The following is a 144,179-nucleotide window of genomic DNA, read 5'->3' as shown; positions in this document are numbered from 1 at the left end:
ACAGATGGGAAGGGGAAACCCCTGACAGGCAAGTGTCTCGCGGGTCACGTGATCAAGAAACTATCGGCGACGAGCGCTGTTCACTGCGCCGCTTGGTGTCTTCAGCTGCAGGAATGCGTATCGTTCAACTTCAGAGCGAACCTTTGCGAGCTGAGCAACAGCACTAGGAACAGCGCCACCAACGGCGAATTTCAGGAGGTGCCAGGATGTCGATATTTTGAATCCGTCAATACTAATGACGAACGTTAGAGGGTATACATGTTCCTTCGAAGATACTACCAATTACCACACGGCAGTTAACACAGGACAGTTACCACATGATTACCATGCACCGTATACCACAGGATTACCCCACAATTAAAAAAAAAATACTACAGGAAATACCATACTCTATACCTCAGCCTACACTTATCATTATCAACAAATCAAAGTACTGAAATCAATCGAATTGAACGGCAATCAACTGCATGGATAGCATAAAAAGACCAACAAATCTGGAAGAACTAGCAACCACATACAATGTAATCCAGAAGTTAAGTGATAGGCGAGTAGTGATTAAAGGGATGCAGGACAAACATACTGATTTAAAGGAAACCAAAACCCAGTGAGCAATGTGGATTGAGTGTGGATTGAGTTAAAGCAATAGGGACGCAATAAACACAATAGGGAAAAATTGAAGAAAATCGGACAATCGATGTAAAAGTTACGAATTTTTCAACTTTTGGTATTGTAATGGCTGGATAAGTAGACTACTAGTGTGTATGACATCATGTGTGGACAACAATATGTAAAGAAAATATAAAGACAATTCAACATACTTTCACATTTCAAACTTAATGAAAGAGCACTTTACTAACTTTTTTTTTCAGAAAGCAGGGGCAGAAAGCAGAAAGCAGCGACTTGGCGTAGGGATGTGTCCAGGATGTTTGCTTCGGGTTAGTAATTATTTAAAAAAAAAATGGTAACTGGTTTGTATTATCATCATCTTGGTCAATTTATGTACAAATTCAGTAAAAATGTATTACCTACTACTTTCACTGACACGTTTTTGTTTGTTTGTGTGTGTGTGTGGTTTTTGTTTTTGTTGTTGTTGTTTGTTTTTTTTTTTTGAGAAACAACTCCTTCCACACATACCCAACTCTTCGTTCCAATGAATTTCATTTGCCTTTAGTCAGGACTATAATCATTCACTCAATCCACATTTGCTTTTGTTGGGGCAAAATTTTGGAAAAGCCTTGTAATAGTGATAGCTTAAAAGGGTCCCCTAGTTTGAATCGTTTAACACTAAGTTAAAGATTTTTTTATCAGGTGTTTACAAAAATTCATTTGAACGTCATCATTATATTGATATATACACACAACAAAAAGAAAGAAAGAAAGTAAACACTTTTACAAGTTCATATCTTTCATAGAAGAATTTGATGAAAATTAATGTATTATATAGGCCTACCATATTAAATATAATTTAATTAGCTGTCAACCAAGTAGGTCAATATAAAGGGAAAATTTAGGCATGAGTGAACACATTTCCTTTAGTTTCCCAAGGCACAAAAGTAAAAATTGCAAAAATTGATATGTTTTCTTTCATTTGCAAATGCCCTTCACAATAACAATGAAAACAAAAGACCAGTTTAACACAATGAGACACATGAATGAAATAGCAAAAAGTTTGCATTCTCTTTATCTCTTTATAACCTTAAACAAAATCAAAGTGGGAAACTAGAGGGGGAAAATCAGAAGTTTCTGTCAACTCAAACCTCAAATGACCACCGGAGTATAATGACACAGAGATGATTTAATGAACAGAATAATCTTGTTATCATTCTTTAAGTTAGTAATTTAAGAATTCATGAGACGAATTTATGAACTAATTATTATTCACAATTTGCTTAATTTGATAAATCAATTTAATTGGATAAATCAATTCAAATTCCTACCATGCCTACCACTTTTGTTAATATTGCTTCTTCTCTCATTTCATTTGAATTTGGATTTGACAGATTTTTCATTTTCCTCCATTGTTTATAGCCTTTATTGATCTTTTGGGCTTCAATGAATGTTATTGAGATCACATCATTTTTGCAGCTTAATTCATGTTTTTATTGTGTTTAATTTGTCTTTAGTTCTTATTGTTAAATGAAAGACAATTTGTCAATTTTTGCAATTATTACTTTTGTGCCTTCGAAGAGAAATATTATAAAGGTGTTTACTCATGCGTAAAGTTTTCCTTTTATTGACCTTTCAGGTTGATAGCTTATACCATATGGCATATAATACATCAACTTTTAAAGGTAGGGAATCCCATTTGCACGCCTTAAATGAAGAGTAAGTTGTATAAATACAGTGGTATGTTGAAGAGAGTATCATTTTAGAAACTCCCATAAAGTATTGAAAGTGGAAGGTAACATTAAGTACATTTTTTTGACCGTTAGATTTTGAATTGAATTGTTTTCGGGGCTCACCGTAAATTCCAGTACATTACTAGGCTACCTTTGCAGACCCATGTACTGCATGTGTGTCCATCATGTATATTTTGTGAAGAAAGTTCATCAACACTTACAAACATTTCTATATACATTCTTGCCACACACTCTATATGTTATTACATCAGCTCTTGTACTTTTAGATTTGTGTTTATAGATCACAAATACAGAAGAATGCAACAAAAAGGCTTAAGTGTGGCTGACACACAAAACTACTGAGTAGTTGAGTTTTGTGCATTATTCAAATTTTAGATAACTGTTGACTTCCAAATTTCTAAGCAGTGGCCTAAGCAAGTCCCCTGAGGTTCATATTTAATGTTTTGCTGCATTTTGGGAGGTCTGTAAAAGGTATCCCCTACCTTTAAACAAATCTATAAGAAATACACATTTGAAAACGTGCTTAATTCCTTTCTTTTTCTGCTGAGTGTTTATTCAATTTAAAAAAAAAAACAAAACAATTCTCTGCTGATTTCTCAATGATTGTAAAAATACTCTAACATTTGATTTCTACTTTTTCTTTAGCATTATGTGTATATCTTTCCGTTCACTCATCACTTTTTGTGTTCTCTATCGTCATTGTTTTTTTTCTTCATTTTCCGACCATGTTGTCAGTTCTTCTTCATATCTCTGTCTCTTCTCTGCTATTCTATTTTCTGCGTGACAGCGACGTAGTGTTGGCATTTACCCATCTAGAGCTAGCTATGCTTCCATTCTTTGTTTGTGCAATTCAATTTTAAAAAATCTTGTTTCATGTACAAAAATAGAAGATCAATGATTTATATAATTGTTTTTATGTTTGGGGCAAATTCACTCTACAGGCATTGCTTCTTTCACATTCCTCTCCACATCATGCATTTTCTAAACTTCAGAATGTTTTGTTTTCTTTTTTTTTGTTTTCATATATCCATAAATTTTCCTTTTTTTCACCCTATCAATCATATATCCATAAACTTCATTCATCACATATTGTAATGTTGACTTTTATCTTATGTGAAAAAAAAAATGTATATACAAGTTTTGTTTGACATGGAAAAAATTAACGCACGAACGGATAAATGAATATACGAAATATGACTGTTTGTAGAATGTTTGTTGAAAATTCAAGGTATTTAAGTAATGAAATTAAGGTTTTGTTTTGTTTTTTATGTGGTAGACATGCAGAATTAGTAACGAGGCAAACTGCACTACGCTACAATTTTACCACATTATGCTTGGATGCAATATGAGTGACGAAATTAGAGGATTATATAAAATAACCATGGATCGCTCGGATAAAAGAATTTTCAACTTCAAAAGAACACCGATGTTCGTTGATGGGGTTTTTTGTAAACAGGACATGATAATTATGTTCATTCCATGTTAATTGCATGAGAATCAATCATGATATCTAAAATTTAACGGCCTGTTTTTTGCAAAGGGATAACACCTCGATTAATATACACGCATATTAACATTTAAAGCCTGTGAGTTAATTTTTTTGAAATTTAAAAAAAAAAAGTCATTTTGATATATACATTCAAAGATTTTTTTTTAATGATTCAAAATGCAAATGATTCATAACGGTTACTACCATGGGCGTAAATCCCGGGGGGGATGGGGGGGATATATCCCCCCCCCCCCTGAAATGGAGGAGGGGGGATGGCCTGTACAATCATCCCCCCCCCTGAATTTTGAGGGGAAAAATGGAGGAAGCAGAAATGTGATTGTATCAATTTTGGCATATTGCATGACGTTTGTACGCCGGCATTCAGACAGGTAACAGAGCTGAACAGTATTCTATCTTGCAGGAAAATGTACACATAATTTTCTCAAGCGCTCGCTCGCTTCGCTCGCTCGCGAAGAAAGTAACATTGACATACACTGTAAGGTATGGCTCAGACGTTGACAACGTCAATATAGGCCTACATGTAGGCCTAAACATGCACGAGTAACTGGGGACCATCTGCAAAATATGTACGAAAACAAACAAACAAACAAACACAAAAACTATATCGCCATAATTGAACCCCCTCCATTTCCATTTCCTGAATCATTCCTGAGAAACGACAGTGACTAATGACTCAGTCAGGATACATCTATGGGCATACCCAGGGAAGATCAGGGGCGTCGAATCTATTGGGGGGGGGGGCAAAGGGGCACCAGATCGTTGTATTGCAATCATAAACATGCAAAAGTTCCGCTATGCAGGATCCCTTTCGATAAACTTTGTACAATGTTGACATTGACGTATATTTCCCTATAATTTATCAAAGAGTGTGCAGCAGATCTTTCACTTAACAAAAGCACCCTCATATGCAGAGGCATCAATGGGGGGGGGGGGAGATGGTTCCCGGATAAATTGGGACGAACAAAAGCGAAAAATATAGCTACAAACGGCAGTTTTTGGAGTGTAAAATGTCAAAATTTTCAAGCTCGCTTGCTCCGCTCGCTCGCATTTAACCGCTATGCCATTCTCCTGATGTTGCTGATAGTGATTGACAGCAGTTGCGCCCAGTGCGCCCCCCTTAATTTCCTAAGCGAAAAATTTATCTACAAACGGCAGTTTGGGGATTGAAAAATGTCAAAATTTTCAAGCTCGCTCGCTTCGCTCGCTCGCATTTAATCATTATTCCATTCTCCTGAGGTTGCTGCCAGTAATTGCCAGCAGTTTTCGCCCGATGCGCCCCCTTAATTTCCTAAGCGAAAAATATAGCTACAAACGGCAGTTTGGGGATTGTAAAATGTCAAAATTTTCCATTTCGCTTCGCTCGCTCGCATTTAATCATTATTCCATTCTCCTGATGTTGCTGCCAGTAATTGCCAGCAGTTTTCGCCCGGTGTGCCCCCCTTAATTTCCAAAGCGAAAATTATAGCTACAAACGGCAGTGTTTGGACTGTAAAATGTCAAAATTTTCAAGCTCGCTCTCTTCGCTCGCTCGCATTTAATCATTATTCCATTCTCCTGAGGTTGCTGCCAGTAATTGCCAGCAGTTTTCGCCCGATGCGCCCCCTTAATTTCCTAAGCGAAAAATATAGCTACAAACGGCAGTTTGGGGATTGTAAAATGTCAAAATTTTCCATTTCGCTTCGCTCGCTCGCATTTAATCATTATTCCATTCTCCTGATGTTGCTGCCAGTAATTGCCAGCAGTTTTCGCCCGATGCGCCCCCTTAATTTCCAAAGCGAAAAATATAGCTACAAACGGCAGTTTGGGGACTGTCAAATGTCAAAATTTTCAAGCTCGCTCTCTTCGCTCGCTCGCATTTAATCATTATTCCATTCTCCTGATGTTGCTGCCAGTAATTGCCAGCAGTTTTCGCCGGTGCGCCCCCCTTAATTTCCAAAGCGAAAAATATAGCTACAAACGGCAGTTTTGGGACTGTAAAATGTCAAAATTTTCAAGCTCGCTCGCTTCGCTCGCTCGCATTTAATCATTATTCCATTCTCCTGATGTTGCTGCCAGTAATTGCCAGCAGTTTTCGCCCGGTGCGCCCCCCTTAATTTCCAAAGCGAAAAATATAGCTACAAACGGCAGTGTTTGGACTGTAAAATGTCAACATTTTCAAGCTCCCTCGGTCGCATTTAATCATTATTCCATTCTCCTGATGTTGCTGCCAGTAATTGCCAGCAGTTTTCGCCCGGTGCCCCCCCCCCCCCCTTAATTTCCAAAGCGAGAAATATAGCTACAAATGGCAGTTTGGGGACTCTCAAATGTCAAAATTTTCAAGCTCGCTCGCTTCTCTCGCTCGCATTTAATCGCTATGCCATTCTCCTGATGTTGCTGCCAGTAATTGCCAGCAGTTTTCGCCCGGTACGCCCCCGCCCCCTTACTTTCCAAAGCGAAGAATATAGTTACAAACGGCAGTTTTTGGGACTGTAAAATGTCAAAATTTTCAATGCAAAAAGATTTCACCGTGGGAGGGGGAAATCCCCCTACCATACCCTCCCCCCCCCCCCTGCTTGCTTCGCTCCCTCACAATGTCATAACCGCTCCTCCTAAGATCAAATCCTGTCTACGCCGGTGATAGGCCCCATTATTTAGTAGGCCTTCACAGTGATGTCGCACAGGCGGAGCAAGAGCTGAAATACCACGATTTAGTCATTCAATAATAATTGTGAATATTTCATTTTCTTATTGTTTTTTTAAAGAAAAGAAAACAAAATTTTCACCAAAAGTGTGCACCAGATCGCTGAATTTCAGGTCTGAAAATGCAAAATCTTCGACGTGTGGGAGAGGGATACCCCCCCCCCCCCACATACCCTCCCCCGTTCGGTCGTTCCGCTCCCTCTCATAGGTATATTTAAAAAAAAAAAAAAAAAATGTTTTCATACTTTTAAGGTCTGATTTTCCGCCGAAAGTCATCTGACAAGCAAAAAAAAAAAAAAAAAAAGCAACAAGAACAAAAAGTCTTCATATTTTTGCTGCCACTTTCCTCCCACTTTATATTTCATGCAAAAGAGTGGGACATCCGATCCCTGTAAAGTGTGTGCGTGTGTGTGTGTGTGTGTGGGGGGGGGCACCAAGCTTCCCCCCCCCCCCAAGCCGGTTCGGTTATGGGCTTGTAATCGTGGTGATGGTGACCATCCCCCTCCCCCCCCCCCCCACTCCTCAGTACGGATTTACGCCGTTGGTTACTACATCACGGTCTGATCGAATAATGGATGTGTCATCCGCAAAAAGTGTAAAATTCAAAAATGGGGAAGAATTCATGATATGATTTATAAAAATATTTAACAATAAGGGTCATGTGCTCGTATATTTCAAATTCAGTGTATATTCTGTGATTCGACAAAGATTTCGCAGGGCGAGTTCTGGGCTATTGGGTCAAAGGCCAAAGGTTAAAGTCAAGTGAAAATGTTAATCCAGGAGTGTATAGAATGATTATGACCGTGGTGTGATACATATTTTTGTTAAAAACACATAGATTTACATTTTTGTATATTCACACACATGCACACACACACACACACGTATATAACCTTCAAGATTTTATATAATCATTTATTTATGTATATAAACATGCATTCACTTGTATTTTTTAAATTTCTTATATAGTTGTTATTAATTGACACATACACCCGTATATGCACACCACATCCAATACAATGTTGACTCATACAGATTAATACTTCTTTAATGTTATGTATTTTTGACAATGACAGTGATATTGTTTTGCTGTATCTCTTGTATGTCCATCATTCCTATGTATCTATGTTACACGTGTGCTTTGTATTTATAATGTATCGATATAACCGGGTATGCATGCAAACAAAACAAATTTCCCGAAACGGACAATAAAATCGAATTGAATGGAATTGAATTAAATTGAATTGCATTGTATTGAATTGAATTGAATTAGATAAAAGAGAACCTTGAGGCACCTTGGTTTTGGAAATAATTTTTGAACCATGAGAGCTGCAGAGCTTGACCTCGTACTCCACACAAATCAAGTTAATAAATCAGTTCTCATTATTGATGATATTGAATGCTTTCGACAAATCCATGCATTTGCCTATAACATGTTCCTTTTTAGCAAACGTTTCATTTATTTTGTCACACATTTGATTATGGGTAATGACGTGGTTAGTCGAATGTCCGCTTCTAAATCCAAAGTCATTGGGTATTATAACAAATTATTCGTCTGTAAACACCGGTGCAAGCTGTTATACACTTTTTCGTCAAGGGTTTTGGATATATACTTGGTAATATCGACCTTTAATTACGTTATAATTTAGAATAATTTGTTTATATATGTATATATATATATATATATATATATATATATATATATATATATAGGTAAAAAAAGAGATAAAGAATTAAGGAATATACCTCCTAAAATGATGCATTGATTAAATGAGTAAGGGGTTTGCAATATGAATAAAAATGCTTCAATGAATGAACACTTAAGCCATCATACCCCCTCGATGTAGTTGTTTTCAAATTTTGAACAACATTGATTATTTCGTGATCGTTAGTACAATAATTTAAAGATAGCTGGGATATCTTCTATAAAGATAGCTGCGACGAGGAAACAGCTGGTATTTCACATTCTCATTGCACTGCAACTGGTTATTGAATGACTTTTTTTTTCTGGATTTGCAGGTGCATGTGTTCCCTTCTTGATACACGCAATGTACACATTTCTAATACTGTCTAAACGGTATCATTGTTAATATATATTAAGTCATATTGTATTGCCAGAACGACAATGGTTCATCCGCTTACAGCATGTGGCTTTTCCGACCCCTAACCTGCACTAGAGAAGAATTTGCTATATAACTGTATAATTGTACTTTTTTTATTTTGTTTTTCTCTTATGTTCCGATCATTGTTGTACCCGTGCTCCCCTTCTCAATCTTAAACTGGTTTTTAACTGGGACCTACGCTCAACAAGCTCGCTTTTAAGTAGGTTCCTTCATATTTCTTTAGCATTCATTCACAGATTCCAAACTTAACAGATCGACCACTATTATTTTTTTTATATATTTGCAATATTCTATGTATGTCATGTATTTCATTTAATTTTGTTATATTTGATGTAATTTTTCATCGAGAAATATGAAAATAAATTGAAAATGAAAATGAAATAATGGAGTAGGGGTACGAAATAGCCAATTTTTTGCTTGAAGGGTTGGGTAGGTAGGCCTAATCGGTAAAAATAAGTGGAACTGAAATCTAAGTTGAATGCTAAACTCGGACCAATTTCTGTGAAGTAATCGTTAAAAGAATTGGTAATCATGGTATGGTCAGTAATTTGCTTTTCATCAGTGATGACAATGTTCCTTTGTCTTGCCCATACGTTCATTAATCGCATATACAATTTATTACGGGTTGATATTGACCACATAATACCTTTGAAATCCATGGCTGTTTTTCTTTCTTAAAAGTTTTCCGTTTAACAAGCATGGGTAATTTTCTTATCATACTACAAGTAATGAGAAATATATTTTTCCTATGCTATATCTGCATTAGTTTTCCGTTTAACAAGCATGGGTAATTTTCTTATCATAATGTAATTACTGAGAAATATATTTTTCCTATGCTACATCTGCATTATTTTCATCAGATACTTCACCCCATTGATGAAGGTAAAAAAAGCTATGTGAAAAGACCGTTTATATATCCCTTATTCATTACATTAGAAAATGTATTATCAATAACAGTTTTTTGCATAGTAGATATTCTTGTTGCGTTTTTAATATATCACTGCAATGAATGAATTTCCAATAAACTTAACAATCTCATTGTATGTTGATCAATATTTTAAGTAATCAATATTAGACTTGCCCATAATGTAACTATCTTTATTTTCCTTAGAAATTATAGTCAAAACATAATCAAAATCATATAAAAAAAACGATCAATACTATTTCTTGGGGGCCTGTATATTATACCTATATGATATTTTATTAAACTGTATAGAATTTCAATAAAAACATATTCAGTACCCTCAATATGTAGATTAGGCCTGAATTCTTTACCATTTTCTAATGATGGAGTATTGTTTGAAAGTGAAGGGCCATCTTCAGATCAGATTCAGATCAGATTCAAATTTATTGTCATGCACAAATAAAAATGTATATTCTGACAGTTTCGGCTACAACTAAAAAAGAAGAGATATAAACCACAACAATCTCTACATAAAATAATTTTGTATGATTGCACTAAATTCACTTAAAACATAATTATACATACAGTGAATGACACAAATTATACAGAAGACAGAATTCATATATATATATATATATATATATATATATATATGTAAAAATATGTTGCGAATTCACGTATTGGCTCCAATGTAACGAAGAATCAAGAAATAAACTAGTAATGCATTATTTCGCCAATAAGAATGAGTTTATTGAGCAACTCAAATTTTCGGTGGCCTCCACCTTCTTCAGGAGTCTCGACGGGGAATGTCAATACCAAAACATAAATTGAACACGAAGAGCGGGCACTCATCATACACAGAATCGGTTGCTATGAGAGTGCGTACCCTTTACAATGATGTTGCCATGTGGACGCAATGTAGTCAAGGTATATATATATATATATATATATATATATGAATTGTATGTTTCCAGAAAAATCATAATTGACATATTTGATAAGGAAAGGGAGGGAATGAAGGAGAGAGAGAAAAAAAGGACGAGAAGGTGAAAAAAGGAGGAAGAAGAAGAAGAAAAGCGAAGGTAATTGGGAAGGCAAGACAAACCGATTTGTTCACATGCCCATATGAACCATATGATAAAACCATATGATAAAAAAGATTTGAGTGAGAGTGGAGGTGTTTGTGTTAGCATGTGTGCTGAGGGTGTCTGTGTATGTGTGTGTATTTATAATGTGTGTGAAGAAAGGGACTGAAAAATTTACGACATACACGCACACACATGCGCAAAAGCGCAAAAATACACTGTTTTGCCATAGCCAGAACGGTTATCAGTCCAATACTGATATATTTTACTTCCCTGCATATGAATATGCCAGATAAGAACACAAGAAGCTATACCCCTCCCCTTCCTTAAACCTCTCCCCAAACAACAACAACAACAACAAAATTTAACTAAATCAATTTTATTCCTTTAATCCTTTAATAACATTATACCTGTTTGTTCAATGTTCTTGGAGAGCGTTGTGTCAAAAAAAAAGAAGATATTATCAATTGCATTCATTTAAACGAAAAACAAATGAATAATATTCATACCCACAGACATGCAGATTCTCCTATGAACTAACGACAAAAAGTGTGACCGTGCACCTTATGCTCTTTTCAATACAAATGAAGAGTTTGTTCGCAAAAACCGATAAGTCCATGTTTGCCAAATGGAGATATTTGCGATTAAAGGTCAAGAAAAATAAAGAGAATATTTTTTTTTTACCATAACTTCAAAAATGTACCTTTATATGTAGTGACCAGTATATCATTTAAAAGGTATTATTTTGTACTTTTATGACAGAGACCGTACTTCAAAATCTTCAAAAATGGACTTATCAGTTTTTGCGAACAAACTCTTCAAATATAGTTTCACGAATCCATATCAATGAAATAACCATTTTTTTGGGGGGAGGGGGGACAAAAATCTCTCACCTTTTTATAAGTTTGAATAAATTCATATCAGCCACAGTCGTGTCACAAATGTACACACAAGTAGTTATGTACATGTATCAAGGCTGTATGCATGGTTGTTTTAATGCGTATGTACACGGGGTGACCAGATTAATGGAGAACATTCTATATGATATACATGTAGATATAGTACATACAGGCTGACCAGATCAGTGGAGAATTTTCTACGTGGTATACAATGTAGCTACAGTACATGTATGCACGTGACAGGAAATACATTATAGCTCACTCAGTCTAGAATGATTTAACCCATTTCCAGAAAATTCTGGGAAGTGCTTACATATTTGGATGAGTGAGGCACTGCCCCTGTAACCCAATGTGATTGGTAGTTAATTTTGGCAATGATGTTATGCACATAGTTAGGCAGTGAGTCATCCAGGATTCCTGGGATTTGGACTTGCTAGTATGTTCAGGTATGTAGCCCCAGGTTGGAGAAAATTACAGAATGTACTAGAAAGGGGTGAATGGATAGTATATAAGCCGGAGAAATTCTGAGGTAGGCAGAGTACCCAACACCTCCGCTCTGAGAGTTACGTCACTTCTGGCTCTGAAGCGACTTGTTATAGTCAGTCCTGTGTTACCTGCTGACCTGCTATACAAACTGTGTTTGTGGAGATAAGGCCTGGGAGACATTTTGCCTGCAGAGAATTAATTTGACTACATTGGAGATAGACTCCATATTTTAGTGTCAACGGACATTATTACGGCAAAGCTGTGACGGGCTGGATTCCTTGCTGGACATTATAAAGTGAACTAGACTCGGAATTTGTCAACACTGACAAATTAGGTGATCCGATTTTTTTTAATCAATGATTCGAGTCCTGATAGTGCAAAGTCTCAGCTACAACAAAAAAAAAAATTCACCGAAGCATAAGTAAGATAGTGCTCGATAAAGAGAGTCATGTCAATTTTCACATCTAAAAAATTCCCTCCCATAGAGATAACACGTCATAACGAAGATAGAAAAAGAAGTACACATGACCTTTGACCCCACTTTGCTCAGACAAGATGGCATCTGAGCAAAACGTGGTTATTTTATGAAATGATCCCTATAACATGGTCTTTACGTGTGCAAAATATGGGAAAGATAGGACATGTATTCACCAAGATACAGGATGAAACATCTATGACCTTTGACCCTAATTTACATACCCAAGATGGCGTCTGATCAAGTAGTTGTTATTTTGTAAAATAATGTTCGTGACATAAACTAAACATATGCAAAATATGGTGGTGATAGGGTATGTTTTTCTTGAGTTATTGCACAGAAAGTTGCAGAAAGAAAGAAATATTTCAATACATCGAAGATAAGCTTTAATTTCAACCAAGTTTTTGGACGTCATGCCGACTCCGTATGAAAAAACGAAGGGCACACACACGATAGCCCAAAGTCTCAGCTACAACATACTAAAATATGGGAGAAATTCACCGAAGCATAAGTGAGCTAAAGCTCGATAAAGATAGTCATGTCAGTTTTCATTTCCAGAAAAACTGCACTCCCATAGAGATAACACGTAAACTGGTCAAATTTGACAATGTTACTTTTAATCCCTTTTTACGAGGTGATGCCGTCATCCAATCAAAATGTTGTTAGCATATGAATGAAAGACCACTTAATAAGCTACAACATATTGAAATTTGGACGAAAATCAACAAAAGAATAAGTGAGATACGCTTCAGTGCACTTAAAATTTGATGACGTCATTTTGAAAATTTACTTTTTTTTATTTATTAAGAAATTTGATATCTTTTCATCATTTTTCCAGCATCGCCAACCCATGAAATGACATGTACAACTCATCAGCTTTCAGAATATGTAAAGAAACTGGGGGATCATCGTCCATCCTGACGAGTAAAATCGGATTCAAAATTGGCGGGTTTTTTGCATTGTTTCACTGTATATCGCCATTGACGCGCGCGCGGAATTTCAACTTTGACGGGCCCGTGTGACGTCATATTGAGTCGGATTAACTTGAAACTAGAAATATTCCTTGACATTTCAGGCATCCGATAAGTGTAAAAAAACGAGAAAATTCTATTGCGTATGAGCTGTGCGTGCGTATATGTGCGCGCGCGTACGCGCCCGTCCAATTTTTTCAATTTTTCAAAAAATGCTCCAATTGGTGTGAAACGTGTGCAAAAAAAATTTTGAGCTCGATTTGAGCATACAAATATTTCAACGCGCGCGTACGCGCACGTTTTAAGAGAAAATATGAATTTTGATTATATGAGTAGAATGCGCTTGACTTGAAATATATTTGACGTAAATTTCATTGAAAACTTTCATTCCATTAAAGAGATATGATTGAGAATGTGTTTTCATATAATGACGTCATAGTGATTTTGATTTTAGTAGAAGGATCGTCTTTGGGACATGATACATGTATGGTATAATTTTGACATTGATAGGAAGAGGACTTTCCGAGATTAGCGATACACAACTTTTGCGGAGAAAGAAGAAGAAAAAGAAGAAGAAGAACAAAGAATCAGTACAGATACAGAGGGTGATCCGAGAGGATACTCGGATCACCTAATCATCATTCAACGCATCAACTGGACGTGGTCGTCATAACGTTTGGATTTTGGACGTTTCGCCGTGGACATATATCGTGGACTTTACCCCGGATTTATAACGTGGATTATTGCAACCAGTGCCTCTGGATTTACGTTGGACGAATCATTCATTAGTGTACGTCAAGGATCATTCATCTGTGCATCGAACATCATAATTGGACCTTTCCAAAGGATCACTTGATTTCAAATACGTGTAAGTGATTCCACCACTGATTTATAATTGTTTTATTGATCATTATTGTACTGATGTGAAAACCGATTACGAGTCTGTACCCACATTACCCACGCCTGAACATTAGTTGATGGTTTCTTTTGTGCGATCATTCTCAGAGTGATTTTGGTCGTAACAGTCGCAGCGCAGGTGAATGTCAATACGGCCCAACTGCAAAACCGCAACAACAAAAAAAGAAAAAGAAGGAGAAAAGACAAGAAAGAGAGCCAATAACTGAAAAATGCAATCATTGATCTATTCAACTCGGCTGCGCCTCCACGAATGGATCATTTCATCTTTCACCTCATGAAATGTTCTGTCCATTACACTCATAAACATTCATGATTATATCATATTTGTTCTGCGCTCAAAGATGCCGCCTGCGCAAGAAATTGGATTAGCATAGGATATGGCTGCTATAAATTTGCTTTAAACTCTACTTGACGAGCAACAATTACAAGAAGGGGGGTAGATAGTGTAGAATCATCCGTACGGCACTAAAGATTGCTCGCCAGGTTGATAATTCCTTCCGATACTGGACGGCTGCAAGAAGAAAACTACAACTGAAATACACTGTATATCAATGCGTTAACGGAACGCACTTCAATTTCACCGAAAGTAAGGGGGGGGGGACTTTTCATCGTTATATTCTAAAACTGTAATGCTTTTAGTAGTCTAACATTGCTTGTTTTTCGTTTTTTTTTTCCGTTTCCCGCTACGGTTGCAGTAGTATTCAAGTATACATGTACATCATAAATTGTCGACGACAAGTTATAAGAGGTGTGACGCCCAATGTATAGATGTATGATTGCACATTTTGCGAGCAGCGCTTACAACTTAGACTGAATTGGAAATTTTCAAGACTAGTGGTTCAAAGTCATCAGTCACAGTCGCAGCGCAGGTGAATGTCACTGCGGCCCAACTGCAAAACCGCAAAAAAAAAAAAAAAAAAAAAAAGAAGAAGAAGAAAAGACAAGAAAGAGAGCCAATAATTGAAAGATGCAATCATTGATCCATTCAACTCGGCTGCGCCTCCACGAATGGATCATTTCATCTTTCACCTCATGAAATGTTCTGTCCATTGCACTCATAAACATTCATGATTATATCATATTTGTTCTGCGCTCAAAGATGCCGCCTGCGCAAGAAATTGGATTATCATAGGATATGGCTGCTATAAATTTGCTTTAAACTCTACGTGACGAGCAACAATTACAAGAAGGAGGGGTAGATAGTGTAGAGTCATCCGTACAAAAAAAAAAAAAAAAAAAAAAACAACGTTTTGGTTATTACAACAAACTATTCATTTAGAGAGAATTCAAAGTTCAATTGTGGGTTTATGGCATCACCTCCGGACCGCAATGCTCTGTACACACATTATACAGTACATTTCCTTTTTCCATTTTCATCCCTCTGTATAGAGACACTAGTGATAGTGATATGCGCTATACAATCACTGTGTGTATAGATATATATATATATACAACAGAACAAGATCAGCATGACCACAGGATATACCACAGGAGTAATCCTCTGTTGTAATTTGGGACATTACCACCGGACATTTAACAGAGGATTATTTGCACCACACACTTTATACCACAGGATTACCACACAATAGTATACAACAAACATACTACCTTGGTACATGAAATACCATAAAATATTGCCCCAGCACTCTCACTTATTATGCACCCAAAAAAAAAATATATAAATAAATAAATAGACAAAAAACCCAAACAGTATCAAATCAACCGAATAGAGCGTTACATGAAGACAGAGAGAGAGAGAGAAAGAAAGAGAGAGAGAGAGGGAGAGATAGAGAGAGGGAAAGAGAGAGATCTGGAAAAAACCAGTAAGCACAAATTTAAGTGATAGGTAAGTGATGAATTGAGGGATGACAGGACAAACATACCTATTTAAAGAGATTAGTATAGTATTGGGTGTGGTGAGAATTCAGTTTTTCAACTTTTTGTGAGATACTTAGAAACCACTTTGTAAAATGTTTAAGAGGGTATAATTCTAAGATGACTTCAAAGTTTATTTGATGGGAAGCGATTTGAAATGGCTGAGATATCAACAACAAAAAAGTAAAATCGATTCTAACAAAATATGGGTCCCACGTTTTATTAGCAATGCTCCGTTTTGGATGTGACAGCCATTTCAAAGCCAGTTTTCATCGAATAAACTTTGAATTCCTTTTAGAATTATATGCTCTTCCATATTTCATTAGAAGTTTTTCTCAAAAGTCATTGAGAAAAAAAAAACAAAAACGTTGGAAACGTGAACCCCCATCTCAACCAAAACTGCACCATCCCCTTAAGGTAGTCGACCTTACTTGATAACGTATCCTACTCCTAATATACAACCTCAAACAATAGTCTCATCTCCTATGTCTGCAGTATATACCATCCTATTCCTATTTCATTCAAGTGAGATATCACGGCTAGAGTAGTGAAAGAAAGAGAATAACTCTTTATAGTGAAAGATGATAGAAAAAGGAACAACATGCTAGCGCCAAGGATGGAGGTGCCATGTGTAGTGAATGCCCGGGTAATCTGATCTGAAGGGTTGAGTGCAAGGATACACTGACTTGGTGCAGCTCAATGAGTTTGGAGTGATGGACAAGAGGCAACGAAGTGGGCGGTGTTCTCTTCCTCAGCGCCACAGAGTCTGCAGATGGAGGTGGAAGACTTGCCTTTGGTCATCAGCAGGTACTGCGGTTGGTAAGTGCCAGTTGCAAGCTGCGAGCGGAATATTGAGGCACTTTAGAGGTGTGGGAGCAGGGCAGCTGATGACATTCTTGCAGGGTTGGAAGGCTGCTACAATGTCTCCATAGAGCAAAGGTATGCTTTGGCGTCGCGAACCTCAGCATTGTCCATAGAGCAAAGGTATGCTTTGGCGTCGCGAACCTCAGCTATGGCGTCGCGAACCTCAGCATTGTGGTGGTCGTGGATAGCCCGACGACACAGCCTTGTCCAGTTTGGGTATAGTCGAAGCTTGAGGTGACAGAAAGTAACGGGGTTAAGATGAACTTGGAAGGAGCTGCTTCCAGTAAGGGATGGAGGGGGTGTTGTTTCCAAAGCGTGAAGGCGGATCCTGTATTCAAGTCTGTCTGAAGGCAGTGTGAATAGTTGTCTTAAGGAGAAGATAGTAAGGAGATCAGCTTGAAGGGAGAGAGGAAAGATGCCAGTCAAAATGAAGACAGCTTCATTCACAGCACTTTTGGGGAGGCCAATGAGTTTCTTGAACAGGAGAACCTCTGTGCAGAGTCAAACTTTTCCCGAGATCTTTTTTGGAGCTACACAACGGCAACCCGTACAACATCCTGGTGATACAGTACGCGGACCACACTTTTATTGCGGTGTTCATGGTGGTGGGAGGCCAAAACTTCATCCTCCAACGAGGGAAAAGGGGTGTTATGCCCCTAGTTTGTAATGTTGGGAGGAGGGTCTTGAGGTATCGTTGAGTTGGTGACGCCTATAGGTGAGGATGTTGGTTAACTCCTCGAATTTGTTCTTTGCTCAGTTATCATGTGCGTGTAAGTTGCATTAATTTTGTGGCAGTAGGCAAGGATGGCACTCTTCGCTGGGTTGATCTCGTATTTCCAGGTGGTAGCTGGTGTGGGTGATGTTGAGCATCGTTTGAGTTTCATCCAACATGAAGCAGTCATGTAGTACTGAAGCTAGCACCTGCCAGTCCTAGGGCAGGGTTACCTCCCCAGCGGGTCGGGCTTACTTCTTTCCAGATACCGTTGGTGGATTTCCCGCTGGTTTTGGCCATTTTGGAAAACTTTCAAAAGTAGTCGAAATGTCACAAGAACGACTTCTAGCAGAGTCTATCAAATCTCGTATACTTTCCTGAATACAAACAGTGTAGGCTTGGCTGTAGCAGTGAATGTATGGTCATCCGTACTCACTGAAACGACAAATTCAACATTTTGGGCAGACTTTATGCAGACTGCACGTGGCGTCCAACATGTGCCTCTACTCCTTTTATCACAAAATATTCCACATGAGAATTCGAAGACCTGATATTACTCCTTCAACTCAATTTATTCTAGAGGTTTATTTTTCTATATTCTTTTCATTATCTCCGCAAAAGAAAGAGGTTATGTTTTCATTGGGGTTTGCTTCTTTTATTATTTCTGTGTGCAAAATAACTGAAACAGTTGCAAACGGATTTAGATGGAACTTGCAAGAAAGGTTGAGAATGACACAATTAAAGGAACAAATAATTAAGAGTAAAATATGTTGGCAGTGATCCGGGAATTTTTATGGAAGAAATGATTGATCTCTATTATGGAAGAATAAGATCAGTGGTGGAAATGAGCTGCTTATAAGCGGAGGTATGCGCTCTCAGAGTGCTTCTGTAGTTTCATTTTGTTTCATTTTTTTTTTCTGTAAACATAACTTTTTATTTTGCGGTATGCATGCATATTATTATTTGTCAACTATCATGCATCCTTCGCACAGTGGAATGTATGCCTACGATATAATTCCTGATGTTTATTCTATGTTATGTTTTGTTGGGGGGGGGAGGTATAATGAATTGAAACTGAAATTGAAATAAAAAAAGTGAAATTCTATCGAGAATCTTTGCTGTTTGGTTGAATTGACGTTACTATTTTCCTTGCAGCCAACTTAACCAGAAAGTAGAGAGTTTCGTTTTAAAGGTGTTTAAATTGTGTCTTTGATGTTAACCGCTAATAACGTAACGGTTTGGATTTTGTACTTTTGATTGTGTAAATTAAAGTCATATATTTCATTTTACAATTTCACCGAAAGTAAGGGGGGACTTTTCATCGTTATATTCTAAAACCGTAATGCTATTATTAGTCTAACATTGCTTGTTTTTCGTTTTTTCCGTTTCCCGCTACGGTTGCAGTAGTATTCAAGTATACATGTACATCATAAATTGTCGACGACAAGTTATAAGAGGTGTGACGCCCAATGTATAGATGTATGATTGCACATTTTGCGAGCAGCGCTTACAACTTAGACTGAATTGGAAATTTTCAAGACTAGTGGTTCAAAGTCATCAGCCACAGTCTCAGCGCAGGTGAATGTCACTGCGGCCCAACTGCAAAACCGCAAAAAAAAAAAGAAGAAAAGACAAGAAAGAGAGCCAATAATTGAAAGATGCAATCATTGATCCATTCAACTCTGCTGCGCCTGGTCCATGAATGGATCATTTCATCTTTCACCTCATGAAATGTTCTGTCCATTGCTGTCATAAACATTCATGATTATATCATATTTGTTCTGCGCTCAAAGATGCCGCCTGCGCAAGAAATTGGATTAGCATAGGATATGGCTGCTATAAATTTGCTTTAAACTCTACGTGACGAGCAACAATTACAAGAAGGGGGTAGATCGTGTAGAATCATTCGTACAAGAAAAAAAAGCGTTTTGGTTATTACAACAAACTATTCATTTAGAGAGAATTCAAAGTTCAATAGTGGGTTTATGGCATCACCTCCGAACCGCAATGCTCTGTACACACATTATACAGTACATTTCCTTTTCCATTTTCATCCCTCTGTATAGAGACACTAGTGATAGTGATATGCGCTATACAATTACTGTGTGTGTAGATATATACAACAGAACAAGATCAGCATGACCACAGGATATACCACAGGAGTAATCCTGTTGTAATTTGGGACATTGATACCACCGGACATTTAACAGAGGATTATTTGAACCACACACTTTATACCACAGGATTACCACACAATAGTATACAACAAACATACTACCTTGGTACGTGAAATACCATAAAATATTGCCCCAGCACTCTCACTTATTATGCACCCAACAAAAATAAATAAATAAATAAACAAAAAACCCAAACAGTTTCAAATCAAGCGAATAGAGAGTTACATGAAGACAGAGAGAGAGAGAGAAAGAAAGAAAGAGAGAGAGAGAGGGAGAGATAGAGAGAGGGAAAGAGAGAGATCTGGAAGAACCAGTAAGCACAAATTTAAGTGATAGGTAAGTGATTAATTGAGGGATGACAGGACAAACATACCTATTTAAAGAGATTAGTATAGTATTGGGTGTGGTGAGAATTCAGTTTTTCAACTTTTTGTGAGATACTTAGAAACCACTTTGTAAAATGTTTAAGAGGGTATAATTCTAAGATGACTTCAAAGTTTATTTGATGGGAAGCGATTTGAAATGGCTGAGATATCAACAACAAAAAAGTAAAACCGATTCTAACAAAATATGGGTCCCACGTTTTATTAGCAATGCTCCGTTTTGGATGTGACAGCCATTTCAAAGCCAGTTTTCATCGAATAAACTTTTAATTCCTTTTAGAATTATATGCTCTTCCATATTTCATAGAAGTTTTTCTCAAAAGTCATTGAAAAAAAAAAGAAAAAAACGTTGGAAACGTGAACCCCCATCTCAACCAAAACTGCACCATCCCCTTAAGGTAGTCGACCCTACTTGATAAGGTATCCTACTCCTAATATACAACCTCAAACAATAGTCTCATGTCCTATGCCTGCAGTATATACCATCCTATTCCTATTTCATTCAAGTGAGATATCACGGCTAGAGTAGTGAAAGAAAGAGAATAATTCTTTATAGTGAAAGATGAAAGAAAAAGGAACAACATGCTAGCGCCAAGGATGGAGATGCCATGTGTAGTGAATGCCTGGGTAATCTGATCTGAAGGGTTGAGTGCAAGGATACAGCGACTTGGTGCAGCTCAATGAGTTTGGAGGGCTGGACAAGAGGCAACGAAGTGGGCGGTGTTCTCTTCCTCAGCGCCACAGAGTCTGCAGATGGAGGTGGAAGACTTGCCTTTGGTCATGAGAAGGTACTGCGGTGGGTAAGTGCCAGTTGCAAGCTGCGAGCGGAATCTTGAGGCGCTTTAGAGGTGTGGGAGCAGGGCAGCTGATGACATTCTAGCAGGGTTGGAAGGCTGCTACAATGTCTCCATAGAGCAAAGGTATGCTTTGGCGTCGCGAACCTCAGCTATGGCGTCGCGAACCTCAGCATTGTCCATAGAGCAAAGGTATGCTTTGGCGTCGCGAACCTCAGCTATGGCGTCGCGAACCTCAGCATTGTGGTGGTCGTGGATAGCCCGACGACACAGCCTTGTCCAGTTTGGGTATAGTCGAAGCTTGAGGTGACAGAAAGTAACGGGGTTAAGATGAACTTGGAAGGAGCTGCTTCCAGTAAGGGATGGAGGGGGTGTTGTTTCCAAAGCGTGAAGGCGGATCCTGTATTCAAGTCTGTCTGAAGGCAGTGTGAATAGTTGTCTTAAGGAGAAGATAGTAAGGAGATCAGCTTGAAGGGAGAGAGGAAAGATGCCAGTCAAAATGAAGACAGCTTCATTCACAGCACTTTTGGGGAGGCCAATGAGTTTCTTGAACAGGAGAACCTCTGTGCAGAGTCAAACTTTTCCCGAGATCTTTTTTGGAGCTACACAACGGCAACCCGTACAACATCCTGGTGATACAGTACGCGGACCACACTTTTATTGCGGTGTTCATGGTGGTGGGAGGCCAAAACTTCATCCTCCAACGAGGGAAAAGGGGTGTTATGCCCCTAGTTTGTAATGTTGGGAGGAGGGTCTTGAGGTATCGTTGAGTTGGTGACGCCTATAGGTGAGGATGTTGGTTAACTCCTCGAATTTGTTCTTTGCTCAGTTATCATGTGCGTGTAAGTTGCATTAATTTTGTGGCAGTAGGCAAGGATGGCACTCTTCGCTGGGTTGATCTCGTATTTCCAGGTGGTAGCTGGTGTGGGTGATGTTGAGCATCGTTTGAGTTTCATCCAACATGAAGCAGTCATGTAGTACTGAAGCTAGCACCTGCCAGTCCTAGGGCAGGGTTACCTCCCCAGCGGGTCGGGCTTACTTCTTTCCAGATACCGTTGGTGGATTTCCCGCTGGTTTTGGCCATTTTGGAAAACTTTCAAAAGTAGTCGAAATGTCACAAGAACGACTTCTAGCAGAGTCTATCAAATCTCGTATACTTTCCTGAATACAAACAGTGTAGGCTTGGCTGTAGCAGTGAATGTATGGTCATCCGTACTCACTGAAACGACAAATTCAACATTTTGGGCAGACTTTATGCAGACTGCACGTGGCGTCCAACATGTGCCCCTACTCCTTTTATCACAAAATATTCCACATGAGAATTCGAAGACCTGATATTACTCCTTCAACTCAATTTATTCTAGAGGTTTATTTTTCTATATTCTTTTCATTATCTCCGCAAAAGAAAGAGGTTATGTTTTCATTGGGGTTTGCTTCTTTTATTATTTCTGTGTGCAAAATAACTGAAACAGTTGCAAACGGATTTAGATGGAACTTGCAAGAAAGGTTGAAAATGACACAATTAAAGGAACAAATAATTAAGAGTAAAATATGTTGGCAGTAATCCGGGAATTTTTATGGAAGAAATGATTGATCTCTATTATGGAAGAATAAGATCAGTGGTGGAAATGAGCTGCTTATAAGCGGAGGTATGCGCTCTCAGAGTGCTTCTGTAGTTTCATTTTGTTTCATTTTTTTTTTCTGTAAACATAACTTTTTATTTTGCGGTATGCATGCATATTATTATTTGTCAACTATCATGCATCCTTCGCACAGTGGAATGTATGCCTACGATATAATTCCTGATTTATTCTATGTTATGTTTTGTTGGGGGGGAGGTATAATGAATTGAAACTGAAATTGAAATCAAAAAAAGTGAAATTTTATCGAGAATCTTTGCTGTTTGGTTGAATTGACGTTACTATTTTCCTTGCAGCCAACTTAAACAGAAAGTAGAGAGTTTCGTTTTAAAGGTGTTTAAATTGTGTCTTTGATGTTAACCGCTAATAACGTAACGGTTTGGATTTTGTACTTTTGATTGTGTAAATTAAAGTCATATATTTCATTTTACAGTCAAGTCACGTTGCTGCAAATCATTTTGTGACGTTATATCATTAGCGCCATTACGGAACACATAGGCTATATTGGATTTTGCTAGACTTCTATGTTTTTACTAATAAAAATCAAACATTTATGCGTGTGTCTGATATATATCATTACATACAACAGTATCAGGGCAATTACCCCCCCCCCCCCCCCAGGGCAATCACCCCCGGCTAAATAATAGTGATAAGGTTAGAGTAGATACAAGGGTTAGGGTTAGGCTTTAGGGTTAGAGTTTGGGTTAGGGTTAGGATTAGGTTCAGGATTACTAAGGGTTAGGGTCAGAAGAAGGGTCCGTGGTAATTACCCAGGGGCTAATTGTCCTAGACCAATATATTGATCGTGCGAAAGAAAAAAACCGTCAATGGCAGGTTTGTGTAAATGGGGCTTGTGTCTTTCATGAAATAGGGGGAGGGCAAGGACACATTTAATCCCGTACGTTTAGAAGAATATCTTACCCGATTATCGCTGAAACCTTAAAGAGTCGGTGAGAGTTTAAAATGTACTTAATTCTTTTTTAGTGATTTCACAACCTTGGAGTGGAACCTTGGGAACTTGCTGAAGGCCAGTCACGGATATGACTGTAAGTTGTAAGGGGCGGGGAAGGAAAATATCGTACATATCATACATAGACAAATGATATTTAAAAATGTAGAAAAAACATCAGCTACATGATTACAAAACAATCAAAATTTCACTTTTCAAATTCCCATGGAGCGTAATGATTTCAATGTTTGAATTTTTTATGTGACAATATTTTCTGCCTTGTATAATTATGAAAAGATGAGTTTAGGAACATTACCAATATAAAAGTATACATGAATATTAAAATATTAGATATAATAAATTTCTGAAGTGGCAGAATTTTATTTTTTTTTTCTTAATAATGGGAGTGTTGGAGCATCGCAGACGGAGTGCATTATATTTTGAAAGGCTCTTTTCTGAAGCATTACAACACGTTCAGATAAATGAGACGAGCATATAAATTACCACATACAACATTACAGTATGACAAATGCGGTAATATTTGATTAAAGAATTGTAAAGTAATGTACAAAAGTAGATTAAAGTAATCATGTAAAGTAATCTACTAAACATTAGTAGAACACATCTGTGAAATTTTGAGGAAATCAATGTAGACAACAATATAAAGAAAATATAAAGACAATTCCACAAAAATTAATTTCTCATGAAAAGTACAAATTCCATGAACTTGATACACTGACATAAGGGTACTATTCATTCGCCCTGCTTTCTGAAAGAGGTTAGTCAAGTGCTCTTTCATTAAGCTAGAAAAGTGTAAGCATGTTGGATTTTCTTTATACGTGTATTTATTTATTCTTTATATTGTTGTCCACGCATGATGTCATAACGTCGCTGGGGTGATAATCAGTTAGGTGTTGTCCTGTCCAAATCCTAGCTTTCTTACCTAAAAAATAAGGCCACCACGGCATGCCAAAGGAGCCCATTGGATGTATAGGGCTCGTACCAAAGACACTAAAATAAATGAAGAAAAAATAATTAAAAATCAGAAATGCAGTTTGGCCAAAAGCTGAATAGTGCTGCAGATATTGAATATGGAGTCCTGTACAAATAGCATTTTGGTTAGAACATGAAAGCTTTTCTCATGGAATTTGATGGGACTAAATTTAATTGGGTGCATGTACAGAAAATATGTGATTTTTTTTTTTTTTAGTAAAAAGAACTCGTAGTCTGGCTTTGCGAAATCTTGGGCAGAGTTTGAGCTGAAGAACTCCCTTTGGAAATTTTGATGGATGAAAGGGCATACCTCACTCTCTCAGGTTACCGAGCATACACCCATTTCTTCCAGCTATTTTAAAGAATGTTTTGAATTTTTTATTTTAACACACGTCTAGAAGGAAATATTTCAATTCTATTCCATTTCATTTCCATATAAAGAAATACAAAGCAATAAACATGACGCTTACATGAGTACATAATATTTTAAAGGTAGGGGATACACACTAAAAACTAGCGGTACATTTGGGGTAGGCGTTTCTGCCTGTGTGCCAGTATCGGGCTTGTGAGCAAGTAAGTTCGTCTAGGAGTACTCGTTGGTGCGGGAACGGGTAGGCATCCTTGACCGTAGGTCTTCCTACTTGTCGTTACCCTGAATAGTCTTGTAACAAAGACCAATTATGCATGTACATGTTACATTACATCTTGGAAGACTTGGTAGTGGATACAAAGGTTATTTCAAAGAACACATTTTACATATCTTGGTATACATAAAACTTGCAAGTACGTGTTTTAAGACAAAGTGTCAATACACCTGTAATCTTGGAACTGTTTTTCGGAGGCTTTACGATTATTAAATTCACGTTCTGATAACGAGAATACCTACGGCCAAACTGGTTGACCAATAAGCGAAAAGAAAGAAATCAATTCATGCGATTATCAAACACCAGTGTAATTTTCTGAATGATATACCCAATTAATGGACGAAATCACATAAAAAATTAATGAAAATGTTTACAAAATATTTATAATGATTTATTCACTTAAAAATTTACGTATGATTATTTTAGTTATTCTTTTTTTTTCCTCATCTGTACAACTAGCCAAATTGGCCACTCATTCAAATGTCTGGAGCGGCGGCGACGACGTACGTGTCGCCGAGCGGTAGATTTTCACGCAGGATGATCGCGCTGCATACAGCTTACACGTAACCGAATGTAACCGAGCAACTTTTGTATTGATCCAAAATGTGTCGATCATCAAGTGTATCAAGCTGACGAGCAAGATTAAACATTTATTATCGCGCTTCAGCTGGTAAAAAACGTGCAACTGTAAGGATCTTCAATTCAAGCACGCAGTCGACAGAAGGCCATTAACTGATGCACAACTTCGGCACTAGACCAGACGTGTTGACCACTTCTCGTAATGTCACGGTGAGTGAGTGTATGATGATCATGACGCCTTGACGGATCACAACTGACTTAGAGTCTGTCTGAGGATCTAAAAACATTGTTAGCTAGAATGTTCTTAGTGTGCAGACCACTAACAGTTCTAAGGCCTGTTTGTCGAAATGTTGTTTATACTAAGTCCCAACAATAACACTACTACAGCCAAACTAGTAAACTATACAGGTCATGTCAGAGGGAGTGCACTGCACTGTACTGTATTGTATAGTGTCCGTGTCTATGTGACAGTACACCATTATCGAGACAATTGTGCATGCCACAAATTTAAAGCAGTTACTAAGTTAGGTTAGTGAGTTACCGGTACTACATGATAATGGTACCACTACCACAGCTTGAAAATTATGCCAGTTGACATCTAACAGTTTTTTGTTTTGTTTTGTTAGATTAGTATAGAATCTGATGTCAGAACAAAGACAACTAACAAACATGACTAACCTATAGTATTAATCATGTTGATCTCAATTCACAGCATCAATCCTTGATCTTTCTTGAAACATGTCTAATCCTATGTAGCAGCTGCACACAGCTAGACTTGGCTGGACTGCTATAATACTAGTAAATGTATCGGTGAGGTAGAGTACAGTCCTGTCGCTGTAGTCTACACAACGCCATGCCTTGCCTGGCGTCTTGTTGGGTTAGGGTTGTGCTAACTGCGACCGGCAGCCCCATACGCATAGCGTAATGGGGCTGCGGACTGTGGCATTCAGGATCATGACAGGGTAGTTCCAGTAAAATGTATGAACCTATTGTTGATGTCACTTGCAATATTCATCAGTGCATTCCTACCTTCGCAAACTTTTATTCTTATTGGAAGCAGTTGTGACCCGAACATTTTCCCTTTCTGAATTTACAAGGCAATAAACACTTACAAGAAACTGATGTAAGACCTAAACCTCACATTATAACGCTACCAGTTACACACTTCTTTTTGTTGTTGTTGTTGTTATTTAGACAAGCAGCTAAATGCAGCTGTTCCACTACCAAGCTGTGGATAACTTCATGTCACATGTGAATGGATGTGACAGAGGTGAGGAATACATCTGTTCTAACCATCTGGAAGTCAGTGGAGAGCAAAGATTATTCAAGAATTCTTCAAGGACGTTATCAAGCATACTTGGTAATGGTAAGTCTTTTAATGACACATAAGTACTGTAGTTAAAACGAGAAAGAACCATGCAGAGCACAATACTACATGATGTACACGTAGTTACATGAGTTCAGCCCTGGGTCTTACTATCATTTGATAAATTGTGACTTGTAACACCAGAAGATGCATGTCCATTTTTGGGTAGGGCCTATACTTATCAGCACTACTGATTGTGTGGCAGTGGCATGATGGCCCCATGAATTCTTATAATACCTTTGCAGAAAGAATGACTTTGCAAGTATTGTAAATTATGATTTTCCTATTAGATTATATGTAGAACGTATATGACATGATTGTAATTCCTATGAATAATCAATCAGATAAAGTGACCAATTCCTTTATCTCAAATGAGGTAAACTGTCCCCTTTTTTTCCTGTTTTCTTTTTCTCTGTCCATAGATTCACACTTGGGTTCTCTTCACCCTTACAATACTCTGAAGCTGCAAGGACTCTCATCAAAAGGGCCCCCATCTTGGAAGACCCTGGCTGTAATACCACAGGTTTGTGTAAAGTGAAATATGATTTGAAAGGGAATGAGTCCATATTTGATTGGATATTTTGTCACAAAATAAGAAGAGCCTTTGTACATTCCAAATGTTTTGTGGAAAGTAAATGTTTATAGAGTTGTAAGTTAACTATTTGCCCCCCCCCCCAAAAAAAAAAAGGGGTTGATAGTTATTATTGAAGCAAATGTGATAAGTTTTGCAATTATGCTGCTTCTTCTTTTTTCACATCAACCTCAAATAATATAAAAGGTGATGGTTACTTTGAGCATAGATAATACATGTAGTAACATTTTCAATGTAAACCAGGGTTTGAAACTAACTGATAATTTAATGTTTTTGAATGTTGCACTTTTGATTGCAGTTAATAAAATGTGAATAAAAGTTTGTTTGTTGTTATTAACAAATTTGTTGTGAATTCATTCCTCACTATTTGTCCAGAAACCTGCGGGACCACATCCAACGATAGGGACTTTTCGATTTCCCCTCCTGAATGTCGACGTCGAAGTAATGACGTCGTTTTAAGGAACTGTGCATACTCCATGTTCTCCAGTACATCCCAACGCCTGAATTGCAAACGCGTCTGCCAAGGATCTCATGGCCACCTATATTCAGAACACGAGTGATGTCATCACTTAGTGCAACCACTCGCCAGCCTGTTGGAGGGAAGGGAGCCATGACGTCGTAGCAGTACGTAGTGAACGACGTGCACTGGAAATCAAAATGGGCAATATCATCCCAGATGTGACAAACGAACTGTAGCAATCTGGAACCACTCTTGTACAAGAAAGATGGCCATGTCCACACAATCAGAAAGTCCCTATTAGTAATATGTGGGATTCCTTTTGCACCAGATGGCCTTCTCATGGAGGTGGAAGGAACAGTTCTCGCGTCTGCACCTGCACCAACATTTCCGCAGGGGTTGCTTCAACTTTGGCTGTGTAGTGCACATTTGGGCTGGAATATCCCAACACATGTACAATAGGATCTTACGTGTTTCCCAGTAATCTGAAAAAATACATGAGCATGAGCTTTACTTTCATGAAGATTCCTGTCATTGCCACTGCCGTTTCTAAATCTATATTTTCTTATTTAGAATGAATATGAAGTGCAATCAACCTTGCTTAAGTTGACCTTGCGTAGATCTAGCGATATTCTGTTAAGTTATTTATTTCCTTTAGAGCATTCACTACATTTGAGCAGTGTGTTGTAGTATGTTCGAACAGATTGATATACATACAGTAGTACCTGCGGTGTACGAGACATGAGCAGACAATTGAATGGTTTGCATGACATGGCTGCACACTAACCCATCTTTTTTTCTTTTTTTTTTTTTTTTACTGGCCATACCCATCTGTTTGACCAGTAGGTACCCAGTTTGTCCATCTTTAATGGTCCATTCCTGAACAGTTACTGGTCCAACGGTGATTTTCACTGGTCCTGGACTGTTTTACCAGTGCCAGTGGGCAGTGTTGTGCAAAGTGAGATTACCTCAACAGATGGGAGAACTGTAAGGAGATTGCCATTAGATTTAGCCTGATGGTCAAAACTTACTTATAGAAATGTGATCCTCATCCAAAAGTTACTGTTCAGTGGTGAACTGATAGAGAAGACCATGTTAACCCATTGAGGACGGTTTGATTTTGCTACAACACACATTTCCCATAGACATTTGCCTCAGTATACTCATGACTTTTCAGCGGGTTCACACATCTTCATTTTTTTTTTTTTTTTTTTTTTTGGGGGGGGGGGGGGGGGTCATGACTTCTCTCCAGTCGGATATAAAGCTGTATTTACGCAGCGTGCAAAACAAGCACTCACTACACGGATTTGATACTACATTATGATATGACCAGTGTGCTGTTACATAATGAAGATACAAATCTCTTTCACTAAATGCGCAAGTATATAAAATTGTGTTCTATAGGAAGAAATATTGTACTTTAAAATATAATTGATGGTGACAAACAGTGCGATAATAATACATGTACATGCAGTATGTCTACTACCGCCATCCAATTCATATCTGTGGCCTACCCATTTCTTAATGGTGCATAATCTGTTTACTTTTTTTCTGAGATACAAATGTGTTTCTTGTGTGAAGAGCAAGGGGTATCACTTTGGTTTAATCAAAACTCACTGTACATTGTCTTATAATGCGTCAAGTTGAATGTAGTTTTCTTCGTGACAGAGTAAGAGGAATTTTGATAAGCACAGGTAGACAGACATTAACAGTGTATTGACAGTAAGTATCTATTACTGCGAAGAAGTGGATATACACATGGGACATAAAATCTGTTCATGTGCATTATGAAAGCAAAGAACTTTCCTCGATCCCCAAATACCTGCTTTCTTAGACTATAAGACTCTCTCTTAGCTATTATCCAATTAAAATTAGTTCAAGGAAAGTAAACACTCAACACATTTGTGACACTTGTAACATTTTTCATTTTACTATTTTGCCACTTATGTGAAACTGTCGTCACACATCAAGACATAACATAGACCTATTGGGAAAAGCGTGCATTATGGTGGATGTATACCACTTACCATAGCAATATTTCTAGTTTTACATGTATTCCATTTCTCTTGAAATTCAAAGGTAAAGGTTTGAAAAGGCCATTTCAAAAACAAAACCCTTCTTAATTCAGAGCAATTCTGATATACTTGCTTCATTTTGCCCTTTTGATGCCAAATTTCGTTCCATATTTACCTATAAGTGCCACAGTGTTTTTCTGTCAAAGATTTTACCTTTGATTTAAAGATTATGAACAGCTGTTTCTATAATTTTAACTGAAGTGATTTACAAACAAATTAAATCAAGTGATATTTCATTTGATATGATTGTGTAGGATGTTCAATGTGTGGACAAGTGAAAGATGTTCTTCAAGCCAACTTATGATTCATGAGAAATTATGGAAATGTGAATTTTGAGCATGTATGGATTTCATGGCTGTGTAATCTCAATATTTGAGTGTATATTATGACATATTTCTTTGTTGTGCAATTGTTATGTATTCCTGTAGGTACCTACACTGTTGTACATTGTGCCAAAGATAAGCAGTCTCAACTACCTGTTCTGAATAAGCTGTTCGTCTTTGCTTACATAAATATTTTTGTGAATGAGAAGGTCACAGGAATTGTCACAAGATCTTATTTTCGTGAATTGACACTGAGACCATCTTAAATGCACTAAATATTATACCCCAGTAGCGCTTGGTGAGAATTTTGCTTGGTAAATTTGCCAACCAAAAATGATTCACAAATTCACAAAAATGGCAACTTATTTGGTACAATGCACTACTACATCGTGTACATGTATATTTTTAAATGCAACAACCTTATTCGTATGTATAGCCCTCTGTGTTTGTAGTGCAATTTCAACACGTGGATGCTTTTGCTTTGTTATAAGTTTCCAGTAAATAAAGCATATAATTTGTACATTGTATATCAAGGAAAAACACCTTAGCATGTCTTATACATACAGTTGTATGCTGTGAACTTACTCTCATAGATTGCATGCATGTGTTTGTGTGCGTGTTTGTGTGTGTGTCATATTGTTTACTTAGGCAGTCACATACCAAAAATAGGAGTACAAATATGTACCCCTAGTGGTACATATGCTTGTCCCTATACAAGGAACCCTAGAAGTACTCATTTGTACCCCATACAGGGGTACTTATATGTACCCCATACAGAGGAACATATAAGTACCACCTAAGGGAACATATAAGTACCTATGATGATACAAATGAGTACCCTTAAACGTACAAATAAGTACTCCATAGGGTACATATCTGTATCCCAGGTAGGGGTACTTATAAGTACCCCTGTATGGGGTACATATAAGTGCCGCTAGGGTTCCTTGTATAGGGACAAGCATCTGTACCTCTAGGGGTACATATTTGCTCTCCTATTTTTTAGTGTGTACCTTTTACAGACCTTCCAAAATGCAGCAAAACATTAAATATGAACCTCAGGGGACTTGTTTAGGCCACTGCTGAGAAATTTGGAAGTCAACAGTTATCTACCATTTGAATAATGCACAAAACTCAACTACTCAGTAGTTCTGTATGTCAGCCACACTTAAGCCTTTTTGTTGCAGTCTTCTGTATTTTTTTTTATCTATAAACACAAATCTAAAAGTATAAGAGCTGATGTAATAACATATAGAGTGTGTGACAAGAATGTATATAGAAATGTTTGTAAGTTTTGATGAACTTTCTTCACAAAATATACATGATGGACACACATGCAGTGCATGGGTCTGCAAAGGTAGCCTAGCAATGTACTGGAATTTACGGTGAGCCCCGAAAAAAATTCAATTCAAAATCTAACGGTCAATAAAAATGTACTAAATGTTACCTTCCACTTTCAATACTTTATGGGAGTTTCTAAAATGACACTTTCTTCAACATATCACTGTATTTATACAACTCTTCATTTAAGGCATGCAAATGGGATTCCCTACCTTTAAAGACCTTTGGATCACACAAGTTTCAGCAAAACATGGATACAATACTATGATAGTTTCAACTTTGGTTTTTATATAAATAAACAAGTAAGTAATACAATCTTATTTTGTAACTCTTATCATAAAAAGGAATTCACAAGGAAAGCAAAGCTTGTAAAATTTGTGAATTACTCCAGGAGATGAGGGCATCTGAAGATCCGTCAAGGACTCCATGAATGAAAATTTTGATATCATGACGTCAGGCGAAACAGAAAGAAAGGACAAGAACGAAGCAGGGACGAAACAGGCGGGACAACAATCTAAAGATAGGCATAGCAAAGAAAGGGAGAGAAACAAGGTTACAAGGCATGAATAAAAATTGAAACTTCTTTACAAATTTGGCTTACGATTAAACACAAACTCTTAATATAAAAAATAGCTTGTTTATTTTTATGGAAATGACCACCCAAAAATCTTCTTTTTTTTTTAGTTATTTCTTTGCTTTCGTGACGATGACAAAATAATTTGTTCAGTTTTGATTTAGGGAAAGGAAAAGTCAGAGCTTCTTTTAGAGTGTTGTCAAGGCTGTTCCAGAACCTCGGGCCAGTGAAAACGAATGTGTTTGGGCGAGCATTATTCGTAGTAATGGTAAATGATATTCAATGGAACGTCAAGTAGGATAATTGTGTACCGCTTCAATGCGACGAAAGATTTGATTAATTAATATTAAAACATAAGTTGATCCAACTGAAATAAATATAAATCATTTATCTTTGATAATTTGTTTTCACAAAATAAATTCTTAGCATCAACACGCGGATTAAAGTTAAAGGTTAAAGATTATTCTCAATTACTTTTTTTATTTTTGCAATAATGAAAAGTTGTGAGCCCTATAGAGTTATATGAATGTAATGCACACAAGTCAATGGAAAGTATTCAACCCATACAAGCTCTGCTGGTTTATATTTATCTATTCTGTTAAATCCCCCCCCCCCTCTCTCTCTCTCCCTAACTCTGCTTAACTACACTTTGTTTTCTTATTATGTTCTCGTGGTACTAGACCTTAGAATTTGAATTCATAAATAATGAAGTAGTCATTATCACACAAAAAGTTTGAATGATTGTGGTATTTCAATGTATTTCTTTGTTTTGGCCACCACTGAAACAGTTCAAAATACATAAAGTTAAACTGTTTGATAAATAGAAATCTTATACAGTACTTTGTAGACAATAAGGTGATGTTGATGCCCAATCATGCAAGGGATAAGTGCATGTATTTATAATGATCATCTCATATAGAACTACAACACTGCAAGAGTTATTTTTTGGGGAAAAAACAACAACAAATGTGCATCATTTTCAAATGTGTCCCTTTGAGCAGCTTTACATCCCTCCAATGTGCATTTTCTCTTATCATGTAATAGGTTGAAATATCATGAAAAACACAGTTTATGGTTTTTAAAAATTATCTAAGAAATAATAATAATAATAATTGCATTTATATGGCGCTTCATACTGACGTTTCTAAGCGCCCTTTTGCTACTCATACAAATAGACTAGAAAACACAATAGCATTAACAAAATCAGCATTAACAGTAACAAATGCGACCTTCACGATAATATCAGTGTACTTCTGGCGCCATCAACGTCAGAAGTACACATACTGCATTGCTCCATGACGGAACTCTAGTTCCGTGCATTGCTAGTTGTCCGAGTAGCTACTGCTGAAAACGGTTCTCGCACAGGGGGTCTCTAGTCTACTGCTTCTGGACTCCTTTTTTTTTTTCTACTCGTAGCGGTGATTCAGTGTACGCGACAAGTCGTATGAGGGCGTGACACCCGAGGATTATACGCCGAGAACTGCGATACCCGAGAATTGCGTTGGGCGCGCTGTCTCACGATTATCGCAATCAGAAAATTTGCGCCCTCTCTTGGTTTAGCGCACCAAGGAAAAGGGGACGGAGCCCAAACTACGTCCTCTCCCGCCAGCGTTTTTTTTTAAAGACGGCACAGATTGGGGCATGGCGCGTGTTAAACCTATGGGAAAAACGTTGGGTTAGGGTTAGGGTTAGGGTTATAGGGTTGGGGTTAGGGTTAGGGTTAGGGTTAGGGTTAGGATTAGGATTAGGGTTAGGTTTAGGAATAGGGTCCCCGATAGATTTTTAGTTTCCCCAATCTGTGCCGTCTAAAAAAAACACGCCTCCCGCCAAGGTACGGCGAGTCAAAACTTTTCGCAAGCTCTGCGCGGACGAAAAATCTGCGGAACGGCGGTCTGACCCTAGTCTGGGCTCCGTCCCCTTTTCCTTGGTGGGACCAAGAGAGGGCGCAAATTTTCTGATTGCGATAATCGAGAGACTGCGCGCCCAACGAAATCTCGGGTATCGCAGTTCTCGGCGTATCGCAATCCTCGGGTGTCACGCCCTCATACGGCTTGTCGCGTACCCCAGCTACGAGTAAAAAGAGTCCAGACGCTAGACTAGTCTGACCCATGAGGCGTGTCTTCATCAGCCCGAAGTTCAAACTAGCGGGACATTTTGCGGTCTTAGAAAATAGCCCGATAGAGCGAATGTGCGTCTTCATCAGCTCGAACAGCCGACTTCGAGAAATTAGTCTGAAAAATTGAAGCATGCGCACTTTGCATCATTACTCTGCCTAGCTCGCTGTCCGAAAGTGGATTTCCCGCTCAAAATCTCCTACAACACCGTATGTACGATACTACAACCATGGGGGTGAGCAGTACAGCAAATTCTCTCACGCTACTCTTCTGTCCAGTGACACATCTTATATGAAATGAACGAATTGCAATGTTTAAACAAATCCAAAATACACACAATCTGCAAGAATCTTTAGCTAGGGTAGAGTGGACCAGAAGAAGAAGTTTACAAAAAACAGCTACACATAGCATGCACGGAATCACCTCCCTGGTTTTAAAGATGTCAACAACAGTACACACATGTGATCCTTGAATACGCCGTGAGTGTATGCACTATAAACAATCACTATAGCTTGTACATGTACATGCGCTTTCGATAGCCAGCTGGCTAACCAGAAGCGTGGAGGGATCGAGAAAATTTCGAGACGCACCCGAAATAGCGCGCAATTTCACGAATTAGCGCTCTAGTTCACGAACTAGACCAAGATTTCGGGGGAAATTTTCCCGATCAGATAGCGCGCTATCTTGACATCGAACTAGTTTGGTAACCGCAAGATAGCGCGCTATTTTGAAACTTCGGGCTGATAGGCGTGTCTTCATCAGCCCGAAGTTTCTACCGCTGATGTTTCACCGAAAAGAATGAGACGACAATCGGCCACGAGCGCGGCGAGCTTTGAGTGTAGGACGAATTTTACAGCTGCTCCCTTTCGTCGTTCGACTTTCAATTCAATTCAATTCTATTTCGCAATAAAGGAATGTACATCAAATGAAGTGAATCATAATATCCGGCTTGGATGCACAGTAAATTAATGTAATATAAAACATAGCGGTCAATCTTTGTAGGTTTGGCTCTATGTATAACGCTAAAGAAATATGATGGAACGTACTTAAAAGTGAGCTTGTTAAGCGTAAGTCCCAAATTCTGAACAGAGTGTAAGATGAGGAGCACGGATGCAAAGTAGGACCAAAATAAAGAAATAAAAAATGAAAGGCAAAAATATCCGGGGCAATAACAGAATCTTCTCAATACAAATAGTGATAAACAGACAACCACATTCTGCAGACGTAAGAACAGTTGATTTAGCAATGTTGACAATATTATGGTGTAATAATGCGATTTGAATAATGGTGAAAAAAGAACAACTCGACATGTTAGTCCTCAGAAGAGACATGGGAAGCCTAAAGAGTGAACATACAATTACTAACATTTTAAAAAAAAAGAATTACCAGCCAGTATAGCACTGAGGTGAGTACAACAAAGCCAGCTGTTCACGCTTTCCGAGGTCTTAGGTACGAAAAAGATTACTGGGGTGGAGTACAAAATAGTGAGGCTTAAGAATGACAACAACCAACACAGCAGCAAAAGGCACATAAACAAGATAGAAGGAATTTTCAATGGACTTACGCAACGTAATTCTGTCTTTGAAGGTCGACAACGACAAACAACCTGCGAGTTCTACGGGGAGATCGTTTCAGTATTTCGGCCCTGTATACATAATTGTGGGTTGTTGGGGTTTTTTTCGCAAAAATGGTTCGGGTACGTGGAAGGTGATTATAAGCGTCACGTTGACGGGTGTGATAATTATGAATACAATAATTTCTTTTAAACATATACAAAAAGAAAAATATCAGGAAGATCATTTTTAGATAATTTATACATGAATATCCCTAAATTGTAATGAATTTTGCTCTTTGAGCACAAACAGAAAAAAAAAATAATGCGCGCTAACATTTGCCATGATAGGAATGTAATAATGTAAATTCATTGAGATTGGTATACATCTGTGATGTAACGATTATTCACGACATCCGTAATGAAGTGCTTGCCAGCACAGTCATCTACCTCACACTATGGACATACTAAGGCTGCTTTCACATAGAAGTATTCGGTATTCGGTATTCGCTATTCGCTATTCGCTATTCGAGCACCGAATACACCATCACCCGCACCGTCAACTCACCATCCCATGTAGTGAGGATTTCTTCCTCCTACATCGCAGCAAATCTTATAAACAATTTCTAAACTGCATCAGAATGTCGGTCTACATGCTTATATTTGCTAACGGGCAAATCCAGACCAAAAGTGTCATTATTTCATAAACGAGAGACGGTTAACGCTGCAACAAAATCGAACAAGCTCGATTCCCACTTTGCTATACTTTTCGCAGGTATTCGGTACTTTCGAATAGTGCCCTCTTATGTGAACCGGTGTGAGGAAATCCTGTCGTTCGATTCAAGCTATTCGCTTGCCCTCGAAAAACGAGCCCGAATACCCGAATAGTATACTTCTATGTGAAAGCAGCCTAATGAATGGACTTTCAAGGAATCCAACCACTTTGAAGCACAAGATCCGCAGCCACCTGACCATCAGTGAGTAACATACAATACAGGTGTCTCAAAAATGATGATTGTACAATTATACACCGTCAATGACATAGGAACTGTTTCCCAATTTCGGTCTTATTTGGCTGATGGGCCTTTTCAGGCGAAAATAGTCTTTGAATAAACGCCAATGATGAGAAGCAGCAAACGTCAGAAGATGACCAATTTGGTGTATTTTGCTTGGAAATTACAGACTCGCTCGTTATCGTTCACACATGCGACCTTCCGTAATAGTGAGACATACATGTCCGTTTCGCTTGCTGTCTCTTTTTACTCTGAAAAAAAAAAAAAAATGTGTGGAAAAGATGGAAAATGAGATTACGAAATCATAATCAATTAGCTAAATAGTTAGTTTCTCTCTAGAAGTATTTATATTTTGCTAATGAAGATACATCATATCTCATATACTAATACATATACCACAACTGCACATGCATTTTCCTTGATTTAAGACGGTTATTTTCTTCTGCATGTTTGCTTTATAATTTTCAAAGCTGCGTTCTGGAAGTTCTGGCTTGTCGGCGGCGGAGATCATGAGATCAAAACAGGGAAGAATGTTTAAAATGTTTTTGTGACACTTTTGACACAGACAGAGGCATGATTAATTAGCGGATGAATATCCATGTCAGTTAGTCCATGCTCACAGCAACAAAGTGTCCATTCAAAATCAAGCATTTTGGTACCTATGTTGATAATGGTTGCATAACTGCGTACTGACAACGCATTATGATGAACATCTGTGATGTAATGATTATTCATGTAATCATTTTAAATGCTGCTTGCCAGCACCATCCACCTGACATCAAAAGTGGTATTTTACAATATTACAATATCAATAGAGAGAGATTGTTAATACATTCAATGCAAAATAGTGAAATGGATGCTTTCCCAAGTGTTAAATGACGAATTATCATTCTTGTAATTCGGTCTACGCAAGTTGATTCTCTGTTTGAACAGGATTGGTGAATCTCATAAATTATTACGTGTAATAAAGCTTCTGCGTTATGTCGCTCTGGAAACGAGTACGGTGCTCTCTATAACCAGCTGAGAAAAATCCAGATCATTCGTTCCAGTGGCATTATTATGATCTACCTCGACCTCCGAACTTGCTTATACAATATAAAGACATTGCACACGAAGAGGAGAGAGTAACCCGAAAATTCGTCCAGGAACGGCTGGACTTGACGACTAGGTCGGGAGTATACGTAACCCTCGAAACCAACCGCTCGCGGTCTGTGGTAGGGAGGTGAAGTATCGCCTCTATGCCCTCATTAGCAGTGTTAGCTACCAGTGGAGCCTGGACAGGCGTGGTGACCAGCGCAACGGGATCAGAAGACGAACGATTTCTGGCCCGATTTCTATATACCGCTCAAGCACCTGAGAGTAAGTCCAGTAGTTTCATTTTTTCCAATCTTATTGCTGGAACGTCCGACATTTAGGGTCATTTTCAACATTTTTTCTTAATGCTTTATGTCGCGTATAGCAAAGATATGCATGCTCACGATGCTCAGGGAGGTTTGAAGAGATCTTCCACCTCCCTGCTAGCTGCTGCCCTCGCTTTATCCTCCAGCCTTCCTTTCCCACATGTTCATAAATTGAAGGGTAGTGTGTTTTTATTGGGCTTCTGGTTTCTGCTTGTGTTTTACATGAATATAACCCGTGTTTATATCTTTGTAATTTATCACTGGCGACAGTTCTGATTTAATTTCTATCGTAGGTTCGGTCAATATAAGGTAAACCTGAATCGAATCAAATTGAAAGTTTATTGCGCAAACATAGACTGCTTTTGCAGCGAGCGCCGTCTCACACAAGACAGACATAAAATCAAGACAGAGCTGAAGGGAGGGGGGCCGGGGGGGGGGGGAGGGGGGGGAGGAGGGGGGAGGGGATCAGAAAGCGAGTGCAGTCAGAATTCTTCCCGCCCTGCGGGCTGGCTGGCAACGGGAAGAAAAGTCGACCAGAAAATATGGATAGGGGGAGAAGTAGTTGAAATATGTTTCCAGCAGGGAGGTGCTCCCTGTTTGAAGGCACAAACCCTTGTCGCCCGAAGCATCTCTTTCGTAATACATTGTACCTCTGTAGATAGCGCCGGTGGTGTATTTATAGGGCTCACACCCGTAAATACAATGGAATATCCCAGACCCCTTCACAAATTCCAAAATAAATGAAGAAAAAAAAATAATTAAAAATCAATGATGTAGTTTGGCAAAACAATGAATAGCTGTAGATATTGAGTATGAATTCCTCTACAAACTGCATTTTGGTTGGAAGATGACAGCTTTTCTGATGGAATTTGAGGGGACTATATTTCATTGGGTACGTGTACGGAAAATAGGTGGGTTTTTTTGAGTGACAAGAACTCATAGTCTGGCTTTGCGGACCCCTGGACAGAATTTGGGCTGAAGAATCCACCTTGAGAATTTGATGGATGAAAGGGTTTATCTCACTTATCCAGGTTAGTGAAGCTGATCTCACACCTCATTTCTCCCAGCTATTTTACAGAATTTTTTTTTTTTTATTTGATTTTTAACACACATCCCTATGGGGAAATATTTATGGGTGTGAGCCCTATAGTACATCTAGACATTTTTCCTGTCTTTCACGACCAACAAGGGTTTGTAAAGAGCAAGGAGCTGGAAGCTCCTTATCCAGGGAGGTGAGACGAAAATTCCCACCTCCTTTTCCTGGTAGATATCACATCACTGTAGAGACTGACCCCCAGCAGTTTCATGGGCAACATCGGCGATTTCAGCAAGGTGGTTTTACCTTTGCATGGCGAGTCTATGCAGTTCTCGTCTTGCACAGGCTCAACACCCAGGAAAACAAAAATTGTATGATGACGAATAAATAAATAAAGCAGCGATCAGCGTGTGTAAATATTTAAGGGTTGGGGCGCTAGGATTGGGGAATTACCTCATGAATTTCATAATTATTACTTTATATCTCACCCGGTCCCAAGAAGAAACATCACTCCTTTAAAAGTGAAAGTTCTTGTTTTTTTTTTTTTTTTTTTTTTTTTTTTTCGTTTTTGTTTGTTTGTTTTTTGTTTGTTTTTTTTGTTTGATTTTTGTTTGTTTGTTTGTTTGTTTGTTTGTTTGTTTGTTTGGTGAGAGAGAGAGAGAGAGAGAGAGAAGCACGAAAGTTTCGTTTCGTTCACGTTTCCCAGTGGCGGATCCAGAGGGGGCGCAACCAACGCACGCCCCCCCCCCCCTTTATTTTTCGTTAAAAACAAAAGAAATTAAAAGAAAAAAAAAATGAAATGAAACCCGGAAGTGGCACCAGAAATAATTAGTAACGCCCCCCCCCCCCCTTCACAGAATTCCTGGATCCGCCCCTGTTTCCAACATTTTCACCGGTCCTTGCTACCTCCATGTTTCCCCCCTGGAATCTGAAGAAAAACAAAAAACTGGTTCATATAACCATGCAGCAAAAATATGAGAGAAGAATTTCTTTTTTCCATAGTGCAATTATTTGGTTTACAATTTGGTTCAGGTGTAAATTTCACGAAAGCAGGGGCGGGGGGGGGAGGAAAATATCGCATGCGATTAGGAAAATAGCTTACCATCAGTGATTAAGAGTTAAAAATGTTTTATTCTGAGTTCCTATTTAGTAATGCCTTTAAAAACAGAGAACCTTGGGAACGTGCCCGAAGGCCAGTGACCTGTCTGTTTATGACTGTCAGTTGACATTGTTGTGCATTAAGAAGATGTGCACGCGTCAGATTACTAGATCGGCTCTTTTGTATGCTAGACAAAATATTGACTAAGTCGTAATAGACATGATGGATGAATAGATAGATGCGGGCATTCCAGACGATGAATGTAATAACTTCAGATCATGTCGTACAAATCAAATCGATAGTGCTTGGATATCAATCAAGGAGGTTTATGAGAATGGAGTCGCAACCGTCATATTTCCTTTGCTCGAATGTTCGATGCTGGCAGTCGAAAATATCTGAAGCATGTACCAAACTGGATCTGCCTCGCAGATAGATAGACAATTGACTCATGTCGTATTGCATAATCACTAGCCACTTTCTTCGGAAGAGTTGTCTTTTTTTTCGCCACCCCTATAAAAGATAGGTGATATACATAATTATAATGGTAAAAGACACGGGGATGCGCGAAGAGAAATTGGGCAAACAATAGTGAAGTACAATGAGAATTACTCGACTGGGCATACCCGGGCTCAAATTTTATATATCTATCAATAAAGAATTATACTTGAATATTCCTACATACCAGTTTTATTTGTGGGAATTAAATGGAAAGGTGATTAAAACGACTATCCATTACGGTACAGTTTTCAACACTTTCACTTGAAACAGCTCTGATTTACACGTTTGCACAAATTTCTGAACAGGATTGACATTTGCTTTATAAATGTGACCGTGAATCTCAAAACGAACATAAAGTCGCACACACTGATTTTGCGTGAGGACTGAAAATTAGTGAAATGGGTCAACCTAGCCTAGCCGGACTTTTTCATATTTTCTGAAAGAGCGGGTCTTCTTTTACATTATGCTAAAATTTGGTATCATAAAACGGGCAGGAAAGTGAATTTTCTAGCAGTTTATCTCGAACATTTTTGGTAGAAAAGTGTGATTAGGTGTGTCTTTAGAATCTTTTTTTCATTTCTGAAAAACCTTGTCCACACTCTTCACTTTCAACTCTAATAACTTTTGTAACGATAGTGCTACTGCTTTGAAAGTTGGCATTAATTATGGACAGAATGTGTTAATGAGGCATATTTAATTTCAGTTTAATCTGATAATCTCTTCATTGTTGTTACTCTGGTGGTTTACTTCCTGTTTTTTGTCCCATTCATCGCAGAGCCAGCACGGTTTGGTAAAGATTAAGCGCTTGAATAGACACTGTACTTCAGAGCCTCTTTTCTCAGTTCACACCTTTCCTGAGTTTGTGCTTTCTTTCCAATATTTAGATAGGTTTGGAGAGTCCATTTCTTTTGAGTTATACATCATTTTAAAGCTTAAAGTCTGCTCTTTTAGAATATGGTCTTTACTAAAAATTCATGTCTGGCGACTTTTTGTTTGTTTTGAGGTGCTGGGTCACAAATTATGTTTTATTATGAAGCGAAATTTCATTTCGTTTATTAACTAAATACGCAAAATATAGTCAACATTATTTATATTTACGTTCAAAATTAATCTTCAGAGTGCTCAGCAAGACGGCGGCATCGAACATCGATCATCAAAGGCTCCCTCAGTGCACCTGTAGAATTATTTTGTACATAGAAAACTGACAACTGTTTGAATAATTATAGCCAGTTGGAACTCCAGCTATGAAACCTCCTTGGTGCTATTGCATGTATAGATTGTGAAATTATTCGTGGTCCTTGAGCATATCATGGACCTATACGTACATGGACTGTTCACGGCAGTCTTTCTTTGATGTAATGATCGTCACCGACACCTGATTATGTGCATCTTAATGAGTACATTCAGGTGTCTGGACAATAACGATTGTGTGATCATGTATCGTCACTAACAGAAAAAAAAAAACTCTTTTCCCTCATTTCAGTTTTGTTTCGGTGGTGTGCCTTTTTTTCAGACGGAAATGTCTTTGAATAAATACAGATGATGAGGAGAAGCAAACCTGAGATCATTACAAATTTTGCGTCAAAAGATGGATAATTGCTGATTCGCACATTTTCACACACCCATAAGACCTTGTCTAATTGCAAGATATATCTGTTCTCTACCATTACCGCCCCTTTTTGCTCTGGAATAAGCTGGAGAAAAGTGAAATATTGAGATCACAAATGACAATCATTCTGCCAAAATGTCAGCTTTCTTTCAAAAACTGCCTGCTTCTCCCAAGCAAAATTGTTGGAGGTATGATTTCCTAACATACACCACAACTGCACATTCATTTTACTTGATTTTTGTGAGTTATTTTCTTTTGCGCATATAGTTTTAGATTTCTCGAATCTTGGTCTTGTTCTTCCCCCCGGCTTGATGGCGGTGACGATCATGGGATCAAAGCAGTGAAGCATGCTAAAAATGTCTTTGTGGCGCTTTTGAGATGTACGGGTGCATGAAATTAATTAACGATACGATGAATGTCCATGTGTATTTAGGTCCAAGGAGGGTTGAGAAATGGAGATCCAACTGGCTGTAAACATTCAAACTGCTGTCAGTTTTCTTTTGACGTACGAAAGAATTCCACAGGTGTATTCGTGCCTTTGATGATCTGGGTTCGATGCCGCCGTCTTTCCGAGCAAAGTGATGATTCATTTGGAACGCTAACATAATGTCGGCTGTATTTTGTTTGTTTTTATATTAAAGGAAACGAAATTTCAGCTAATGATAAGGCATATGACAAAAAAAAAAGTAACTCCTGTCCAGGATTATGTCAAAAAGTGTAAATCTGAGCCGTACGTTGTGAAAATATTGAACTGCAGCCTTACTGGAAAGTTGATATTATCATCTTTCCGATCACTACTGACAAATGAAACTGATATGGTACAATCTTCAAGTGTAGTTCTTTATTCATTTATATGATAGATTAGTGTAAAAACATGTAAAGTCGGGTAATTTTAATTCTTATTTCATCAATATTTGTGGAATTTTTATTCGCACATCCCTGTGTCTTTATCTTTATGTACCACTTTTGTTTCATAAGAAGGGACAGCGAAAAGTAATTACCATCATAAAGACGTATCTTCCATTGTGAGTGACGAGTCCTGATGCAATGCCACATGGATCATTATTATCTTCCTATCTGTGAGGCAGCTCCAGTTTAGCACATACTTCAAATATTTCTTGGTGGCGGCATCATGATCAAACATGGGATCAAAGGGAATAACACTGTTGTTACTCCATCCCTTGCATTGTCATTCCATTACAATACCACCGTGCCTGCCTTGAATTAATGCATGCTCTCTTCTTTCGTTTCGCTTCCGTGAGCACCCAACGTGAAGCTGCATTTTGTCATTATCCTCGTTCATTGTGATTTTATGAAGTTTGAAAACATTCTCATTTCGCATAGGAGACCACACCAACTGGTGTTACTGTGGTGTAAATGTGTTCACACATTTTTTTTTTTCAAAAATCAAGTACTTTATCGGAAAATTCTTGATCGTCTTGTTGAAGTTCAAAATCAACAAGTAGAACAGTAACTAAGAAACTGTTCAAAAAACAATTTTATATTTTGAAGTGACACCCGGAGGTGTTAATCTAACACCACAAATGAGCTCCGGAAATTTAACACCAGCTCGGTGTTTCATTAACACCGGACTTTTTGCAGTGTAGTCAATGTCAATACATTTGTAATACACCACAGGTGTCATCAACCTAGTTGCTGTTGGAAATCTGGATCTCGGCGATGGCGACAGCTGTACTTACTGCTTGGGATTATGTGGCACTGGTTACCTACTTCGCCATAGTTCTATCTGCTGGAATATATGTAAGTATATACGAGCATCCACTCCCCCTTATGTAAAATATAATATTAAAAAAAAATGACTATTATAACAATGGATTAACTACAGATTAAAGAGACAGCACCCCCTCCCTCCCAGACACACACACACAGAGAGAGAGAGAGAGAGAGAGAGAGAGAGGGGAGAGCTTGTGTAGCACTATGTAATAATGAGGTATATTAGTCGCGTACTATCTTGTGCGCATGCAGTGATACATTATTGTAAAGAAATATAACCTCTTGAAATGAGACTATTAGAAGCAATTAAGTATATCACAAACTGTATCACTTTAACAACCAAAAATAGGTGTTACATGGGTGTTTGTAGTCTCACAGCAAGAGATCACCATGCAATAAATGTCCATCATAGGGTAGCCTTTTGTCAGTCTCAAAGTATCATTGTTTTTGTATTTGTTCAAGAACTTTTTTCCTAACTGGCTATTGGCTAGCTAAGCTTCTTTTGTCAGCTTAGGTTTATACCCCCCCCCCCCCCCTTCCAACCCTCCAACAAGACTAACTTGTTGATTTGACGACGATTTTAAAGGCATTCATTATTTGCCATTTGCAGATGAAACAAAAACCCCGCTTTGGTGCTCCAAGATAATTCTAAAATGTGAGTTAGTTAACAACCAATGTAAAATGTTACTCAGTATAATTAACAATGATTAATGGTAAGTATGATAGTTTCTAGAATAAACCGTCCACAGTTATGTGTTACCTGTGTGTGTTACTGGGAAAAATAGTGATATCTCCTTATATTTCAGGCTTTACTGCTTTTTTTTTTTTTTTTTTGATGGTGGCATGTTTTGTGCTACAACTGACCAACACATATTCTGCATAAAATGTGATAACCCGTACATTTTTTTCTCTTTTTTTTTTCCTTTTTTTTTCGATAACTGCTCCCAATGGTAAACAGCGCCTGGCAGGGGAGGCAACTGTCCAGGTAGGATTGTAAACGGATGGTCACTGACAATATTTTGCTAGGCACGTGTCTTCATCTTGTCGATTTTTATTCTTGATTGTTCTGATTTCTTCAAACCACATTGGCCATTCCCCCACAGGCCCTTTTTGCATCCAATCGAGGGACGGTCAGCGGTTACTTTTTGGCGGGGCGTTTCCTGACCTGGCTTCCGGTAAGAAAATCCTCACACTTTTTCGTTCCATGGTTAAACAGGTTTGAGAAAAAAAAAGTTATAACCATGATGATATATGCAAGTTCAACAAACCTAAGTCAATTTGTAATTAGCTCATGTCCATATTGGTACATAATGACCTTCTTTTTGCTCAGTTGGTTAGGCACTTCACTCGTTTTCAAAGCAGCATAATAAACAGTATACTGTGGCGGATACAAAGGGGGCGCACCGGACGTGCGCCCCTCTTTTTTTTTAACAAAAGAAAAAAAGAGAGAATTTTTTTTTTTTTTTTTTTTTGGGGGGGGGGGGGGGTGGGGGCGTGCACCCAACCCCTTCAATTTTGTAAAGGCGCCACCCCGTTAAAGTTGCCTGAGGCAGCAATTTATGCAATTCGTATTCAGAGTGAACTTACGTTTATACGAGATGACCAGAATAGTCTATCAGTTGATAGTATAGATATTATTTTAGCAGGCGTCCATTTTATTGTTTTGTATTGAATGCAATAACAAAATTTCTTCTTTTTTTTTCTTTTGATATTGTCAAATACTAAGCTTGTTGTCTGATGGTGGATCGGCAGCAAGCACAATTGTGATAAGAATCACATGAATATCATATCACACATGCGTTTATTTCAGTGAATTAACAAACAGAAATGTCTGCTGGTTCAAAAAAGTGACCTTTTCTGCTCGTGCGCAAAGTGGAATTACGAAACTGGTCTATTGTATTTGTCCTGCAGGGGTCACTGACCAGGATGACCTTTATAAAACCTTTTCAGAGTCACCTTCGTTGCCTTTCCGTTTTGTTTCGTTTCGTTTTGTTTTGTACTTGTGCTGTTTTGTTTTGTTTTGTTTTGTTTTGTTTTCAAATCAGGTACTCCCTTTCCCAAGAGGCCAAATTTGATTTCAAGTGTATATTTAGTAAGCCAGATGGGGGTTCATATAAAATTAATGTCCATGACCAAAATTCAATATTTCTGTTAGAAGCTGTAAAACATGATGTCACTCTTCATAAAACATTTGAATAATGTTAAGTTGGTCCTGGTAGCATTACTGGCATCATGGTTCAGCGTAACGGGAGATCAGGAATTGAGGGAAGGGCGTAGTTGCATTTAAATGAAAAAAAAAAGAATACAAATGTTACGTCATCTACAACATATATATGGCATGTTGTTATGCATGAAACGTTTTGTCTTACAAATTGGTCGGACATATATTGCTTACAGTCAATCAGATGCAATGCTTTCCGTAGCTTATAACAGTTTTACGTTTTACATAATGCACACCACCCCAATGTATTATGTGCTATGTTTTGTTGGAAGAAGAGTGAGAATTAAAATATGTGAATTGAATTGAATTGAATTGAACTGAATTGAATTGAATTGAATGAACTAACTAGCGCGATCGCGATCAACCAAGTAAAGTTTACTTTGATTTTATTTGTTGTATGGAACAGATTACGAAAACCAATATCGTAAACTTTATGACATTTACAAAGCAAGTTATCTTTAAGTATATATATATATATATATATATATATATATATATATAATTCTTGTTTCTTGAAGGTTGGTGCGTCAATATGGGCCAGCAATATCGGCAGCGAGCATTTCGTCGGTCTGGCGGGCGATGCTGCCGTGACAGGACTATCGCCAGCAGCTTTCGACATCAACGTAAGTTCTCCTCCCCGCCTTCCTCTTTTTCTCTCACGTATCCTCTCCAATTCGTTGAAAAATTGAAAATACTTTTTTTTTTCAACTTAACATAGTTTATACTGCTACAAGACCATTTTCTTAAAGAATTCTGGTGTGATTATCATGCTTTCTTTGCTCTCTCCCTCTCTCCCTCTCTCTCTCTCCCTCTTGGGCAGAGCTGCCAAGTATCCCTGAAAATGTCAAAATCTGTTCATGTCTGAATAAGAGAATATTAAAATCTCCCTCATTTGGGAATTATTTTCGCCCGTTGAAATGCATGTAACACACAGATATCTCCTTGATTGCAGTGTGGAATCTCTCTGATGTATAGATGTGGGAATGTTGGCAGACCTACAGGGAAGGGGGGAGGGGATGGTTGAAGTTGAGAATGACTCAGTTCAATTCACTTTTCTATATATTCTATCTGTATAAGCCAGTTCACAGTTAGCACTAGTCTGCAATGACCTCTCCAACCACAGACTTTGCAAAACATGGAATAGTCTTCAAGAGGAGCAGTTGAAAACAGCAATGCAGGAAGTGTAAATTTACATGTTAGTGCTGCATGAATGGCTTTTGTCAATGTTGCTGAAAAGAATGCACATTCACCTGTAAATACCAATCTGCACCTGGTTCATTTACAACACAGTTGTCAAGAAGCCCTATCTAGGTTTTGAATACCTCGGTTGCAAATCCATTTCAAGAGAAGGTCTGCAATGACCTTTATCTGCACATGCTCAGATTGTAACTGTGAACTGGCTTATTTATGCGATATAATATAGGCCTACTATGACATACTGTATTCATATTCATTAGAAATGCAATCCATTATCACAGCTAAACACCAAACCAAGCACAATTAACGTCTTATTAACGTCCAAGTCGTCAAAGTTATTTGATTATTACCACTCCTACTAGGTTTCTAGTGGCAAACTGATTAGTAAAAGAGAGAGAGAAAGAGAGAAAGAAAGAATGCACACAAGGGCGGTGAGTTGGCTCAGTCGGTAGCGCGTCTGCCTCACGATCACGCGGCCCGGGTTCGAACCCGAAGTCTGGACTGAGCAATGTTGTGTGTAAACATACCGTCCCCTCTAGCAAGAGGCAAAACACTCTGTCCCTCGGATAGGACATAAAATGGAGGTCCCGTGTATGAGAGAGTAACAACTCATGCACGTAAAAGATCCCGCTTCATTCATTCATCGCAAAGAGCAGGGTGTTTAATCCGGTGAAGTGGTTCCACCTCGCATCCAACTGGACCCCATAACTGGAAGACCAGCTTAACGTAGCTGAATATGGGCTATCCAGCCATCTTCTCAGATGGAAAATGAACAAACAAACAAACACATAAAAGGAACCTCTCCCCACCTCCCCGTCCTATTAACGTCCAAGTCGTCCAAGTTGTTTGATTAGTACCACTTCTACAATTAGGTTTCTAGTGGCAAACTGATTAGTAAAAGAGAGAGAGAAAGAAAGAAACCACACACAAAAGGAACCTCTCCCCACCTCCCCCCCCCCCAAAAAAAAAAGATAACAATAAAGAGGCAGTATTGGTAAAGATTACTCTTCCCCGTTTTCCCAAATTTCTCCAAGCTTTCAGACTGTAACCCTTTTGTTCAAATTTAAGTAGTTAAGGGACCCTGGTTACTGGAAACTGAACTTTGTTTTTGGCAACCTGCTACAGATTCTTATTAATTGAGTATTAACGAGAAAATAACAGATTTTGAGCATCACCAGCAGATGTAATCCCAATGCTGAAAACTGACATTTGGAAGGGGATAAGGCCGCAAGGGGAGGAGTTGCATGTTGGTGGCACCAAATAGCAACTGCAGCATCCATAGCGGTTCATACAGCCCACCAAAGGAGTTACTGTACGTCGTTGTCTCCTCGGCTAACAGTGCATCCTTGGTCTGTATCAAACCAGGGGGTTAAAAAGAATTGTTCTTGCCTCCCAGATCAAACCTATGTAGCCACGTATAAATACAATAATATGTAATTTTGTAGCTCCACTGTCCACTCAAATGACCCGGTTAAATCAGTTTTGTACTCGATCTGGGGTCTCACGGTAACTTTTGCCAGTGGTCAGGTGCGTTTACTGAGGGGGGGGGGGGGGGTGTGGGGGCGGTTACTTGTGGCTATCCGGGAGGGTGAAAGAATTAAAAGGCATGGCTACAAGCAGGGAGGCTACAAGCACGGAGGCTACAAGAGAGATGAGGTACAGATCACCACTGAGACCTCAGTGAACTAAACCAGGGACCATACATGTCCATAGTAATTATAGATATCGTGGGAATTTTATCGTGGAACTTTCATCGTGCATGGAGCTACCATTATTGCTCATTGTACAAGACAAGCTCATGGTTTTCATGACATCTTGGGGTTGGACACTTCGATGTGCCTGAACAGGTATAGGCGTATGTCGAAGACCGCGACGACTCTGGACATTTCGTTTTGGTTTATTTTATCCATTATTTTTTTATTATTCTGATTTTAAATAAACCAAACAAAGTTCACGACCTACGAGGAAGACCGGTGCAATAAATACGATAAAGGGAAAAAACGTAGTTTTCATGAAGAAAGGCATGAGTGTAACTTCACAATCACATGATGCAGTCATCGTGGTAAGCATGGAGCTACACAGCTCCATGTGGTAAGTAAGCCTAATCAGTGATGAAAGTAGACGGCTTTGGTGGATCCTCGGGGGTATAGCATCGGAATATACAGAGGAATTTAACAGGTAAGCTTTCTTTCAGGCATTAACGAAGTATAAAATCCTAGAATTAATTCGTGTATATAGGCCTAGCATTTATCCAAGTAATAGATTTTCTTCCAGTTTTCCCTTCTAAGTCTAATAACGTTGAGGCCTGTTTATAAAATCTCTGATCTAGAGAATTTTTAGGACCAGAGAGCGTTGATTTGAGCCATAGTGTCGATAATTTGCTTAGTATAGGGTTTTCATAATTCAGGGACACGAAGTGACATAACACTGCAATACTCATACGCGTTATGGCCAGTTGATGGCGCAAACACACACACACACACACACACACACACACACACACCCTCATACACACACACACACACACGCACACACTCACACACACACACACCGGTTTGGAAACTCTCTTGAGAAGTTACCGTCGAGCTTTCCACGGGAGATAGACGACCTTCACGGACAAAAACAACCCGAGGAATTGACTTTCTTCGACAAACACCGACGGTGATGTAAACTTCCGACAATTGTTCCGATAGTCTTCGGCGCGGTCCGAACGGTCGTTACGTCTTTGTCAGTTTGTAGTCGTATCGATTCAGGGTAGACGGCGATCGATTTCTGAGATTGACGCCTGTGATTCGTATTATATAAAATGCGATGCTTCGGTAATCGATTCCGTGTTTTCGAACGCGAACACATTCCTTCATTGGTTTTATGTTTACGACTTGTTTTCTCCTTCGCAGTCTAATATTGACCAGCAATTCAATTGCGAAGACTTTGGCCTGGGCTGGACGTGCCATTAATATTTGACCACTTAAAGGAAAGGTACAGTTTCGGTTTATCAGATGGGGCTTCAAGTTTCCAACTTGTCTTGATGTCTGTCCAGACAATGAGAAACCTGTTATGGAATATGAAATAGCATCTAATTCTGAAAGGAATTCAAAGTTCATTTGATGAAAATTGGTTTTGAAATGGCTTAGATATCCAAAATGATACAATCCTAATCTTGGGACCGACCTTTTATTAGGGTCGCTTTGTTTTACTTTGTGTTTTGATATCTCAGCCATTTCAAAAACGATTTTCCTCAGCTAAACTTTGAATTCCTCTTAGACTTGTATGCTCTTGAACATTTCGAAAAGTGTTTTATAGGTATCTCGCAAAGATTTTCAGGCTGAATCCTCACCTCAAGAAATACTATACCACCCTCGAACCTCGAACCTCGAACTCGTAGTCTCGTGGATCGAGAGTTGCAACGTAGGGGACGTTAAAAGTGGAGTCGGGACATTTCTTTCTACTATGCTTTCAAATGATATGCTGTCAAGTAAATTAACTCTGCTATCGAATAAATGAAAGATGAAGTTAAATTTGAATTTGAAATTGAAATGGCGTATTTTTCCACATTAATACGTGCATCAAAATATAGTATGAGCCATGTTTGTTTTTCGTGTATTTCAAGTGTTTTCGAATGTGGTTCTCCATACTCTTCCATCACTGTACCAAATTAAAGGGATGGTACAGTATTGGTGGGGATGAAAATTGGGCTTTTAACTTTTTGCGAGATACCAAGAAAACACTTAGGATAGTACAGAGCATACCATTTTAAGAGGAATTCAAAGTTTATCTGACGAAAATCGGGTTTGGAATGACTGAAACATCCAAAAACAAAGTAAACAAAGCGATCATAATAAAGTGTGGGTCCCACACTTTATTAGAATTGCTCTATTTTGGATATCTCAGCCATTTTAAAACCAATTTTCATCAAATAAACGTTGAATTCCTCATGGAATTACATACTCTTTCATTTTTCATAAAAGGTTTCTCATTATCTCACCAAAAAATGTTAGAAACCTGAAATTAGGTCTCAACCAAAACTATACGATCCCTTTAGAGTCTCAATGTCTTAAGGTGGCCTCACACTATGCGTTTTTTTCGATCGCAGCGCTTGCGATCTTTTGCGGTTGCCAGATCGCAATCATCGAGTCTCATAGTGTGAGCGCAACGACCGCAAGGCTTGCGAAATTTCAGCCGGTCACAAGGGATCGCAGAGGCAACCGCAGACGATCGCAAGGTTTTAAACATGTTCAAAATTTGACAGCAGCCGCAAGGAGGTCGCAAGGCTTGCGGACGCCTCCAAGTCCCGGTCGAGTCCCGCCTCCAAGTCCCGCCTCCAAGTGCGGTCGAGAACCGCGTGCGACTTCCAGAAACCGCAAGCAGTCGCAAGAAAAATTGTATAGTGTGAGGCCACCTATACACAGCCGATGTCTCTGACACAGCGAGGACACACAACTCAAGCGCTATCATGTTAATGATGATTAGGCTAATGGGCTTGGTGGAAACCCTATAAATGCGATTTCGAATCCTGTTCAGTGCTTTTGATCTTTTGAAAAGATGTTTTGCTGTAGGCCTATAACCCTTCAACGCCGAAAATAGGACCTTGCTCTACATGATGAAGGGTATGCTTTCGGTCTTTCTATCAGTTTTTACTGGGTCCAGCTTTAAAAAGAAAAAAAAAATGTTTCATTTTCTACGAGTTGCCTGAGAGGTTTGGGCCAGTCACTGTTAGTTAACCTTGAGGGAAAGCTTCATAACATCTTTGCATTGGACGCTTCGTTGTGCTTAAAGGGCCCCTGAAATCCAAAAGCATGTTGATTTGTGTTGATTTATGATACCCTCAACATCACTTGTTCTGCGGCGAAACGAATATCTAGAAACATTCCATATATTTTTTAACGATTTTTTCTTCTATTTTTCTTCAGATTACGTGGGAACATCCTTCCAAGCCAATATTCCTCAGATGACCTCATCTGTCAATCATTGCTAAAGTACTGATTGTTTAACAAGAGACATTGGAATGCACCTTCCCATCGACTCAGCATAACTTGCATGTTCCCTCACCATGTCTATTGTTAGTCACATTAATATCACAGAAACATGCAAGTTATGTTGAGTCGAGGGGAAGGTACATTCCACAAATCAACATGCATTTGGATTTCAGGGGGCCTTTAAAGCGCTTTGTTAATGCCACCATCGATGACTCCCACTTTGTTTTAAAAATCTTGATTTCCACCTACCGGTATTTACTTTGTCCTTTCTGTTTTCGTCTTGATTTCATAAATGGAAGTACAGAAGAGATGTGAATTATAAGACAAAAGCGATACAAGTAAAGGGTTAAACGCTAGTTTTGCATGGAAAGAGAGCAGTGTAAGCTCACATCTTGATTACTGAGGATGAAAGTGGACCGCTATGGTAGAACCTCAGGGGGTAGGAATAGAAAGGGAGTCAACGGGTATAATTTTTTAAACAATTTGAACGAACTGAACAAAGTTATATAGGTGATTGTGTCTGCAATTGATTAATTTGATTCCAGCTTTCCTTTGAAGCCTATATAGGGTACTAGTTGTGTGTGGCTCTCTGTTTAAGGAGCGAATTAGTAGGCTCAGAGAGCGTTGATCTGAGCCAACATCAAGAGTTTGCTCGGATATAGCTCGGTTGCGTGCTCATTTTTTCCTCACCTCTGGTTTGTACAGTGTGTATCTTCGTTATGATACTCCATTTTATGGAAAACTAAATTCATTTCTGAGAAGAGAACTCTCATCACGTGTTTTAGAGATATGCCCCTTGTATGTTTAAATGGATAGTACAGTATTGGTGGAGATGAGAATTGGGCTTTTAACTTTTTGTGAGATACCAAGAAAACACTTATAAATAGTACAGAGCATGCTATTTCAAGAGGAATTCAAAGTTTATTTGATGAAAATCGGGTTTGGAATGACTGAAACATCCAAAAACAAAGTAAAACAAAGCAATCGTAATAAAATGTGGGTCCCACACTTTATTGAATCGCTCTGTTTTGGATATCTCAACCATTTCAAAACCAATTTTTTATCAAATAAACGTTGAATTCCTCATGGAATTACATGCTCTTTCATATTTCATAAGAGATTTCTCATTATCTCACCCAAAAAATGTTAGAAACCTGAAATTAGGTCTCAACCAAAACTATACGCCTCGCATGTTATCTATACTTAATTTATATTTCCTGGAAATAAATGTCATTGAACTGAAATGTCAAGTCAAAGAGTTTTCGTAGTACAAGGGGATAACAAATAACATCGTAGTTCTTACTACACGTTGTGGTGTCATTAATTTTCCGAGAACACTATTTACAGTATAATAATAATAGTAAAAATAATTACAATAATGATACCAAATGATATCAAAAATAGTGATGATGATGATGATGATAATAATAATAATAGTAATAATAATAATAATGATAATCACAATCACAACAACAATAATAATGATAATAATACTAATAATATAATAACAATCACAACAACAACAATAATAATGATAATAGTTATTATTATGATAATAATAATGGCTACTTGTATAGCGAACATGTCCACCTTTCGGTGTTTGGCGCTTCAAAAAAAAAAAAAATAATGTTAGTTTATCAGCATGTGCGCGCCTGTAAAATGGCGACTGGCTGGAATGCTCCCCGGGGAGTGGAGAGTGAGCACTGTCAGTGCTGGAGAGAAATAAAGGTATCCAGACACCGGGGTAATAATTAGCATGTAGCGCTTTGAGCACTCTATAGAGTGGATTTAGCGCAATATAAATCCATAATAGTAAAGATGAAAAAGATAGATACACCGACGTAAATAAGTAAGACCAGGGCCCTGTTTCATAAAGTTGAACACGTAAAGTTACGAACGACTTACGAACAACTGGTGGTCAGTTGCAGTTCTGATGTGCTATACTTTCAGAATTAAAATAATTCAGCACAAGAACTGATCACCAGTCGTTCATAAGTCCTTCGTAACTTTACGAACAGCTTTATGAAACACCCCTGGGAGGTATAGAAAGAGCAGCATCCACCTGGTAAGACCATGGAGCTGGCAAGACCAAACAGTCGCACAATTTGATTGTTACGTCCTCCGTTTGCCGCTTGTAAATACGCACATCGGTTTCGAAACTGTATCAATCAAACTACCCTCGTAAGATGACCCGGTTTGTCCTCGATCGCCAGACTCTCCTGTCTAGGCAAATACTGGCGTTGATGTAAGCATGTGAGCTAGCTCCATGATGTAAACTTCCGATTGTCTTTGGCCACTCTCAACCACAGAACTCTTAAGAGTTCTGTGCTCTCAACGCATTCCACGGTATTCGTATCGATGTAGTCAGATCGATTCCCTGAAGACAGCTATCGATTTCTGAAATCTTCGTCTGTGATTCCTCGTGCGTTGGGATGAAATGAAATGAAATGAAATGAAATGAAATGAAATGAAATGAAATGAAATGAAATGAAATGAAATGAAATGAAATGAAATGAAATGAAATGAAATGAAATGAAATGAAATGAAATGAAATGAAATGAAATGGAAATGAAATGAAATACTTCAATGAGCGATTTCATGTTTTCGCACGCATTGCATTGCGTCTTCGTTTTACTTGTTTTACTTCCGCCGTCTAAATAGACCAACAAGCTAATTACTAGGACTTGGGTCTTAACAGGACATATTAGCGTTTAAAGAGGAAACCTACCCCTAAAAATAAATAAACTCTAAAAGAAAAAGAGAAAAAAAAAATCTTGCAGAAGGTTTCCAAAATGAACAAGAATCGGATAGGAAAGGAAGATATGACATTTTGAAATTTCACATTGTTTTTTTTTTTCGGAAAACATTTCTTGGCCAGTCCTTATGAATATTCAAATAAGCGAGTGATGATGTCATGCCCTCACAATTTTTCATGTATGTTACATATGAAATTTGGACAAATTGTTATTTTTGGCTAATACAGGTAAAAAGCATATTCCCGTATCAAGAAATATCTCAGATTTAACATTTGTCCCTCTTTATTTTAGGTTATTTTAGGCAAGTTTTATATTTATGCAGCTGAGAAAAGAAATTTCTGTCATTTCAGTACATATCACAACGTGACATAACACCGCAGTGGCCTACACGTTATGGCACAGAACCGAGTATTTTGATATAAAGGACACATTCGGTAGCACATTTTGAATGATCACTCCGCCGTTGTCAATTACAATAGATCTACTCTCGCAAGATCAACGAACGACCTTCATGGGAGCAATAACCCGATTAGAGAGACTCAAGGATATATGAATCGACTTTCCTGAACAAACACTGGCAATGATGTAAAAGACCGATTGTGTTCGGTCACCATCGGTGCGGTCCTCGGTCGTTGCGTCACAATGATATGAAATCGATTCACTCTAAAGACAGTTATCGATTTACTTCTCATTCTGAAATGCTTTTCTGTGATTCGTGCATTTATTTTAGAGTGACATGCGGCGCTTTCACCGATACCTTTTATTCTTCTTTTTACATTTAAATCATGTTTTATGGCTTGCACCTGTGCCGTTTAATATCGGCCAATGATAAATATCATTGGTTAGTATTAAACTATATAAATAACTTAGCAATAAAAAAAAAGACTTCGTTCTTGGCGGGACGACATAGCATTGATATTTAACATTGCAAAAACCGTGCAGAACGAATATAGGCCTAGATCAATATATTTTGCTGTTAAAAGACAACTGACGAGGGGGAATGAAGTGGTGACTTTTCCTATCATTACAAAGAACGTACTTTCCCGCCTCGATATACTTTTGAGATTCTTTTGAGAAGTAATATGAGAAATATGTAGAAATGTTTGTCTAATAATGTCTGTTGTTAGAGTCTTTGCAGATTTGATTCTCTGATTAATCTGTCACGACCCTCTATTTCCTAATAACTTAACTGTGTCTGCGACATGGTGGTCTGAATCATAGTACTCGGTATAATTATTATCAAAACCAATGTCTCACACGGGAGAACCTTTGTTGTTGTATACAAGATTAGGTTACAAAGGAATGTTACAAGTTTGGTTGAGATGGAGGATTTAGATTTTAACTTTTTGTAACATAATGAGAAACCAATCATGAAATATCAAAAAACTTATACAATTGCAAGAGGAATTCAAAGATTATTTGACGAAATTCGTTTTGAAATCGCTGAGATATCGAACATATCGAAAACAGAGTAAAAACAAATGTACTATATTCCTGTGATTAGTCCCAAATTTCATACAATAGGACCTCTCTGCTTTCGGATATCTCAGCCATTTACAAGTTTCATCAAATAAACTTTGAAGCCATTATACAAGACCAGTGTATGCTCTCTCGGATTTCCTTCTCATTGGCCCCACTACCCCGCGTTCACATTGGTCCCCGCGACGCGGGGAAAGTCCCGAGCTGTGGGACTTTCTCCTCCAAAACCATAATGTGAACGCTCACTGGGACTTGTCCCCCCGTCCCCGCCAAGCAAGTCGGGTGCGGGGACAAGATTTGGAGGGGAGAGTGACCTTGGGGCGAAATTGATCGCGTCCAGCTGTGGTCATCAAATGTGCGCATGCGCTATGCCTGGCAGAGCTCGCCCCAAGCCCCAATTGCCCCCACAGCTCGGGGACAGATGAGATACCAATGTGAACGGTCAGTTGTAAAAAAGATAAGATCTCTTGTGGCTGTCCCCGCGTCGCGAACCCTTTTCAAGGTTAAAGGGTGTGTACAGTTCTGGTCGAGGTGAGGATTTAGCTTTTAACGTTTTGCGAGATATTCAGAAACCACTCTATGAGATGTCAAAGAGCATGCAGTTCTAAGGGGTATCAAAAGTTTCCTCGATGAAAATCGGTTTTGAAATGGCTGAGATATCCAAGAACAAGGTGAAACAAAGAGATGATAATAAAGTTGTGGCATGTCGCCTTTTATTATTAGCACTTTTTTTGATATCTCGGCCATTTGAAAACCAATTTTCATCAAATAAACGTTGAATCCTTCTTAAAATTACATGTTCTTTCATATTTCATAAGAGGCTTTTCATTATCTGACTTAGGAATGTTGAAAACATGAATCCCCACCTCAACCAGTACTGTACAGTCCCTTTAAAGGGACTGTACAGTACTGGTTGAGGTAGGGATTCATGTTTTGAACATTCGTAAGTGAGAAAAGCCTCTTATGAAATATGAAAGAGCATGTTATTTTAAGAAGGATTCAACGTTTATTTGATGAAAATTGGTTTTCAAATGGCTGAGATATCCAAAAAAGTGTTAATAATAAAAGGCGACATGCCCCAACTTTGTTAGTATCTCTTTGTTTCACCTTGTTTTTGGATATCTCAGCCATTTCAAAACCGATTTTCATCGAATAAACTTTTGACACCCCATTAGACCCGCATGCTCTTTGACATCTCATAGAGTGGTTTCTGAATATCTCACAAAACGTTAAAAGCTAAATCTTCACCTCGACCAGAACTGTACACACCCTTTAACTTCTTACGTGTGAGCTCGTCTCACACAGCATGCACAGTTACACCCTGACTAGAAGCTTCATTCTTATCAGGAGGTTTATTGCAATTGCATTCAAGTCAGGGTGCATGCTGTGTGAGACGAGCTCACACGTAAGAAGTTAACCTTGAAAAGGGTTGTTACCCCCCCCCCCCCAATTACATGTTAATAGGTGCAATAAAATGTAGAAAGATAAGTGAAACAGCCTTGAAGAAAACAAAGCAGTGTATTCTGTCTGTTAGCGTTCCTTCTTACTAAAGTATTCCGTGTGCAATCTTCCCTACATAAAAACCCAACAGTAGAGTGTTATATCACCACAGGGAGGTGGCCCACCTCCCTGATCACCACTAGCAGAACTGTGCACGAAATGTGAAGAACGACAATTTGGAGTTGTGATTTCACGGGCAATCAACCGGGTGCTTGATTTAGCTCCTCACAAAAGGCGTGGAGAATGATGTCTGCTTTGAGGACTGTAGTAGCATGTCACGGGAATGCGAACTATAAATTGAACCAAAAAAAAAAAAAAAAAAAAAAATATATATATATATATATATATATATATATATATATATATATATATTTATCAAACGAATAATATCCGTGGTACAAGTGCCTATCGATCAGTTCTACTGAGGAGGTAGGCCTAGCATTTCCTTTTTGCTACAGAGCTACTTCAAAGTTGGATAAAGCACATGTACGTTTGAAATATTTGGACGCTTCAAAATATAATTCTGCGGTAACAAAACCACTTCCATTTTTCAGTCATTATTTTTCCAGATGTTGCGTAAAATAATTGATAGTAAAAATATTAGATGTTCAAATTTTTAACTTCAGTTTGTGTTTGTGGGTGTGTGTGTGCGTGTGTTTTTTTTAACAAACATGCGTCTCTGTAGTGTGGTGTACTGCATACAGTGTAGTAATTAAAGATAAACTAGGAAAAAAATAAAACGAAGACATGTCGTGTACATTCTTTCAATCGTGATTATTTGTACACTCGGTTTCAAAGCCAAGCATTTTACCTCGTACACAAAGATGGTCTTCTTTTAAAGCACGAATTCAATGCTCTTGAGGAATACACATAGGCCCAAATTCACGAAGGTGGTACAATTGAAACCATGGTTTAAACCAGGGAGGTGAGAAGAAACCTCCCTGTTTAAACCATGGACAATTTGTATGGAGCGCCAAGTGTCGCATGGCCTATTTCGTTACGAAATCAGTCATTTCATCGACGAAATGACTGATTGCGTAACGAAATAGGCCCTGCGACACATTTGTACCACCTTCGTGAATTCGGACCATTGAGTAAGACAGTTCGTTTGATAATTATAATTACGTGTAGGTTTGACTGGTGTTGTAGTGTAATTGGATGTAATAGAACCTTATCTATGTCAAACTTTGTTAATAATGATGTCCCATGTACTGATTTATCCCGCATTCACATATGAATGCAGTATAAAACTTGCTTTAATTCATATTGCATGTTATCAGGCACGGCGATGTTACCAAATTTACTGTATTGATTTGTATGACTTTCTTTGTTTGCTTGTTTGTTTGATTGTTTGATTGATTTGCATACTCTATCAATTGTTATATTGATTTGTCATTATGTACTTGGAGAGAGAAAAATCAGAAATAAGTACAGCCAATCAACCAACCAAAATATAATTAACGAATGAAGCAACGATCGGAGGAGCTGTCGCTTGTAAAGTGTTTTTCACAACTTTTCATGCACGTTTTGTCTGTCTGTTTGTTTGTCTTCACAGGGTCTGAGTCAGCTGCCCATCATGGCCTATCTCTTCATTCCCGTCTACATCGCATCTGGGGTAGGTTTATAGCCCATTATTCAGCAATAATCTTCTTGTGTTCTTCATTCGCCCGGTTTCTCGGATTGTGCCGATTTTAGTTTGGCTCACCCGAGTCAATAGGTTATTGCGATCTCTTTTCGTCCGTCTTCCTTCATCTGTTCGTCTGTTCGTAAACTGACTCCCCCCCCCCCCTGTTTTCGATCCTTTCAAGTACAACTCAAGGTATTTCCGTGTTAACCCTTTTTATACCAATTTCTGAGTTAATTGGGCACTAATCTCACACACAATCCAATGGACAGGAAATGAACATGCCACACAAAGGGTTAAAATACATTCATCATGAAATTGATTACAGATACCTTTATAATGTCATAATGGCAACTACATGACGACAGATTTTTTTTCCCACTAAGATATTTATTATTCTGCATCAAACATATTATAAATATTATTCATATAAACACGTGAATATACATCATAATGTTTCAAACAAAGCACTTTGAAAAACATGCAATGAAATATCAAGATCCAGACCATTATAATCATACATGTAGTACAGTACAGTGTATATCGAGAAAACAGGTGTCTATAAACAGACATCATTATTATTTTTTTTTTTTTACTAAAACCTTGCAGCTTATGATACTTTCTTGTAATAACGAGATAGTACTCACAAATAAAATTGTCTACTGTGATAGCAGACAGGTAAGGAATGGCGTTAATGATTTGTTGCGGTCTTTACGTTGTGGGATTTCTTTGTTTGGTTATTTGTTTGTTCACTTGTATTTGATTCTGTCAAAAGTAACCGAAAATACACTCACTTGAATATAACGTTAGAGGCCTTAGTGAAAGGTCCTCGTTATTGGAATGCAGATATTTTACTATAAAAGCTGTTATTTTTGCGAAGAATACTTTCGCGAATTTCGCGAATCACAGTTCGATGGTGAATTTTAACAACACGCGAAAATGTGTTTTGAAGAATGCATTTGAAGATAGCGTCCGTATCAATTCGGGAAAACAGCATCTCATGAAAATGTCTGTGACCTCCTACTTCGCGAAAATATCTGTACGCGAAAATAGCAACGGATACGGAGTACTTGAACGTGCGTGTGACTTTTTTTTTTTCAATTTTATCCGAAATAGGTATGCACATTACCGGAGTTTATGATGAAGAGGTTCGGCGGTCATCGGATCCGAATCTACCTGGCCTGTATGTCCATCTTTCTCTACATCGTCTCTAGGATTTCGGTGAGATGATAATTATTAAACCCTCTCGTTACCCGCCAGGATAAAGTTGCATTGCCTTTTGTACAAAAATACGAGTCGCCATCGGACCGGAATAACAGTGTCAGCTAAACGTAATAATTTCTTCATGAGATGGAAAGCCATGCATCATGTTTTAATTCTGACCCCCCCCCCCCCCAGCCTTTCTCACGAATGATTTCATGTTTGAAAAAGGGGGGATGTGATATCACGATCAATTTCCATGCTTTTGTTTTGTTTTGTTTGTTTTGTGAGGGGTATGAGGGGTGAATACCTGTGTTATAATTAATAAAGAAAATTATTGTACACACACATATACACACACATCATTGTATAGAAGTTATGTTTTCCTTGATATACAATACCTATGACGCTTCGGATTTTTTTGTGTGTGTGTGTGTGTGTGTGTGTGTGTGTTGTTTGTTGGGTTTTTGGGGGGGTGTTTATGTGTTTTGCAACATTCTGCTCATGTTTGTTGTTGTCTTTTCGTATTGACCACTATAAGAATGATGTAGTTGTTTTTTTCTTTCTTCCATTATACACAATGCAGTCGTTCCTTTCATTCCTCCACAATGCATTTATTTCCAAGCTTTTGCCAGAGGAAAAAACAGAAAGATAAAAATCGGCTTAAGTTAGCTTAAACTTACTGAAACGGAAACTAAAAGCAATGCTTTTAGTTTCCGTGATAGGGTTTCGTCACAGAAGCTTTGATGTTGTGTCATAAGAAATACTTTTTCTTTAAATCTTCCAAGATGTCACCCTCGTAAAATATCTGTATAACCACAGGTTGATCTGTATTCCGGTGCAATATTCATCAAGGAGTCCTTCGGGTGGAATCAGTACGTCGCCATTGCCATTTTACTGGCTTTTGTAGCCGTATTTACTGTCACAGGTAAGTGGGGCCCCCAATACGATCGGGTGACATCACGAGTTGGACACCTACGAGACACACAGGCCACTAGTGGTGCAACCCACGAGTCATACAGCCCATGAGCTAGAAGCTATAAGGGCCCACTAGCTCGGCATCAACTAATTAATATACGCCCATGAGCTATGATAAACATACTGCATGAGTAAGACGCAAATGAGGCCCACTAGTTCATCATTTCATCACAGGGCTTGACATAAGTTGCTTTGTACTTGAAATATAACGGAAATGAGAATGATAGAGAAATAGTAAGTGAAGCCCAACCCGATAGACATAAACATCCTTGTACAACCAATAAAAATGATTCTAGTTGTGTTATTCCAATATTGGTGTAAAAGTTGCAAAGTTGATTTGGTTTTCAATAGACTGGTGTAAAATGGGTGAATTCTTGCAACTTGCATGTTAAGTCGCGATTGTGGAGCTGACGTGGTGAAATGCAGTTAAAGGGAAGATAAACCCCAAGAGCAATGTGGATTGAGTGAAAGCAACAACATTAGTAGAACACATCAGTGAAAGTTTGAAGAAAATCGGACAATCGATGCAAAAGTTATGAATTTTTAAAGTTTTGATGTTGGAACCGCTGGATGAGGAGACTACTAGAGGTTATGACGTATGAGTGGACAACAATACCAAGAAAATATAAAGAAAATTCTGCAAAAATCCATTTTTCATGAAAATGACAAATTCCATCAACTTGATGTTGACATATGTTAAGGGTAGCAATTATTCCCCCTGCTTTCTGAAAGCGGTTGGTTCATTGCTCTTTCATAATTCTAGAAAAGTGAATTTTTGTTGAATTTCCTTTATATTTTCTTTGTATTGTTGTCCACTCATACGTCATGTCCTCTAGTAGTCTCCTCCTCCAGCGATTCCAACACCAAAACTTTAAAAATTCATAACTTTTGCATCGATTGTCCGATTTTCCTCAAACTTTCACTAATGTGTTCTACTAATGTTGCTGCTTTCACTCAATCCACATTGTTCTTTGGGTTTACCTTCCCTTTAAACATGGAGCTACTACAAGAGCAGGCAAGTCCTCCACCTCCTTGCTCGTACCATTGAGGTGATTTGCTCTCCCTACTTACATGTACTACTCAGCTCCTTCGATGTCTAACAGGACCGTGTTTTTTTTTTTTTCTTTTTTTAATATTCAATTTCTTCCTTTTGATGTCTTTGTTGTTGCTGTAATGAGATGTCCAACATTCCTTGTGAATGACATTATTAATGCCATCTTTCACAAGGAGTGCAATTAGACAAGCATGCCGATATTGTTGTTAACTCAACTACTGTTCGACATTACCCCTCCCCATCCTCCCCTTCTCCTCCTCCTCTTTCTCTTCCTCCTCTTTCTCTTCCTCCTCCTCCTCTTACTCCTCTTCCTCTTCATCCTCCTCCTCCTCTTCCTCCTCCTCCCCCTCCTCTTCCTCCTCCTCCCCCTCCTCCTCCTCCTCTTCCTCCTCCTCCTCTTCCACTTTCTCATCCTCCTCCTCTTCCTCTTCCTCCTCCTCACAAACTCCAGGTGGTCTTGCTGCCGTCATGTACACCGACACGGTGCAGGTGTTCATCATCATCATCGGCGGAATAATTCTCATGATTCTCAGTAAGCTCATTCACTTTTTGATATCTAAGGTCTATTTTTTTTTTGTCGTTATTGATTTAATAGAGGTATCAGTTGTTATTATTTCATCTCTTCTTCCTTTTCCCCTTTTTTCACTCTTTTCTGTTTTTGTTGTTGTTATTGTTACAGGTGCTATTATTATTATTTGTATTATCATCATCATTGTTATCATAACCATCATCATCATCATCATTATTATTCAATTGTATGCATATGAATGTACACTTGCAATTCAGCAATATCAGCGTACCGGTAGCGTAAATGTAGGTTTTACGATGTGTGTGTGTGTGTGTGTGTGAAATTAGTTTTGTTTTGTTACGTATTTTGTGTTGTCGCAAAGTGCTGTTGTCTCTTTCTTTTGGAGAAATGTGAAAATAAACCTAACTGAGATCTGAAAAGGTGATAGGCCTGCATAGAACACGTAATTCATATCACGTGTATCATAATACAATATCACAGTTTCATATTTGAGTTGATTTAATCGTCAGTAAAGTAATTGTAAGGGCATTAACTTGCCCATAACATATGGTGTTAGTGGCACCTTAACGCCGTTTATCTATCTAAACAGACGTATAATGTGTTGCATACTGCATGAATAATGCGCGTAGTATTTATGCCTATAGTGAGTATACACATGGAGCTACGACTGGCCTCGGGTGATCCACACACGAGCAGGTCCAACGAGTCACGAATAATTCCCCTGCGAAGGAGTGCCCTTCACCACGGAGTTCCCATGGGACAAGCTTTACCAGTACGCTGATACACCACAACACATTACCAGTACGCTGATACACCACAAGGTGGCCTGTACTTTATTGAAAGAAGAAGAAGAAGAAGCTTGCCACAAAATGTTGACCAGTCAGGTGGCGGAAAGCTGCTGGTTTCCCGCCTCCCTTGTTGAACAGCTCGGCCGTGGTCAAAAGGCAGCGGCTGCCTCTGACCACCTGCAGAGCTTGTTGAGGGAGACTCCCCCCCCCCCCCCTACTTGCTAGACTTTGAGGCAGCCGTTTCTATGTAAAATGCTAGCTAGGCATAGCATGAATGGAGTAGACCTGCTATCAGTAAGTACTTAAAGGACCTCTACCTCCTTGGTTTTACAATTGCGTAGCTCCATAGTTTTAGCTCCGTGGGTTGACTGCATGTCTGACAATCACCAAGACAAATGCTCGAAAAGCTATTTCCTGGTTCCACTCTGCGCATGAGCAGAAAGAGGGTGATTGTACCAAAAGACGTGTTACTATTGAAATTAATTGAGATGAGCATTACACAGCACATCCACCTTACGACAAGCCAAGTATTTGGCAATTTCAATTGGAAGGTTTTAATCATGGTTTTCTATGCAAAACAAACGAAATAGGACTGGAATAAAAGCGAATAAGACCGCTCCCTAATGTCACTACATAGCCACATATCTGATGGCAGGGAGAATCACAGTTGAGGACTTCTGCCCAAGACAAGGGCGTCCAGAATGACCCCTCCCAACATGTTAGGGTCAGATATAGCAGGGTTAGTAAGCAAGGGGTATTTGACGTAAGAATTACTTTGGTTACATGTTACATAAGACTGGACAAAGGACTGACTGTGGGAATTGTAAATACATAAGTGTGGATTGCCTTGAGCTTGGCAGGGGAAGAAAAGATAAGATTAATTAGTTTAATTGGGGATTACTAGAGGAATACAATGGTATATTGTGATGGTGGGCTATTACATGAGAAGTTAACTGGGAAGTTTAATGACATTGCTAATGAAAGGATATAGGAACTTTAAAACTGTGGGAATTGTAAACAGGGTTTGGGATGGACTGGATTTCTAAATGAACCAATGTTCAGGGTCCCAATTTTCCATCTTACACTAACCCTAACCCTTAGAGGCATAATTCACCATTTGCAGATGAAACAAAAACCCAGCATTAGTGCTTCCAAATAGTCCTAAAATGTGAGTTAGAGATGGAAACAACCAATGTAAAAATTTGAACCAGTATAATCAGTGTTAAGTATTGTTGAATATACAAAATGTGAGCAATAGTTATAATAAGAATGTTTCCGGACTAAACCGTCTACAGTTATGGTTTAATGAGAAATTAGTGATATCTCCCTAGATTTTAGGCTTTATTTCAAAAAATTTATATGGTAGGATGTTTTGTGATACAACTGACCCACAAATATGTATCAAAGGTGATATCTTGAACATTTTTAAAATCACTGCTCCCAAAGGTAGACAGGACCTTTAATCCTTGTGAGAAAGTAAGTCACCGTTCAACATATGCCTGACGCCACTCTACTTGAACCTCGTTCATATACAATATGGCCTTCCTTATACGGGAAAATAGGCAACAACCTCAGACTTCACGTCTACGATTGTGTATGCATTCATGCTTCATATTCTGTTACGAAAAAAAAAAAAAGGTCGCATGACTTTGAGAGCAGATTTTGTATTGTTAATCTTGTTAAAAACACCTCGGGGCTCTTGCAGTATTGTTCCTCACACAGCAAGAGACCCCAGGTCTTGTGGGTATTATACCAGCTCTGCATTATTCACACTCATAATCTAATATATCGTTGCTAAAATAAATATCCAGAAGACGGCAGACTCCGTATTACTCACTCTAAAAAACTTTACTTGTTTTGTGAAAGTGAATGTGAACGCACTAAACACGTGAAATCGATGAATGTGAGAAAGCGGGTATTACGTCATAGTTGTGAAGTGTTAAGAATTTCGGACAATCCGATCAAGAGTTGTAATGCAGTCTGCAATGAAAAAAGAAAAGAAGTGAAAAGAAAAGAGTGAATGTTGTTCATCGTTTTCTGATTCGTTTTTCTATCCTATTTATCCATCTGTTTATTCATTGTTTATGTATTTATCTATCTATCTATCCATCTATTCATTTATTCATTTATTCATTCATTCATTCATTCATTCATTCATTCATTCATTCATTCATCTATTCATTCATTTTTGTGCCTCGTTGCATTGTTTCATTTAGTTAACAGCAATATTGTTTAAGTCATATTCATCCAGGTAGATTGGGTAACGCTACCTTCCTCATTTTATCAAACACTAAATATTTCGAAATTAGTTTTTAGCACAGAATAAAGTTTCATTTTCAACCTATCGAGACTATCCTCGCACAAACAAAATTTATTGATTGATTTTTTTGTTTTTCAAATTCATGAAAATTCTTCCGTCGTGATGTTTTCATTGCAACTGATTGACAAATTGCCCTACATCGACGTAAATAAGCACTGAATTGATCAGTGTTTTAGTAGTAGCCATGATAAAAAAATCATGGGCGTACATACTCGAGCAGGATTCGAACCTACGACCTCCTGATCACCGGACAGGCGTCATCTCCACTAGACCACCGAGCTTTCGCCCGACAGCAAGTGTTGGTTCTAATCCTTATGTTTAAAGAATATTTTATTTATTTATTGAGTGATGGATTGATTGATTGAGTGAGTGAGGGATGGATGAGTGGATAAATTGATTTATTGTTTGAATGATTAATTGATTGATTGATTGATTTATTGATTGATTGATTTTGTTTCTGCATTTTTTTTTCATACATAGATGTCACAAAAATTCGATTAAACAGTTGAGTATTGTTCAAATCCAACAGGTGCCAATGGTCGCCAAGCTGATACTGAAAGTAGTTGGTTAAGACTACCACTTTCAGCTTTTTCTATGTCAGTTTGCATTTGTTTATTTTTCCCCCTTTTTTTCTCACTGCCTTCAGGCTATGGAGAAATCGGAAGCTTCGAGCAACTCCGGGTGAAGTATTTCCAGGCCATCCCTAATGATACCCTGGAGAACCCAAACTCTACCTGCGGCTACCCTCCGGAGGACGCGTTCAAGATGCTGCGCAACCCGGACCCGTTCACGTCCAGCTTTCCCTGGCCCGGCTTTCTCATCGGACAAACTATGTCCTCCCTGACGTACTTCTGCGCCGAACAGGTATCGTGATTGAGTTTAAAAACTAACAAGTCAGACCGCTCTCATTCTTATTTATTCGATTATTTGTTTGTTTATCTGTCTGTCTGTGAGTTAGTCAGTTTGTTTGTTTGTTTGTTTGTTTGTTTTAATAGATCATGGTAAGAATAGTTCTAAAGGTTGTTGTTGTTGTTGTTGTTGTTGTTGTTGTTGTTGTTGTTGTTGTTGTTGTTGTTGTTGTTGTTGTTGTTGTTGTTGTTGTTGTTGTTGTTTTAAACAGAAAAAAAAAAATCCAGGGAAAAAAAGGGGGGCCGTATCAAAAATTTTCCCCAGACAAAACAAACGTAAAATCAGACCATAATGTTTAATCTTTAACTAATCAAAAATCGTTATTAGATAATACAATATTTAAAGACTCGAAGAGGGAGCTCGTAATAAATGTCTCTACGAGGGAGCTCATAATGAATGTCTCTACGAGGAATCTTATGGAAATTTAAATTGTTAAGGTAATATTTCATAAGAAAATGATAGGTCATGTCTACAGGTGCATTTGTGCCATTGACAATCGGGATTTGAAGCCGCCATGAAGCTGGGAAGCCGATTTTATCATTTTTCCCCTTAATTACGACGAATAAATATGATATGGTATAATCTGTAAGTATATAGTGCCTTTGATGGATTAATTAGAGACTACTGTGCCCAAAATGGCCAATCGAGTAATTGTTATGTCTATATGTGACCCTGCCTCACAACCCCACCCCCCCCCCTCAAAAAAAAAAGGGGGGGAGGAGGGAATAACGGGAATTTCACACACACACACACACACAAAAACATTTTTGATGAAAATTACATATTCCATCAATTTGATTCTGACATAGCTAAAGGGTAAATTACTCCCCCTGCTTTCTGAAAGCGTTTAGTTAAGTGCTCTTTCATTATGCTACAAAGTGGTTTTTTTTGCGGAATTTCCGTTTATGTTATCTTTATTTTGTTGTCCACGCGTGACTGTTGTTGTTTTGGTTTTGATGGCGTGATGCCATAAGCTCTAGTAGTCTCTTCATCCAGCGATTCCAACACCAAAACTTTAACAATTATTCATAACTTTGGCATTGATTGTCCGATTTTCCTCAAACTTTCACTGATGTGTTGTACTTATACGTTGCCGCTTTTACTCAATCCACATTTCTCTTTGGGTTTGGGTTTCCTTTACATCTTTATCTTCGATATGGATGTGATTCCCACCAGGAACATCCAGCTAAACCTGCTACTTCTTTTGTCTTTAGAGGGCGCTAATATTCTGGAAAGGAAATTAATACGAGCTGACGGTCTGGAAGCCAGACTCGGCTGGTTCAGTCTTGCTTTGGCGTAAATACTCAATCTTGAGTGCTACACGCCATTAAAACCAAAACAACAACAACATTGCTTCCTTACTATTGTTATGGCATAAACAACGAGTTTCACCATTCCTAGGATGTTTTATATATAGGGCCTATACTTTGAATATTCATTATTTTTTGTCATTATATTTTAGCTGATCGTCTTTCAGAACGTTCTTCTTTACTAAAGTTATTATCCTATACATGTGTTGCGTCTATTCTCCACTACTACTTCCTCTTCCTTCCATCGAAATGATAACTTTGTCCACGAAGTAACCGCGATCCTCTTTACCTCCTGTGCTCTTTCGTGTAACCCTTATTTAAAAAAGAAATATTGTTATGCATTAGTTGTGCTATCATGAATTGAAGATCGTTATACAAGGGCATGCATGCGGTAATAATTTTAACCCCAGACCGCAAAAAAAATCAAATGGGGGTAACTAATTGTTTGTTCTGCTATCGCTTACGCTTCTCCCAAAGCCATGTAACCATGAGTGAATAAGAGAACCATCATTATGTATTGGTCGTGCTACTGTGAAGTAAAGAGCGTTTCAAGGGCATTGGGTCAATCTGACCCATTGACTGCCTGCCAGTCGTGTGCAACGAACGAACTTTGCGCTCAAAAAAAAAAAATAAATAAATAAATATCTTTACAGTTGGTTACTCGTGTGTGAAGATTTGTCGCTAACAGTTAAAGGGATCGCATAGTTTTGTTTTGAGACCTAACTTCAGGCTTCTAACATTTTTTCGGTGAGATAATGAGAAACTAGACCTGAAATATAAAAGTGCATGTAATTCCAAGAGGGATTCAACGTTTATTTGATGAAAGAATAATAATGTTTTAGGGCATATATATATCCAAAACAGCAAACCTAATAAAAGAGGGGACTCACCTTTCATGATATGATCGCTTTGTTCTACTTTGTTTTCGGGTGTCTCAGCCATTCCATAACCGATTTTCATCATGTAAAATTTGAATTCCTCTTAAAATAGTATGCTCTGTATTATATCATAAGTGGTTTCTCGGTATATATCGGAAAAGATTAAAAGCCCAATCATCGTCTCCACCAAAATAATACTATATGATCCCTCCTTAAACCTGTTGCCTACCAGAAATAGGCATACGATTCAGCATCCCAAAAGAATGTCCTCGTCGTCGTTGTACTGTTGTTGTTGTTGTTGTTGTTGCTGCTGCTGCTGCCGCTGTTGTTGTTGTTGTTGCTGCTGCTGTTGCTGTTAATGTTGTTGCTGCTGCTTTAGCATTTTTAGCTCACCTGAGCCAAAAACTCAAGTGAGCTATTGCGATGCTCTTCGTCCGGCTTCCATCGTCCGTTGTCCGTCGTGCGTCGTGCGTCGTGCGTAAACGTTTTACATTTTCATCTCCTTCTTGAGAACCCCATGACCGATTTTCACCAAACCTGGCAGGTAGCATCCCTAGGGGGGTAGAATCTCAATCCCAGCATATGGGTACCATGCCTCATCTGGGGGCTCCGGGATGGCGGAGAGGGCCTAGATTGGGGCCAAATTGTAAATTTTCATCTTTTTCTTGAAAATCCCATGGTGAATTTTCACAAAAACTTGGCAGGTAGCATCCCTAAGGGGATATAATCTCAATCCCATCATATGGGCACCATGCTAAACCAGAAGTGATTGAGCTAAGTTGATACAGTAAATCAGTATATTGATGACTGTTTTTTCGAGTTTGTTCATAGCAAAATCAGGGGTTGATGAATATTCACCAAACTTGGCAGGTAGCGTGCCAGGGGATTAAGATCTCAATTTGTTCAACAAGGCACCATGCTCCCCTTGGAGGCCTTAAGAGGGCACAATATCAACATTAAGAATTTTTTTTTTTTTCAAACTGCACAGTCCAATGTTCTTTAAAGTACAGTGTACTTGGCAGATATTTTTACCAATGTGATGGAATATGCAAATGGACACCATGCCCCCAGCTCTCAAAGCTACCCCCATCACAAGTTTCCAGTGTTCTCAGGTAAGTGTCTATCAAATGCATGGAAGGTGAACTTGCAATACTCGGGTGAGCGCGAGACCCCTGGGTCTCTTGTATGATTATGATGTGTTATACGTTTCACTGTAGTCCTCGGTCAAGTAGGTACTGCTATACTTTGTATAACGTACTGTATTATGTGGCTTTTCACCGAGTACAGGTGATGGTACAGCGCACTCTATCGGCAAAGAGTCTCTCCCACGCCCAAGGTGGCTGCATCTTTGCCGGATTCTGCAAGATCCTGCCCGTCTTCATGACCGTCATACCCGGGATGATTGCAAGAGTCCTCTACACGAGTAAGGCCTTGCCCTATACCTCTAACTCCATTATCCTAGCTATTTCAAACTATGTTTTAACCGGGGGGGGGGGGGGGGGGAGGGGTCAATTTACCCCTCCCCCAAAACCTATTACCCAATTCATGCAAAGTTTTGCATGGAGGTACATTAAGTATTAGCGACGCATTCATGCTTTCATATCATATGCAAAATGTACCATATGCAAATTACGTGCATATTGATTACCGCGGAATGATAATCTTAAATATCTTTTTTTTTTAACTTAGCTGCGGTTCCGAAGAAATCGGAAAATTAACCCTAAAAAGACTGGGGGGGGGCCTAAAAGGCCCCCCCCCCCCTCGACATTTCGCGCGATTACTCTGCAACACGCAATGCTCTCGCCCCGATGCTCTATGACTTTTTTCTTTCAAGTTTCCCGCACATTTTGACGCCAAATTTGTGACGCCCGGGGGTACGGTTCTGAAGTTACATAACTTTTTGTACATACACGTGAGACCGAAAATGGCTCAAAAATGTGATTTTGTGTACAAAGTCAATGCAAATTTAGTTTTTTCACATGGTTCATATAAATATGCTTATTTTTACTCTGGCTAAAATTAATTTGTTTTTGTAGTATTATGCTTCAAAAAGTGTCTGCCACAAATTTTGTTTAAAAAAACAGCAAAAACAAAAGGTCGAAAAAACAAAGAAATACATAAGAAATTCATGAAACAATAAAATAGATAAGAAATTAATTTTGATACCGAATTTTTTTTAAAGTACATTTGCGAAGAATGCCACAAAGAATAATTAGACCAAAAATGAGCACTTTTGGAGCTTTATTTACTGATTTAGATCAAAGAGTCTGATTTCTCGCATAAATTAGTATAATTAATCAAAATAAAATAAAAGAAGACTATTTTGGAAAATTTAGATATGCGATCTTGTAGATTACATCGCACACTACCATTGTGCAAATTTCCGCGGCGATCGCGCAATCCACGGCCGAGATCTTAAGGGGGGGCCCTTTAGGCCCCCCCCCCCCCCCCAGTCTTTCGAGCTACCAAAATAGCCCAGTCTTTTTAGGGTTAAGACAGATGTGTGTGTGTTGTTGTTGTTTGTTCCAGTCTAGAAATATGTGACTGTACACTAACATATTATGTATCATCATTATAATTATTATTATTCAACCTGAAATAACATTGTGCCATGGGCTTGTACAGGATGTAAAGTTGAATTTATTGTGTTATATTTTATTTATTTATGTATGTATTTATTTATCAATTTATTTATTTATTCATTTTTTTTTTGGGGGGGGGGGGAGGGGAGGTGGTATCAATTATTTCTATGAACCCCAAATCACTGCAAGGTTTGATGTTGCTAAAAACCAGTACTGAATTCAGTGATACACAACATCATGCACATAAGATTACTGATTTTTTTTTTTTTTTTGTGTACACTGTCCACTCGTAGATACCGTTGCGTGTGCTTCAGCGGAGGCCTGTCTGGCAGCCTGCGGGAACTCGAGGGGATGTAGCAACACCGCTTACCCTAGTCTGGTGCTTGGGCTGATGCCTGACGGTGAGAATTAATGGACTCCTTTTGTCTTAACTCGCTCTGTGTTTCAATGTGCTTGATACACTTTATTCCAGTGAATTATAAGGAGCTACGATGACAACGATGCCATGAATGGTTATAAGATGAATAATATATAAAATCAGTACTAAAAACTAGGAAGTATATTTGTATTGTTATTGTTTTAGTTAAACATTTTAACAATATTTTTAATGTTGTTATCATTTACGGTGTTGTTATTTACGGTGGGGGCGTTGTGGCATTGTGGATAAGACTCCCGACTCCCGATCGGAGGACCCGAGTTTGAATCCCACCCAGCGCTTACGTCCTTGGACAAGATGTTTTACCCACCATGTCCCTCTCGACCCAGGTGTATAAATGGGTACCTGGCAACGCTAGCATTGGCTAGGGTAATAATAATGGCAGGGCCCTCTGGTAGGGCAGTGCCAACACTGAAGAGGTTACCCTGGGTATGGCTGTATGACTCGTTGACTGTTTGACTCATGGGTGTCGGATCTCGTGACTTCCACATTATTTTGTAACAAAAACTCCTTCTCTCACAGGTTTGCGAGGGGTGATGCTGGCGGTGATGTTATCGGCTATCGTGAGCAGTCTGACGTCACTGTTTAACAGCATCAGTACCCTGTTCACCGTGGACATCTGGCAGTTTTCTCGCCAGAGGATCTCCGACAAGAATCCGAGCAATCGCGAGTTGATGATTGTTGGCAGGTAACAAGATATTGTTGTGGACATTTTATGTGGTCCTGTTGACGTTGGACCAAGTTTTAAGTAAAAAGAGACGTAATAATTTTCATTCTACACTCTACAAACATCATAATGGTGACGGAAATTAATTTAAAAGAAAAGTGATAATCGCAATGATATTTATGTTAACCCACACTGTAACGAATGAAGATACATTTAATACTTGCTAATATTAAGTTATTATTGTTTTTATATTGTTCTTATTGTTCTTTATTGGTTTATGTTTAACGTAAAAAAATGATCGTTAGTGGTTTGTGACAGCGGTTTTGGCAATTACAAAGTTAAAAGCTTTGGAATTAAAGGTTAAAAGTCACAAGACATAATGCGCTTATTGTGATAGTTATCAATTCTTTCGACTCCATTTTAATCCACTGGTTCACTTTAATAGATAAATAGCTTTCAGCAGTTCTTTTCCGACCTGTTATGATTATATTCTGGTACGTGATACAAATGATTATCATGATTCATGTTTATAAGAGGATATGTCAATGACAGCAGTGTCGAGAATGGTAAGATATACAATTATCACTTTGAATCCTGACTTTATCGTGTCATAGAGTGACGGTGATGGTCATGACCGCGATCAGCGTACTGTGGATCCCCGCCATAGAGCTCCTACAGGGGGACAACATCCTCACCTATTTCACGCGGATGCAGGGGCGTGCCACGCCCACCATCGCCGCGGTCTACCTCCTGGCCGTCCTGTGGCCCAGAACGAATGAGAAGGTCTGTTGTTTGACTCTTGTCAATAATATGTCACGCTGTCACGCTGTCAGTGTAGTCTGTGTAGAGACCCCCTCGACCGTCCCCTCCCCATATCTCTTTTTCTCATCGCATATACCCACCCACAAAACACACCTCTTGTTGCATATCTGTATGATTAATATCCACCTATAACAGTAAACCTAACCTAAACCTGTTAACCTCGCGCTAGTCGAAAATTTTGCTATTTAATTTGACGTTATTATTATTATTAGTAGTAGTAGTAGTAGTAGTAGTAGTATCATTATCATCATCATCATTATCATTAAAGATTATTTAAAGTAAAAGAGTAAGTCAAGACCGGATGAATGTAAACTATTGTTGATTCTATTGTGTAAGTCGAAATTCACGTAAGTCGAAAGATTTTTTTTCTCCTCTGGTCCCTTTTGTAGATTCCACTTTGGCGAGGTTGACTGAATGTAGCATGTTTAATCAATACGGAACACCTGTTCGAAGGAGCTATTAAGATGCCACTCACGTGTTTAGAAATCATTTCTTGTTGAATTGAATTGAATTGAAATGGTTTATTGATCGCACCAAAAGGCCGAATTGTTACGTTTTATAGCAAATGATTAAAAAAAGAGAATACACAAAAAAAAAACTCAAAAAAGAAATATAAAAAAAATAAATTACTCATAAATATTCATATTAAACTCAAATCAAATGTACGACTTGTGTGCGTGTGTGTGTGTGTGTGTTTGTCTTTCTTAGGGTGCGTTCTGGGGTCTCATGATTGGCGCGCTGGTAGGCCTCATCCGACTCATACTGGACTTCGTCTACCCGGATCCCGTGTGCTGGGAGGAGGACAACAGACCCAAGATAATTAAGCTGCATTATTTCTACTTCAATATGATCCTCTTCTCGGTTGTCATGGTTTCCGTCATTGTCATCAGCCTCCTGACGGAGCCGTTGCCAGAGTACCGAGTAAGACGGAGAAAACAGATCATGATCTATTATCGTAATTGCTATTTCAAGAATACCTCTAAAAGGGATGGTATGATATATTTTGTCGAGGTGACGATTCATCAGCATTTACTACTTATTGCGAAATCATTAGAAACCACTTTGTGAGATGTTAAAGAACATGTAATGCTTAGAGGAATTTAAACTTTACTTGGTGAAAACCGGCTTTGAAATGGCTGAGACATCCAAAAACAAACTGAAACCAAAGTAAAAAAAAGAAAAAAAAGAAACAAAAACACACAAAGAAAAAACAAAAACAAAAAACGATCCTAAAAGATGGGTCCCACCTCTTGTTGCGATCGCTTTGTTCTGGGTATTTCAAGTAAACTTTGAATTCCTCTTAGAATTGTAATATATATGCTCTTTCATATTTCATAATTGGTTTCTCATTATCTAAAAAATAAATAGATATTTAAATATATATAGTGAAACAAAGAAAGGGTAAACTGACCATAAACAAATGATAAATAGTGAAAAGTTTTCACTATGTATATAGTCGGTGTAGGAAGTTGGAAATTGAAGCCCCATGTCAACCCAAACTGGACCATCCTTTCAAACTCAGTTTGTTCTTCGTCAAATGATGTTTTAGCTTTATGACGAACATGAAATGATGATATCTTTTTTTTTTTAACCACAATGAAACAAATGCAGTATGCCAATTAAAATGTGCTGACGCAGCAAGGCAAAGCGGCGAAGAAAGCTTGAAAGCAAACAGTGATCTACAACGTTTATTATGATACCCATAGCTGACGTTAATGTGCGCAACAAGTGAAAAATGATATCCTCGCCTGTGAAAATAAGGAAGGAAGGAATGATAAAAGGAGGAGAAGAAATAAATTACGAGGAAGGAGAAGAAGAAGGAGAAGATAAAGAAGAGAAGATCGAAGATGAGGAAGAAGGAGATTAAGGAGGAGGAGGAGGAGAAGAGGAAGAAGAATAAAAAAAAAAAAAAAAAAAACGTGCTGAGAAGGACGTGGATGAGAGAAAGGGTGCACGTCACGAGTTCCAACACCTGGGAGTCATATATTCCACGAGTCGTTCATCCTACGAGTCACATGGCCCACGAGCGAGTCATACAGCCCACGATTCAAACAGCCCACGAGTCATACGGCCCATGAGCAGTCACATGAGTTAGTCATTAGGCAACCAAGACCCACGAGTTCGACACCAGGAAAATAAGGCCAACGACTTCGACACTCGTTACATCATGACTCGTGGGTGTTGGTCTCATGGAATGACACCAGTATCAAGGCCCATGAGTCCGACACAAGGCAAACAAGGCCAAAAACTTCGACACTCATTAGCCTACATCATTAGGCCTAATGTACTCAGTGGGCCTTTTTGCCAAGTGTCGAACTCGTGGGCCTTGTTTGCATAGTGTCAAACTTATTGGCCTTATTTGCCTGGTGTCGAGCGCATGGACTGTGTGAATAGTGGGCTGTGTGACTCATGGACCTCTTTTTAATGTCTAAATTGTGGGCCGTATGACTATAGGGTGGTTGGTCTCGTGGGATGCCCTGGAAAAATGGCACGCGAGAAGCGTTCTAGATATTGATGTTGACGGTACTGGGGGATATAATCATGATTACTGTAGCCTGTCTGGTCACGTTCTCATTCACAGGTGGTCCGAACCACGTTCTTCAGTCGCTACAGCAAGGCCCGCAGACCGGATGATCAGGTGCTGGAGGACGATGAATGCACAAAGCTGAGCGAGCAATCAGGAAAAGATGTCAAGATGGAAGTAACTAAAGACAAGCTTGCTGAGGAGGATGAAGGTAATCAAAGAAAAGTACCTCGTAATTCCGCCGCACACTAAATGACTTTCGGTCGCACGATTAAAGCTCCGAAAAGACCTCTCCCCAGCGCACCCTGGTGTGCGCCGGTGAAGATTCGTCCGTGTTTACACAGATTCCATAAAACATGGGTTGAACGCAGAGTGTCCCGTTTTAATACGGACGGCTCGAAAACCTCCGGAGACGTTACCATTGTAACCTTCAGGCGTCCCTGCCGCCTTATACGCGCACGCATTACTATAAGTGCTAGTATTGCGCAACCACACGATTTACGTGACAGCGGCAGTGCTGGTCACCTGATTGTTAAAGGGACTGTACAGTACTGGTTGAGGTGGGGATTCATGTTTTGAACATTCCTATTAAAGTGAGATAATGAAAAGCCTCTTACTAATATGAAATATGAAGGAGCATGTAATTTCAAGAAGGATTCAACGTTTATTTGATGAAAATTGGTTTTCAAATGGCTAAGATATTAAAAAAGTGCTAATAATAAAAGGCGACATGCCACAACTTTATTAGGATCTCTTTGTTTGACCTGGTTTTTGGATATCTCAGCCATTTCAAAACCGATTTTCATCGAATAAACTTTTGATACCCCCTTAGAACTGCATGCTCTTTGACATCTCATAGAGTGGTTTCTGAATATCTCGCAAAACGTTAAAAGCTAAATCCTCACCTTGACCAGAACTGTACACACCCTTTAAGCGCTGATCACATGACGCCTCCGGGGAAGATTCACCTCGCCAGCGTCTTAACAGACACCTTCGCGGGGTAGCCTCCGGCGGTTCGCCGGAGGCTACCCCGCGTCTACTCTAGCTGGTCGATCGCAGGGTGAGATTTCGCCGGAGGTTACCCCGAGGCTACACCGAGGCTACCCCGAGGCTGTTCACTCTGTTGCGCCTTAACAGACACAATCTTCACCGGAGGCTACCCCGAGACTGCCCTGCGTTTTGAGGTCTCTTAAGACGGGGCGTTAGCGGCTTTGGATCTGAAATTAACCAGCACGTTAATTCTGAGGCTAATGAGATTTACCTCGAGCGACCGAAAGTCGAATGGTGCTGCGGCGGCCTTGAACCATCTGCATGTCATGTGAATTTTCTGTCCATAGGTCTGTGTGTAAAATCTGTATATATTTGACACATTGTCATAGAAATGACTTGTAACTCGTTCTTTAGTTTTGCTCAGTTATAACTTTATTATCCGTAACAATATTCGTAAAACAATATTCGTAAACGAGTATTGTTAAAGATTATATTGATTGACTCATCGGTCAAGCCCCCAGTTACTTATCCGAATTATTAGCATTTAAATTCCATAGACTAACTCATAATTTGCGCAGTTTGAAAGATACTTTTTTTTTTTTTTTTTTTTTTTTTTACAAATTCCAACACGTAAAACAAAAGTAACATTGGGCGACAGAGCATTTGCCTATGCAGCTCCCAAACTCTGGAATGATCTACCATTAGAAGTCCGGAAATCCCCAACTGTAGAAGTCTTTAAATCACGACTCGAAACACATCTTTTCATTTAACTGTCCATTATCATCAAGCATATCAGAAGCTTTTGCAGCGCAGAAGAATATATGTCTATAGGTTTTGCGCTTTATAAATTGATATTTTATTATTATTATTATTGTTATTATTATTATACTGATGATGATAACAATGATAATAATAGTGATGAAAATAATGATAATAATCATCATCGTCATCATCATCATCATCATCAACAACAACATTCCGGATGGTATCAGTAACCCATGAACCACTGATATGGTGGTAAGAATACTACTACTACTACTACAACTGCTACTAAATTTTCTTGTTCTACTACTACTACTACTACTACTATTGCTTCTTCTTGTAGGACGCATATGAGATATAGTACACCGTAATGCCTTACCAAAAAGTTTGTATCTGTGTCCAAACCATAATCAAAATGCTTGCATGTCGGTTATGCCTTTATCTCGTGTAGTGTAATCACTATACTTAAGAGGTACTCTTCCTCAGCATGAGCCGGGAAGTCTCAAGGAACTTGCATCAGATACGCTTTGCTCCATGTTGCATGGAAATAATTATTGACAAGGAAATCGTACCAGCCACAAAATTATAGAAGAAATGGATGGAATTTCTTCATATTATCTCCTCTTTTGTGCTCTCTCATTTCGATACACTGTCAGAAGAAGCCGAGTCGAGTTTTAATGTGCCAAGTCAAGCCTGTCCTGCCGGGCCATTTACATGTTCCAATGTTCACACCAATTATCAGAGTAGGCCTATGCTTTCGAGACAAAGCTAATTTCAAAGAGATACATTAATTTCTCAATAGTGTCATACCTAGGTTTACATTGTATAATGTATGTTCATTCCCATGAGACTCGATTTTGGTTTGTTGATACATCTTCAGCAAGTTTGTCCTGTGTTGATCTCATCTATCCGCTCACCCTAACCGTGCAAGCCTCCTTCAAAGCAATCTTCTCCTCCTCCTCCTCTTCTTCTTACACAGTTTCTGTCCGCGAAGGAGCCGCGGTGAAGACTGTGGGACAGCGCATAGTGGCCTGGTTCTGCGGCTACTCCGAAGAGACCGCGGAGGCTCGGGAGATGGCTCGGCAGCAGGCGCTGCAGAACCAGAAGATCTCCACACTGAAGCAGGATCCGCGGGCCAAGGTGGTCGTCTACGCCGGCATGGTCACGCTCCTCGGCGTCGTCGTCTTCTTGTACACCTTCTTCTCCGTTGACTGGTTGTAGGCAGGCTAGCTAGTCGTGGGCTAACGCGTGCAATGATGCCTTCATATACCCACCTTACAAGTGAAGGGTTTTATCTTAAAATGGTTTAAGCTCCTACATGAACTACTTTTAATCATTCTAAAAAAAGTCCTAAGTCCTTCATCTGATAAAGCAAGATTAACCATTCCCAAGGTAGTTTATACTCGTTATATAACAAGGATTATTCGTAAAGTTACAGTTATTATATTCCATATTTTCCTGATATTTCGTTCGTGAGCAGCAGGTGACCAAAAAAAAAAAAATGACTGAGATAAAGTAGAAACAAAGAGATACTACCGGGACCCACCTTTTAAATTTGTTAGGACCACTTTGTCTTACCTTTTTGCGGATATCTCAGCCATTTCAGAATCGATTTTCAGTAAGTACCTGTAAGTAAGTAACTGGATTAATAAATGTGTTTTTTGAGCACATTGAAAAATCTCGGCATAACTCCATATAGAAAGAGAACAAGAACGGGGTTTAAAAAGAAACAAACAAGCACAAAACAGTGTTAAAAGCTGGGGAACTGTAACAAAGAAATAGGAGATGACGAATTATTTAATCACAGAGTACATACTCGTTGTTTCCGAGCGTTCACTTTGCATCAAACGCAGCTGTTAAGTGTTTGTGATCACTCATTATGGAAGTAGATTTAGAATCGAAGAAATCTATACAGATATGACCTTTTGTGCTTCATCACTCTACCCCCTCTCCCACCTGCCCCCCCCCCAAAAAAAAAGAGAAAAGAAATCAGTTTTAAAAGCTCCCTTGTCGTTGTGGATATAACGGTCGATTTGTCATGATGTATGCATTGATGAAGATTTGATTCGTGGTCATAACAGCGATTTTTTTTTTTCGAAATGAATGTCCTTCCACGCATGTGCAGCGTATGCTCTGTATGTACTTTCAAAGCCCACCTCCCTGCCCCCCCCCCCCCCCCCCTCCGGTCCGCATGTACAGAGCCGCGCTTGATTGACATGCTGCACGGTATGAGTTTTTCAATAACAATCAGAGGCTTTTGATATTACGTTCACCTACACAGTATTACTTGATAGAGTTGTACATGAATTACTGTTGAGCGATAAGGAGATTTTCTCCAATTCTATGCATATCTTCTATAATAAATCTCTCTCTCTCTCTCTTTCTGTCTCTCTGACTGCCTGTCTCTTTCTCTAGTAGTCTATACCTTCCTCATATGTAAATGATGTAGTCTTCCATAACGCAAATAGCAATCGGAAAAAAAAAAAAAAAAAAAAAAACGTTAAAGCAAAGACGTATGTATACACTTTAACCGGTCTCGTTCTGAGCTTATTCCGAATGAATGGAGACGACTGTGTTTAGAGCTGGTATGAGTTTGTGAAATATTCACTTTCTTCATGATCAAATCTAAAACGAACAAGTCACTCCGAGAGGACACCCACTACTTGGTCAATTTGACCATAAGGAATTATGGGAAATATCAATCAAGTGGAAATTGTCTAGAAGGTAATGATAGACCTGTGTGAGTAATATCCCAACTGAAGACGCATTAGTTCAGACACAAAATAATCTTCGGCATGTATTACTTTTTCTTCTCTTTCTCTTCAGAGTGGAGTGGATATCTTTCCCATATGAAGTCATCTCAGGGTGCAATTATGTTCGATGAAGGAAGAAAGTAATGATTTTAGAAAGATGAATATGAACCCATGATGATCATGATGATTCGGAGCATTTTATACAACGTCCAAGTAGATCCTTGTAATTTGATTGGAGGATTGTTGGTGACGTGATATTAAATAAGTACTCCATTCAACGCGCCGTGCAATTTTGGTTCTATTTTTGCGTGCAACTTGGTTCGATTTTTTCGTTCTATTCCACGGTTCGAGAAATTGTACGGTACTGCGTGTACTGTGTGTTGCATATTGGGGCTCGCATGCAGCTAGCGCAGGTACGTGTGCGGTACATGCATGCGCGTACACTATGCCTACGTAGTGCTAGTGTACGTGTATGAGCGCTAGTATAACTGTGACCTGTATACTACACTGATTGCACAAGCCAGAAAGAGAATCGCAGTGGATCCACATGTAAGTATGGCTATATTTTTCATACATATATAGACTTCTAGGCCTACTTAGACCAAAAAGATCTACTTGGACGTTGTATAAATCAAATAGTGTATGGTCTTTACTCGTGCAATGGAACGAGATTTCGCACTCGGTGAAAGATGAGGCGCACTATTCAACTCGGCTTCGCCTCGTTGAATAGAGCGCCTCTATCTTTCACCTCGTGCGAAATCTCGTACCATTGCACTCGTGACCATTCACTATTTGAATAATATTTTCATACTAAAAAGCAAGGGGAACAGAGAGGTAATTTTAATTTAGATACGATACTTTGACAGAGATGAGCTCTTCTCTCTCTCTCTCTCTCTCTCTCTCTCTCTCTTTGAAGTCCTGAATAAGACATGCGTACACTCTTTTGATCTTTTCTGTTTTTGTTTTTTGATTCTTAAAGCAAACCGCAGTATAGAATGATGTTTCATTGTATACTCTGGCAGATTTTTTTTTCTTTCGATAGTATAATAATTGTTGATAAAGTACGTTTTTCCGGTTTTATATCATTCCTATTATACGCATTCCAGAATTTCAGGCTGCCCAAAATGACCAAAATGTCCTCCCAGGGTATACTGACTTTCGTTTATGAGTGATTTTTGTTCATTATTTTGATTATTTGATACTCTCTGTTTCGACAAGACACAAAACATTACGATTGCCGACACACATTCTCCTCCCCTTCCCAAAGTCTATATATGAGATAATCTTAAAGGGGCATTCCAGACGATTGTCCTAATTTCACATCATGTAGTACATAAATCAACAGCTCCATGTATAGATTTGTGGAATTTATTATGGTTCTTGAGCAGAGAAACAATGCCTGCTTTGAAAAACCTTAAACAAATTACACTGAACAAGGATGATGACACAGGAGGCTCACTTATTTCAGAAATGTAGCAGTGTAATTCTATCACAATACCGCTTGCTTGCGAAGTCACCTGATGTGTATGATCTATGCATGCCTTCCTTTTTTTGTGCTGCTTCATTAGGCGTTTTCACATCAGCCCGATGTTTCCAAATAGCGCGCTATTTTTTGACTTGGGAAATTAACCCGATCACGAAATAGCGCGCTATTTGATAACGTGGATGTAAATTAGCGCGCTAATTGTATCGCTCTGATCGAGAAAATTATTCGAGTCCAACTCGAGAAATTTCCGAAATAGCAGGATAATTAATGCGAATTAGCGCGCTATTTGATAATGTTCGGGGTGATGTGAATAGGAAATGAAATAGCGCGCTTCTTTGCGATCGCAAAAAATATCTCGAGCTTGGATTTTTATCGGGCTGATGTGAAAACGCCTCTTGAGCTCCAACTCATACGTTCAATCTTATGATGACTCTGCCATGTCATCATCCTTGTTTTGTTCAGTGCAATTTGTTATAAATTTGGAAAATACGTGTGTATTCTTGTTCTTCATCCCAATTATCATAAATTCTGAAACTCTGTCCTCAGTATAGCTAATTTATAGTTGTTCAAATGCAAAAATGTGACAGGCATCCGGAGGCCTCCTTTAAATTATTGTTTTTTCTTATTGTTATTCCGCCATATGGTATGGCTTGTGTTTTTCATATTAACTCAGGCGTCAGTTTCCAAGGTGTGTAAATACAGTGTGTGATTTTTATGGTATGCCCAAGCAAAAACATGAAGAGATAAGAGTCTGAGTTGATTCGGGATCCTTTTTTTTTCTTTTTTTTTTGTTATATACAACTGTGTGTGATATACAGTATATTTTATGCGATCGTGATGTTCAAGAGATATTTTTACGTGATCGTAGGTAGAAACCGATAGCTTAGTTTACGTTTTCGTTGTATCTTCTGATGCGTTCTGCTGTGCAGTTCTACAATCTTTGCAGACTATTTTTATAGACATGAATATTTGACAGAATGTACTATATACCGAGCTCACGTAATGTGCTACGTGGCATCATATAGGCCAATGTTGATACAGCTCTGACGTGATGCAGTGATGAAAGATTTACAGGGAGTCGTCTCTTTATAAGGACAGTGAAATCCCCCAAGACACAAGTTTTCATGTCTAATTACAAAGAAAAAAATTATGCTGGAAACGTAGCCCCGCGAGGGAATACCCCTAATGTCTGTAACTGTTTTGAACATAGATATTCAGGTAAATTATTTGAACAGAGTAAGCTGTAAAACGGGTCGGGAAAAGCACAATACAGCTGCTGTTTGAAGTGCATCCGGAAGAGATGAAACAAATTTCAATGTATGGCAAATTGTGAATAAGGGAGACTGCACGCCGGTCATAATTTATCCCGAACATTTATGTGAATTCTGCTGGTGCTCCTGTCTTGGCTTTTGGAAATTGCACCGGAAAGGGGGTGGGGCTTTATGGACGCCTTTCTTCAGCGTCTACACACATGGCTATTGCTCCGTCTGTAGGGGTCTTGATAAATTATGAAGAAACTACATGATACTTGTTTATTCGGTGGTACAATAGACGATAATTGTGTGGTTCCGGTCCCTTGTGATGTCACAATACACGAGGTTGAATGAGGGCAAGAACCATGGTAACTGGTGTTTTGCGATGGTCTAGGTTAGATGTCTGAAAAGGAAGAAAGCACCGAATCTGAAGGACTTTTCAACCAAAACGAGTGGTGCCAGTGGGACTATTAGTAGCTTGGTTCAGTTTCCTCATGTGCATCATAATTTATATGATAATCGATGTAATGTGTATGGTAGGATTTCCAGTAGTGTGTGTCAGCTGTATAGAGTAGCAGAAGTAGCATACTATAATAATGTAGACGACAACCATGTGGTGTAATCCATGAAAGAAGAATAAGAAGACAAAAACGAAACCGAAAGAAAAACATAATGTCATTTCATTAAAGGTAACCGACATCAATTCATATTAAATTAGTTGTTCTTTGTCGTAACTCATTTTACAGTTTTAACTGGCATATTTTGCATAGTCTCATTATCATGGAGAATTTATTCGATTAAATACACTCACGTGCCTGTGAATTTGCTCTTAAAAGTACTCGAAGATTAGAAGTACATGTATGTGTCCTGTAAGTAACAATCTGATAATATGTTACAACCATGTAAACGAATGAATAAGTTCGCGGTTGCGATCTGCGCATGTGCAAAATTAAGGTCACTATTATGAGAATGTTTCGGTATTTACCATCGACTTTCAAACGAAAGAATCCTCAGGCATATGAGGATCTTATATGATACATGTTTCACACCTGTTAAAATGTGCAGGTGAAAGTGATTCCTCAACAATGATTAAAAACAAGCTCTCCACGCATGCCATTTACATTTATCACAAAGATGACATACTTCGACAGAGAACGTTTCGCACATCACAAGACCTTTCCATGTTATTTGAATTCTGTGGGCAGGAGTCAAATGAGGCGTGCGCTAACCTTGAACTCCCTCAATAACTGCAATGCATTGTACATGTATTGCAAGCTTGAATGCATGTGGGAAATAGCGAATCTTCAGTAAATAATCGACTTACTATTCATACGCCCACTTTTTAACACGTTGTGCCAAGATTCCATTAAAAGATATTACGATCTTGCTGAGAGTAGCGATTTCGTGTTGATGACACCAGCGTTCCATTGAAATCAGGTGCTAACCCTCAACTGTAATGATAGCAAGTGACGTGTATATCTATACCCCAACTACAATCTGATTTAATGTGTAACGATTTGTCTTCACCGTCTCGTCTTGAAGTTTATTGAGAAATTTTCAGCCAGGTCTAAGTTAAATTATCTTCTTTTCTTCTGACCTATATAGAGAGTCTGATGTGCTCTGACTTTTTCTTGTTATGTTCAGTTTGTTATTGGCTTTTTGCCATTGATTCGAAGTAGTGTCATTCTAAATGATACCCTTAGTTTAATTCCGTGTTTCGTATTCTATGTCCAGGGTATATAAAGTCGGACTTGTCGTAGTGTTAGCTTCCATTTGCTTCTATACAATGGTCATGTAGTTATACCGACAGTGCTGGAGTTTACAGTCACCGGTCAGAATTATCTTGACTTTACACCAACGAGACCGATACCTTGGTCCTTCTCGAGAGGGACTGTCACCTAGCACTTTAAAGAGATTTGCCATTTGACTGCAGCTGCACAGGCGTTTCGAAACATTCACGAAAGATTCAAGAAAGATTTTATGTCTGTTGAAGGATTGGTATGTTGCAACGATGCAAAATTGTGCAAGGATGTGTGATTTTCATACGGTTTGGGCTGTGTGTGTGTTTTTTTTTTTTTTAATGGAACACAAGTGAAAATAAACTGTCCAGAGTCGACCATGTTTTATATTTGTTGTTTCTACATTCATTATAGTGTGTGTTTTCAGTATTTACATGTATGTTACAGCTAGAACGAAAGTACAGTGTAGGCTTATATTTAGCTCACCTGAGCCGAAGGCTCAAGTGAGCTATTGCGATCGCTCTTCATCCGGCGTCCGTTGTCCGTCGTCCGTCGTCCGTCGTCCGTCGTCCGTCGTCCGTCGTCCGTCGTGCGTCGTGCGTAAACTTTTTACATTCTCATCTTCTTCTTGAGAACCCCTCGACCGATTTTCACCAAACTTTGCAGGTTGCATCCTTAGGGGGAAAGGATGATATCAATATGTTCAAGTGGGCACCATACCCCACCTGGAGGCCTCCAGAGGGGCCCAAACCACCCAAAGTTAAGGAATCAAAAAAAAAAATCTTCTTCTCTAGAACCAGAAGTGATAGAGCTAAGTCAGTACTATGAGTTAGTACATTGATGACTGATATGTAGTATATTAATGAGATATACAGTATGTGTACAGCATAATACATACCTTGCCGAAGAGGTCTTCGCACCCCCCCCCCCCCCCCCCGTATAGTTTGATTTGTTCCGAGACAATTTTATAGTCTGCAAGAATTATTACGAGGAATGTCAACTTGCAATATTCAAGTCGGCGCTATATTCTTGCGTATCTTGTCTTCTTGTGTTTTGTGTGTGCGTGCGTGTGTGTGTGTGTGTGTGTGTGTGTGTTTGTGTTTGATCTCACTAATCCTCCGCAAAATGACAAGCAACGTTCACAATGATCAATGAGGCATCCGTCCTTGCAATGATCAATGTGAAATTTAGAAATTCTGGCCAGCGGTTCAGGGATTTTAGTGTTTCCAACGTTACCACACTGTATAACGTACAGTTGTGTGTGACTAATAATAACTGACTATGCAGATAAAGATCTTATAGACTACATGAACTGGACATGCATTGAGGCCTTGTATTGTCTCGTCAAAACGCAAACAAAGAACCATTGAATGAATGCAAGCAAGTACAGTGTATATCTTGCTCATTTAAAGGACAAGTTCACCTTCATTAATATAAGGATTGAGAGAATGTAGCAACATTAGTAGAACACATCATTGAAAGTTTGAAAAAAATCGGACAGTCCGTTCAAAAGTTATGGATTTTTGAAGTTTTTTGTGCAGTCACCGCTGGATGAGAAGACTACTGCAGTGTATGATGTCACATGCGTACAACAATATAAGGAACATAAAAGAGAATTTCACAAAATTTCATCTTTTGAAAAAAGTACACATTTCCTTGACTCATTACTGACATGTGTTGTGGGTAATATTATTCCCATTGCCTTTAGAAAGAGGCAAGTCAAGTGCTCTTAAATTATGCGAAAAAAGTGAAAATATGTTGGATTTTCTTTACATTTTCTTTATACTGTTGCACTCATATGACATCACGAGCCTTAGTAGTCTCATCATCCAGCGGTTCCAACACAAAAATTTTAAAAATTCATAACTTTTGCATCGATTGTCCAATTTTCCTCAAACTTTCACTGATGTCTTCTACAAACATTGCTGCATTCTCTCAATCCTTATGTTTATGAACGTGAACTTGTCCTTTAAGACAAGGGTCAAACTACTCACCCAGATACACACCATTGTTTATGCATACGTTATGCATGTTCACGAGTAATCCTTGTAAAGTTCCATAATGAAGGCAGTTGTTACATTTGGAGAAATGGCACTAACTGCTCGTCAATACTTGCAATGTTACTGCCAGTATAGTTTAATAAGTTGAATGATTATTGTAGGTACAAGCTTATTAGGCCTTGGACTGTGCACTATCGAGGCCACTTGATTTTGCTAAGTTATTGCCGTGAAACAGCTTTTACAGCAAAATAATGTCTGCGAGGAAAAAATTGCAGGGGGTACCCATAATATCCCTGCTATTACATGAACAGTCTGAAAGATTTGTCAGCGTCAATGCCGCAAAATTCCAGTTTCAGTGACGTCATCGAGCCATGGATCAACGAGCTGATAAGGAGAAAAGCGGCGTACATGCATGGAAAGCTGACTGTCGTTACCATCGCGTACGATTTTATCGGGCCAGCGATGCAGGCAGGTGGCGCTGGTAGTGCGGTACGCGTACCGGGAGCTATTATTACATACCCATGATTTGTGTTGCCCCTATTTAGGCAACGCTTTTTTTACGTCACAGAACCTCGTCTACATCAGGTTCATAAAATCACAGAAATATGAAAATGAGCAGCCTATAGGGTCGTGACTTTCTTTTGCCTACGGGTCGTTTGCTAAAATTCCATCCATCAAAACTTGATAGGTAAGGGAGATGCTCGTGAAGTTGCTTATCAGCTGTGGAAAAGCAAAATGTTTCTCGCGTTTTGCTTTCATTGCATGCAGCAATCATTAGTTCTCTTAGATCATGTCAGACTGCTTCAAATTCATCATGTTCATGAAATTCTTCCGTCGAGACGTTTTCTATTGCAACTGATTGACAAATTGCCCTACATCGACGTAAATAAGCACTGAATAAGCCAATTCGGAGTTAGCTCATGGGCACATTGGTACGAATGACCTTTCTCTTTTCTCAGTCGGTTAGGGGCACTTCACTCGTTTTCAGAGCGACATAATGCATAAGCTTGATTTATGGATTCATCAATCCCGTTCAAATAAAGAATGAACTTGCGTAGACCAGATGAGCAGAATGATCTGTCAATTCACACTTGAGAAAGCATCCATTTCACTATTTTGCATTGGCTGTATTGACAATCTCTTTCTATTGATATTGCCAAATACCACTTTTGCTGTCAGGTGGATGTGCTGGCAAGCGGCATTTTTAAGGATTACATGAATAATCATTACATGACAGATGCTTATCCCAGTGAATTTAAAACCCAACATGCCTGTTGGTCCGAATGACTTTGTTTCTGCTCATGCGCAAAGTGGAACTCCGAACTGGCTTATTGATCACACTCAATACAACACCATATGTAGGTGCCGCATGGTATAAGATGCTAAGCTTGCAAAACATCAACAAGCATATTATTGCAACTGATTGACAAATTGCCCTACATCGACGTAAATAAGCACTTTGGCGCTGTCTCGAAATTTATGAACCCAACTATATCCAGACCCATGTGTTTGTAGTTTGAAGTGGTATAATATCTTCACTACCTGTATGACCTTGCAGTTGTTTGCTTATAGATTTGGAGTAAAAAAAAAAAAAAAAAAAAAAAAATCAGTTGAACCCTTTGTCATCGTTGTATGTGCTTGTATTTACTGCACATCGTAACAAGTTCGGGGATACGTTTTTGTCACCATTATTCGGTTTGGATCATAAAAGGAATAAAGGCATACAAATAGAATCGGTGAAAATTGTATATAGGCACCAACATAATAAAACCTAACTGTAATTTCTCTAATCATGCTTGCTGTTTTAACCGTTGCTGCTTAAATGTGAATCGAGGAGGTGGTAGCATGGGGCTATAATGGCAGGGGGCAAAATTACCCCCTGCCCCCCCCCCCCCATGTACTGTATATAATACGTCCAGTGAGAATGAGAGAGACGTGTTATTCACATCATGTTACACTGTATTGTCCATGATCAAGATGATCCTCGTAGGGATTTAACGGTAATGCTTCCAGTGAGTCATGTCAATGTTCAGTCAACAATTTGGCGATGAAATGAATACTCGTTTTTCCTATCATTTTCTACAGTCCATAGGTGTGTATTAGTAAAATAATGGAAATGATAAGACATGCATACGGAACGTGAACAATGCAGGTACACATTGGGCCAGAACTTCCGAAAAGGCGCGCACCCCAATTTGACCTGCCTCATCTGACGTCAACGAAGCAATCGTAAACGCTCTTTCCAAGCTCGAAGAAAGTGAGCATAAATATAGCTATATAGTGTTCCCGTGAACGGTGTTTTGAATCCGCAGTTCTCAGTCAGCGTGTCAACATAGCTGGATCTGCCTTTGCAAATTGAGCATAAAGTCAATCTTGGTTATGTTGTTTGCGTAGAACATGTAGAATGGCTATCTGTTCATCCATATCTGTTCCGGTGGATCAAAGGTATTTCGTTTTGGCCCATTGCTTGTATTGTATCAATGTATAGGCATGGTAGAAGCCACTCGTCCTCTAGTGAATGTTTGTCTTTCTTCATATCCGAACCAAACTCCCACTATTTTCCAACTGTTCGTATTCATGGCAGCATGAAAAAATATTAAAACAGGAGCGCTTTCTTTCGCTAGCTTTTTTTTTTTTTTTTTTTTTTTTTTTTGCCGGATCTTGAAACTAATTACTGTCAGTGAGTAGGACAACCTTATTCTTCCTAATCAATGTTGTGTCACCATGCATGGTTTTCCCGTTTAAAGGAACGACTCAATGCAAACGTATCCTCGCTTGTGTTGATTCATGATATATCCTCAACATCAGTTGCCAAACGAACTACATGTAAATAGGGCCTGCTTGCCATTATCATATTTCATCACAATTTTATGGTATTTTACGATTATGGATACGCCCACAAAAACCTTCCAAACCAAGATTCTGCCCGGGACATTTGTGTGTGTGTGTGTGTGTGTGTGTGTGTGTGTGTGTGTGTGTGTGTGTGTGTGTGTGTGTGTGTATGTGTGTGTGTGTGTCTGTTTGTCTGTGTGTCAATCATTGCGAAAGTGCTAATGATTAAACAAAGACATTGGAATGCATCGTTCCCTAGACTGGTCAAATGTCTACCGAGATAAACCAAATATCAATATATAGTTCAATGTCCATTTAGTTGAATAAATGTTCATGACAGAGGATGGTATCAAATTAGGCAATTCAAATGTCCACTTAGGTATGAAATGTCCGCAAGGCATACCATGTCAAAAATATCAGACAAGAGACAACCCAGTTCAAATGTTGCATAGCAAAATATTAATGCTCCGGGAAATCAGTGTGAAATAATGTTTTCAAATGTCCATTCCTCACTAATAATACAGATTGTATCTTAATATCCCTACTCATGACTTATGTGGTGAAAAGAATATCTAGATGATTGGATTATGTCTCATAATTTATATTTTATGATAACTTTTTTAATTACTTAGATACGCCAAGAAATCTCTCCACTGATGTCATACGTCAATCATTGCCATAGAAGCGCTCTTCAAAGTATACTTGTCCTCACAAAATACATTGGAATACACCTTCCGGTATAGACCGAGAATAACTTTCCCTGCGTGCACTGTCTTTTATTAACACAACTCGACATACATTAGCATAATTAATACAGTTTACCAGACTGAAATAGATATGTAATTTGCTAGACTGAGTCGCATTGTTACACCTGGCTGCCAGAGTGGGCTTGCTATAGCTATATCTCGGGGAAGTTTTGATGATTTAATAGGATTCTACCTATAGTAGAGCAGATAAGCCGAAAAATTGTGCAAAATTTGACTAAAGCATGAAACTTTTACCAGTGTTATTACATGTTATCAGGTTCATTTTAAGATCGGGAGGTAAGTCTGAATTGACCTCTGATGACCTCCAAAGGTCAATGACCTCAAAATCTGATAGAAATTGATATTTTGCGTCATTGATTAATGTTAAATATGGTAATGATGTACTAAAAACTAATTTTTGTTACAGTGGAATTGTCTTCATGTTCCAAAGAACCCTGAAAAGTTTCTACCTTTGACCTCTGATGACCTCCAGAGGGCAATGACCTCAAAATTTGATAAAAATTTATATTTTGCGTCATTGATTAATGTTAAATATGGAAATGATGTACTAAAAACTCATTTTTGTTACAGTGGAATTGTCTTCATGTTCCATAGAACCCTGACAGGTTTCTACCTTTGACCTCTGATGACCTCCAGAGGTCAATGACCTCAAAATTTCATAAAAATTGATATTTTGCGTCATTAATTAATGTTATATAATATGGTAATGATGTACTAAAAACTCATTTTTGTTACAGCGGAATTGTCTTCATGTTCCATAGATCCTTGACAGGTTTCTACTTTTGACCTCTAATGACCTCCAGAGGTCAATTATTGACCTCAAATTATCAGAATTTTGATATTTGGTGCAATTTGGTTGATGATAAACATAACGATGTCCTAAAAATTCATTTGTGTTACAACTGAATCGTTTTCCTATTCCTCAGATCAAGGGATATTATTTACATGTCTCTGACTGACCTCTGAGGACTGTGACAAGTCAATGACCTCAAAATATCAAAATATCGATATTTCATGTATATTCAATGGTTAACTGTATACCTGGTGTGCAATCATGCATTATGCTATCAGCATTTATACTACATTGTACAAAAAGTGTCTTCTCATTCCACAGAACATTGGTCATTACCCTGTGTATATCCAACTTTGACCTCTGAGGACAATGTGAGGTCAGACTTTTAGAATATCACTAAAAATTTGTGTAGGATTGCAAATATTGATGTTTGGCTTCATTGGTTTAATCCTAAATGTTTAATCATGTACAAATCATGCCTTGACGTTATAATCAAAGTATGTATGCACATTCCACAAAGCATTGGTTCATAGTAACAGGTCTCAGGAATGTGAGCGGTCAATTACTTCAGAAATGAATCTTACGTGTCTTCAGTGATGCCAGTGACCTCAAATGTAATATTTATGTTTGGGTTAGTTATGCAGACTAGCTTGCATGAAATTATGTGCAACATTATCCAATTTGCACTGGAAAAAAATTGTACGCTTAAACATGGAAGGTGGGGAGAGAAGTACCATATTTTGGGTTGATGCTTAATAGTTTGTGAACAGGTATATGGCAAAGTCACTTGAACTGGATGAAAGGGTAACAGATGCTAACCAGAAAACAACAGGCCCACCTCATCAGATGTACGTCACGAGTCAAACAACCCGAGTCGTACAGCCCATGAGTTACGCAGCCCACGAGTCATACATCCCGTGACCTAAATATATATACGATACTAGTAGATGAACAAGGTCAATGAGCTCGACATCAAATATAATAGGCCCACAAGCTGTGCGGTCCGCGAGCTCGACACTCGAGGAAAACAAGGCCCACGAGATTAATATATGTATTACATCAGAAAGCTTAATCTATTCAGTGTAGGTCTTGCGGACCTCCCTCTCCCCCCATGTGTCGGACTCTTATGGGCCTGGTTTGCCTAAGTGTCAAGCTCATGGGCAATGCTACCTAGGTTCGAGCTGGCGGGCCTGTGTTGGTCAGTGTCAAGCTCGTGGGCTGTATGGTTTCGGTGAATGACTCATGGTCCTGGAGCATACAGTGACGTCATGGACCATCTGGAAAGCGACATACTGTGAGGCATAACATGCCTTCCACATGAAGCAACCCTGTGTCTTGCAACTTGCTATTGTCATCCAATTAAGTTTGGGTCATTACGTCAGGAAATTTTGGGCATTTTTTCAATGACCTAGCTGTTTAGGAACCTCAATTCCAAATAGGAGTGAAACTACTATTTACTCTAATTGTCTTCTGTATGCCCGATACTCCTTGACACTTGGGCCTGGCCAAGAGTTGTGCCCCCATGCCCAAATATTGGTTGTTTCCAATATGCCGCCATCCGGTTTGCATCCAATGTGTGAATCAGGGTACGCTGGCAGCGGGTAATATCACCTGCATGATCCGGTCAAGACTCTTTGCCAGCAAGTGATGATTCAGTGTAACCTGCTGAAATTGGTCTAGATCTATACCCTCGATCTCTTTCAAGACAGGGCAGCATCTGCGTCTTCAGTGAAGCACGCGATCGGCACACAGATCTCCTCCATGACTAAACTGGATAGACATCCTGAGGTCAGACCAGCGTTCTAATATAGGTGCACAGCCACTGTATGCGATCATCAGAGTCTTCCAATGGCAATATCTAAACAGTTTGGGTGAAGGCAAGCTTGTCTCTATGATGAGTGCATTGCACATAGAGTACAGGATGCACGAGATGATAAGAAAGCTTCTTTTTGACTCGCGGGATAGGCTAGAAGCCTTTCTCAGAGGTTCTGAATTATCGGGTCGTGCTCAGTCTGCACACAGTGAGCTGTTTGTTTTGTTTGTTTGTTTGTTTGTTTGTTTGTTTGTTTTGTTTGTTTGTTTGTTTGTTTGTTTGTTAATTTCCATCTGCGAAGATGGCTGGATAGCCCATATTCAGCTACGTTAAGCTGGTCTTCCATGGGGTCCAGTTGGATGTGAGGTGGGACCACTTCACCAGGTTAGACACCCTGCTCTTTGCGATGAATGAATGAAGCGGGATCTTTTACGTGCATGAGTTATTACTCTCTCATACACGGGACCGCCATTTTATGTCCTATCCGACGGACAGAGTGTTTTGCCTCTTGCTAGAGGGGACGGTATGTTTACACACAACATTGCTCAGTCCAGACTTGGTTTCGAACCCGGGCCGCGTGATCGTGAGGCAGACGCGCTACCGATTGAGCCAACTCACCGCCCTGACAGCTGAATCTGTCAGCTGCATACCATATCAAGTATATGTGTGTAATGATTGTGTGTAATGATATGGGGAAAATGAATGGAAAAATCAAAGTACATGTTTATGTATTCTACGTGGAATCTGTGGCCGTCAATTTGTTTTTCACAGTATTATTGGCATGTTTAACAGACTGTAACTCACCAAGATGCCTCTTGAAATGTTTTGAAATTATGAAACAAAGATATCCGTAGGCGTTGTGGTATGAAGACGTGGTAGAGCGAGACTTCTCTTCTCTTTTCTTTTCTTTTCTCCACTAACAAACAAGTTTAGCAGGAAACACAGAAGCATTCGCACGTACTGTTTACATTTCCCATCACATGCTTTTAAAATCGGAATTTTCATGTACACATTTTGCCTGGAAAAGAATTACCAAGAACTTTTCAACATAATTCATGTTCAAAGAAGCCATTTAGTTTATATATAATTTACTCGACAGAGTGATTTATAGGGGCCTACTTATCACTGTCCACGTACTCGAACAGTTTTCGCTAAAGATACAAGTATGTTTACAAGACTGCAAACAGTAGAATGATTTGCCCCTTAACATATCAGACTACTACATCTCTTGAAATGTCTTCAAACGTAAATGAAAGTCATTCCTCTTAAATGATTACTCTCGGTCGACGAATGAGGTTCTCGTCTGCATGTCATTGTCGATCTTGTCAGTGTGACTGGGCCGTCCGTTGAGCGGTCTGCCGTCACGCTCTCAGTAGGCCTATTCTCTTCGTCACCATCACTCTCCACTTTGTATCAGTCTGACAACATCTCCATCTCCGATGACACCAGTTGACTATTTGGAGTTTGTAATTGCACTCCAAATTGGCGTAAACTAAATTTTTGTGTTATCGTGACTCATAGTTTGTCCTACTGTCCTGCTGCTCGCCGGTTCAGTCATGACAGTCAGATCCTCATCACATTCACAGCGTAGGTCGATGGTGCATTCAGCGCCGATAAAGATTAGTTGGCTGACTTGGAGGGGGGCATGATGTACCAAGAAAGTGGAACTCCTGACTTTATCTCTGTGGTCTCCAACTATTCTCAAAGTTCCTCAAAATGCTCTCAAAATCCTCAAAACTCTGCAGCCTTTGCTTCACTACATAGCGTGAAGCCGCTCCCACTGTTGCCACTCTAACTGATTTCTCGGCTGAGACATGTTTTTTTTTATAACTAATTTACTAACAAACTTCCTTTCCCTAAAGCATTTCATTGGCTCAATCTCATATTGGGGTGTCAACGGTGGCGTTCACTAGAAATTAATTCCTTACTGGTCAAATGTTCAATTTGCTCCTCCTATTCGTTTCTGTGAAAACTCAATTTTCTATGATTCATCTCATTTTCTGATTAACTCGCCCACTGTCTTTTAGTTTCTTCATTCACTTCTCTGTAACCACTGGTAAAGACTTTATTGTTTCTTGGATATCAAAATGATAAACCAAATGAATACATGTATTAGTGTCCTTATGGCAACCAGCGTCATCGTTGTTCTGGGTCATTATTCCTGAATTTGTCTTTGGAGTTTCCGTTTGACCCACTCCACTAAACAATTAATGCTAAAATAGAGGGATAAATTCTGACAGGAAGGCCACCTTCCAGCTCAGAGGGTCATTTATGTTTGGGGATCAGAGGGCAAAAACACGTCATTCTCCGTAATTTGGTGCGGGGCTTTGGGGATGGAGAATGCTGACCACTAGCGGGGAAAGTAGCCAACATCAAACTTATAAATTATTATGACCATAGACTTTTCTTGGAAGAGGTGGTTTTGACCCCCTCTCGTCTCGATTCCTCGCTTGAGCGCTGAGCTCAGCTGAGATGTGTACGTATTGTACGGTAGCGATCGCAATATCGCCGGCCGGCCGTAGTTATAACGCCTGAGCTGCCTTTACATACGTATAGTTATACGCACCTTCAATAGTAGCCTCCTCTCATCATCGCATCGTCGATCGTCGTCACTCGTCAACTATACTCGTCAGATCAGATCAGACTAGAGTACAGACCACAATCAGTTGACAATAGATGCATGTGTCCAGGTAAATGTGAGGATGGCCATCATGGACGAATGTCATGGGTTGCGGACATGACCGCAGAGCTGTCTATTTTGAACATGGACGATTGGGTCGGAAACCCTGTATCATGTACTTGCTCAGGCGTCGCGGCTGTGCCCGTGCAGGGCTAACGGCCACAGTTGAACTGCACAGTGTACATGCACTACCTGTGGCCGTGGTGAAAGGGCCCTGCGATAGCGTCATACAAGTAAATACGTTTGCAGTCTTTCGAGTTGGACGGCTGTTTGATCTCCATTGTGAAGTTTTATTACTTAACCAAAGGCTAAGCCGAACTGAAACAGTACTTAACTAGACTTGGAATTTGTCAACACTGACATATTAGATGATCCGATCTTTTCGAAAATCAATGATTTGAGTCCTGATCCCAATATAGGCATGACCATACAGGTTTCATCTGTGTTTAGAGACATTGATCGAGTGATGTTTGGATTCTCATTTAGAAAATGGAGTCAGGTCTGCCATATTTGGTACCAAATTCCGTATACACTATAACGAAGATACAGAATGAAGTATATTTGACCATTGACCCCACTTTGCACAGACAAGATGGCATCTGAGCAAAAAGTGATTATTTTGGGAAATGGTCCCTGTAACAGGGTCTTTGCATGTGCAAAATATGGGAAAGATAGGACATGTATTCTCCAAGATGCAGGATGAAACATTTACGACCTTTGACCCTAATTAACATACCCAAGATGGTGTCCGATCAAGTAGTTGTTATTTTATGAAATGATGTACGTGACCTGGACTAAACATGTGCAAAATATGGGGGTGATAGGGGCTGTTTTACTTGAGTTATTGCAAAGAAAGTTGCAGAAAGAAAGAAATATCTCCTTACATCGAAGCGAACCTTCGATTTCAACCAAGTTTTTCGATGTGATCCCGGCATCCAGTAAAAACAATAGATACATTCAGTCGATAGCCCAAAATGTCAGCTACAACATATAAAAATCTTTGAGAAATTCACCGAAGGATAAGTGAGCTAGTGCTCGATAAAGACAGTCATGTCAATTTTCATATCTAGAAAAATTCCCTCCCATAGAGATAACACGTCTTACGAAGACACAGGTAGAAGTACGTATGACCTTTGACCCAGCTTTGCACAGCCAAGATGGCATCTGAGCAAAAAGTGGTTATTTTGTGAAATGATTCTTGTAACATGATCTTTGCGTTTGCAAAATTTGGAAAAGATAGGACATGTATTCACCAAGATACAGGATGAAACATTTGTGACCTTTGACCCTAATTTGCATACCCAAGATGGTGTCCGATCAAGTAGTTGTTATTTTATGAAATGATGTATGAAATGACATGAACTAAACATGTGCAAAATAGGGGGGGTGATAGAGGCTGTTTTTCTTGAGTTATTGCGAAGAAAGTTGCAGAAAGAAAGAAATATCTCAATACATCGAAGATAACCTTTAATTTCAACCAAGTATCTTAACGTGATCCCGACACCCTATGAAAAAACAAAGGGCACATTGTCGATAGCCCAAAGTCTCAGCTACAACATAGTAACATCTGGGAGAAATTCATTAAAGGGTAAGTGAGCTAGTGCTCGATAAAGACAATCATGTCAATTTTCACACCTAGAAAAATTCCCTCCCATAGAGATAACACGTCATAACGAAGATACAGAAAGAAGTACATATGACCTTTGACCCCACTTTGCACACCCAAGATGGCATCTGAGCAAAAAGGGGTTATTTTGTGAAATGATTTTTGTAACATGGTCTTTGCGTGTGCAAAATATGGGAAAGATAGGACAGGTATTCACCAAGATACAGGATGAAACATTTATGACCTTTGACCCTAATTTACATACCCAAGATGGTGTCCGATCAAGTAGTTGTTATTTTATGAAATGGTGTACGTGACATGAACTAAACATGTGCAAATTATGGGGGTGATAGGGCTTGTTTTTCTTGAGTTATTGCAAAAAAAAAGTTGCAGAAAAAAAGAAATATCCCAATACATCGAAGATTAGGTCTAATTTCAACCAAGTTTTTTGACGTAATCCCGACATCGTATGAAAAAAACAAAGGGCACATACACGATAACCCAAAGTCTCAGCTACAACATATTAAAATCTGGGAGAAATTCATTAAAGCATAAGTGAGCTAGTGCTCGAAAAAGATAGTCATGTCAATTTTCACTTGCAGAAAAACTGCTTTCCCATGGAGATAACATGTAAACTGGTCAAATTTGACAAGGATACATTCAATCCATTTTTTACGAGGTGATGACGTCATCCCATCAAAATTTTATAATTATAAATATGAAAGTACATTTAATAAGCTACAACATACTGAAAACTGGGTGAAAATTGGCTAAGGATAAGTGAGATACGCTCGAGTGAACTTGAAATTTGATGACGTCATTTTGAAAATTTACTTTTTTTACTTTATTAAGAAATTTGATATCTTTTAATCATTTTTTTCAGTATCGCCAACCCATGAAATGATATGTACAACTCATCATCTTTCAAAATATGTAAAGAAAATGGGGGTTTACCGTCCATCCTGACGAGTAAAATCGGATTTAAAATTGGCGGTTTTTTTGGCATAGTTGCACTGTATATCGCCATTGACGCGCGCGCGGAATTTCAACTTTGACGGGCCTGTATGACGTCATATTGGGTCGGATTGACTTGAAACTTGGTAGAAATATTCCTTGACATTTCAGACATCAGATCCGTGTGAAAAAACGGGAAATATCTATTGCATATGAGCTGTGCGTGTGTATATGCGCGTGCGCGTACGCGTCCGTCCGATTTTTTCAAAAAATGCTCCAAATGGTCTGAAACGTGTGCAAAAAATTTTTCAGCTCGATTTGAGTATACAAATATTTCAACGCGCGCGTACGCGCACGTTTTAAGGGTATTGATGAATTTTGAAAAGATGAGTAGAATCAGCTTAATTTGAACTATATGTGACGTAAATTTCATTGAAAAATTCCATTCCATTAATGAGATATGAATGAGAATGTGTTTTCATATAATGACGTCATAGTGACGTCACGGTCGACTGATCACTATGATTTTATTTGACCCGTCGTCTTTGGGACATGATTCATAGATGGTATAATTTTGACATTGATAGAAAGAGGACTTTTTGAGCTAACCGATACACAAATTTTGTCCAGAAATAAAGAAGAAGGAAAACAAAGAATCCGTACAGATACAGGTGATCCGAATGATACTCGGATCACCTAATTTTTATTGCAAACAGTACACGCACACCACACACATTGATATTGACATACCGATGACTTTATACAGCCAGCCGGCAGCGTCGCGAAAATGTGTCAAAATCATTCTACAGCGCAGCGGTGTGACCTTGAAATGACCTCTCGTGCCGTGCGCGAGGACTAGTTTTCAATCTTTTTCATTTTTGAGTTTTCATTTATGTTTGGGGATCAGAGGGCAAAAACACGTCATCACGTCATTCTCCATAATTTAGCGCGGGGCCTTGGGGATGGAGAGTGCTGACCACTAGCGGGGAAAGTAGCCAACATCAAACCTATAAATTCCTATGACCATAGACTTTTCTTGGAAGAGGTGGTTTTGACCCCCCCCAAAAAAAAAAAAAGAAAAAGAAAGGAAATAGCTGGAAGGAAGATAAACGGAAGAAGGGGAAAAGAAGGGGAAAAGACTGAGCATAATTGACCTCACAGGGTGTCTAAGAAAACGACTGCAGTGTTCTGTTTTCTTTTACTCTCTATCCTATTCTATTCTATTCTATTCTATTCTATTCTATTCTATTCTATTCTATTCTATTCTATTCTTTATCATAAACATGTGCTAGTAGCCATCTGGGCTACAATTGTGTTTGTTTTGTACATCCTCTAATGGTCACCTGAGGTCAAAGGTAGAGCCCTATCTGTGCTCTTTGGAATAATGAAGACAATTTCTTGTAAAACAGGTATGCTTGTTTTGTACATCTTAACCATGTTTATGATTAACTAATGACACTACAGATCAATATTATGATATTTTGAGGTCATTGACCTCTAAAAGGTCACCAGAGGTCAGAGTTAGAAACCTGTCTTTGCTCTTTGGAATATGAAGACAGTTTCATTGCAAAACAGATATGCTTGTTTTGCACATCTTAACCATGTTTATCATTAACTAATAACATCACAGCTCAATATTATGGTATTTTGAGGTCATTGACCTCTAAAGGTCATCAGAGGTCAAAGGTAGAAACCTGTCAATGCCCTGTGGAATTAGGAGATCTGTAGTACAAACGCATATTTAGTGCAGCGTGCAAACAAGATCTAAGTCTATCATTCACAAATGCCTCCAAACATCAATATTCTGATATTCAAAGTTCATTGACCTCTGGAGGTCATCAGAGGTCAAATCAGACTTACCTCCCGATCTTAAAATGAATCTTATGGTATTTAGTAACACTGGTGAAAGTTTCATACTTTAGTCAAATTTTGCACAATTCTCATGATTTTGAGGGCTTAACCGCTCTACTATTAGTGCTGATGGGAAAAAATCGCTAGTTGAGCTTATTGCCTGATTAAGTTTGTTATGAGTTGCTTCATGAAAATAATGCCAATCATCATCGTCATCATCGTCGTCATCATGGCAATACACATTTCTCTTGGATGGAAATGGTCCATATGTGTTAAGATCCCTTTACACTGCAAAAAGTCCGGTGTTAGATATGAAACACCGAGCTGGTGTTAAATTTCCAGTGTTAATTTGTTGCGTTAGATTAACACCTCCGGGTGTTACTATTCTCTTGTTGATTTTGATCTTCATCAAGACGGTAAAGAATTTCCGAGAAAGTACTTGATTTTTGAAAAAAAAAAAAGGTGTGAACATATTTACACCGTAGTAACACCAGTTGCACTGGCGTAGCCGGGGGGGGGGGGGGGGGCAATGGGGCTGTCGCCCCCCCCCCCCCCCCCTAAGATTTGGACCGGGGATTTGGGAGGCGGAAAAAAAATGCGTGTATACTGTATGCATGCACATGAAGCGGGTCTCCTTTGCAACCTTTCATTAAATAAGATATTTTTTTGAATATTTCACTTAAAGTGTGCACCAGATCGTTGAATTTCAATTCAAAATATGCAAAATCTCTTGTGCTTGGGAGGGGGATACCCCTCCCAAACCCTCCCCCTCTGTACCTCTTTCCCTAGCTTAGTACACTTTTTAGATTTACACACACAAAAAAAAAAATATGAATAATTCTGAGTGCACAAGACTTATCACTTATATTCCGAAAACTCAAGGTTCCCTCATGTATAAGGGCAATTTCCCATTTTAATCGACCCTTTCCTCCCTCAGCCCCCCCCCCCCCCCTAAGATCAATTCCTGGCTACGCCGTTGACCACTTGATGTGGTCTTCTATTGAATATACTGGTGTTATACAATTGACATTGACACCAGCAATATCAAATCGACACCATGCGGTGTCATTGTTGAATTAACACCAGGAAGTGGCAAGTGAACATTTTTCAACACTATCAAAACGTACTTTCTACACCTGTGGATGTGATCCTCTGTTGACACTTGATCGGTGTTAGATCTAACACCCATGGTTTTAAATCTAACCCCGATGCTGTTATTGTTTTTTGCAGTATAGAAATCGGAAGAAGGATATTACAACTGCAAAGAATGGATATACAGGTGAAGGGCTAATTAACCCCCCCCCCCCCATGAAGAATCCACGAGTCCCTGAGTTATTAAAAGCTTTTATGAGGCAAAATTAATACCTCTCCACATACTAATTTCCATTTCGATTTTTTTTTATTCTAAATTTTCGTCTATCCAAAATATAATCATTTTTATTATTCAAAGAAAAAGAAAAACAAAACACAGAATCTATCCAGCGCATAATTCACAGAAAAGAAACAATAAAACAGGTGGGAAGCGTCAGCCTATTTATATTATACACCCACTTTTAGAATGTGACCTTGGTTGTGTACATTGTGTATGTGTGTGTGTGCGGGCGTGAGTGCGTGTGCTTCAGCAAACTAGCAAGAGAGAAAAATGCGTGAGGAGCGATGATCATTGATTTCAGACTGGGTCACGTGGTAGTCACGGACCAATCAGAAGTAGTCATCTCATAAAACCCAGTCTCTCGTCAAAAGATAATAAAATACAAAGAAGCGCAGTCAAGCATGCAAACTCTTCAACGAAATTCCTTGAAAATGAAATAAATAGAATAAAACGAAATGAAATGAAATAAAATGAAATGGAGAGGAAGGAATTTGAAACACTGAGCCCCAGTTTTCGACGAGCGGAGGGCTTTTCAACATACACTGTGAAAACCCCTACACACACAACAATCAATCTCGTACAAACAAGTCTTTGCTTTGTGCCATGGTAAATCAGTTTGGCGATGCCGCATCAGCGTTGAAGTTCGTGAGGTTCGCATTCTGCCCAGCCTAAACCAGGTTAACATAGGATCACCATGCTGCGGTCTTTCGTACATTTGCAGATTAAACGACGAGGCCTCATTTCTTTGACGCTCAGCTATGGCAGTGACAGTCGTAACGGCGTGGTTTGGTCATCTGTCACTTTTGCGAGGAATTCTGTCGCATCTGCCTTCCGCCGACCTGTGCGCGGACATTCAACTAGACCGTTACCAGTCGCTGCTCCAGCATTAGCGGTCCATCCTCAATCTTGCCTAGCTGATGGTGACATCGATATCCAGGTTTCTGGTCTGCATTCTGGCCAAGAGGTCACTCTTCACGCCACCGCCTGGACGGACTGCGGCCGATATAGCTTCCACTCTCACGCCACGTACAGGGCAAACCATTCCGGCAATATTTCGCGTAATGTACATTTCTATTTTCTTTTTTCTCTATTCGTCTATACGTTAAAAAATGAGTGTAAAGTCCATTCATGCAAGTACTCTTTTTTTTTTTCTTTGCTAGAAAACATATCTTATGTCTATACACATATTATATGTCAAGGAATGCATGCATACACGGCTTTACGTTACCAGTGGCCCGGTGGTTAGTAAATGAAAATGGCAATAAAAGTTGATGTGCGGTCATCAAATTTATAATATATATAATATATATATATATATATATATATATATATATATATATATATATATACTCAGCAAAAAAAAAAGTAAGTTCCCCCCCCCCTAACATTTTTGGATATATCTCAAAAAGTATTTTACGGATTTTCATAATTCAAACGGGAATGGATAGGAAATTTCATTACTCATAACATGAATGGCATATCATTGCCACCAGATATCATTATTGGTGTAAAAAACGCATTTTATGTCAAAATGCATGGGGAAAAAAGTTGCACTTTAGGCTATATGAAGCATTGTATACATTTCCTATGTAAGTTAGCAAATGACCTTTTTAAATTGTGTAATTCTCAGGAATTTCTTCAGGTACAATGTGCTTCCCTATTAAACAGATGTTATGCATACTTTTTAAACAATAGCCTTTTCAATATGAAAATGTTGGTAGAAGCCATGTGATTTGTAATTCCAATTTGGGTTGATCACATTAAGGTACCTATGGCCATTTAGCATCATGCGCTCAAGTTGTAGATCAGTTTGTTGAGGGAAATGGCATCGAACATATGGAGTGGCCTGCAAGATCCGCTGACTGTAATCCAGTGGAGAATCTTTGGGATATCATTAAGCGGAAAGAGAGCAAGAAGGTGAAAATTGATGATTGATTGTTTGATTATTTGTGTAAACGTCACTGCAAATCACTAAAGTGCAACTTTTGTTTCCATGCATTTTGACATAAAATGCATTTTTCACACCAATAACAATATCTGGTGGCAATGATTTGCCACTCATGTTATGAGTAATAAAATTTCTAATCCATTTCCGTTTGAATTATGAAAATCGGTAAAATACTTTTTGAGATACATCCAAAAATGTCATGGGGGAACCTACTTTTTTTGCTGAGTGTATATATATTATATATATATGAATATATATATATATATATATATATATATATATATATATATATATATATATTTATATATGTATATATATATATACATATATGTATATATATATAAATATATATATATATATATATATATATATATATATATATATATATATATATATATATATATATATATATATACATCGATTGCATAGAGCGGCTGAAATTTAAAACGAAATTCTATCATCTTATATCCTTTCATTTCGGGCCACTAAAATGTCAGATTCAAAGATCTAGACCCATCGGGCCACGAGAAATAGAGAGAGAAAAAGTTAATGTCGAGTTCAGATTCATTTACATACACACATTTCACGTGTGTGTGTGTGTGTGTGCGTGTGTGTGTGTGTGTCTGTGTGTGTCTTTGTCTGTGTGTCTTTGTGTGGAGAGAGAGGGGGGGGGGGAGAAGGAATGAGTGATGACTATTTGCAAGACGCTGAACTGCATACAGGGTAAAATAATGACAATTGCTTGTCGCCTAATGGAAAGGAGAACTTTCTCATTTTCAAAGCTGTAAACGACTGCTTCTGATCGTACGAGTGGCATACAATGAAAAATTTGTTAATTATACCTACAATCGAAATTATCATTAGAAGATGAAATATTACATGAACGAATGTGGAAAAGAAAAGTCAATATTTTACTGATGCCTATCAGTATAATAATTTCTATCTGTGCAGTTAAAGAGGACGTGTCCCTAGGAGGAAGCTACGAGGGGTTGGAACCAGCGGGTCTGCTCTGGAGTCTGAGACCGTCACCCGAGGCGGCTGACTGCCATCCTCGATTTGCTAAAGTTGACACCACCAAACCGTTCGTCTACCATCTTGACCTCCTCGATGGCAGAGGAGGGGATGGATTCGACCACACCCTGCCGACCCTGGCGTCGACCTCGTTCGAGAGATGGTATCTCGCTGATTACGTCGAGAGAACTCCGGCAAAGATGGGGAGGGCTGAGGGGGTGTGGTACATTCCCAAAATAGGAAGTAAGTGCAGAGCTATATAAGGGGATAATCAAGTAGCTGTACCTACTAAGTGGGGAGGGCTGAAGGGGTGTGGTACATTCCCAAAATAGGAAGTAAGTGTCTGAGCTATAAGGGGAGTGCCAAGTATCTGTATCTACCAGATGGGGAGGACTGAAGGGGTGTGGTACATGCCCAAAATAGGAAGTAAGTGTCTGAGCTATAAGGGGAGTGCCAAGTATCTGTATCTACCAGATGGGGAGGACTGAAGGGGTGTGGTACATGCCCAAAATAGGAAGTAAGTGTCTGAACTGTGTTACAAGTGGAGTACCAAATGAGTTTACCCATCACTTCTGGGCTTGCAATAACTATATATTCGTGACGTCTTGCTATCTTATTTCCTAATTCTCGAATACCCAAGTTGCATTATTTGATTTATGTAATATGTCTATAATGTCTTTAGGTGTTTTAGTTCATGTGTATGATAAAGATAAAAATCCTCCAAATCAAATCAACAGCAGTTACTAGTAAATATCATTGATATATTACTTTATTTTTCCACCCTGACACCAACTAGGAAAACTTGAACCCCAAGAACACTGAAAAGCGTTGAAACTTAAATTTGATATAAACATTGATTAATCTCCAAAAGAAAGACTTTTTGAAATCTTTGCAACGTATGGTAGCAATCAAAACAAGAAAAAAAATTTTCCCCCTTACGCTTCGGTATGCAATATCGTGTTTAGCGTCGGAATTTCGTAGACTGGTAGATAAGCATGGGTGAGCGCAGCTCTCTCGTTTTGAAGGAGAGTTAGAAGTCACGTTTGACTGATATAGTAGTACGAAGTGTTCAGTTGTTGTCTCTTGTTAAATTTCTTTCTTCCAATGCTCGAATTCACCTACTGTATTTCACCTACAGCATTTTTAGCACAGCTTTCTGAGAAAACCTTTGTACATTTAACTTGAGTGGGTGACTGGCGGGGTTTTGATACCATTTAAGTGGCTTTCGTGTCAATACAGAATTGTAAACAACTGACATGATTAAAGAGGACAAGCCCGTGCCATTTTCTGACGGCTATATTTTTAACTTCAGACAACAAAAGATGTAACTTCATCTTAACAATCTTGTGCCATTTTCAAATTTCTGGCGGTTTATTTTTTAACTTCAGACAACAGCAGATATAGAACTTCATCTTGGAATTGGATATGCATGATCAACCATGCCGACCGTACGACTGCTGATCGATTCTTGGATATACGCCATGTTTAATCGTTGGAACTTCACAGACATACTAAATTTGCCGTCTGCATCTTCGATTTGTTGACACCATGTTGACACTAAATGCCTGATGTACCATTTAAAAGAAGGGTGTTTGAACATTATCGCCATCATACCTTTACACAAGTGATTGACATAAAACAATTATATACCGATCTTAACATTTCAGCTCTTCACGATTGCACTTGTACAATGGACTTTACGGTTAGTGATTTCCTTCAAATTTTCAAAATTGTCAAATTTTGACAGCTCCAGAATGACTCAACCCACCTTATGGTGTTTATAGTTCTTCTAATCTCATTTTGTTTTTTATTATTGCCAGCCGAGTTACAACGTCCATTAGTGTCATTTTTTACTTTAATACTGCCAAATGCATCTAGATATCGATAGAAATAAAAAAAAAAAAACTTTCTCGGTCTTATTTATGATAAATGGGTCCTATTTGGCGACGATAGCTTCTTCAATATCAGTACCGTTCTTCTAGTGCCCTGTAATTATCAATACCCCCAGCAGGATTGCCAAAGCCATTTATACACCTATGTCGAGAGGGGCATGTGGGTTAAAACATACAGTTTCGTTTAGTTTGGTTCCCGTAATTTTACTTTAATACATCAAAGTACAAACAAATATTACATAGAAGATAAATATTATTTGAATGGGGATCAACAAAAAAGAACTCAAATCTGCGGCACGGTAAAGCATAGTAAAGCGTAATTAAGCGTTTGGCATTACTCGAGATAGGCAGGGCCATAAGGAGGGGGAGCACTCCCTGGTTTCAGGAGCTAACAAGCAAAAGAAAAATGGTCCTCAGCTCATCTCTCCCCTTCCACTTCCGAGTTTCTTTGACTTGCAAAAAAAAACAAACAAACAAATAAACCATCAAACAAACAAACAAACAAACAAACAAAAAACGGTCTTCAGCGGAAAAACATAAAGAAAGTGGGGGGCAAAGTGATGGCACCTTATGTATTCTTTTGTATGGTGCACAAAAAGTGGGGGGAAGCGAGCCCCCCCCCCCCCCCGTTCCGCCGACCATGCTAGTTCCAAGGTAAGAGTCTTTATCGACTTTACCATTTTGTACCCACTTTACCTCTTCGCATTACCATCCAACATGCTTTGCGCTCGTTTATTTCCCTGTATTCTAGACACACAAAAACCTCTCCCAGTCGTCCTGGACATACGGGGACTAGTGTATCCGCTGCCGGATTACCGAGCAGCCCTGCTCGCTTCGCACGGATTCGCAGTCTTTGCCTTTGATTACTTGAAGGCGTACAAGAGCGAAGCGAGTGACGGTCCCTTCTACATCGAACTTGCAGCGTTTGAGGCAAGATAACCCCTCTGGAATACAGTACTGTGCACTCCCATTTTAGCGAACACTGTTATAACGAAATTCTCATTACAACGAAGTAACAATTTAGGTCCAAAAATTATTGTCTATAACATCTTTGTATAATTTCTTGCTCGGCTTTCTTGATATAACGGGATTTTGATGCACGGCACTCCCGTTATAACGAAACTCTGAATTATGAAGGGGTAAGAATTCAGATCCCAAAATTATTTCCTATAATTACTGTATATCTTTCTGTAATTTGTTTTTTTTTTTTCGGGTAGGCTGCTAACGAGATATCCATATAACGAAACAAGACTTTCATTCCTGAAGACTTCGTTAGAACGAGAATCGCCTGTATTTATACACTATGTGAAGCGATCAAAAGCTATAGTGGCACGCAATAATGTCATCCGCTGCTCAAAATTTTATTGATATGAGAACACTTTCCCCAAAGTAAACCTACATTTGTACTGTTATTCAGGGATGTGATGTTTTCTAGCAATTGTATTTATCATGCTTATTTTCAGTAAATAATCCCGCTTAGCATTAATTCCTCTTCCTCTTCATTATACACTTTTCATATCAACACGAGCATTTTGCATCTGTTTCAAAGGAATCGGTAATGAATGCAAACGGGATGAAAGATGATCACATTCTTTTCCCCTCTACAAACAGGATATTTGGGAATATATTGAGTCGCACCATGCCCTCGACTCAAAGCGAGTGGGGATATCATGTTCGTGCGTTGGCGCGGCAATGGTTCTCCAAGCGGCTACTCGGCTTGACTTACCGATTAACTGCATCGAAATTGCCGGATTTGTAGACTACTTTCCGATCAACGTTGGGATGGTACTGAGCGACGGAACAAGAATTCCACCGTACAGGTAGGCCTTACTCACCAGGCCGAGGTCATTTATCACTTTACCACTTGTAATCGTGTTTAGTCCCCTCAAGGGGAAAGACTGATGGCAGTATACCAATCATCTATTGTCAGGTCGTGGATGTCAAAATACTGGAACCTTGAGCTCTTTGGAGTGATGGGTCACTTGTATCATTTGTGACCCTGCATCACAAAACCAACAAAAAGTCGCCAGAAATGGATTTTTGGTTAAGGGAATATTCTGAAAGAGCAGGCTTTGAGCATTAAAATTCTATGTAACTCAATTAAAAAAAGGACTCTCCTGACATATCTAGATATAACCGAAAAGAAATCACACAGTCTGGAAAAGTGTGCTGACCGTGGTTGTTGACTGAGAAAAGAGGCTCCGAAGTACAGGGTCTATTCAAGCGCTTCGAGCCGTGCCAACTGTGCAATAAATAGGACCCTAGAAAAAGATGTTCACGACCATGGCAACATCATCAATCATCAATAAAGGGGTTATTAGATTAAGCTGAAATTGACCATGCTTTACAGGGGCGGATCTAGCTTTTTTCCAAGGAGGGGTCTCAGGGGCTAAGCTGGGTATTGCAAGGGAGCGTAGCGACCGAGCTCGAGCGAGCGAAGCGAGCGAGGGGGGGGGGGTTGTGGGAGGGTGTGTAGGGAGATTTTTCATTTTTAAGGTTGCCAGCTTGCGATTTTAAGCAAACTGCATGCTCTTTTTTGCCCAATTAATTATTTTCTTTTTTGCCGAAATAATTGGGGGGGGGGGGGGGTGGGGCTGCACTCGGAACACTTCTGGTTTCTTTTTTTTTTTTTGGGGGGGGGCAAAATCTCGACGGGGGCACATTCATGTGACTGTGTTAGATCTTCGGTGAGGGAGCGAAGCGACCGAGTGGGGGAAGTTGTGGGAGGGGAATACCCCTTCCCATGGTAAAGACTTTTTGTAAAAACAGAGTATAAAAGTCGCGTTTATAGAGCATTTTAATCAAATTTCTAGGGAATTTAACATATTAACAAAAATCACTGCGAACTACTATGATCATAACTTATGCAAACTATTTATTTTACTTAAAAGATCGGACAGAGCGAGCGAGCCACTCTCACTTTGCCATTCGTCTGAAATGTATTCTGTAAAAGCTAAAACGTAATCGCATTGCTCGAGCAATAAAATTTATTCTTATATTACTAGAAAGCATAAAAGAAAAGGAAAAATATAGGGTTTACTAAAGTTATGTTCCACGGGGCACACTCGAGGACGCGAGGCTACCATCTTGATATACACTTAATTTACTCATAAGTAAATATTAGTGTATAGATATAATAATGTATATTGTTAGTGTATTATAATTTTCGCCCGGTTAGGGGCAAAAATTGTGCATTTTCAGTTATGAAATTGACAATTTTTAAACAAGAAAGGTGCCTTTATGTTCGTTTTGGTCTTAAAATAATTATTTGATGTTTGTTCAATAATGTGTGTTCTTTTTTTTTTTTACTTGGCAGCCGAAGGAGGGGGTTTAAGCCCCTGAACCCCCCCCCCCCCCCAGATCCGCCCCTGCTTTATTAACACACTCTATCCATGACTTATCCGACTTTCAAAGCAGTAGCATCATCTTTTCAAAAGTTATTACCGTTGAAAGTAAAGAGTGTTTAAAGCATTTTTTGAAAAATGAAAAGGCAGGTAAGAACCAAATTAATGAGTAATTTTATCTTAAATCTTATACTGTATATCATCAATGTTTATTAAAGCAAATGACCATTTACTTTACACTATCTTCCAATAGCTTTAGGCGACAGTAAGTCCTTGAATGTTTAGAAATGCAATTTTAACTGGTACTTTTTTTCTCACTCCATTTTCTTCCAACTAAGGTGTGCCCAAGGAACGACAGTTGATGGGCAGGGAAGGTTATGGCTCACAATGAAGAGTGAACACGTAGGCTTGCGAGAGACTGACATTCAAGTTCCTCCGGTATTACTCCGCAGTTATTTCACGTGTCGATTTCGATTTATTCAACACTTTAAGTAAAAACAGAGGAAAAATACAAAAAAAATGGACAACACCATACTATAACAGAGAAAAGAATGATCACAATAAGCATCGGTATAACATTACGAATACAGTGTATATACAATACATTTGAAAGAGTTCAGAGACAGACAGTAAGGTTATGCCTTACATAAAAGCCTTGTCCCCGTACTATTTCATTAAAAAATAGCAAGATATTGTAGAATTGAAACATTTCTTTGTGAATTAAAACACACATTATGTGCGCGCACACACACACACACACACACACATAGACATATTTCATATGAGAACAGTTTGTCATACAATTTCAGCATACTAATTTAAAATAATAGTCATGCAATCTTAATTTTCTTTTAAACATTTCTGTCTCCGGAAACACGACGATTCTTTTTTTTTTAATCCTTTGTTTTTATACTATGTAAACAATGCATATGAAGACAGGCACATTACCATCAGCCGGAAAATTACACCTTGAAAATACCTGGATGTCATTATTCTTCTTCCTATTGTCATTTGTCGGAACATCACAGATAGAGAACCTGAAGTGTCCAATGTTGATGTTTGCCTTAGGAGCGGAAGATGCCCTTGGATTCAAGTGGCGCGCTGATGCTGTAAGTACCCGGATGTTTTATAGCACTACCTAATCTTGCTGGTTTTTATCGTGTAGGAACTGAACAGACTTATCAGACTTATCGCTTACTAGACTTATCAGAAACAGAGGGAGAAAAGAAAACCGAGAACATCGCAATTTGCTCTTAAGACTTATTTTCAGTCATCTAATTAAATATAATATTGTTATTGTAATCCCAGCTACATAGACATGCATACTGTAATATCATTAATTTCCTTTTATCTCGTTGTTTATGCAAGTCAAACGACTCTGTTTCAAATATACTTTGTATGTTTCCCATGTTCACGATTATTCAATCTATGTATTTATTGATTTGCAGAAAATAAAGTATCTACCAAACTACTTGATTAGACGTACAAAGTGTACATTGTTCAATTCTTAATCTATCTTATGTGGAGAACATTATTGTTTTGTTGATTGTAAGAGTAGTTAAATAACCTATGATTAGAATACTAGAAATCAAACTGTCTTCGTTGTATTCGATGTTAATAATGCTTTATATAAGAAATAAATCTCCAAATTTTCTGTCTCAAGATAAAAGCACGTCTTGACAAGGCAGGAAAACAGCACCTGGTCTCATACGAATATCTCCCTGCAACAACTCATTTTCTCGACGCCCCTTACCTGCCCAACTGCGCTACTGTTCGTCTCGTCACCTATGGCCTTCGGGCGGACGGGCAGCGGGAAGGTGGGTAACACGTCAACTGCTGTATCAACTACACGCGTCTGTGGGATAAGTTTGTTTTGCGGTCAGGTAGCCAAAATGTTACAGGAAACCAAAACCCCGATGTACAGGTGGATTGAGTGAAGGCAGCATATTAGTACAACTGATCAATGAAAGAATGTGGATAAGCAGACGATTGATTTGAAGTTTTGAATTTTTAGAGTTTCGGTGTCATTATCCCTGGATAAAGGAGACTTCTACAATTCATGAAATCATTTTGGACCATAGTTTCAAGAAATTATAATGAAAAATTAGCCATTTGAACTATACTAGCATAATGGAATAACACTTTGCATGGTACTTAACACTTTCAGAAAGTAGCCGGTCAGTAACAGGTCGTTGGAATGTGTGCTGTTATGCAAATATTAATTTATATTAATTTATATTAATATTAATTCTCCTTCAATTTTCGTTCTAATTATTGTTGTCCGTACGACGCCATGAACTGCATGTAGTAATCTTCCTGTCCAGCACTTAGGGCTCCGAACCTTAAAATTCTTTTTTTTTTTCCGCTTTTCCTTAATCTTTCACTGACACGTTCTATCCAATATTTCTTTTTGGTGTTTTATTATTATTCATTCGGCAATTCAACATACAATACAAGTGGACATAGAATAAAAACAGAAAATCGTATTACATGACAATGCGGTGATTCCAGGTGCATATGCCGCTGGACAGGTTGCCAGGGGAGGAAAAGGCAAACTTAGTCACCGAGGCTCGAGGCCTTCCTCCCCGATTTGTTTGTTCTTGTTGTTTTTGTCTTTATTTTAGCATTGGTTTCCTTTCATGTTAATAGTAGTAAAAGTTGTCTTTCAATGAATTTACGAGTTGACGCATCTTTATCTTTTTACTGACTTATAGAGAATATTGTAATAACATTAGAAAATGTCAAAAAAACCTTATAATAATCCTTTAGAGTCATAACGAGACACAAAGTAAACTTCAAACCCATAACGGTTGTCCTCTATGTTCTCCTGTTTCAGATTATCTCATGTCACTTGGAGACGTTGCAGGCAACAGCCAGTTTGCTCGGGACCAAGAGTATGCGTGGCGGAGGAAGATCGGCTTTCTTCGTGATCACTTAGGCGCCGATCTGTACCGCAGGGATTGGTTGTCGTAGCCGTAATCAATTCATGTCGTAAACGCTCGATACGATAACGTCGAACTTTTTCCCCACAGCTCTCACAGTTGATGTAAAACTGAAACCAACCTAACCATGAATCTTATCATAATATATATTACAGCAAGGAGAATATGATTAAGAATATGATAGAGTATAATTTCATATTATAATGAAAATAAACAATATTATAATTATATATTGTATACATTATGTATGATATATGTATATATACTCTAATATACAAATATGTGCATATGCATAATAGTAAACCGGTGTATGCATTAATCCACGTTGATATATTTTGTATACGTTAATAATTTGTATGTATGACTCATATATTGCTCAATTTTGTACAAGTAAACCAACAGTACCTGTTAGCAACTTTCTGTTCAGTTGACAGAAAGAGAAGTAATTAACTTATCCCCTTAAGAAAAAAAAAAGATATGAAACAAAATTTCAAGTTATATAGGCCTATTAAAAATATATCATTGGTTTACATGTACGTGATTGCTTTTTTTTATGCAATGCTTTGAATGTCATAATCAAATAGTGGATTTACACGACAACACTTGGTATGCATTTTTATCACAAAGAGACGTAAGAAAAGTGCAGATGTATGTCAACCAGGGATTTCATAACAAAGTCAGTGACACATTTTTGAAGAAGAAAACAATTATCGAATTCAAAAATACTGTTGGATTATCAAAGGGCGGAGAGCAAAGATCGGGATTATTCAATACCATGTGTTTTCTGTATCCCGGTCCACTGTATCTGCTAGTAATAAATTATTCCTTGCCCTCGTTATGATTTGTCCAAAATATTTACAAAAAAGTGACATCTTTTACTCTTTCTAACTACAGACCTTGATAGTTTTCTCGCATCGGTCTGAAAAATTCCTAAAAAGATATCGCCGTGACAAGGTGTTAGCAAAAACAGCAGTATAATTCCCCCATGCAGACGGGCAGTTTTTGATGGGCAATGTAAAATCGCACATGCCGTTCTATACCCTGCTATTCTATCCATAAAGTCACAGCAGTCACGGACACTCAAGGTCATATTGCTCGCTGAAATAAATCAATCACAAGTACTGCTTCACAAACTTGGCCACAAAGGAGGGCAATTCGAAAACCTTGGAGTGGTTTGTTTATAATAGTTTGTTTATCTATTTCTTAACCGTAAAACCACGGAATAACAATAATACGATACAATCAGAATAAAACGCCGAAAAGGAACGGATGGCATTCCCCGTTCTTCTCGGAATAATCATTCATAGTTGTGCTGGTTTTCCGAGGGTCCAACTTGATTAATCATACTTGCAACTTAACACAATGAAACTAATTCAATGACTGATACAGCAGGTGACTTTCAACAATTCAATGGTTCTGATTTATTCCAAGTGTATATCCCTTATGGCGTACCATATGAGTTTCTGTATATTGACAACTTTGGACCCGTCCTCTTTCTTTATTATGTGAATAACCCTTTTTTTTCGGAGAAGGACTTTATAATATCTGCGTTTTCAGTAAAAAATATTGTGATATTATATTATACATATGGATTTTCACAACATTTTACAACATGAAGTTCATTAAACACACACACACACAAAAAAAATAAATATGTGGGTACAAAAATTAGGTAGAACTATAGATAAAATTTTATCGCATAAAACTAAGTTAATCTTGTGTTATAAGGGAATAGATATCGATAAAAATAAAAACATTGTAAAAAAAAAAACGTGTAACCTCAAAACGAACATAAGGTCGCACACACTGATTTTGCGTGAGGACTGAAAATAAGTGAAATGGGTCAACCTAGCCGAACTTGACTTTTTCATATTTTCTGAAAGAGCGGGTCTTCTTTTACATTATGCTAAAATTTGGTATCATAAAACGGGCAGGAAAGTGAGTTTTCTTTAGCAGTTTATCTCGAACATTTTTGGCAGAATAGAGTGATTAGGTGTGTCTTTAGAATCCCTTTTTCATTTCTGAAAAACCTTGTCCACACTCTTCACTTTCAACTCTAATATCTTTTGAAAAGATAGTGCTACTGCTTTGAAAGTTGGCATTGATTATGGACAGAATATGTTAATGAGGCATGCTTAATCCCTTCATTGTTGTTACACTGGTGGTTTACTTCCTTTTTTTTTTTTTTTTTTTTTTGTCCCATTCATCGCACAGCCAGCACGGTTTGGTAAAGATTAAGCGCTTGAATTTTCTCAGTTCACACTTTTCCTGAGTTTGTGCTTTCTTTCCAATATTTAGATAGGTTAGGAGAGTCCATTTGATTTGAGTTATACATCATTTTAAAGCTTAAAGTCTGCTCTTTCAGAATATGGTCTTAACTAAAAATTCATATCTGGCGACTTTTTGTTTGTTTTGAGGTGCAGGGTCACAAATGTAGAAAGTGCAGAGGGCCACCATGTTATTGCGTATACACTGCAAAAAGTCCGGTGTTAAATAGTGAACACCGAGCTGGTGTTAAATTTTCGGTGCTCATTTATGGTGTTAAATTAACACCTCCGGGTGTCATTTCCAAATATAAAACTGTTTTTTAAAGAGTTTCTTAGTAACTGCACTTCTTGTTGATTTTTAATTTAAACAAGACGATCAAGAATTTTACATTAAAATATTAGATTTTTGAAAAAATGTGAAAATAAATTTAAACCACAGAAACACCAGCTGGTGTGGTCTCTTATTGAAGCTTGACGGGTGTTAAACCATTGATATTAACACCAACAAATATCAAATCAACACCATGTGGTGTCATTTTTGAATTAACACCAGTACAGTGTCAAAATATCACCAGGTGCAGTGTCAAATCAACACCACGAAGTGTCAGGTGAACACTTTTCAACACCATCACAGTGCATTTTTTACACCTGTGGATGTGGTCCTCTATTAACACTTGATCGGTGTTAAATTTAACACCCATGGTGTTAAATCTAACACCGATGTTTTTACAGTGTAGCTTGATCGAATAGCCGGTCTTATTAAGTTTGATACACAATGACGAACAAGATGGCTGCATGATGCTACTTGAGGTTTAAAATTGTAGTGAAGTGCTATGTAGTGCAAGTTCGTGCATGTGCTATAGTGAGAAATTGGAATAATCTCTGGTTGAGCATTAGGTAGTTTCTATCCACAAACTCCTTTAAAAAGCTCTGAAAACTCATTTATTTTAAGCATAACCTCCAGGTCTGCACGTATTGTGTTAATGCAGATGTCCCAATGATGAAAATGACTCCATTTTATTCTAAATCGTATATGTTCAATTCCTGTAATTTTGTTAGCGCTCGGATTGTTGCGTTAAGAGCCCATTGAACACTAATTGTATTGTACCGTATTGTATTTTGTTGTAATGCATTGTATTATACCTCATATGGAAATATATAATTAGAAGAGCTCCGACATATCTAAGTATAGTGTGTGCCTATTTTGACAGAACGTTTGTGTTTGCACGTGAGGTTTACTCTATAGCTTTGCAAGAAAGCTCTCTAATACTTCTTTAGCCGAACCGAAGCACATTGATCGATATCAATGAGAAAAATAGACCTTGAAAGAATGCATCATGACTTACTATATAATATTGTATATGGCGGAAAATAAGTTTTCATTTCCGCATATATATTTAGATACATCTGTTCATATTTATATATCTCTTTATGTCTTATTATATGTCATTATATGTCTTTATATCTTCCTTAGATCAACTTGCCCAGTTGTTCCCTATACAAGCTTGACTTGATTCTAGAGTTTATAGCCCCTATAATCAATCGGGTACATTAAGGCTTTTCATTCCGACATTTTCTCGTCGGGTACGTTCAGAGGGGGCAAAAACATCTATTTTGAGCACGCGCAGAATCGTGTATCAAAGTCGATTTATTCATAACTTCCGTCGACTGAGTTTTCACTACACGTTCTGTGCTATTTTTACGTCCGCTCAATTCACGACGTAGAGAGGTATTTGATGCACCGGTTGCGTCTCCGCGTATAAATCTAAAGCTATTTTTTACCACGACGCAGGGAGAGAGATGAACTTCTAGCGCAATCGTCGTCTCAAACGTCCGTGATGCCGCAAATCTAAAGCTCCCTACTGTCAAAAGTCATGGGGACATGGAGATATATAAAGCTAGATTCTATACTCATTGATAATTAGTTTTTCATATGAATTTGAGCCATTCTGCAGAAAAAGCGCTTAATTATGGGCACCTGTTGGCGAGGGAGATTAGAAAGTAGTAAATAGCATATAACAATATTTGTGTGTGTGTGTGTGTGTGTGTGTGTGTGTGTCTGTGTCTGTGTCTCTGTCTCTGTCTCTGTCTCTGTCTCTGTCTCTTTCTGTGTATGTAATCTTTATTTATGCATTATATTTTGTAGTATTTCCTTATTCCGCAAACAATGTGTGTATTATGTACATAGGTCCCTGGGCTACCACGTGTTCAAGCTTTTGCTTATAGTGGCAGTCCTTCTTCCGCATAATTTCTTAGGTAATTATTTGGAAATTTGGTAATACGATATATATTTTGTTAATGGAATTAATTTTCACATCAATTTTCCTTTTTTGAATCATGTACATTGTAATCTGCTTACTGACACTGATATTTTATGTGATATTACTTAAAAGAATCTTGATTTATGTATGAAACTGTGTTGAAAGAAAAATAAATCAATAAATGAAATAAAAATCAATTATATATATCCTTTCTTTTGTTTGTAAGCTAAAACGTTGAAATGGAGTCTTGACATTAAATAGATAAGGTGTTCACGAAATAAAAAAATAATAGAGAAGAAAAAGAATGGAGTGAGGTGAGATAAGGAGCAAGAACGGAGAGATGGATCGAGCGATAAAGTGAGAGGGAGAGAAATGTATAAGTTTATGAATCAAATAAAACAGATTTTGACGCTGTGTCAGTTTATCATGGAGTATTTTTGTATATAGGTATTATTTGATATTCTTGCAGGTGACAGCCTATATACTAGGTGTTTCAAAAAACATTTCCCACTTTTGATTCCTAATAATTCAAAAACTATATATCAGATAACATTGTCATTGATATGGAGTGATAGCTGAATAGTGTACAATTTGGTTGAAGGTGGTTTAAATATGAAAGCATAAATATGTTTCATGAAATCCATGATTAATTTCACAGTTTAAATAGGTTCCAGACTTTGCTCTATTTTCAACCCTCTGTACAAAATTTCACTTTGCACAGGGGGCAATGGGTGTGTATGGGAGTGTGTGGTTAACAGCCCGACAATGGTCCTGAACAATGGCCAGGGTTTGAATGCTTCATCATTCATTCATGAGAAATTCCACTATCACAGCTAGTCTTTATTCAGCCTCTGGCAGTATTTGTGTAAAGTCAAACGCCTGTCGATACTGTCATTGAGTCGCGTCAGTGCTCTCCCTACTTCTGAAAAACAAAATTACAATGAATACCTTCTGTTCTATCGTAAACGTGGTGACAGGAAGTAAAGAAAATCAATTAGAGTATATATGCACTTGTGTTTATGGAGCCTTAAATAAATCTACTCTGAAACAAATCGCCCCAATGATAAATGCTGCTGAACTCTTTATCACAAATGATCTCTTTTTATCGAAAAAGTGAAAAATTTGTCAGACTATTTAATTAGTAGACAGTTGTATTAAAACGAGGAACTTTAGATCATTTATGCTTATTTACATGTATATTCCAAATTTAGTGATATGTGAAGCAAAATTCGAAAATGATTGCCAGCTGGAATGAAATGTGGTGTTTGCAAGCACTTTACCGAGCATGAATTCAGACTAGCAGTGCCCAGGGCAATCCATATGAATTATTGATTAAGCATTCATGTGCCAGGGAGCGCCAGACTGACGCCTAGTCAACAGGTGGTTCAGGCATGTCCATTGTTCAGGGCCATTGTCAGCACACACTCACATACACATCATTGGTTCCTGTGCCAAGTTCAATTTTTGTACAGAGGGTTAAAATTTGACCAAAATCTGAAACCTTACTTCAAAATCAATCTTTGATTTAATGAAACTGATTTATGCTTTCACGTGCAAATTACCTCCAACCAAATTGTACACTATCCAGCTAGTACTCATATCAATGACAGTTTTATCGAATGAATAGTTTTTGAAATATTTATGATCAAAAGTGGGAAATGTTTTTTGAAACACCTAGTAGTTTATTGCATGAATTATCGTTAGATAACATGATAAAAAATGCTGAACAAAAAAAAATTATATGTATATATATATATATATATATATGTTTATACTATGTATATATATATATATATATATATATATATATATATAATAATGTATAAATGTATATGCAATTCAATCATATACACAGTATATAACATAGATAGTTATTGTATGTAAATGATAAAATGCAACCAATATACACTGACATTACGCGCATTAAGACAAACACGTGCACAAGTGGACACACTCAATTACACACACACACACACACACACACACACATGCATAGAAACTGGTAATATATTTTTTGCCAAGAAAGAATGAGTTTATTCGACTTATTCATCTTATTCGACTTAGAGTGGAAAAAACCCCTCATGTATGTATATATATATATATATATATATATATATATATAATATACATGTACAGTGTATATATACAGTAAATGAAGGGCTTGCTTCCAAAAGGCGAGGCTAAATCCTTTATTTTTCAGTGGACTTAGATCCTTGTGTTTGCAAGCTCGTCATATATACAGGTTTATATATTACATGTACGAATGTATATATATATATATATATATATATATATATATATATATGAAGAGTTTGTTTGCAAAAACCGATAAGTCCATTTTTGAAGATTTTGAAGTACGTTTTCTGTCATAAAGTACAAAATAATACCTTTTAAATGATATATTGGTCACTACATATAAAGGTACATTTTTGAAGTTATGGTCAAAAGAAGCAAAAATTTTCTGATTATTCTCTTTATTTTTATTGACCTTTAACCGCAAATATCTCCATTTGACAATTTTGGACTTATCGGTTTTTGCGATCAAACTGAAGAGTTTGTTTGCAAAACCGATAAGTCCATTTTTGAAGATTTTGAAGTACGGTATCTGTCATAAAGTACAAAATATACCTTTTAAATGATATATTGGTCACTATATATACAGGTATATTTTTGAAGTTACGGTCAAAAGAAGCAAAATTTTTCTTATTATTCTCTTCATTTTTCTTGACCTTTAATCGCAAATATCTCCATTTGACAAATATGGACTTATCGGTTTTTGCAAACAAACTCTTCAACTCTTTACATATATATAGATATACATATATATATATATATATATATATATATATATATATATATAGATATAGATAGATATGAAAGAGATGTTGTCTGCACATGGGACGGATATCATACCTTGTGTGCTTATTTGTGGGTATTTGGCGCGCTGGTGTCCCTCACAACCTTACAGACAAAGACAATGGATTTATGCAAATGAATTGTCACTAGATATTACAAAGAGAAAAAATATGTACTTTTTGCAACTCTTGTCGCATCTAACAGTACTCCACGAGAGGAACTTTTTTCAATCAAATTTCTAGGCGTTTGTGGTGCTATATAGCATGAGATGGTCGAACCATTTCTCGCAATGTAGGCGGGATGAATTATAGTTTAAAACATTTTTCCTTACACTACACTGCCTTGTCTGGATTAATAATATTATATTCAGGTTAAATGCTATACAGTGTTTGCATTAATACCTATACAATGAACTACCAGATTTAACTTTTATTGCAAAAGAAAACGGGAAAATTTGCTTTGAATGTTTATTCTCAAATACACACCGGTGCTTGGTTTTACGATTATAAACATTTGATAATAAAACTTTGTTTAACCATGACAGTTATCATGTGCCACTTGATTCCACGATTTATTTCATCAAAAAAGTTATGTGCATAGTTATCTCATAAGACAATATTATTATAATAAATTCCATCTTTCTCTTTTTGAGAGCAGTAAATGCCCGAAATTCATTTGTTTATATTAGACCAAACCTTTAAAATAACTTAAACGACGAAAAGAAAATGTTGATAAACTCATTACATTTAGATACAAACTAATAAAGGAGAACAATAATTGTTTCGGCATAAATACTAGATACTTTTCTATGTTTGTTTGTTTGCTTGTTTTGTTTGCTTTATTAATGTTGTTTTTATTTACCAACTCACAAATAACAAGAGAATACATACATTTTGAGGATAAAATTACTTGATGCATAAAGGTTTAAGAGCATACTGTCTTTCAAAATGATTCAAAATACGTATATACACAATGAGCGTAACATTATAAGACTACTTTACATCATGAAGAAATTCAGTAGGAGATCGTAAAAACAACAATTGTAAATTAGTTGGGTGATGATTAGTAATTCATTCAGAATATGTTCGGTCATTACAACAGCCAAAATTTAGGAGCAAATTAGGAAAAGCAGGAGACCGCGATCACAAGCAGCTGCTTGACATGGACTGAGGCTTCGGGATAATTCGAAATACAAGTTAATACACAACTGTAAGGGACGTGCAGTCTACAAAATAGAACATAATCAACTTCGAATTATCATCATAATTGTAAGGTTGAATAGAAACGGAAAATAGAGAATATACTCTTTAAAAAAAAGTCGAGTGAAAATATTCACTCTTGAAAGAGTGAATACAAAAAAAAAATGAATTTAGAGTGAAATTGGAGTGAATTTTGAGTGAAAATAGTCCTTTTCACTCATTTTGGAGTGACCTCAGGGATCACTCGAGGATTTTGAAGTGATCCCTGAGGTCACTCTAAAACGAGTGAAAATGAACATTTTCGCTCAAAATTCACTCCAATTTCACTCTAAATTCACTCTTTTTTTGTATTCACTCCTTCAAGAGTGAATATTTTCACTCGCTTTTTTTTAGAGTATGTATATTTATCTTATTTGTTCTCAAGAGGCAATACAACACAATCAAACTATTACCATTATTGTGCAAAGGTGGGTGCTATCCTGTCCTGTGCTGTACTGTGCAGGGTGTGAAGTACAATTTTGTTGACGTTTAGGCATATTAATCATAGGTTTGTTTTCGGTTTATATAAGATTCGTTTGTGTTTTTGTAACATATTTCTGTTTGCAATACTAGCTTTGATGCTCATGCAACCAGTTACTCAACTCCCGCTCTAAATATACCTGCCTAAGACTTTTTTTTACATTTATCAATGAGCTAACGTAAAATAATTTTCAGCAGTATCAAACGCTATTATATTTCGATAAAAAATGTTGTTTTTTTTTTTCACAAGTGCCTTAATAAATGTCCTGACGATGGAGTGGTGGACTCTATGCATACATACAACTGTACAGACCTTTCTATACATGAAGAGTTTGTTCGCAAAACCGAAAAGTCCATATTTGCCAAACGGAGATATTTGCGATTAAAGGTCAAGAAAAATAAAGAGAATAACAAGAAAATTTTAGCTTCTTTTGACCATAACTTCAAAATTGTACCTATGTAGTGACCAATATATCATTTAAAAGGTATTATTTTGTTCCTTATGACAGAGACCGTACTTCAAAATCTTCAAAAATGGACTTATCGGTTTTTGCGAACAAACTCTTCACATTTTTTTCTTCTCCTTCTCCTTTTTTCTGTTCTCGATCTTCCCGTACTTCGTTTTTGAATAATTATATAAAGTCATTATGCTCTCTTCCTTGTACAATGTCACATTTTTTGTGTGTATATCATTATGTATACATAATACCACGTTTTTAATGGCAAGCAGCATTCATATGTGTACAATGAACAAACGAAAAGCTATTGTGTATGTGGTGTGAGGTTTTGTTTTTTTTTGTCACCATATTTTTCTACTGTACGTATTCAATTCAATTCCATTCCAAGGTTTTATTTTCACTTCTTTCAACAGAATGTACAAAAAATATAGATTCGACATGCGTTGAAGGAATGATACATAGATAGCAAAGAATAACATTTGTCAATAATCATTACAAAATTAGGCATTTTTCATACAGACATACATTCTGCGAAAAAAAGTGGAGGTACCCACACAAAAGACTATGCTTGTACAACGTGGGCACCTCACAGGAAAAAAAAAAACAAGTGAAAACTGAACTACAAGTGTGCGGGATGAAAAAAAGAAGTGGAAAAGGGGAAAGGGAAGAAGCAGAAATACAAGTAAAGAGACGAGACAACTAAGAACAAAAAGCCTAGATCAATCGGTACATTCAAGATCAAATTTATATTTATTTATACACACGTTTCAATTATCGTCTATGAGTGCCTGCAGGATGTAGCATTGTTTGATTTCATCAAAATTTATATTTTCATGTGCTTTTTAGTAATTACTGTTTGTAACGATGACGTCCTTGTCACCTGCATTACATTTAACAGCTATTCAGCTATAGGCCTATTTGAATAAAATTTGGATGATTTAATTACATAACTATTATGTTTTCAGTGATCCACGTTTTACACGCCCTGCTTTTTAGTTGATGGCTCTTTTCCATTGTTATACGTGTATTTACATTTCTGTCCACCTCGCAAATTATGCATTGCTGTTCTTGGCTATTCTACTTTATTTGCACATTATTTTATTTTCTGTCATTAAATTCATGATACACATTACATTACGTATCTCTTACGAATTGATTAAACGACATGATTTCTGTAATGTATGGTTAGTTTTTTTGGTTTCACTCTTTTGCTGGATAAAGATCTATGATATTTGAGGCAAAGTTCTTCCTCATGCCTTGGTGACCTTTCCAGATCACTGAATGTAGACATTGTTTTGTTTTGTTTCACTCCCTTTCTTTGTCATGCCTATCTTACGTTTTTCCTGTCTGTTCCGTCCCTGCTTTCGTTCCGGTCCTTGTCATAGTCTTTTTTTCTGATTATTTTACCTGACATTAGGATATCAAAATTTATATATGGAGTCCTTGACGGATCTTAAGAGGCCCTCACCTTTTACAGTAATTCACAACACAGGATATGCTTTTCTTGTGAATTCCTCTTTTCCATGTAGAGTTATAAATTAAGATTGCATTGCTTACTTGTTTATTTATTCAAACCAGAGTTGATACTATTGAAATAATTTTACCTATGTTTTGTTGAAACTTACGTGATTCAAAGTTCCTTTAAATATTATGTACTCATGCAAGCGTTATGTATATTACTTTGTATGGAAACAAAATCATTTTGAATTGAATGGAATTGAAAAGATAACTTTTTTACTTAGGTGAGGCGACGGATCTTCATTTCGGTCTGGCGGAGGGAGTAATAGTAACCACGCCAGTCTGCCCACACGACGCCCGTGGCATATTCGGCCGTCTGTCCGCCCAGATAGTTGCCGTTGAGGTTGGAGTAGTGGCATTCCTCGTACCACCACGCCCCATGGAAATCGACGGCACAGTCCGAATCCGAGTCATGGTCTTTGGTGGCGAACAGACGATTCGAATGACCAGATAGGCTGTCTCCTGGAGAATACAAGACGCAACGAGGTCATAATTGACTAAAAATTTGCCGACACCAACTTTAGTCTCTCAAACAATGTCAAAGGGCTGGCCACATTTGCCCGTCATGCCGGTTGTGTGAGTTAAGATTACACTTCATGCATGTCATGTACAGTACATATTTATCAAGATCTGCGATTCATGTTCTATCCCACGATTGGTGTTTTTATATATTCATCGCGGGCCTATACCCCCTCCCCCTCCCGCACACGGACACATACAGTTTTGACTTAAATATATAATTCTGTCCATAATAAATGCTAACTTTCAAGGTAGTAGCACTCTTTATTCAAAAGCTATTCGAGTTGAAAGTGAAGGATGTGCAAAGAATTTTAAAGAAATGAAACGGGACCTCTAAAACCCTACCTAATCGCACTACTCTACAAAAAAAGGGGTTGTAGAAGAACTGCTAAAAACACACTTTTCAATTCGTTTTATGACCCCAAACTGGACAGAAATGTAGACGAAGAATAACTCTTTCAGAAAGTATGAAAAGCTCAAGATTGACTTGGTTGACCCGTTCACCTTTTTGAGGTCCTGACACAAAATCAAGGACTTTGACTTTTTGTTCGCATGTATGATTAACAATACAAAAAACAACAATTTTTAAGGGCTCAGTGATCGGAAATGTTCCTATCTGATCCTCTTAGAGCAGGGGATCTGCTTCATTGCGTACATGAACATATTCTAAATCATTGGGAAAAGCGAATTACTACAATATCATGATTTATTCGCTTATTTCAAATGTTTGATGTCATGACACATTCATGACATTAATGAATTTAATACAATAAACTTTTGACATAAATCGCACATGATTATGCACAATAATATAGGAATCTTGAAGGATTTCTTCGAGGCGGTATTCTATCTCACCATGGAACACGCAAAAAAAAAAAATAAAATTATGAATACAGGATGTTACTGGACGTCAAATACATTCTGCAGCCTAACTAGTTATTATTCAGTTTACTAGTAGTTGTCTTTGAAAAACACCTTTAAAGTTATTGTTTACCAAGTTATTACTGGAGCAGTGATTTAATTGAAAAAAAAAAGTTCAAGATATCACATTTGATGCATTAGTGTAGATCAGTTATATCTTAAAATATCCTGCCATTATAGTCATTATAACCTTTGCAATAAAACCTAAAATATAGGGAGATATCCCTACTTTTCTCACTAAGCCATAACTGCAGACGGTTTAGTCTAGGAACATTTTTTATATATTATAAAACTATTGGTCACATTTTGCGTGATTGACAATACTTGACATTGATTATACTGATTCAAAATTTTGCACTGGTTGTTTCTATCCCTAACTCATATTTTAGAACTACTTTAAAGCATTAAATATGGGGTTTTGTTTCATCTGCAAGTGGTAAATAATGTCTTTAATTCCAAAAATAGTACCCGCGTTTCCACTGTAACCAGAGACAGTCAGGAGATAGTCCGATGACTCGTCGGCGACGCTGAAAGTATCGTACATCGCAAAGCGTGTCTCGTCGTCGAAGTCGGCCAAGTCCACTCGAAGCTGAAAGCTGGCCCCGGAGGTCAGGCGGTGGATCTTGTCGTTGCCAAGCCAGAACTCGGAAGACATGTTGCCAAACCCGTGTTTGTAGTCACACCAGCCCCGATAGAAATCGACTGTGCCATCTTGCCTGCGCTGGAAGACCTTCATGTAAATGTAAATTCGAATATATTAATAATGTCATAACAGAGGAAGGTATTAAATGACAATTGACTTGATTTCTATTCAAAATCCGAATTTTTGGGGGCCTCCCCCTTCGTCAGGGATGAAAGTGCTTTAAGCATACACTTTCCCCAAAAGAAAGAGGATATTTTACACTTGCAGAAGATATCTTTGTTATCATATTCATTAATGGGGAAGTTTTGTAAATGAAATACCAATTTGGGGAGGGGGTGGGAGTTAAGCCCAAATTTGAAGGTATCTTTAAGAAGATAAACGTTTAATTTTGGATTTGCACTATTGTAATTGCATAATATTATATTTGTTATGAAATAATCTCAACCAAATATTCTTGAAATAATAGGCGTTTTCACATCAGCCCGATAGAATCCAAGCTCGAGATATTTTTCGCGATTGCGAATTAGCGCGCTATTTCATTTCTTATTCACAATTAGGCGTTTTCACATCAGCCCGATGTTTCGAAACAGCGCGCTATTTTCTGACTTGGGAAATTAAAAAATATCTCGAGCTTGGATTTTTATCGGGCTGATGTGAAAACGCCTATCAGCCCGAAGAGAATTACCCGAATTTTTTTCGAGCTAATTCGACAGCTGAGTATGTGCAAACAGCATTAGTAATGTGTGTGCCCTCTCAAAAATTCCTCATGATTTGTGTGCAGTTTGCCTCGATCGATCGGCTCACACACGCTAGGCGTGCTAATTTCTCGAGTCGTTTTCACATTATCAAATAGCGCGCTACTATCCCATTATTTCAGAAATTTCTCGAGAAATTTTCTCGATCAGAGCGATACAATTAGCGCGCTATTTCGCTATCGGGATAATTTCCCAAGTCAGAAAATAGCTCAAAACATCGGGCTGATGTGAAAACGCCTAGTATGTGTAAAATACATTTTTTCCATATTTGCGTTTTTTTTGTGTTAGGCATTGACATTGTATCAATTTTCTTTTCCTTTTTGCTTGATTATTATTTGATTTTACTTGAGCCTTTTTAATGCATTTCTGAGGGGGAGGGTTTCATGTTTCTTCAAAAGACAGACATCAAACAAGTCGCCCTTCATTCAATTTGTCGTAGTCTTTCAAACGTGCGCTAATAATTTAGGACTTCAGAAGCACAGCCCTGCCGAAGAAGAAAAACCAAAATTCTACAGCGATATGGTTCTATCAACAGAGAGGTTCTCTCAACAGAATCGATAACGTACTGGAATGTTGAAAAGAAAAGTTTTCAGACAGTGAAGAGTCTGCTAAATTAAAACTGAGGAAAATTTTAAAAAAGAATGGCATGATCTGAACTGAACTGAAAAAGGTTGGAAATAAACATATTTCAAAGAGTAGTATTGATACAGTTGTCAAAACAATCATTATTACCCTTTGCCGCTTTTGTTAGGCCTATATCTTAGTCTATGCCTGTTAATTCTTACATGTATTAACATCATACACACTTTTGAAACACACATTTTATACCACCTTGCCCCCCCCCCCCCCCCAGCTAAATAGACTGGACATGCTTACGTACTGTCCATCCACCACCATCAGTCTCCATGTCACAGTATACAAAGAAAGGATCGCCGCTGTCATCCGGGTATATGGCGTAGCGCCCGCTTATGTTGGTACTAGCCGCTAGGTCCGAGCAGTCCCTAGGTGGCGTGAGTGAAGCTGGAATTGTAGAGATCAGGGGAATATAGTTAATGAGAACCGCACATGCCCAAAATACATTCCTTTATAGTGGACCCAGACTTTGGAATAATCTAGATAATAGCTTAAAAGATTCCCCCAAATTTGTCACTTTTATTTACAAATTCAGAAAATACCTACTCTCTATTTATAATTCTAGATAATCCAAATTGCTTTAATTCATGCTTCAGCTTTCACCTGTCCTGATGCCGCAGCACTTGGCGTTTTCTGTATGCAGACCTCTCTTCTTTCTTCTCTCCTCCTTCTTTCTTGTCTTTTGTACTTCGTAGACTTGTATTGTAACCGTCTTCTCTCCTCTCGGTACTGTCTCGCGTCTTATATGTGTGTGGGTAATTGAATGTGTGTACGAGTGTGCTGTCCTTGTCATATTTTCCCGGTACACGCGGTTCAATGAACAGTGTCCGGGCATTAGCATTGATACTTTATTATATATTTTATTTCCCGACCTGCGTATCTTAGAATAACTATATATGTATATTTCTACAGATGACTTAAATAATCCATATAAGATACAATAGTTATAAAGAATTTTGAATAATATTGTTTATTAATTATCTAGCGATCCACGTCCCACAAGCTTTGCTTTTTAGTGCATGGATCACTATTTTCCATAATCGAATTTATTTTCCGTATGCACACGAAGTATATATGCATTGTTTCTCCTAATTATTGTTGCTGTTATATAACTTATCTTGTATATTACGTGGATCTTCTGTAAATGTTTGAACAATATCATTTCATGACATAATACTTTGTACTATGTTTTGATTTTCGTTGATTGGAAATGAACTATGATTGAATTGAAAATTGAATTGAAATTGATGTTGTGTTTTGGATCAAATATTTATCCTCTAGTGATTGGTTGAAAGAGCTCACCTGATTATAGGTATTTTCAGCTATGTCAGAATGATGGCATGTCTGAATGAAGTACTTTTTGCAAAATGAAGTCATTTCTATGACGACATGTTGCAATGGTTATAATATTTGCAAAATTATGTCACAAAGCAATTCTGAAATTGTGGGCAGCTTTGTACCGTCACTTTGTAGAATGTAGCATTTTCTTTAAAGTACGTAATTTTGACATCACAAAACAATTCTGGCATCGCGCAGTGCGACGAACCGTCACTCTCTGTGAAATGTAACACTTTCCAACAAAACAATCGTGACGCTGATACGGCACATTTTGGTAAATTGCACATTTTGGTAAATTAGCAAAATTTGCAGTTACGAAAATGTGCCGTAATATAGTTACGGCACATTTTGATAACTGCACATTTTGGTAAATTTACCAAAATGTGCAGGACATTGACGGCACATTTTGGTAACTTTTTGCTCCTTCACAGTCATCACAAAAACAAATTGTAAGTGCAGTTGGTTTTTGTCCCCACCGAATGAGTTCGGTAGCTAAAGGCCGTGTCACACCTTTCCGGGCAAGCTACGCGGCCTTGTTGCGAGTAAGGTTTTTTCCAGCACGCAGGAAAATTATCTCGCCCGTAGTTGCACGCAAGTCCGATTTACCCGCAGCCAAGTTTTGAGCAGCACTTCGCATGCACAGGCAACTTCCACGCAGGTACTTCGCAGTCCCCGTATGCGGCCAGCGCGACCAAGATAATGACATTCTGTTATTTCTGTTGGACTTCTGCCAATCCTTCAGATGAATTTCTGAGTTGTCAGCCCCAACGCGTCTGGCACGCAGGTCACCAGAATACCCGCAAGAAGAACATAAGTAGCACGCATCCAGCAAGTAAGACACATGCACAACTCGCCCAAATCCTTGTCCGCCTTCAGAAATTGTCCGGTATGCTGGAAAATCCTCACACGCAACAAGCCCGCGTAGCTTGCCCGGAAAGGTGTGACAAGGCCTAAACATGTTTACGGTTAAAAAGGATTTGCGTGCGCACTTCCGGGCGACTAGGTTGAGATACGTGCTAGGTACTGTTATGTGCAGGTCATCTGCGGGGACCTCCGGGTAGTAAAAATTGTTCTTCGCAAGTCGCACTCAAGGCTTGCCCGGGGATTGCCCGCAGAGGTACACGCAGAACGCCAGTAGGAGGCCCTTAGCGGCAGTACCTCGCAGATACTTCGCAGTCCCCGTATGCGGCCAAATTAATGACATTCTGTGGGTTTTTAGTACAATTACCAAAATGTGCAGATTGTCCAAAATGTGCAGGCAAATCCACTTTTAACTGCACATTTTGGTAACAGTTGATCACGTCAGGTATAGGTGCACTATCGGCACATTTTGGCAAATTACCAAAGTTACCAAAATGTACCGTACCTTAGTTACGGCACATTTTGGTAACTTGCACATTTTGGTAATTTACCAAAATGTGCCGATTTACCAAAATGTGCCGTAACAGACGCCACAAAAAGCATCCCAGGGACAAGAGTGTTTGCCTCTTATTTGAGAGGACGGTGCAATTACAGACCACAATGCTCAGCAAGACTCGAGAAGTAAATCCGGTTCGTTTGGATCTGGGGGCAGACGCGCTAGAGACTAAGCCAAATCATCACTCTTTTTGAATCATCACATTCGAATTGGTATCATAGATTTTTAAGTAGACCTACTTTGACTTGTCGATGTTTGCTGCCTTTCGATATTGTCTTCTTCCACGATGAATTCTACCAAAGCCTCTGTCAAGTTCAGTATGCGTTCTATGCGGCACCTGTCCAAAGTTGACAGGGAACACGGGACTGGTTCGTTTGACTAAAAAATGAGAGCACATTATCATTAGATTATGAAATACATGCGTCGTGCTCGTCTTTACTTCTAGGCTCGTATCCTCCGCTACAGCTTGTTTGTATTCTGGTTAACAATTATTGCAGATCTTGCACGTATGAATTCCATGGTCTGTTTCGACAGGTTAGGCAGACAGATCTACGGAAACTTTTACAAATGGGAAATGGAGCTTTAACAAGAAATAGAAGGGTACTATTGATCATTACAGATAACAAAATATTGTTTACGTTCATTGAAATAACTCTTAAGTGACTATTGTGGTTATCCTCTAAAGCTATATGGATATAATTTACGTAATAATATACTATGATCGCGTGTCGAACGCCTAATTTAAATCGAGAAATACACCAATCATAAATTCTTTATTCTAAATTGCAGTTAAAACTTCACGCGCAAAAGTCACCATTGCAGATGATATGAGGACCCCGACCTAAATCATATTTATTTTTATTCATTATGCATTTTATTTAACTGTGTTAAAAAAAAAAGAAAAATTAAAAAGACTATTGTACATCCACTTTTCTAACGTTTTTGAAATTCCTGGCAAGACAAAAAATTGGTCAATGATTGCAAACAAATTCGGGAGTTCCACTTTTAAAGACATGAATCACTCTAGCAATTTTCATACTTTCTGGGAAAATGGTGATTTGTAATTAATTTTATTCCTCATCCCAATCACTATCAATTGTGAAACTCTGTGCCCAGTATAACCAAAGATGCTAGTCTATAAATACTAAAATCTGAAAATCACCCGGGAGGTCTGAAGAAAAAAAAAAATCATCCATGCGTTCGTCACAAGAAGGTTGGATCATTGTAGCAGTTTATTTTTTGTTTCACCTGACAATCAATTAGGTAAACTATAAAGGGTGCAAAATGCATGTGCTAGATCAGCTTGCAATTTTCCTCGTTTTTCTCATAGTAGCCAATTATTTCGTGCGTTACATCGGCTGTTTGTAAAGAAGAGAATCACATTTAAAACAATACTGATTGTATATTGAGGTATTCATGGTACAGCACCAGTGTACAAACAGGAACTTGTAGAGTTAAAGTCATCATTTCAAATATTCTACCATGTCCGAAGTTCACGGGATCAAACACTATTCAAATACCCATCAGAAAAATCAAGAGCTACACTGGTGACAGGGCGTTCTTGCTTGCTACACCAAAATTATGGAATAATCTTCCTCTGTTTGTAAGGTGAGCAGCTGCAGTTAATGAGTTTAAGACAAAGGTACAAAATTCATCCTTAGAAAACTGCACTTTAATAGGTTTGAATTATGTATATCAAGATTATTACTTCGTAATGCGCAATATCACACTAAAATGTAAAGGTTCAAATTTGCACCCTATTTGTCCCTATAGCAGCACCTGGTTGCACAGCTGCATCTTTTATTATGCAAGTAGAAAATTAAATCTCTTAATATTCATATTCGTACCTACAAAGATGCAGACATATCCATCAGAGTGTAAGTTTGATCTTACGAGTAAAACCTTGGTCCAAATTTTCAATTCACAATGTATTTTGAAATGTTTATGGTGCATGTTTGCACCCTTGATTAGCACAAAACTGAGGGTGCAAATTCTCACCCCTGCAGGTTCAAAATTCAGCGTATTGCACCTCTAAGGTTGCAAATTGTTGTTATTGCTATTATTATCATTATTATAATTATCATTATTATTACTATTATTGTTATTGTTATTATTATCGTAACTATCATTATCGTTAAGTTAACTTACACAGCTGTTTTGAGGCGTTGCGTCAGGAGGGTCTTGCATACTACTAGAAGTTGACGACGAGAACAAATCAGCAACAGAGCTACTAGCTGAATCCATAGCAACAGTAGTCTGCAACAAAGGTGACGTGAATATCAAGACAGGAGAGAAGACAAAAACCAAACAAACAAACGAATAGCTTCAACACCAGTTCCCCTAGTGTTTGTTTAAAGGTATAGTACAGTTTCAGCTGAGCTGAGGTTTAACCCTATTCCAACTGGGGGGGGGGGGTCAAATTGACCCCCCCCCCCCACATTTCGCGCCACGATTCCGCAACGCGCAAAGATTTTGCAGCGTCGTTTCATGACTTTTTTCATTGAAGTCTCCCGCATATTTTGAGACCAAATTTGCGACGTCCGGGTTCACTGTTCTGAAGTTTCGTAATGTTTTGCATGTACATGTCAACCCAAAAACAGCTCAAATTCATGATATCGTGTGCAAATCCAATGCAAATTGCGGGGTTTTTTTTGTTTTTTTTTTTGTTAAATTAATATGAATTAGATTATTTCAACTTTTAACCATTGAAATTAATCAATTCTAATGTAGATAAGCTTGAAAAAGTGCCTGCAACAAATTTGGGCAAAAAAACAATAAAATACATAAGAAATTAGCAAAACAATAAAAATCAAAAGAAATTAATTTTCATTTCGCTATATTTTACAAGCAAATTGTTCGATGTGTCTTGAGGAACTCTGACACAAAAATTTAGGGATCCTTCAGTCATTTTGATGGAGTTATAGGTGAAAATATGATTTCATGCATAAATTTGCATAATTAATTTACTTAAAATAGAAAGCCAATATTTGTTATTGCATGACCATATAATCTTGAAGTTGACATACAGCTCTATCTTCAGGTAAAATTTTGCGGCGATCGCGCAATCGGCGGCCGAGATCTGAAGGAGGGTCAAATTGACCCCCCCCCCCCTGTAAAAACTTGGTCTCAAATAGCCCAGTTAAAATAGGGTTAAGGTTTCCAACATTTTTTGGATGATTTTTTTTTTTGTCTTTGTTTTTTAGATAATGATGAACATCTTATAAAATAAGAGAAAAAAGGATTTCAAAGGTTATTTGATGCAGAGTGGTTTTGAAATTGCTGAGATATCCAAAACGCAGCAATTCTGATATAAAAGAAGTAGGACTAACCTTTCATTAGAGATTGCTTTGTTTTAACTTAGTTTGTGGATGTCTGAGCCCCTTCATAACCGATTTCAGCAAATTTCGTAGAATTGAGAATTGAATGCTTTTAAACATTTCAAAATGTGGTGCAAAGTATCTCAAGAAACATTGCAAAAAGTTAAAAGCTGAATTCTTACCTAAACTAATGCTACACTATCCCTTTAAAGGGAGTTTCGGGCCAGTAAAGAGTAAAGAGTTTGAAAAAAAAAAAACCAAACAAACATTTCACAAGTATGCAGCACAAGCAAGCATGCAGTTAGCAAGCAAGCAAGCACTTAGAATCGCAGTCTATTTCGGGATGCTATTTTTGCTATTTTTGCGACAAGCAATGGTCAACAATGGATTATAATCAGTGCAAGCTTGGACGGTAGAATATCTATCCCGATCTGTGGTACATTTGGCTTTGATTTCAGACGTATCCGCAAATTTTTGGCACACACGTGCACATATAGCATTGCGCGATGGAAGGCGAAAAGCAGAGAAATAAAGAGGAGAAAAAAAAAATCTTCGCCAATTTAACTGTGATGTACAGTTCTTGGCTCTTCCAGACGTAGAATTGAGAAGGAAATAAGCATTAACAAACAAATGACTCGATTTCTGGAGTTCAATAGGCAAGATATAGGGTACATCTCCGGTGCTCGTCCATCATAAAGCTTTCCATTATTCAACAGCGCATGCGCAGACGATATTGACATCGTCACACACACACTCACACACACACATAAGAAGAGGATGCGACGAGCGGAGAGCTTCCTGGATCCTGCGTTAAAAGTTTTTTTTTTTGTCATAAAAGGATATCTGTAACAATTCAGAGAGTTCAGTTTTCTAACCGTGCTTCCTCATTCGTGGGAAATTGTGTGAATGATTTTGGCCTGAAGAGGACTTTCCCTCATGTGAAATAATACATCCATGATCGTAGAACCATACATACAAAAGCATAGTGCTTGTTCCCTTTTTACCTCAAGTAAAAGTGATTATGCAGAAAATTTTGTGCACCCTAATGGATGAAGGAAGTCTTGAAATGAAAGTTTCATAACGTGTCAACACAAAATGTGTTTTTTTTTTTACATATGTAATGCCTTTGTATAGACGTGTATATATTAAGACAATTCCCTTTGTTTTCGCCTTTTTCCCCCAGTTTGTACTAGTATTTACTTTGCGTTTTTAAAAGTTTTACAGTTTGCTTTTTCCGCAGATTCGTTTTCCCGAAACCAATTATACGATTATTATTCAAATTGTAACCGAATGGATTATCAATCATTTTTAAGTAAAATGAACTAAACAATCCATTTGTGGGTCATCGACCCCCTTTTCCCTCCTTGCAGTTCCCCACCCCCACCCACCCCCCCCCCCCCGCCACTTGTGTGTGTAAATTCTAGATAACCGTTTGTAATCGTTTTATTATGAGGATAGGCTAGTTAGTCATTGCATTAAGAATTATTAAGTTTTGTTATTGTGACATGTTCTCGAGTAATTTTCAAGTTTGTTATTGAAGAGAAAAATACCCCAGTTAGAGTCCCACCAAACACGGCACAGCCTCTAGAGTTTGTGCCGCCCGACGGGAGGACTCTGTTGCATCTTTTTATTTACTTTCTAATTCCCTTTGTATCTTGCTGGGATGCATGTTTATGTATACATATATATATATATATATATATAATATATATATATATATATATATATATATATATACATGTATATATACATATATATATATACATGTATATATACATATATATATATATATATATATATATATATATATATATATATACATATATATATATATATATATATATATTTGTTTTGTTTGTTTGCTTTTATTTCTGGTTTTTTTTTTCATCATTTCGATTCAAAGTTACATGATTTTCAATACAAAAAACATCATCAATAGCATTTTTAACATTCCGAAGAAAGGAAAACAAGTTAATTATCAGCGATGATGATAAACGACGCCATTTAATTGGGAATTTGTATAAGGTGGAAAATGCATCAGACCGCATATTGTTAACTATAATCAAATTTTATCCTCTGCTCAGTCGAATGTATGCCTATGATAATAGTTCCTTCCTGAGCGATTTACTCTTTCTCGAATCGCTCGAAATAAACTATAAATGAACTATTGGCGAATACAGCATGAACTTGGTTTCAGATTTATTTTTGATGATATCAGATCATCACACCAACACTTGGACAACTTACACAATTACATTTATCCTTTCTTATCACCTTAAAGGGATGTTATGATATTGACTGAGGTGAGGATTGAGCTTTTAACTTTTTTTCGAGATACGTGGAAGCCGCTTTATGAAATTTTAAAGAGCATGTAATAATTCTAAGAGGACTTCAAAGTTTATTATTTTTTTATTATAATCGCTTTTAACACATTTGAGATATTAAAAACAAAGTAAACAGAGCGCTCCTGACTGCCTGATAACAGTTGGGTCCTACCTTTGGTTAGGACCTTTTTGTTTTTGATTATCTCAATCGGGATAAATTGTTCATCTAATAAACTTTTAATTACTCTCATAATTGTTTGCTTTTGTGATATTTCATATTAGTGGTTTGTAATTACAACGCAAAATGTTAAAACCTGAATCCCCGACTTAAAGGGTGTGTACAATTCTGGTCGAGGTGTAGATTTAGCTTTTAACATTTTGCGAGATATTCAGATACCACTCTATGAGATGTCAAAAAGCATGCAGTTCTATGGAGTATCAAAAGTTTATTCGATGAAAATCGGGTTTGAAGCGGCTGAAATATCCAAAAACAAGGTGAAACAAAGAGATCCTAATAAAGTTGTGGCATGTCGCCTTTTATTATTAGCATTTTTTTTTTTTGATATCTCAGCCATTTGAAAACCAATTTTCATCAAATAAACGTTGAATCCTTCTTAAAATTACATGGTCTTTCATATTTCATAAAAGACTTTTCATCATCTCACTTAGGAATGTTCAAAACATGAATCCCTACCTCAACCAGTACTGTACAGTCCCTCTAACCATGCTAACTAAAACTATACCATCTTTTTAACAAGGAAAAGCATACATCTTATATCGTCAAATCGTTGTGTGCACGGAAAAACCACGCAAATGCACTTGGGGTAGGTGTACGTATTAACACGGGACTAGCGTGAGTTCGCCTTGTTCCTCTCGGCACACGGAGAATTTTTCATATTTTTAGATAACTAGCCAATGACTTTTTTGCTGGCAAGAAAAAATCAACAAATGAAATAAACAAGCAAAAAAGAGCAGCCATTAGATAAATATTAGAATAATACAATATGGCATAATGATTAGGATCCTCCTTACATGTAAAAGTTAATTGCCAGGTATGTTTATTAAAGGCCTTCAAACACCACCTTTTATACCTGTAACCCTCACTGTAAGCATAATAATTATAAGAGAAATAGAAATAATGAAAAGGAGCTTTCAGAGGCTTCAGAAAATTACACTGAAGCCTTTTTTTAGATGAATTTTTTACTTGTCAGCTGATTAAAACCCGGAAGAGGCACCAGATTTTTTTTTTTTTTTTGCGCCCCAATATGTAAAATAACGGAACTGAACATAAACTTTTTTTTTCTAAATCTGAACCCTCCCATTAAAAAAAAAAAAAAAAAAAAATCCGAGGCCTGATTAATCTTGAGTGCTACCTCAGACAGTTCGACTGACGACCATATGAATAATGACCAGGGCACAGATTCAGATCGGGAAGGAAGCTCGTCAGTCACGGGCTGCGATGCACGTGACGTAAATGTCGGGACAAGAATGATAAAGACATGCAGAAAAAAAAAATCGATGACATGATAATGAGAATGATGCTCGTTTATCTCTTCTATTCACCTATTTGGTCATTCATTCTCCCCTCATGGAAAGATTACCATTTCAGCCATAGTTATATCTGATTTTTAGAGGGGTTCTTGAGATTAAAATAAACAGGATATCAAATAAGCGATGGGTAAAGACTTTTCTCACTTGTAACTGTGATTTTCACTACACTTTTCATTTCATGATGATTAATTAAAAAATCATCTTACTTGAAATTATGTTGGAATAAGGTTACAAAACATACATAGAGTCAACAATGCAGTTATGTCAAAACGTGTCTTCCATGTTAAAAGTGAACTCCACCTCTTTCCCGACACCCCTTTCCCCGTCATAACATCTTTATAGTTTGTCATTCAAACAATTTAACGCTTACAAGTTCCTCATTTATTTTTCAATCAAAACAACTTTTGATGTGGCATCGTAATCTATGACAAAAATAGATAAACAAGAATATCTTACCTCTGCGATTTAGTTTTTTTGAATGCAGGCATTGCGAATTTCCAACAGTCTTTTTTCATCCACAATTGTGATGTCGCTGGTGGTACGTTACTTACTGTAATTCCTCTTAATGTCCTAAATTCCTCATACCACTGTAAATATTGTATTATATAAGATTATATTATATTTTATTATTATATTATATCATATTTATATTATATTACATTATATCATATTAGTATATTATGCTATGTCATATTATTCTATATCATAAATTATTTCATAACATATTACATGTGTATTAATCATACATTGCTTTAAAGAACGGACACACCGATCTCACTCACATACCTTGTTCCCCATTTCAATTGACATAGCAAGAATCATCGCACGTTTGCATTCAGTGCTTTAAAAGATAGAGTGCTGAGAAGTTTATTCCAAGACTCAGAATTGTGGCTGGGCAATGTGTGTTTCCTTGAAGCTTTTCAATTCAAGATTACACAGTATCAAAATAATTTAGCATCAACAAACATATCTTTATCTCAACGTCATGACGTTATTATTCCTATTGCCCGTTGTCTTGTCATTTCTGGGTTGGATGAACTCTACAGATTGTGAATTTGCTTGCTTGGTTGCTGACTAATGGAAAATCAGTTCTTAGAATCCTTGCCTTAACCTTGATTTGACTCGATTTAATTAGATTTGCTTGATTTGATTTATTGGTTCCTGCATTATCGTTGTTCTAGGTGTTACAAAAAAAAAAACCTATCTTTGACAGTTCGAAACCTATATTTCAGATAAAACTGTCATCGATATAAGTAATAGCTGAAAAGTGTACAATTTAGTTGGAGGTGATTTGAATATAAAAACCTATCAGTTTTATGAAATCAATGTTTAATTTCAAAGTAATGTTCAAGATTTTGGTCAAATTTTAACCCTCTGTACAAAACCTCGACTTTACAAAGGAACTGATGATGTGTATGGGAGTGTGTACTTACAATGACCCTACACAATGGACCTGGATACCACCTGTAAAGAGCTCTGTTCCAAGGCACATGAATGCTTTATTAATTTATTCATGATGGACTGCCCTGGGCAGTACTACTCTGAGTTCATGGCAAAGGGTTAATTAAGTGCGTGCGCATGAAACTTTAAAGTAAGCACATGTTTCCACGTGCTTGCATTGATCACCACATTTCAGAATGAATAAAGACTAGCTGTGAGAGTGGAATTCCTCTTGAATAAATAATTGCATTCCAATCCTGGTCATTGTCCAGGATCATTGTCGTGGTGTCAACTACACACTCCCATACACACCAATTGACTTCTGAGCAAAGTTAAAATTTTGTACTGAGGGTTGAAAATAGAGCAAAATTTGAAACCTAACTGAAATATCAATGTTTAATCTAATGAAACTACACTGTACATCATGCTTTCATTTTAGAATGGAATCCAACAAAATTGTACACCATTCAGCTATTGCTCATAGCAATGTCAGTATTATCTGATGTATAGTTTTTGAACTACTGAAGATCAAAAGTGGGATTTTTATTTCTATTTTTTTTTTTGTGTGTAACACCCAGTACATGCACAGATATGTACATGTGTTGTACACATTGTTGGTACCCTATCTCATATATTATGTATATGTATATGTATGATAACATACATATGCAAATATATGTTTATATACACATATGTGTGTATATGTATAACAATAAACTTTATATATATATATAAATATATATATATTTAGTACAGAAGGGCTACAACCTTAAGCGTACGTTGATTTGCCTGCAGACCTTAATATATACATACACATGTCAAGCTCATATAAAAAATAGAAGGAAGGGATGCCTTGCGCAGAGATAGGATCAGTTCGCTTCATACCTGTGGTTCAGCCTGCAGGGATGGAAAACTAGACTCGTGAGAACCGGGCTGCGATGCTGCTGACGCAAATGCCGTAACAAGACAGGAGACAGAAAGCAACAGCTTGATTGCCATGTCGCTCACTTTTCTCGAGATCACAAAAAAAAAATTAAAAAAAATGTCTTCCAAGGGACGTTGCCGACAGCTATTTAAAGCAAAAGTATTTCCAACAATGCAGCTCGTTTTTAAAATTCTTTACGATGAAAGCGAATGGCTGAGTATAAAGAGAAGCGCGACCTTTTCCAACAGATAATAGGCGAGCTTTTGATAACACGACACGAACGCTATATACAACGACGCAGCCTTCCGGGTTGAACAATGGAACCAGCGACTCGCGCATGTGCAGAATACATCTTTCTCCTTCTTCTTCTTCTTCTTCTTCTTCTTCTTCTTCTTCTTCTTCTTTTTAGCCTAATAGTGTCGTCTTTAGACTTCGGATCGCCGATCTAAAGTTCGGTAATTATATATCTAGGCCCTTCAGATTCCACTTTGGATACCACTGGATAACGCGTGGAGTGGAGACATGCAATGTTGTATTGGTAGGAAAAGAGGAAGGAAACACGACTCTGTGGAATAACTCTCAGGTGCTTCCGCCATCTTGTGTGGGTGTCACTGTGTGTGTGTGTGAGTGTGTGTGCGTGTGTCTGTGTGTTTTTGTGTCTGTGCGTCTTGTCTCTCTGTCTATGTGTCTCTCTTTCTGTGTGTTTCAGGTATAAATAAAGTCTCTAGGAGCGAAAAGCTAGCAAGTATACCATAGAAAGCAACTGACGATTTTTGTTATTAGATTTTTGTCTACCCAACCGTGGTGAGTTTGTGTTTATGTTACATAGACTTATGCAAAAGTCATGACAAGTCTGGCACTTTTTAAGGTATTGGGTCATATTCCTGAAGATCCATGACATTTATTTGCAAACGGAGTATTATAGTGTTCATGATTTACCAGCATGAAAAGAAGTTATGAAAAATACATCAAAAATTGCGATAGAGCTTGACACAAATACACGATCAGCTATACCGAATGGCCAATCGTTGCGTGGGTATAACGGATCGCACGAGTTGCAACCCAGCGTTATCATTACAGGTTGTAATTACAAACCAAAACTAGTATACCATAGAAAGCAACTGACGATTTTTGTTATTAGATTTTTGTCTACCCAACCGTGGTGAGTTTGTGTTTATGTTACATAGACTTATGCATAGACTTAGTTGCAATGAAAACATCTCGACGGAAGAATTTCATGAATTTGAATAACAAAGCAGTACCCGCTGCATGCTATAAGGATTAGAACCAACACTTGCTTTCGGGCGAAAGCTCGATGGTCTAGTGGAGATGACGCCTGTCCGGTGATCAGGAGGTCGTAGGTTCGAATCCTGCTCGAGTATGTACGCCCATGATTTTTTTATCATGGCTACTACTAAAACACTGATCAATTCAGTGCTTATTTACGTCGATGTGGGGCAATTTGTCAATCAGTTGCAATGAAAACATCTCGACGGAAGAATTTCATGAATTTGGAAAACCAAAACTAGTTCAACACAAGTCTCTAACCAGAAAGAGTGGCCCATGCAGTCTACAAAAGCTTTTGCTCGAGTAATTCGACGGATTGCCCAATTTTCCCAAGATATTCACCGGGTGCTTGAGCGGAAGCCTCATAATGGAGATTAAACTACAGAGAATTCACTTTCATTCACATCTAGCTTATATCGACAAAAATCTGCTATTCCCCATTTTTGTACCAAGATTATTTTGCCTTTGCAAGCGTAAGTGACGATTAGTGCACCGCTTTTGTCGTTTTGTTACAAAATCATTTGAGTTAACACCGCGACATCCTGTCAAGTACACTGTAAACACGTTGATTGATTGTACACTTTGCACGGGAGAGTTTTCTTCGAACATTGAAGTCTCTTTATTACCTTTTTTCCAAGAAGTTTCAAACACAAAAATGGAATAGCGACATTGGAGGAACTAATATTGTGAACCTGCATCACAAAACCAACAAAAAGCCGCAAGACATGAACTTTTAGTTAGGGACAGATTCTGCAAAAGCAAACTATGTGCCTTTTTATGTGAAAATAACTCAATGCAAAGTAAATAAATGATGGAAAGAAAGTACACACTATGGAAAAGTGTTACCAAGAAAAGACACTTTGTAGTAGGGGCAATTTAATTAGTAGGTCCTACCTAAATCTCACGAAGCTGTGCTCTGTGCGATAAACAGAAAAGAAAGCAGGATGTTAAACTCTAGGACAACCTAAACAAAGGTATTTCGAGGTTAATCCTAAAAAGACTGGGGGGCTTTTTCCCCCCCCCCCCTCGACATTTTTCGCGATAAATCCGGAACGTAAAAATCTCGCGCCGCGACGTTTTATGACTTTTTTCTTTTAAGTCTTGTGCAACTTTTGAGACCAAATTCGCGATGCCCGGGTATGCGGTTCTGAAGTTACGCAATATTTTGTAAGTGCATGTCAGACCCGAAATTGCTCAAAAACGTGATTTCATGTACAAATCCAATGCAAATTCTGCTTCTGACCAAAATTTATAAATGTATCATTATCTTTACTTTTACTGATCAAAATCAAATAATTTCATGTTGTTTATGATCGAAATAGTGTCGCCGATGATTTCCATCGAAAAAAACAATAAAAAACAAAAAGTAAAAAACAATGAAATACGTAAGAAATTTTAAAAACAATAAAATACATAAGAAAAATGTTGATACTGCCGTTTTTTTATGTACATTCAATAAGAATCCTACACAGATTATCTAAACCAAAAATCAACAGTTTTGGACCTTTAATTACAGATTTACAGCCATTTTTTTAAATCCATGCATAAATTGGCATAATTAATTCATTAAAAATAAATTTCAATATTTGTGACATAATTACCTATTCAGTTTTGTAGATTAACTTGTGGGTGACGCGCGTGCCAATTCTCCTTGCGATCACGCGGTCAACGGCCAAGATCTTAGGGGGCCCAA

General features: G+C 38.1%; 3 protein-coding genes across 3 annotated transcripts; 2 read left to right on the top strand and 1 right to left on the bottom strand.

Annotated features, from left to right (window-relative positions):
* The first annotated feature begins 38,754 nt into the window (after positions 1 to 38,754).
* LOC140235848 (sodium/glucose cotransporter 4-like) lies at positions 38,755 to 80,875 on the top strand. Its single transcript, XM_072315846.1, has 16 exons — positions 38,755 to 38,783; positions 44,705 to 44,827; positions 45,904 to 45,975; positions 47,540 to 47,644; positions 60,485 to 60,544; positions 61,670 to 61,774; positions 62,576 to 62,681; positions 64,237 to 64,317; positions 68,069 to 68,286; positions 71,807 to 71,942; positions 73,395 to 73,502; positions 74,060 to 74,225; positions 74,819 to 74,987; positions 75,735 to 75,947; positions 77,608 to 77,761; positions 80,282 to 80,875. The coding sequence occupies exons 2-16, from the start codon at positions 44,747 to 44,749 to the stop codon at positions 80,521 to 80,523; spliced, it is 2,016 nt and encodes a 671-aa protein (XP_072171947.1). The 5' UTR covers positions 38,755 to 38,783; positions 44,705 to 44,746; the 3' UTR covers positions 80,524 to 80,875.
* Positions 80,876 to 88,866: 7,991 nt separating this feature from the next.
* LOC140235847 (acyl-coenzyme A thioesterase 1-like) lies at positions 88,867 to 114,369 on the top strand. The gene is made up of 8 exons (XM_072315845.1): positions 88,867 to 89,014; positions 106,101 to 106,403; positions 108,804 to 108,982; positions 109,664 to 109,872; positions 111,735 to 111,798; positions 112,425 to 112,505; positions 113,060 to 113,213; positions 114,233 to 114,369. The coding sequence occupies exons 1-8, from the start codon at positions 88,867 to 88,869 to the stop codon at positions 114,367 to 114,369; spliced, it is 1,275 nt and encodes a 424-aa protein (XP_072171946.1).
* A 10,162-nt stretch (positions 114,370 to 124,531) lies between these two features.
* Positions 124,532 to 141,282, bottom strand: LOC140235645 (microfibril-associated glycoprotein 4-like). The gene is made up of 6 exons (XM_072315654.1): positions 141,160 to 141,282; positions 133,791 to 133,898; positions 131,882 to 132,020; positions 129,135 to 129,274; positions 127,325 to 127,586; positions 124,532 to 125,878 (listed from the first exon to the last, which is right to left on the bottom strand). Exons 1-6 carry the CDS (start codon positions 141,271 to 141,273, stop codon positions 125,637 to 125,639), a joined length of 1,005 nt encoding a protein of 334 aa, XP_072171755.1. The 5' UTR covers positions 141,274 to 141,282; the 3' UTR covers positions 124,532 to 125,636.
* Between the last annotated feature and the right edge of the window lie 2,897 nt (positions 141,283 to 144,179).

The sequence above is a fragment of the Diadema setosum genome, chromosome 12 (genome assembly GCF_964275005.1).
Source record: "Diadema setosum chromosome 12, eeDiaSeto1, whole genome shotgun sequence".
In the NCBI taxonomy this organism is placed as follows: Eukaryota; Metazoa; Echinodermata; class Echinoidea; order Diadematoida; family Diadematidae; genus Diadema; species Diadema setosum.
This window is presented reverse-complemented; position numbering and strand designations above follow the sequence as displayed.

Excerpts from the sequence above, each read along its gene's own strand:
- LOC140235848 (XM_072315846.1), top strand. The coding sequence starts at position 44,747 with ATGGCGACAGCTGTACTTACTGCTTGGGATTATGTGGCACTGGTTACC. Across the intron at positions 47,645-60,484 it reads CAGCAGCTTTCGACATCAAC|GGTCTGAGTCAGCTGCCCAT; the intron begins GTAAGTTCTCCT and ends TTGTCTTCACAG. Across the intron at positions 60,545-61,669 it reads CCGTCTACATCGCATCTGGG|GTATGCACATTACCGGAGTT; the intron begins GTAGGTTTATAG and ends TATCCGAAATAG.
- LOC140235847 (XM_072315845.1), top strand. The coding sequence starts at position 88,867 with ATGCCGCAAAATTCCAGTTTCAGTGACGTCATCGAGCCATGGATCAAC. Across the intron at positions 106,404-108,803 it reads GTACATTCCCAAAATAGGAA|ACACACAAAAACCTCTCCCA; the intron begins GTAAGTGCAGAG and ends CCTGTATTCTAG. Across the intron at positions 108,983-109,663 it reads TCGAACTTGCAGCGTTTGAG|GATATTTGGGAATATATTGA; the intron begins GCAAGATAACCC and ends CTCTACAAACAG.
- LOC140235645 (XM_072315654.1), bottom strand. The coding sequence starts at position 141,273 with ATGGCAATCAAGCTGTTGCTTTCTGTCTCCTGTCTTGTTACGGCATTT. Across the intron at positions 132,021-133,790 it reads CAACGCCTCAAAACAGCTGT|TCAAACGAACCAGTCCCGTG; the intron begins GTAAGTTAACTT and ends CTCATTTTTTAG. Across the intron at positions 125,879-127,324 it reads TGGTTACAGTGGAAACGCGG|GAGACAGCCTATCTGGTCAT; the intron begins GTACTATTTTTG and ends TGTATTCTCCAG.